General features: G+C 40.6%; 3 protein-coding genes across 14 annotated transcripts; 1 reads left to right on the forward strand and 2 right to left on the reverse strand.

Annotated features, from left to right (window-relative positions):
* The first annotated feature begins 657 nt into the window (after positions 1–657).
* Positions 658–4,387, forward strand: SFT2D3 (SFT2 domain containing 3). The gene has a single exon (XM_032636492.1). The coding sequence runs from the start codon at positions 1,761–1,763 to the stop codon at positions 2,427–2,429; it is 669 nt and encodes a 222-aa protein (XP_032492383.1). The 5' UTR covers positions 658–1,760; the 3' UTR covers positions 2,430–4,387.
* Positions 4,388–5,746: 1,359 nt separating this feature from the next.
* On the reverse strand, positions 5,747–107,783 carry WDR33 (WD repeat domain 33). Of its 9 annotated transcripts, XM_032636542.1 has the most exons (24): positions 107,609–107,760; positions 71,348–71,431; positions 67,777–68,003; positions 66,480–66,548; positions 65,802–65,906; positions 63,228–63,323; positions 62,889–63,040; positions 61,118–61,215; positions 26,856–26,982; positions 25,472–25,626; positions 25,300–25,378; positions 24,768–24,878; positions 24,310–24,404; positions 24,009–24,095; positions 23,648–23,787; positions 22,855–23,007; positions 21,150–22,235; positions 17,898–18,006; positions 16,231–16,338; positions 14,235–14,673; positions 9,748–9,911; positions 9,547–9,639; positions 8,478–8,693; positions 5,747–6,568 (listed from the first exon to the last, which is right to left on the reverse strand). In XM_032636542.1, exons 3-24 carry the CDS (start codon positions 67,978–67,980, stop codon positions 6,339–6,341), a joined length of 4,116 nt encoding a protein of 1,371 aa, XP_032492433.1. In that variant the 5' UTR covers positions 67,981–68,003; positions 71,348–71,431; positions 107,609–107,760; the 3' UTR covers positions 5,747–6,338. The 9 variants fall into 9 exon arrangements, 8 of the variants coding, with proteins under 8 accessions (XP_032492433.1, XP_032492435.1, XP_032492434.1 ...); XM_032636544.1 differs by lacking the exon at positions 71,348–71,431 and having other exon boundaries at positions 8,478–8,594; positions 107,609–107,783; XM_032636543.1 differs by lacking the exon at positions 71,348–71,431 and having other exon boundaries at positions 8,478–8,624; positions 107,609–107,783.
* Positions 107,784–126,830: 19,047 nt separating this feature from the next.
* POLR2D (RNA polymerase II subunit D) lies at positions 126,831–134,205 on the reverse strand. 4 transcript variants are annotated; one of them, XM_032638399.1, is made up of 5 exons: positions 134,084–134,205; positions 132,736–132,778; positions 131,813–131,993; positions 129,382–129,477; positions 126,831–128,016 (listed from the first exon to the last, which is right to left on the reverse strand). In XM_032638399.1, exons 2-5 carry the CDS (start codon positions 132,770–132,772, stop codon positions 127,938–127,940), a joined length of 393 nt encoding a protein of 130 aa, XP_032494290.1. In that variant the 5' UTR covers positions 132,773–132,778; positions 134,084–134,205; the 3' UTR covers positions 126,831–127,937. The 4 variants fall into 4 exon arrangements, with proteins under 4 accessions (XP_032494290.1, XP_032494291.1, XP_032494289.1 ...); XM_032638400.1 differs by having other exon boundaries at positions 132,736–132,853; positions 134,084–134,159; XM_032638398.1 differs by lacking the exon at positions 132,736–132,778 and having other exon boundaries at positions 134,084–134,199.
* Positions 134,206–136,561: the final 2,356 nt, after the last annotated feature.

A 136,561-nucleotide genomic window follows, 5' to 3' on the forward strand; every position in this document is an offset into this window, starting at 1 on the left:
ACCAGGAAAACAGAAAGTATTAAGGGGAATTTAATGCGGGGAAACAGGTTACACAGGTAACAGGAAGACTGAAAAGTCAGAGACGACAACAGGAGAAAGCCATTGATATCAACCTTTCCATAGAAGAGAGAACAAAGGGGTGTTACCAGCCTATCAGCAGGAGTTGCCCAGGGGAAGCCAGTAGAGCCAAAAGCGGCAGACACGGGGGAAATACCCTGGGTTCACCTCCTGCAGTGCCTCCAAAGCCAGGGATACCAGAAACAGCCTAGAGTGGTCAGCCCTGCCTTCCACTCCCAGTACTTCTGGGGCAAGTACGCCGAAGACTTGTACAAGAGTAGACTGCTGTATTACTTAACTGTATCACACTGTACAGTGCAAAAGGACTTCCATGCCATCATGTTCACGTTCACAACAGGCATTTATAAAGTCCAGCAAAATAGGTTTTTCAACCAATGGCTTCTACATCTACAAAAGAAGTATCTACAGGGGACTTCCCTGGTGGTGCAGCGGTTAAGACTCCGCGCTCCCAATGCAGGGGTCCCAGATTCAACCCCTGGTCGGGGAGCTAGATCCCACACACATGCTGCAATTAAAAGTTCGCATGCCACAACTAAGGGGCCAGCAAGGGAGCCTGCAAGCCACAACTAAGGAGCCCGACTGCTGCAACTGAGACTCGGCACAACCAAATAAATAAATAATTTTTAAAAAAAGGAAGTATCTACAAAGCCTTTCAGGCAGCTTTACTGTACACAAGTTGACAACTGTGTCAATCTGGTCAACATCTGTTTGTGTGCCTTTGCAGCAGCCTTCCAGGCCCCAGGAAAAGGGAGATGGAAGAGAACCTGTCCTCAAGCTGCTGGCAGTGCCTTAAACCAATAAACTTTCACAACTAGAATAGATGAGAACTCAGAAAAAGCGCACCTAAGCGGGATAGGAGTAAACAGCAGGAGGTGCAGCTTGATCCAACGTCCCGGAATGGGAATTAGGTAGAAAGCAGAGGGGGATGAAGCCCAGGCAGAGACCCGGAAAGTTGTGACCACTGGCTGAAGAACTTCAAGGAGGCTCTGAAATAGAGCAGGGCTGTGGGAGCTACCTCAGAACACCCAGAAGTGCGAGGAGCATGGCAAGGCGGTCCAAGGATACATGATAAGGGGCCTGAAAGACTCAAGAATATTTCCAGGCCTCTGCTGAAACGGGGAAGAGAAAAGAAGCAAACTGGTGGGAGTGGGGGGTTAACTCTTCTTCACCTCTGTAGCTTTCCCAAAGAAACCACCTAAGACCTGCAGTCTGAGCTTCTAAAAACATTGAATTCATTGACATAGATTAGCATGGTTTTAAGAAATATGTAGATCCCGTGTACCCTTTCCCCATTTTCCAATAGCAACATCTCGAAAAGCTATAACACAGTATCACAAGACACTGACATCCATAAGGTCAAGACACGTTAAGTTTCCTTCTTTTATAACCACACCGACTTACGCCCCCCAACTAACTTTTAATGCTGCCATGATTTATCCAGGCCCTCACAGCGCCTACACCGGACACAGGACGAGGGCCGCGGCTAGGAGGGTAAGCGCTCAGGGACCAGCAGAGTCCCAAGCCCCGGGCCCACCGGAGGCAGCTGAAGGAGCGGAGCCGCAGGCCCCGCCCCTTCCGCCAAGGCCGACCAACAGCCGACCGGAGCCGAGCCGCTGCCAACGGCGACCGAGCAAAGCCGGAAGTGGGCGGCAGCCCTCCCCTTCCCGGAGCCCCCGCCCAAGATGGCGGACCTCCACCGCCAACTGCAGGAGTATCTGGCGCAGGGGAAAGCGGGCGGGCCGGCAGCCGCCGAGCCGCTCCTCGACGCGGGAGAGGCAGAGGAGCCCACGGCCGGGGCCGGGCCGGCGGGGGCGTGGCTCGGCCGCGCGGGCCTGCGCTGGACGTGGGCGCGGAGCTCCGCGGAGCCGACGACGGCGGCGGCGGCGGCGGCGGGACCGACGTGCATGCCGAGCGTGACGCGCGCTCAGCGGCTGGCGGCGAGCGGCGTGTGCCTGCTGCTGGCCGCGCTCTGCTTCGGCCTGGCCGCACTCTACGCCCCAGTGTTGCTGTTGCGCGCCCGCAAGTTCGCGCTGCTGTGGTCGCTGGGCTCGGCGCTGGCGCTAGCAGGCGGCACGCTCCTGCGAGGCGGTGCGGCGTGCGGACGCCTGCTGCGCGGCGAGGAGGCGCCGTCGCGGCCCGCGCTGCTCTACGTGGCCGCGCTGGGCGCTACGCTGTACGCGGCGCTGGGTCTGCGCAGCACGTTGCTCACGGCGCTGGGCGCCTGCGCGCAGGTGGCTGCGCTGCTCGCCGTGCTGTTGGGTTTGCTGCCCCGCGGCGCGGGCACCGCGCTGCGCGTGGCGCTTCGGCGCCTGGGCCCGGGCGCCACCCTCGCCAAGGCGCTCCCCGTGTGAGAGGCCTGGGGCCCGCGCCGTCGGAAAGGACGCAGAGTCCGCCCCCGGGACGCGCCGTCGGGAGACCACACGGAGCCGGCCCAGGGGCCCAGCGCTCGCCATGCCAAGGACTGCGCCCGCCGTTCCCAGAGCGCGCGGGGCAAAGGCTGCTCCTTTACTGTGCCAGCGAAATCTGTAAACTGAGCAGCAGTTGTAAAACTGAGACATGAGCTGTTTCGGAAGCTCCTCAAGTTCAGCGTTTTGTGCTATCCTCAGCATCAAGTGCTATGAGAACTAAATTTTGTCCTTGAGTTGGTGACATACTGTGAAGCATTTATGATAAATTGCTTTTGCGTTAACCGTGGTCTTAGTTTACACTCAGTTGAAAAAGAACACTAGCTCTTCCGTTTTAATTAACTGCCCTTATTACTTTTCTCAGACTTCTGTTCCACGTTTTGTCACTTTAAAAAATCCAGTGGTAGACTGTAGTAGCTTAGCTACAGTAAACTTGTTCTCTTCGGCTCTTGGAAATTATTTTTCCGTATTCTTCAATGTGAGTGGATCCATAAGAGTTATTAAAATAAATACTGACTTTAGCCACCGGAATTTTTAAAAAGTACTTCAGTTAAGGCGGTTTATCTCAGTTTTTTCTCCTTTTAGTGGAGTTGTAAACATGGTACCTTATAAAATTAAAGGAAAATTGATTCTGTATTAGATGAGGAAAGCGATGGACCAAGAAGCATCCTGTAAGAAATACCCAGTAAAGTGCGTGTAAATGCTGTGAGAGGTCCGTGGGCAGAACTGGGCTAGGGGACTCCTGGGAGACAGATGATTCTACGTGCGGTTTCCCTATTTGATGGAAACCATGGATTTCTACAAGGCCTAATTTTTTTCATTCCTGATTTTATGATCTGCTTTTTACCTATAATTTACACTTTACGGTCTGATCTTCATGCAATGTAAGATGCTTTTCATATCTAATTGCCAAATTTCCTTCGTTTTAGGTTTAGCACTTAACTTTTGTTTAGGACCTTCTTACTTACCTTAATTTACTGCCAGAAAGTATGGGCTCAGTATTCTGAGGAGTCCAGAAAACTACATGTTTTGTCACTAGCTGTATGTTAACTAGGAAGTAAACTATTTAAAATGTTTAAATCCTATGCCAGTGGCTGGTTCTCCGTTCACATGACAATTACTTGACGACCCAAACCTCAGATCAACTCAGTCTGTCTCTGCGGGGGTGGGGGTGGGAGCCACGCATCAGCATTTTTTTTGAGCTCTCCAGATGATTCCTTTTCCAGCTAAGGTTGTGAACCACTTTTCTGTATGTTGGATTGCACGATTTGAAAATAATTGTCTCCTGGGGCTGGATTCCAGTGTTGCCGAAACTGGCTGTCAGGCAGCAGTCGAGCTTTGCCCCTTCGTCCAACCTCAAAATTTAGGTTTTTATCAGTGTCCTAAGCCCTGCTCCAAGAAGTGGACACTAAAGTGACCAACATCCACACTGTAGACTTACCCCAACCCCCCATATTCTCTAAGAATGCTCCCTTGTTCCCCTCTCAGTAAATAGGGTTACCTACCTCAAGAGGAACAACCAAGGGGGTGTTTGTAAAAGCAAATCCACTGTTTTGGGGGAGTGATTTTTTTGACTGGAAAACTTGTACCATTGGCTGCTCTTTCTACCCCCTTGTTAAATCTGCATTCTAGTTCTAAACTTCTCTACAGTTCGCATGGCTGAAGATTTCACAGTGTTGACTTTTATGTTCATGCTACTGTATTTTTAAAAATTGTTTTCCCAACATTTTTTCAAGAATTCACTGTTTGGAAATCTAAGCTTTAATAAAATTCAAAGCACAACATCTTGTATGTATTTTGACAGTGATACTTTAAAATGCATCACTTACTAAGTAATGCATTACTAAGTAATTAATATATAATGTTGAGTTTTCAGTTTTCTCTAAATGAATTCATTCTCAAAATGTGATCTGGTTATCTGCTTACTGAGGTACTGTGTTTTTCAAGTTAAAGCCTTGGAATGTTATGATAAAGTTCTTACCACATAAATCTCAGAAAAAAGGAGCCTAAATCTCTGTATGGATTTGCTCTCTGGATCCCTTTTTAGCTTCTTAGAATTTGATTACAACTTCTTTTTAAGCTATGCCAGCGGAGGGCAAATAAAGAATATCCCCTCAGGGCTTCCCTGGTGGCGCAGTGGTTGAGAGCCCGCCTGCCGATGCAGGGGACACGGGCTTGTGCCCCGGTCCGGGAGGATACCACATGCCGCGGAGCGGCTGGGCCCGTGAGCCATGGCCGCTGAGCCTGCGCGTCCGGAGCCTGTGCTCCGCGACGGGAGAGGCCACAGCAGTGAGAGGCCCGCGTACCACACACAAAAAAAGAATATCCTCAAACCTAAAGCAATCCTGAGTCTCCTAAACATGTGTTTAGAGCAAAGTGCTGATCAATAGGATGTCTTAAGTCGCAAAGTAAAGAGAAAATCTCTTAGTCTCTAGGTTCTAATACCCTAAAACAGTGTGTGTGGTGTCAACATTTTATCTTCAGAGATAACAGCACTTACCATTCTTTACATTAATGGAGAATCAGTTACGAGTTTTTTATATACTCTCCAACTATGTCAGTATCCCTTTCCTAAGCAAGTACTGACACTTTCCAGCACCACTAAACTTTTCTCCTATGCCAAACTGAAGCTGGCAAAGTAATGAGACGTTAGGGTGGCCACAGGACAGTCCTTTGAATAATAAAAGGTTTCTTTTTATAAAAACAAAGTAAGGGGTCAGTATAGAAAGTATGCTGGGGTTATCTCAAACTGAACTTTTGGCTTTCAATTCAAACTGGGCCAAATGTTCCATTTATTTGAAACTAAAGGAACTTGTTGTGGATGAGAACTTCCTGGCTTACTTTAAGTTGGAACAATCCTCTGTCTTAAACACTGGTGTTTCCACATAGCTAGTGTGGAAGAGGAAGAAATTATTTAAGTTTTGCACAACTGTTTTAAGAGATATTTTGATCCATTCCTTTTCAACTTAGAACCATTTGTGAAATGATTTACAGTATTCAGAGGGTATGTGTAGTTGATTTCTGGTTTATGTCAAGTTCCTCTCTTCAGAAAAAGGCAATGCAAGTCTATGGTGTGATTACTAGGAGATGCAGCCAAGGAAGACCCCCTACTTGGACATCCAGATTTTTGTTTCCTCTGGTGTATCATTTTCCATCTGCCAGAGTAGATGTAACTAATTATAAGGCTTTGAATCTACTTCAGACCTTGTTATAGTTTTGAAGTATTTTTCACGCTACTACAAAAATAAGTGTGACAGAATGGCTAGATAAGAATTTGTTTAAAAACAAAAAGTTCACAGATGACTTTAGATGACTTAGAGGTTCCCATCAAGTATGCTCACAAATATAAGCAATAACTGTGCCCCCCTCAGCAGACCAGACGCAATGGAAGCTAAGGGTTTCCTTAAGGCAAGCACTTGACGACTAGTTGTTGTTTTCTGTTAATTCTTGCGTAAATCACATTCTGTATTCATACAAAAACAACTTTTTCTCTGACAAACTGTACATATAGAAACAAATTTCCAATTGGACATGAACTTAAATTTGTGGAGGTTCCATGTCTTGTGACACTTTAAAAAAAAAAGAAAAAAAAAATTCCAGCTCTTATCTTCACAAGCCCACATGGGATTTAGGGCAATGTGGGTGGACAGGACAAAACAAGGCCAGCTACTCTGGGTAGCCAGCTACTCTGGCAGCAGTCTCTTCACCTTAAAGACATCAGGGGCTCCTGGGATTCAGCTGCCCCAGAGAGAGTTCAGGGCTACACGGTGCAGGTTTCCTTTTGTTTCTCTTGGAAAGTCCACAGAAGTTCTTAAATACTGTCCAGAGAGGCCGAGGGGTACTGAGCCCCAACTTCTACCGACCCCTTCCACCCCCCCTTGAAGCTCCTCGCCTTGGCGGGCCAGAGTTCATGTTACTCCCTCTACCCCAGTTACTGCCACTCCGGCCCCCTCTAGAAGGGGTACCACTGCCTGGAGGGCCCCCAAAAGGTTCATCTCTGTGGTATCCATCGTGGTGATCTCCATCCAAGGAGCTGGAACGTCCGGACTTTGGCACTCTCTGAGAAGGTCCGGGGCCCCCTCGGCCTGAAACAAAATAATGGTTTTACATGTGACTTTTTTTTCCATCAGAGACTCCTGGTACAAACTTTTACTCTATGATGACAGACAGTGGAACACTTCTTTTTTAAAAAAAAAAAAAACAAAACAGAGTTCTGAGGACATGAGCACAGCCCTCAGAGCACTGAAAGCTGTGCCTCTGCTTTTCTGGACCACCATCTCACTCCTGCCCTGTCTTGTGGCTGTGCACCCCTCAGCCTCACCTACACACATGTTCCCCGCGGCTGTGACGGAACTGACAGGGAGCCAAGAGATAAACACGGAGCACGTCCTGGTGGTCACCGATCATATGGACCATGCCTACAGTCCATGAGATGTGTATCTTCACCCTCCTACGCCACCAGGGGTATTCCAGGGGAAGGTTTGAAAAGCACTGACTTAACACTGGAAGCAACTAAGAAATACAAACCGTTGATGATGTTAATTATTACAATTGCTCTAACCAGGATAAGTGTTTACTATGATTATCCTACAACTATATAGCACTTCTGATTTCCTTTTAAATAATGAGATAAAACATTTCTTGAAAAACAAAAGCACTAAAAGAAAAACACTGGCTTTTAGTGCTTCTCCCAGGGATACTGTTATTTGTATCAGACTTAGACACACAAACCTCTAGGTATCTTAACGACTTTTAAGATTCTGACCTTTAAGATTTTTTGTCTTGAGATGATCGGATTTGGACACATCTCCCATAATGCATTATCAGAAGACTACTGCCAACTTCGTCTTAAATTTTTGAATGGAATTTGAATCCAGCTAAGACAAGGAGGCGAGGAAAGCTAGCCAAAACAGCCAAAGGCATTTTGGCTTCTTTTCTTACAAAGCTCAGCCTAGGTACCCTGGCTGAGTACCACCTGAAGGTACCTTGGCAGAGAACTTGTCAGCTAGGACATCATTTCCACACTAGCCACATGGCCTCAGCCCTGGACCGACAAAGGTGTCCCCAGTGCCCACCCCAACCGGCAACAAAATGAGCGCTTGGCGGGGGGGGGGGGGGATCTACTGGTGACACGAGGTAATTTCTGAGGGCTTTGCACTGAGAAGAACGAAACTACCGAGAACAAAAGGCAGAACTTTGTAATGAAGGGACTACAGCCACGAGGCAGGTGAACTGAGGAGTGGAGCACAGGTCGAGGCACACAAGTCTTTCCAGCAGCCTCCAAAGTACACCACATGTGCAACGGCCCAGCCTAACCTGAGACCACAGCTGTAGTTAGCATTTGGTGGCTACTGCTCTGGGCTGCAAGTCAGTGCTGCCTCTAAAATAAAGGTCCAAAGTTTCAAGTAGTAGAAATAATCCACTGCTCCCCTGAAAAGAAAACCCCTTCCAGACCATACTCCCCAAAGTCTTTGTGACTCTGGGCACAAGCCAAATTCCTCCTGGGTTCAGACTCAAAAAAAAAAAAAAACCACAGAACCTGAGAGAGGACAATTCTTTCTGCCACTGGTGACACCCTTCAAGGTATCAGAGCAGCCACTACCAGAGAGCACATCTGCCAATTAGAGCAAGAGTCTCACAGATCAGCAGAGAAAGTACTGGGGCAATCTGAAAGAGAGCTGGAGTGGAAAGTGTGAACAAACCAGAGATTCCTGGAAGCAAGAGGAGGAGAACTGCGTAGAGGCTGAGCTTGCAGTCACCCACCGAGAGCTCCAACTGGCTGTACCGCAGCTAGGAACATGTGCCTTCGCACAGTCTAAGCCCTGGAGGGTAGAGTGGAGAAAGGACCCCCAGTACCCCAGTCGGGGACAGACAGAACAGGCGTACACTGGGATGGGGCTGGCCCGGAGATGAGGCTCCCCGTGACCCCTGCAGCCTTCTCGGCAGGGCTGTGGCATCCGTAGCTCCTGAGCTGAAATCACCGGCCTCACTTACCTTTGCCTCCTCGATCCTCAGAAGGACCCCCTGGGGCTTCCATTTCTCTATGCTCAGAGGTTCCTGGCCCATCATGCCAGGGGCGCTTTCGGGGTGGTAGGGATGCCATGTCCATGCCTTGGAGAGAAGAGGACCGTTCTCTGCTAGCTGGGGAATGACCGTCGTGAGGGGGATGGTCAGGGCGGGGAGCATCACGGAAATGTTCATGACCTGGCCCTAATATAGAGAACACAGATCCAGAAGGCTAGGAATCTAACCATCTCATTATATCAAAGTACAGTGTGGCTAAAAGCAGACAGGAATTACACTGTTAAGAATAAGTGGCAACTCCAACTACTGAGCCTGCGCGTCTGGAGCCTGTGCTCCGCAACGAGAGAGGCCGCGATAGTGAGAGGCCCGCGCACCGGGATGAAGAGTGGCCCCCGCTCGCCGCAACTAGAGAAAGCCCTGGCGCGGAAACAAAGACCCAACACAGCCAGAAATAAATTAATTAATTAATTAAAAAAAAAAAGAATGAGTGGCAGCTCAAAAACCAATACTCACTCGTGCAGGAAACATTTCCTGAACACCTAGTCACATCATGAGTACACGAAAAGGGTCAAGATTAGAAATAAACATGCCTCCTGAAATAAGAGGAGGCAGGGAAGGGCCAGAAAAGTGGTTCTCAGACTTTTTAGTTTCAGAGCGTCTTTACACTCTTAAAAATTACTGAGGATCCCGAAGAGAATTCATTTATGAGAGTTCTAACAACATTTGCCATATCAGAAATGAAGACTGAGAAAACTTTAGTTCATTTAACTGTACTTTCCCAAAACGAAACAATTCAGTGAAAAGAGTGGTATTTAGACAAATCTCTTTAATATCTGGCTCAGTAGGGGAAAGCTGGGCTCTCCCATCTGCTCCTGCATTCAGTCTACACTGTGGGTTGAAGATGTGGGTTGAAGACAATGCGGCCTGCCACGGAGAGGTGAGTCGCTAAAGAGAGAACCCAGTGGACCCCTGGGAGAGTCCTCAGACCACACTCTGTGAACTGTGGGACCCTAAGCCACACGCAGCTCTACTGCCTTACCTGGCTCTCTATTTCCATCCCAGGAGTCTGGTTTCCGACCTCCTTCAAAGCGAGGGAACTCATCAGGAGTGGGAAGTAAACCCTTCCTTCCTCCTACACAATAGAACACAGCAACGCAGCACTCACAGACTATTTCAGGGGTGTCCACAACAACCTACCTGTCCACCCCTGTCCTTCCCACACCCGGGGTTCTCAGCTCACCTCGTGGGGCACCCCGACCTCGACCTCTGAGATCTCTTCCTCGGGCTGTTTCATCAGAAGCATCAAAATTCTCCTCTGGTCCAAAGTCTTCGGGACCAGGAAAACCATCCCTTCCTCTGGGGGGAGCACGGCCCTCATGTCTTGGGGGGGCTCCTCGTCTGAAGCTGTTAGGGAAAAACAACAGAATATCCACCTAATGGAATACCTTGTAGTCCTCAGTTCATGTTTCAAAGAAGCATAATGATGTGAGAAAATATGATACAATGTTAAATGGGAGAAAAACAAAATAAAAGTATGTATTTTTTAAAGTACCCATTTTACAATCCCAATATGGCACATAAAAACAGGCAGGAGGGAAAAGTACCAGAATGTAGGGTTATTTTAATTTTGTTTTAGGCTTTTAGGAATAATAGCAGTGAGCATTTTTTAGGTGCTTATATCATGCCAAGTGCTTTACGTGTACTATTTCATTTCATTTTATCCTCACAACCACCTTATGAAACGGACACTATTACTTCCCTGGCAGTCCAGTGGTTAAGACTCCGTGCTTCCATGGCAGGAGGCATGGGTTCGATCCCTGATCAGGGAACTAAGATCCTGCATGCCATGCAACACACCAAAAAACAGAAAGGAAAGGAAAAGAAACTGACACTACTATTCTACCCATGTGTACATTGGGGCTCAGAGAGGTTAAGTCATTTACTTAAGGACACACAATAAGTGTTGGGATTTGAACTCAGCCAGTCTTGACACCCAGCCCAGGCTCTTTACCATTGCCTCCCAAATACTTTTCATGTTACCATTTATGTTTTTATAATGAATTTACTTATATAATCAGAAAAGGGGGGGGACACAGATTCATGCCTGCTAACTGTACCCGACTTGTTTTGGGGCATCTGCTCTGCCATCTGCCCCAGCCCACCTCTACTCAGGGGCAGGCCTGGTGGCCATGAACTTCACCAATAGCCCCAGCCCACAGCTGACTGGTAGGGCCTCTGGCTTATGGGTAGCCCACCCGCTGGCAAGCTGGCAACCTGGTGCCTGGGCTGGTGGACAATTTCACCACCTCTCAGAAATTCTGGAACTGGGACTAAGTCAGCCAGGAGTGTTACTGAAGCAGCACCATTAATGGGGGATGCCAGAGCTGTAGCAGAAGCCTGTGGGGAAGCAGGAACAGGGGCCTGCCAGCAGGAAAGGTGTGTGAACACCCAAGAGAGGCCATGGAAACTGGAGAAAGGATCAGAAGGGGGAAAGGGGCTGGGCCATCTGCATGAACTGCCTGCTCGTGGCTTCCTCTCAGGCCAGGCCTTCTGCTTTTTCCTGAGTTTCCACTCAGTTATATTTTACTCCAACATTTTATTACGAAAAATTTCAAACTTACAGTAAAGATGGAAGTACAGAGCAACAAATGCCCATACATCCTTCACTGCTACTAATCGGTTCTTAAGATTCTGCCACATGAGCCTTGTCTTTTCTCTATCCATCTATTTATAAATTCATTTCCTAAACCATTTCAAAACCAGTTGGGACACGATGCTTCACCCCTAAATCCTTCAGTAAATTTCTTTAAGAACAAGGACTTTCCCCTACATAATAACACTACTATCACTCTAAATAACATGTAATATTATTTAATATACAGTCCAACTTGAATTTCTCCAATTGTCCTCAAAACGTCCTTTACAGTTGTCTTTATAGATTTCAGTCATCATCACACACTATTATTTAGTGGTCACGTCTCTTTGGTCTACCTTAATCTAGAACAGTCCCCCCACCCCACCCCTCCTGCGTCTTATCTTTCATGACCTCGACTTTACTTATTTATTTTTTAATTTTTACTGAGATAGGCCCCAACATTTTTGAAGGATCCATCCTTCAAAATGGCTCGTTTTACAGAACGTTCCACAATTTGAATTCACGTGATTGCTTCCTCATGATTAGATTCAGGTAAAACACTTCTGGCAAAACGTCTTATACTTTCACAGTGATGCCAGTCTGTCTCATTGTTTACGATGCAAAAGTGGTATGGCAACAAAACTTCATTGTTGCAAAGGTACATTTTCTCCTTTGCAATTAAGTAATCTGTAGGGTGATACTTTGGCAGCATGGGTGATTCTCCACAATCTCTTTACTCAGTGGCTTTTAGCATCCCCACTGATGATCCTTGCCTGAATCAGTTATGACACTGGGTATTAAAAGAAGTGATTTTCTAACTCTCACTCCTCCTCCATTTATAACTTGGTGTTTTACTGTAAAAAGAGCTTTCCTTTTTTCACTCCACCGTTCCAGCTACTAGCTACCTTTTTAATACCCTTCTTGTCCTGAGGTAACTTAATGAGCCATGCTCCTGCAAGCAAAGGGGGTATGACCCAGACGCTGGCTGAAATAACCACCTGAGGTGAGGGTGGAACTGACACGGGGAGGTAAGTGGAGCAGGGAGAGTACCAGCAGAGGGCGCTGCTCCCCCGAGAGGGATTCAGGGGAGACTCCCCACACGTGGCAGGACTCTTTTCTTGTCCAGGCAGCCATTATACGACTGCCCTAGCTACAAAAGGACCAGGGGAGTCTAATGTGCCCTAATTAGAAAACAGTTCCTGTTATGGACTAAATGTTTGCGTCCCCTCCACCAAATTCATATGCTGAAGCCCCATCCCCCAGGGTGACTTCGGAAATGGGCCTTTGAGAGCTATTTCGGTTAGGTGAGGTTCTCAGCACGGGGCCCCATGACGGGCTTAGATAAGAAGAGATACCAACAAGAGCCTGCTCACTCTCTTTCCATCACGCAAGGACAAAGGAAGATGGTGGCTGTCTGCAGGCCAGGAAAAGAAGTCTCACCAGAAACCCACCCTGCTAGACCTTGATCTGGGACTTCTAGCCTCCAGTACTATGAGAACATTGATTTCTGTCGTTTAAGCCCCCCAGTCCGTGGTATTTGTGATGGCAGCCCGAGCTGAGTAGCACACCTCCTAATGAACTGAACCCTGTCAAATACACCTCCCCCTTTAACAGATTCATTTATTCAACAGTTACTGAGAACCTACAGGGCGTCACCACTACTGCTCTAGTTTCTGAGGACCTGCCTTCAGGAAGCTACCATGCTTCTGGGAGATACAAGTAATACAGAAATAAGTATACCACTTAATGTCAAGCAGTGCTAAGTGCTGTGCAGAACTATAAAGCAGGGTAAAATAAAGGAACAGGAGGAGAGATCTAAGTGGAGTGAGCCACAAGCATCTGGGAGACGGTGCTCCAGGCAGAGGAAAAAGCAAGCACAACGTGAACAGGACACGTCTGGCACACCTGAAGAGGAGCACAAGCTGGACACAGCACAAGAGTCTAGGTGTGGGTCTGTCACTGACAGATGAAATATGACAAACTGAAGCACAGTAAAATCTGAAACTTTGCACAGGATGCAGAGATTCAAGAACTCAATGAAAGTTATGTTGATGCCAAAGCCATTGGAAATGAGGTTCCTGCAGACTTGTGAACACCTGGGATGTCATTAAGAGAGCTCTTAAATCTTTTTATGAAAAACTCCCCTCTGAGAGCTGCTTCCTTTAACCCCTCTAGTTCACCCTCCCTGGCCATTTTATCAGCCACTCTTTTCTAATACACACCGTGAGAACGGAGATTGCCAACCCTTACTTCAATTACCTGCAAGTGACAGTCATGAGAAGTATGATGGGAAAAGAAGACACAGGAGAGAGGACTGAGGCAGGAAAGGCGGGAGTGCTGGACAGCACAGCTTGGGCACTGCAGTCAGATGGCCCAGGCCTGAAGCTGCTCTTACACTTACCACCTATGGGACCTTCCAAAGTCAAGAAACTGCACTGACTCTCCATGTCATCCCTTATCTGTAAATGCTGATAGTAACACCTATCACACAACTCACTCTAACAGTTAAATGAAGTAACATCTGGCACAAGGTAAATCCTCAATTATTATATCACTGATTACTCCGAGTCTCACTTGAGGTCTCACTAATTCTTGTTTTTTTCTCCCTACTACTTCTATTCCTTTGTTACCCCAAGCAAGTTGAGTGTTCAAGCCTGACCTCGACCTAATTTAACAGCAAGATTATTTTTCAGTTTGATTGGATTTTGTTAAGATCTTTAGGCAATGACACAGAAACTATCTACTCAATAATTCCTTTATTCTCAATCTAGATATCTGTCTCATATTTCGTCATTCTAACCAAGAGAACCTGGAGATTTCTATTCAAATCCAAGAAACTTTACAGTACACTGACCCACCTATCTGTTTAAAAGGACCAAGTAATAAGCAAAAAGAAAAAGATTTCTAAATTGTAGAGACAAAAAAGAACCACATAAATGTTAAAGGCATATACATATGTTTAAGTCTAAACACAAAACCTAGAGGGGGGAGGGTACTCTCTCCCCAAGTGAGAGAGGAAAGAGACTTTTGTGGAGAGAACAGGTGGAAAGCTCCAGGGAAGAAGAAACGGACCCATGAAGTATCCATCCCACCTTTCTTCTCTGCGCCCTCGAAACCGTGGGTCCTCAGGATCCCGGGGGAAGCGCTCGTCTCCAGGTCTGCGGCCTTCCCACGCCCCTGGAGGGCCCCGGGCCGCGCCCCGGCCATCCCCCTCACTGAACTCCCTGTGATCAGGAGGAAACGGAGGCCCAGGGCCCCCACGCCTCCACTTCTCTTCTTGCGGTAAAGGTCCTCCTCGCCCCTCAAATTCACGTAACCGGTGGCCAAAGCGCTTGTCGGGGTGGAAGTCATCTGGTCTGCTGAAGTCATCGGGGAAGTCGGGGTGAGGGCCGCGCCTATCAGGGGGACCCCTGCAGTCCTGGCCGCCCCGGAAAGGACCCCTCTCGGGACCGTGCTCGGGACCGCTGCTCTGCTCGTGCCGTCTCTCTGACATTGGGCCCATGTGATGGTTCGGAGGGCCACGTGAGTCACCTAAAGGAAACAAAACTGATTTTTACCTTGTCTTCCAGGAATCCTGCCGACGTAGGTCTGATTTTCAGCATCTTAAAATTTCAGAATGCATGCTTTTGTTAAGAATGTTTTCCCTTTCTGGTTCCCGGCATACTCAGGAGACAAATGTCCCTGAGGCACCATGTGATGAAAAGAACAAGGGCTTTGGGGGTGCAGATTTCATCACTCATTAGCTAAGCAACTCGACCTAGGGCAAATTATTAATCTCTAATGAGATTAGCAACTCAGCTGATATGAAGATTCATTTAGAAAACACAGGAGAGCCTCACCGGCATAAGAACGGGCTTCCCTTCCTGCCCCCACTCCTCAGTGTTTTTGTTGGGCCCACTCCCCATACCCAGGGAGAAGGCAACAGGGAAAATTCATGCTGAAAGCCGGGGAGCCAAGTACAAGGAATTCACCTCTGCGTTTGTAAAAGCCCGCAAGCTCACCACAGGGCCACAGGCCTACACTGCCATGATGTCTCTCCTTTAACTCCTAGTTCATTTAACTTGATTTGTTAACTCATACTTTGATTCTTAACAAAATCCTCTGTAAGGTACATGGAAGCATGGGCCTCTCTAATAACTGCTTTGTGACCAAACAGCCTTGCTGTACTTCAGTTTCAGGATTTATATAAACACTTTTTCTGTCCCTTTCTATGAATGATATCCCTCGTCTATAATATCATCACCATTCTTCGCAGATAAGAGCTTGGAAACCCACTAAAGATTTTTTTAAAAATATTTTAATATATGTAATATATTCAGAGTACTGAATAAAAATGGAAAGAGGTCAATTACTCTGAGTTTAGTCTGAAGGGATTTGTTTTCCTGGCTACTGAATGATTATTGCAGCCATTGTAAATGTACACCTATTTTCTGTCAACATATACTTTAAATCAAATATATTTTTTAAAGTAGACGGCAAAGGGACACTCTTGCTTCTAAAACAACTAACTTTTAAAAATGAAATTCCTCCACTTGCCCAGCTCATGCCTTTTACTGCTTTTCCCTGGCAATCAAGACGAACTTCCCTTCCTTACAGCACAGTCGGCCATAATCCTTACCCTTCTAACAGCCTTCCTCTCTCATTTTTACGCATTTCTCTTGGCCATTTCAATTCCTCCTCACCATTCAACATGTTTAAAATACTTGGAAATCTTAGTATAAAAATACACCATGAGAAGGACTCTCTCTTCTTTCAAGCTTTCTCTGTCCCCTCTACCTTCCCTTCTTTCCTTCCATTAAACCAGTCCTCTCCACGCTGAGGAAAGCACCTTCGAAGTTGCCTTTTTGTTCAAATACCCCAGGCGTCTTTCCTCCTGGTAAACAGCCCCTCACTTCCCAGTGTGACCCTGCAGCTAATGGCTCCTTCTCTGCCTTCATGTTGCTTGGACTTCGTGTGACCTCAGACACAGCAGACGTTTGACCTGAGGAAGCTGAACACATTCCATTCGAACTTACCTATGAATAATAATCCTCCCATTACCTCTATCTGCTTAAAAGTACCCTGGCTCCTCCAAAGAAAGAAACCCACCACTACAAATCAGAAGGGATGTGGCCCCTGGTGACGGGCGGTGGCGCTGGTTAATCCAGTGGGGGCCGGCAGGGCCACTTTCTCGGCTCTCCCTTCTCCCTTTGGTCCCTGGGAGGAGAAAGGAGGAAGAGAGAGATGGGGGTGGGGTGGGGGTGGGGGTGGTGAAGAGAAAAGGGGAAGAGCAAGGAGGAGAGGGAAGTAGGTGGAGACAGACACAAGGTGGGGGAGAGGGAGAGAGGCAGGCTCTCGGTTTGCTGATGGCTGTACCTTGTGGGAAACAGACTTCTTTTCTTAGGGTCCCCAAATCCAGAATTGGTTCTTGATGCTTTCTTTCTCTTTTTCCCTGTTGGCCACGGCTTCCATAGGATGAGACTAAAATAAACATTCTCCTAATTCCTTTACCTCTCCCTTTCCTACCTCTAGTGACTCACGTAAATTCAGGACTAAGCTTTAAATTCCCAAAGTCCTAGGGCTGAAAATGCTGACAAGGACTTTTCTTAATCTAATCAAATGGGGGCAAGAAACCTAACATGTACCACAAGGTGCTGTGGGCTTAGCCAATTAAAAATTAAAAGGGGTCTAGTTCTTTGTAGTGACGTGTCCACAATGCTCACGATTCTCTGGCTTGTTCCCCCGTGAAAAGGCGCACTGAACGTACAACTCCATCCACCCGCACTCCCTCCCGGTCCCACCCTCTAACTCTCCACCCAGGAGCTGCCCACTCACCACAGTCCCACTCCAGCTCTTCCTGGAGGTGTGAGAGCTGAACACCTCGCAAAGCAGGGACTGCAGCTCCTGCGTGTGCCCCCTTCCAACCCTTAGGGGTGACTCAACTTCCACAACTTCCACAGAGCCTCACATCTCAACACTGACAATTCTCATCTCTGTGCTTTTCATATCATCAACAGCCTGAGGCACAACACACTGGTACATGGCTTTCTTCTTTTCAAAGGGACAGAACAATGTAACCAGCTAAAGAATTCAGTATATGACACAATTTGAGGGGAGGAGGGGGTGATATTAAAAACACCATCAGGGCTTCCCTGGTGGCGCAGTGGTTGAGAGTCCGCCTGCCGATGCGGGGTACACGGGTTCATGCCCCGGTCCGGGAGGATCCCACATGCCGCGGAGCGGCTGGGCCTGTGAGCCATGGCCGCTGAGCCTGCGCGTCCGGAGCCTGTGCTCCGCAACGGGAGAGGCCGCAGCAGTGAGAGGCCCGCGTAGCGCAAGAAAAAAAAATAAAATAAAAAAAATATCGTCAAAATCTCTGAATTCTTTATCCCATCAAAAATTTAAACTGAGCCAGTTCAGCTCTCTGGGACGCTAAAAACATACGCTTGCATTCAGTTAGCACAGGAACCACTCCCATTCCCAGGAGATGAGCAAGGCCGGCCTGTGGCCCAGGCCCTGCTCTTGGTGGTTGTCCAAGGAGTTTCACCGCCCACTTCTGGTAGTAAGCAGCTGTTTCCTCTGGGCAGAATTTGGGCTAACTAAAGCAAATCTACGAAAACAACATAAGACAAAGCTATTACCTGAATTGACTACGCTCTTATTTTTCCTAGAGGTTCAAATGACCATTCTATCAGTTACTTACCAGTAAAACTATTGTTAAGATTTACCCAAAGGAGATAGAATATAATCTCTTATTCAGCCAAGCAGATATTTACCTTTGTTAGGGCCAGGTCCTTGTCCAGGATTAAGAGGAGGGATGCGACCTTGTGCTCCCTGCTGCCCTAGGCCTGGTATCAAGGGTGGGGGGCCTGCGTTCTGTCCTTCCTGAAAAGATGTTTTTAAAGCGGGGGTGTGAAATCAAAGGCTTGTGCTTCATGAACAGCAATTGTATCATAATGTGACAAGATAAAAACACTAGGTTACCCCAAAGCTTCCAGGAGTAAATATATACCTAGTGACATCATAGCAAAATTGTCATTAAATTGGGGGAAAGGAGATACTTCTCTGACCATAATAAAAGGAAACACTTGTATTTTAAACCTGCTGATAAGTTTTATTTAAAGCTAAATCTTTACTTGTAATGCCAAGCAAGAACCTCAGTGGAAAGTCAGAAATCATAACATAAAACAACAACACTCTGCACACAGGCGGAACTTCTAGCAAAAGTAAAGGCTTGGAAACCCGCCAGGACAGGTAAACTCTGCTCTCGCATCCATGACCCCTTTCCAGCTATAGAAAATATCCATCCTCTCAAGAGGTGATGGCCAGGTTTAAAAGGCGGGGAGCAGGAGAGTAAGAAAGGGGTTCCTGATGAGCAAGGTGTTCACTCACTGCTTTCTCCTTTCACTCCCTAACCTCTACTGTCTAACTCCCCCATGCTCAGCACCCACTGCGCATTCCCAGCTATGTTACCCGGGACATGGGTTCGGGACATGGGTTCGTGGGTTCTTGCAGCTTCTGTCTGATGCAAACCTACTGCTCTGATCCTCTTAACCTCCTTGCTCTGCAACCCCAGCTTGTCCCCAGTCCTAATATTCTGTATTTTTATCTAGCCATGTCTAAATTCAGATTCGCCACACTGCCCAGTGACCTTGGATCTGGTCTCTTGACAATCAAATAATCAAATATATATCTAGTCATTCCTTCATATAAAAAATGCGTTTAGTGACTGGACCTACCATGAGAATAGCAGAGTTTCAAAACCATCAGTAGCAAAAGTGCTTTCACATTCCAAACTAGCTACAAGAAAGAGCAGCGTTGATAGGACTCATTTACAGCACTGCAGTTAAATTGCCATCATTAAGTCAATACCAGTAATTTCCATATTCCTTTGTTTCTTGTCCCTTTTATTCAAGGGCAGCTCTTATCAACATCTTTCATGCTATCACTGTAACACCTGAAGGCAATTCCATTAAATTTAACCAACTGGTTAAAACAACTGGTTTAAATAACTGACCTGGGGGACTTCGCTGGTGGCTCAGTGGTTAAGAATCCACCTGCCAATGCAGGGGACATGGGTCCGAGCCGTGGTCTGCAAGGATCCCACATGCCACAGAGCAGCTAAGCCCTCACCACAACTGCTAAGCCTGTGCTCTAGAGCCCGCGAGCCACAAGTACTGAGCCCACGTGCCACAACTACTGAAGCCCGCGCTCCTGGAGCCCGTGCTCCGCAACAAGAGAAGCCACCTCAATGAGAAGCCCGCACACCGCAACAAGGAGTAGCCCCCGCTCGCTGCAGCTAGAGAAAGCCTGCACACAGCAACAAAGACCCAAGGCAGCCAAAAATAATAAATAAATAAATAAATAAATAAATAGCTGACCTGGTCAAAGTGAAGAAAGATATCAGTGTAAGAAATATAAGCAAAAAAAAAAGAAAAAGAAATACAAGCAAAGCTTTTTATCAGACTTCTGAGATGTGAAATGCCCTATATTAATCCTCCATTCTCATGCCACCAATATTTCTATAGGTCAATTAAATTTTTAGAGCCACTTTGCTTTTCATGTGTAAAATCTTTTACTATATGATACAATAAAAACTTATTAAATTGTCCCCAACAAACCTGTCCTCCGGAATATGACATGTTTATATAATTTCAGTCACAAGGTGATAGCTAAAGTTCATTATGTTTTTATCCTCCAAAATGAAAACTGTTCATTCACTAACATAAGGTTAGGTAGGTAAATATTATAAACACACACAAATATACTCTGTATTAATAAAACATATATAACTTTTAAGTCTTAGGACAGTTCTGGAAGGTAAACCTAGATTTATTAAACATCCTAAACTCTGAAAGTGCCCAGTAAGTTCTGGAAATAAACTCAAATGCCATCAGATTCTTCATTGGTATGACATTTTTAAGTTCTGGAAGATGTGCTGAAGAGGAACATATAATCTAGTTATTTTAATTCAGTTGAATCCAATGGTCACCTTCCCATTACAGACTCTCTGAGGTGTTGTGTGTTCTACACACAGCATCCACAGCAGGCCCTCTTCCACAGGAATTGAGTGCCTTGCAACACCAGCTCACTCAGTCACTCACTTCCTTTTGGTCCACGACTGACTTCAAGGACACAAACCCAGTTGTTCATACCCAAATAACGCTTTCAGACTATGAAATTCAGAAAAATGTAAACACCACAGAGCCAGACAGTGTTCAATCCACTCACGCCCATGCAGTCTTCTGTAATTCAGCCCAAGCAAACTGAACTCTCATCATACCACCTCTCAAGCACAGCTCAGAGAATGGGTAGAAAAACTTGGTTGACAATAACAGAATCCTCTAAAAAGGGCCAAGAAAATTTCTACAGAAATACTCCCTCCTGTAAACACTTTTATATGTGAGCTAAAAAAAACAACTTGAACGGAACTTCATCCAAAGGGTCACCATTTGAAAATGCACAATTCTGGACTCAAAAGAGATCTCTAAAAGCATTCACTGAAATGAAAATAGTGAGATCACAGTCTACAGTATACTCATGAGTTAAACACCCCACACTATCTTAACAGTAGAGCCGGCAGGCAGATCAGCAGGCAGATAGGGGGTGGCTCAGCTGTCCGGCAAGCCCATGAAACACCAGCCTACAAAGGCAATAGCCCAGAAAACAGAGCAGGACAGGGTCAGAGCCACCCATGCTCCCTCCTCACCCTCCCCAGGGCCACAGCTCTTTTGGAGCCCTGGGACAATTATGAACTGTATTCAAGAGGGAGTGCATCATTTCTGGAAGAACCTCTATTCAAAAACATAGGTTGAGAAGTAAAGATTCATATTGCGATGTATTTGGTATCTACTTAATTACTCTTATTTCTTTCTTCAGCCATGATGCTACTATTCTCAAGCCACCATCACTACTTGAGAGACATCTATACCAGCTGTGACTGCCTTTCTCAGCATTTGGAAGTGCCACCTCAGTGCAGAGTGTATTTTCCCAAAGTATAATGCCTACAAGTTCGAAAGAAATAATACCTGGTTGAAGGGGGCCCGGGGCCCATCACCTAGCAGAGCTGTTTTCTGCTGCTGGAATGGTATTGGCCCTTGAGATGGATGTGGCCCTCTTGCCGGGTTCTGCTGTCCCTGAGGTCCAGGGGGCCCTTGCATGCCACCCTGGGGTGGAGGTCCCAAAGAGCCCTGGGGCGGCCCCTGCTGACCTTGTGAGCCTGGAGGCCCTCGCAATTCCTGGGGAGGGCCCATCATTGATCCTTGGGGTGGAGGCCCCTGCATGCCTCGCATCTCCTGAGGACCTCGCATCTCCTGAGGGCCATGTCCCAGCAGTCCACTTGGAGGATGAGGTCCTCTCATCTCTTGAGGCGGGTGGCCCAGCATCATCCCTTGGGGAGCAGGACCCTGGTTCTCTCGGGGGCCTGGAGGACCCTGCATTCCTCTTGGATTCAATCCCATCAGAGGTCCCTGAGACACAGGACCTTGGATCCCTTGAGACCCTGGCCCACCTTGCATCCCATGAGGATGGGGAGGTCCTTGCATTCCTCTGGGACCAGGTGGTCCCTGCATACCTTGAGTACCAGGTCCCTGAGGGCCCAAGTGACCCTGGGGACCAGGTGGGCCTTGGGGGCCTATGTGACCTTGTGGGCCAGGTGGGCCCTGAGGACCCATATGACCTTGAGGACCAGAAGTGCCCTGTGGTCCAGGTGGTCCTTGAGGTCCCAAAGGGCCATGAGGTCCAGGATGCCTTTGCATTCCTTGGGGCCCATGCATGTCCTGAGGCCTCGGCAACCCCTGGGGTGGGCCCTGGGGCCCTTGTGGTCCCATGAATCCTTGTGGCCCCCCACCTCCCTGATGCAGTGGAGGACCCTGTGGTCCCATTTGTCCCTGGGGTCCAGGGGGCCTAAACTGTCCCTGTGGACCTGGAGGCCCCATTTGAGCCATGTTCATTGGCATCTGCTGAGATGGATGAGGCTGTTGAAAACCTTGAGGAATCTGAGACATTGGACCTTGTCCTGGAAAGGGCTGGGGTCCCAGGAGAGGGGTGCCAGATGAAGGAGGAGGCTGAATTTGCTCAGCCTGTTTCTGTGCAAGTCTTTCAATTTTAAGTTGCTGGAAAGAAAGGAAGAAAAAGCATGCTGATAAAAATGCCAGAGCCCTTAAAGATGACAATATTGCTATCACTTATTTCATTAGGGGAGCCTCAAAACAAACATAAGGTATTGAGTGGCCTCTATTCAGATGTTCTGAAGGTACTCAGGCTTCCAGACTCTAGAATGCTTCTTTTTAGGTGCTGGGAAACAGCAGTCAGGACTATTTATATCCATCTTGATCAGGGAAAGCCCAACAATTTACTAGTGTTTTATCATTCTTGGTAGCTGCCAAAGGTAGGGAAGATAAGAACAAACCACCTGTTCTAGAGCTGACAGAAAAAAATTTTTTATCCGTGGATAAGTAAATGAATCCAAATTAAAACTACGTTGGTTTTATCTTGTCTATTAAAAAATGTATGTTCAACTTAGGTCTACTTGCTGCTTGACTGATCTGGTTTTAAAAGTCTAAGAAACACGATTCTTTTAGAAACTAGCTTCCTAATGCAGCAATAAGCAATGATATTGCTCATCAGGCCCATCTGAGAGTCCATTCCCTTCTCCTCAAGAGCCTATCAATAAACAGAACGCTAATCACTACTTTCTTAGATCATCTCAAATCCCCCAGAAGAGCCGCACACCTCCAGAAGCTGTGGGTTAGTATACTGTAATGTGGCCATCTCTTGTTCGATTTCTGCTTGTGTTTTTTTCTTCTCTTCCAATTTAATGTCTTCTTTTCTGTCATTCAATACCTCGTTTGGGGCAGGAATTGGGACTTTATTTTGCATCCAAGCCTTGGGAAAGAAGAGAATATTAAAGTATACTCTAAGTGTGTAAATCATAATGACAGAATGAGAAAGCCATTCTATCATGTCAGTGGCTCATTCCAACCTGGTGAATACAAGTCGGCTCAGCTGGTAAACTATCTTTATTTCTAATACTAATTCTTAGTGACACAGGAATGGAGTCAGGCAAGCACATCACTAGGTAGAAACTGTTGTTGATAAAAGCTGCAAGATCTCACACGTTATTAAGATGCAACACCTGCCTGCCTCTTCAAAAGGACACGTGCACTCTGTGTTGAGGGAACAAAGTGGAAGACAGACAAAATATGTTGAAGAGGGTCAACATACTCTCCCTGCTCCATGTCTCTTTTTTCCTGCTTCTGATAGCTTGGAATGATAACAAGGAGGTGAGAATAAAAGAAGACCTAGAGAAGATTCATGACAAACTCAGGACTAACTGCAAAGCAACACATGGGAACTATGTCTAATAACGCCTGAAATATGTGAAGAATGCTCAAAAAATGTCTGTAGTACAGAAATACCTTCAACAGATGAGATAATCCAAGAGAAACCTACTTCTGCACTTCAGTTAGACTTCCCAAGCGGAGTCTCCCACCAAGTGAGCAGGGGCGCACTTCTAGTTACTCACCTGCTGAAACTGAGCAGGAATAGGTTTTGCGTAAGGAACTTTCTTCTGAGGTACTTTTTTCTGATCCTTCTGCATCACCTCCTCCATTCCCCAATCTAAACCTGGAATTGTCATTTCAATTTCGTTTGATTCATCTTTCCCTGAAACCATAAAGAGAAGTAGTTAGCCAAGGAAATAAAAGAAAGTGGTCACTTCATCAATGAACACATTTTCGGAAGAACAGATTCTAAATATCATGCAGTTTACATCACTTTTATCAACATACATCATTTTGGCATTTTCAACATAATTTAATAGCATGATTATAAGAAATAGGTAAAATTACAGAAAAAGTAAAATTTATAGGTACAACTTCTCTTACCCATCTGTTCTTGTTCCATAGCTAATTTTAGTTGTTCTGGTATTCCCATCCCTGGAATTACTGCCAGGCTATTAGGTTCAAGGTCATCTATACATAGGAATACAGCCAGTGTCAATAGAGATTTTATAAATGTATCAGGCCAATAAAATTAACACTTTATAAAAATGAAAATTATTGCTGGCGATTTATAAATCCATAAACTATAAAACTTAAAATTCATTTTGCAAAATCTTCTCAACACCTAACACTTTTATAACAGAATATCAGATTTCAAAGACAGATAAACATGCAAGAACCTCACCGTATTCCACTCCATCTTCAGACATTCCAGGCAACAGGTTTAGATTGTATCGATCTCGCATTTTATCACCTGGCCGGTTTCGGGTCCAAAATTTGCTGTCAAAATAAAAGTATTTGGAGGGGGGAGGAGAGGAGCATGGTTTCAGTGTATTTCTGGGCACTTAACAGTACTTAGCAGTCCTCTGGCAAAAACAACAAAGTTTTACAATGCCTTATTCTAAACATTTTTAATGTAGAAAGACATTTTTTAAATTAGAAGGCAAAACAAAATTCAAATAACAAAGTCATATTCAATACCCAATCTCCCTGTAATATACGTATTTATAAACCACTACCAACATGTCCTTAAGAGTAAGTTAGAAAACAAATTAATACATTCCTATATGAATAAAGTATACATTTATCTCCTGCTGCTCCATAAATACAGTAATTCCTTGTTATTTTTGACATAAAGCTTACCTAGTATGGTCATTTGAGCCTGAGCAGAGAATATGTCCAAGAGGATGCCAAGCCAGACTCCAAATCATTCCTTCATGGGCCATCTCCATCCCACCCACTTCTTTCTCTACCCTGTAATGGCACCACAGAAAGTAGTCTTTTTCACAAAAGTTACCCAACCCCTCCCCCACCAAGAAAGACATTTTCTTTTAGTGCAACACAAAGCTACCAAAGTCTGTTACTTTAAATCTGGTCAATTCCACATGTTTCAGAGGTACTGATTTGTCATCAGGAATACAGTCTTTTATCCAGAGTACCTCAGAGGGGAAATGCTTCAGAAATGACCTCACCACAAGAAACAAGGAAGTTGGTCTTACTCTCTTCAAGACTTCCATAGCCAAAAAGAGAGATGCTAAGTTTTCTGTTCCAAACTGGGTTTACAGATACAGGACATATGAACACTCAGAAAAAATACAAAACACTATCATTTTTTTCATGTTCAGGTGCTCTCTTCATAAAATTTACAACTTTTTACATAGTAAGTGCCACATACCCAACATGCCAGAATAACAAAGAACCATCAGACCCTCCACTGGCAAAAAGTCCTTCATGAACAGGATGCCAGGCCACAGCTGTAAACAAAAACACGGAGAAGGACAAAACTATTAGGATCTCAGAACACTACAGGTAATAGTCAAAATGAGAAGCATATCACAGCCGCTGACCTGTAGCTTCTTTCTTATGACCTCGGAAGACTTGAAGCTCTTCTTTCAGGTTTCGGATGTCGAAAAGTTTACAGAGGTGGTCGCGTGATGCTGTGAGTAGCCAGTTACCATTGAGATTTAATTTCACTTCCATTACTGTGTTTTTATGGGCATGACTACAAACAAAGTACCAAGAAAATAATCCGTCAGAATTCAAAACAAGTATAAATCAATATAATGGCCATTTTTCTTGAAAAGCACATGGCAGTCAAGATGGCAAGAACTTTGGCCTAGAAGTAATAAAGCATGTAACATTATAGGACCATGGTTAAAAGTACACGTGAAAGAAATAGGTCAAAGACAGAAAGAAATAATGTCCATTATCTAAGCACAGCTTTCACTAACTAGTTAAAATAGGAGAACTTCAACTGGATAGAAAAGTTTATCTGTGAAGCAGGGGAAGCACCTGAACACATAAATTAATATTCGATAAAGCTCATTCAATTTTAAAAATTCAGTGAAGCTTTTCTCATTAAGTCAAAGCAATTTTAAAAAGGACACAAGATAGTTTGAGGGTTAATTTGAACTAAAGACTCTGCAACTGCTGAGGCCTGCACATCTCCAAGGAGCACCATTCACAAGGCGTCCTATTTGGTTGTGGCCACTGGAGCTGTGCAACAAGGCAGCCTTGCTCCAGCCAGCTCACTCTGGGTATGGCTCAATTCCCAATCAGAGGGACCAGGATACAGCTGCTTAGTCAAAAAAACGTTAACAACATACTCATAGAACTGTGAATGTTTACTGATAATTCAAAGAGAAATTTTTTTATGATGTGGCTGCATCATAACTAAATACCTCAGATAAAAAATGAGAACTGATTCAAATATGAAGGGAAAATTTCTGTATAAGTAGATGTAGCGAGATGGAGAAAGCTGGGCTGTGTCTAACAAATGGCACACATGTCGGGACTTCCCTGGTGGTACAGTGGTTATGACTCCGCGCTTCCAATGCAGGGGGCGTGGGTTCGATCCCTGGTTGGGGAATATGATCCCCGTGCAGCCAAAAGTTTAAAAAAAAAATGGCACACACATCAATTCCATACAAAATGTATTATGATGAGGAAACAGTAAAGCTAGAAGAGTAGCAATAACCACCTCCTCCCCACCCCCATGACGCCCAAATTAAATTTAGATGTATGTGGCAGAACAAAAATCAAGCCTTATTTTATTAGGAATTTAGAGAGAAATCATATTTAATAAATAAGAAGCCTCTAGGTGTAAGTCCATCTGTTGTCTACACTACTTTTTCAGGAATACATGAGAGGAAAAGAAAGCTAAAAGGTAAAGAATACAGGCAGCTTTGCTCCCCTTGGTTTAGGGACCAAGGTGGGGTTCCTATCACTTACAGTGTTGCAAGACTCTGCCCAGTCTTGGGATCCCAGAACTTGATTGGCTGTTGACTATCTTTACTTCCTGAAACAACTAACCCTTTTGTTGGATGCCAGTCTACACACTTCACATCAGCACCGTGCCCTGTCGGAAACAAGTTAAGATAAAAACCTAATCAGCATAGATATTTAAAACAGGACTCCATTCTAATTTAAACCAAAATAGAGAAACCTATTAAATGTTTTGATCCTAGTACTCAGTCATCTTAAACTTTTAAAACAAACTCTCTTTGGCCTTTGTGTCTGGAAGACTTTTGGGTACAGCAACCTCTCCTCCTATGCCACAATGCACAGGGACCATTCCTCTTCTCCTGGAACTAAGCTCACCTTCTCACGTACTTGCTGGTAGGCCGGTCAAGATTTTTGGAAGCCCCTGTAAAGCTGTGCAAACTTTTCATGATCTTCTATGTATTGTCCTAATTATTAGAAACAATGCTTGTCATTCACTTTAGCTTTCCTGCTTTGAAGTAGTCCCTATAGATCAAAAGTCCTAAATTCAGATTCAGACACCACCACTTTCTAGATGTGACAATACAAAAAGTATTCCATCTTTCTGATCCCATTTACTGAAATGCAGAATGGGAAAAATAATCCCTGCTTCATTCACACATATGTCAGATGCCAATAAAAGTTAGTCTAGCGAGTGCTCACTATATGATAGGCAGTGTATCGAGCACCTCTTTAAATCCTCTCAAAACCCTGAGAAAAGCTAGTCAACAATAACAGGAGCTGGAATCTGAACCCTGTCTGTAGGAATAGAGATAGTTCTCTTAAACACTGTGCTAGAGCATGAGGTTGCTTCAAAAACACAACAGATTAACCGTTACTAAAAATTACGAAAGTGAAAACCAGAATTTACAAAACTGAAAAAAATGAGCATGATTTTTGAAAACTTGTTGCTGTACAAAAAGAGCCTCAAGAGTATTTTATACAGCAAATGCACTAAGAAGCAGGTGAAGAGGGAGGTAAACAGCATTTGAAACGGCTCCTTCTCTAACCAGGCTCAAATCTAGCTTCTACGGAGTATAAGGTGGGAAGCAGGAAGGATACAGAAGAATAGAAAAATAGGGAAGTAGGGAAGAAGGAAGAGATGGTTCTAGAGGCGCTGGAGAGTGAATGTGCACCATGCAGAAGGGAAATTCGCATCTCAAGTAGGCAAGGACTTATCTAAAGCTCATCCCAGGGCTGGTGCTCGGGAGATACCAACTCTCTGGAGGAGCTTGGCAACGTGTATTAAAAGTTCGGAGAAAGTACGTATCCTGCAACCCGGTAAACTCCACGTCTCAGCATTGATCATCAGGATACAATGGGTGTCCAAAAAGATTGGCATATAACGATGTTGACCGATATAGTTTATTTTTAAATGCTCCTGAGTAGGAAATATATACTACAGAATAAATTTCAGCATGGCATATGTGCTCAATGGAATATGATGCACCTATTATAAATGATTCTATAGATAATTTAATGGCATGATTAAAATGTTCATGATACTAAGTTTATTAAAAAAAACAAACACCAGTGTGTATAGCATTCCTGATGCCATCACTGTAGAAGGCAAACAAATTAATAACGAGTGACTGTGTGTGCATATCTATATAGAGAAAAAAGGCAGGAAGTCTAGACACCAAGCTGTTATAATATTAAGCTGGATAGGAATTTTAAGGTGATTCTTATTTCTGTGTCTTCTGTTTTTATATTTCCTACAATAAAAATATATTATTTTGTAACTAGGATCTGAAGGTGGGAAAGGGGAAAGAGGTCTCGTTGTTGCCTTAATTTTTTATTAAGAACTGAGGATGGAAAAGTTGGACAGAAATATAATTCAGTCCCCCAGCCCCTTGCTTGCCTTAAGAACTTTTAATGTTATTAACAATTTTATCCTTAAAAGATATGGCCAGGGAATTTTAAAACTTTATGGGCCACTATCACCTGAAATTAAATATTATGTATAGATACGTATGTATTTTTACCAAATTTGAGTACAAAGTGCGTGAGAAAGTAGTTTTAAAATGTGATGCACTATGCAAAAATGTTCATATTCTTAGCTGCCACCTCTACCCTCACCTTCTCTGGGACACTTTTATTACATAAAGAAAGTTGAGCTTAGTTTAAAGAAGTATATGCAAAAACAAGAAAACTATCAACCCATAAGAAAAGAACAACAAAATGTATTTTAGCTGCTTCACTTTTGTTTTCGGAAGTTTTCTAAAATATTTCAGTAGAATTCAAACAAGTGAAAAATCCCATCCATCCCTTTCTGTTAAATGAATTTACCCATATCCATATATATCACTAATATACATCAAACTGATTGGAACTGACTCATGGATGTTATTTTATTGGTCACTGTCCCTAATAATAAAAATAATACTACTAGCAAACACATATACTCCTTATGTATGGTACTATTCTAAGCAAAGAATGTATACTGAGTCATCATTTTACATGATTACAAAGCACAGATAGGTTAAAAAAGTTGCCCACGATTATACAGATGATGTAAGGCAGACACCTGAATGCAGGGAACCGGCCCCCGAGCCACTGCTCTTAATGCCTATTCTATACTGCCTGATTACGTGTGAAAGGTTACTTTGAGAGTTACAGAAGGAAAACAAAAATATGTACCTTCCTATTTGCTTCTCTATGCATAAAGACTCACCAAAGGACGGTACATTGCAGACAGGGTACTGAAATAGAACAGGGACTATTCAAGCCTTTACATTATTTTACTTTTGAAAAATGTACATGTATTATCTACTTTAAAAAAATTAAATACAAATAAAATAATCTAAGAAAATATGTACAAAAAAGTATGTGCAGGTTGCTAACATTTGTGGCTTAAAAAGAGACACACACACACACATACACAGAGCACACACATACATTTGCTTAAAAATGCATAAAATATGGCTTCCCTGGTGGCGCAGTGGTTGAGAGTCCACCTGCCGATGCAGGGGACGTGGGTTCGTGCCCCGGTCCGGGAAGATTCCACATGCCGTGGAGCGACTGGGCCCGTGAGCCACGGCCGCTGAGCCTGCGCATCTGGAGCCTGTGCTCCGCAACGGGAGAGGCCACAACAGTGAGAGGCCCGCGTACCGCAACAAAAAAAAAAAAAAATGCATAGAATATGTCTGAAAGAATATAAAAGAATCTGATAATATTGACTGCCACCAAGAAGGGGAATTGGTACCCTTGTACCCTGGGAACAAGGGTAAGGAGAGTTCACTGTATATTATTTGGTAATTTTAAAATATTGAAACACATGATCTATGGAGAAAAATATTCAATTAAAAAATTTTATTTACTAGATAACAGATTGATTACCTGTATGAAATCTTTACAAGCAGCATATGTCATTTTCATAATTTTTCATGAAAAAGAATAAATAGATTAAGCTGGCATAGAAGCAAATTGATATGCAACTGCTTCCTTCTCCAGGGAAAAAAGTTACTGAATTCCCAATGAAGTGACAAAAACTATTTCAAATGATAAAATTCTACCCTCTCATGTCAATATGATACATTTAGATCCAGAAGAATCAGACTGATAGAAATCTATCCTAAGAAAATAATTTTCAAGGATTTTTAAAAACTCTTATTTTTAAAATATGGTATTTGAAGCCTTGTTCATAAGTTTAAAAGTATAAAAAATTTTAGAAGTGGAATGACTAAATGAACTGTGCCACAGTCCCAAAACAAAAGAAACATACAACTACTACAATGAAGATTCTGGCAACAAAGAAAAACATGCTCATGAAATAAAGGGAACTTTTACAAGCAAACGACAGAGGCACAACCTGTGCATATGCTATGAGAATGACTATAAAAATGTACACATATATTTGCAAAAATGTAGATACGAATAAGCAGGAAATGAAAAACATATTGGGATTGTGAGAAAAAAGGTAAAAATTTTCTATCCACATTTCCTCTAATGTTATACTGTGGTTTTAACCATAAATAACATGGGTTAGATTTGTGTGTGTGTGTGTGAACTTTTTGATATGTTTTTAAAATGAGAAAAAAAATGCAAGTTACTTAGCTAGGTAATGTCTTATCCATCAAATTAGCAAAAATTAATTTTGGTGACACCCAGTATAAATAAGTTACAGACACACTTATGCGTAACTGGTTGGAAAGTAAATCAGTACGACTTTGCAGGGAGGCTTTTGGCCCTATCAAAATGTTAAATGCTCACAACCTTCAATTCTGTAATCCCTCTGCTAGGAATTTACCTTATGTTTGTAGCTGTAAAAGCACACCAAGATTTATATACAAAGGTATTTATTACACCGTGTTTGAATTATAAAACTGGAAACAACCTAAATATAAATCAGTGAGGGGATATTTAGAAAAATTAAGATAAATCCATATAATTGAATACTATACGGCTGTTAAAACTGAAGCTGAAACTGAATCTGGAGTGACAGAAGTGTTTTATATCTTGATTATGGTGGTGGTTTCAAAAATGAAGCAGTGAGGGCTTCCCTGGTGGCGCAATGGTTGAGAGTCCGCCTGCCGATGCAGGGGACACGGCTTCGAGCCCCGGTCTGGGAAGATCCCACATGCCTCGGAGCGGCTGGGCCCGTGAGCCATGGCCGCTGAGCCTGCGCGTCCAGAGCCTGTGCTCCTCAATGGGAGAGGCCACAACAGTGAGAAGCCCGCGTACCGCAAAAAAAAAAAAAAAAAAAAGAAGCAGTGAGAAGGAACTGAAATGTTATGTATCTTGATTATGGTGTATATATTTGTCAAAATTCATAGAACTGTACACCTAAAAAAAAGGTAAATGTTACCGTATGTAACTTACACCTCAATAAACCTGACTTCTAAATAATATAAGCAGAAAAGCAAGGTGTAATTTAGCCACATTTGGAAAAAAGAAAACTTAAGCTGTTAATAGTTTTTTAGGGAGAAGAAATGGTATGGGAATAAGAAGAAGTCATTTACTCTTCTGTACTGCTTGAAGTTTTTAACATGCGCTTTTATTACTTTACTTAATGTCAACTGGCTTTGGTTTCCCTCTATTCAAAACTCAAGGGACTGACTGACATCAATTAGCGCCTGTGTTTGTCAATACAGAACTAACCAGTGCCTGTGGTCCCGGGAAGATGTGCTTCAGAACCTCAGTGGGAATGAAAGTTTTCGTTGAAAGCTCTTGGACTCACTATGGCTGAACTAAGTTTCAAGGATAACATGGGTTTTGTGACCTGGCATGCTATACATAAAAACTTAATCTTATATAAATTATTATCTCATAGAAAAATGACTGAGTCCCAAACACATGGCTTATCAATTTCAACCATTAACCCTAAAGAACGCCTTTACAACAATTTTTACCATTTCAAAGGTCCAGAATTTCAGCATAGAATCATTCAAAGTTCTTTGTTACCCCCAAACATGGAAATTTTAAGACTGTAGTATCTGCAGTGCTAAAGCAATTAACACAGAGACTTAATGGAAAATTCATTCATGTGACAACTGTTTTTTATTGGCCTACTGACCTAGATATTTTAGTTTGCTAATGGCTCAAGATTTTAGGACTGAAAACTTCTTGCCAATGAAAGACCAAGTATTTTTTAAAGTGGCATTTAAACGTTTCAGAATCAAGCCCATAAAAAATACAAAGATACAACTCTCAACACCACCAAACCTCCTCCAGATACTATAAAGCCTAACACAGGAAAACGTGGAGCCCTGCAGGGGACTGACAGGAGTCTAAAGGTAGATTGTAGTAAACACATACAATCCTTAGTAGGATGGCAGAGCTTTAAGAAGCCAGTGATGTGGGCACAGAGTTACCAAGTAAAAACTCTAGGATCCCCAGGAAAGGTAACAAGTAGCTCGGCCATACTGCAACTAGAAATGGAGGCTATGCTTAAAGAAAGATTTCAATATTGAGGCTTGGAGGTACAACTGCCAAATTCTAAAATATCCCAACTGCCAAAATCATCAAATAAAAAACAAGACTGTCATGATAAATCTACATGTGACATTCCCTTTGAATGCTTATAAATATTTAAGAACTTAACCTGCACTGTTCAACATAGTAGCTATTAGCCACCTGTGGCTATTTAAGTGTTTTAATTTAGATTAAAAATTAGGTCACTCAGTCACACTAGTGACATTTCAAGTGCTCAACAACCACCTGTGACCAACAGCTAGCATACTGGACAGCATAAACACAGAGTATTTCCATCATCTCAAGAAGTCCTATTAGACAACACTGATTTAGACTGTAATTAGACATTTTAAAGAAAGTTTCTCCTTGAACTTCCATAATCACATTATTTTTATTCCCTATCTCAGTTACACAATGAATAGCAACAACAAAAAAATTACCTTCAATTGATACTTGAGCTAGTGAAGACCTACAAAGTTATACAGCCTTGTAATTTTTACAAGAGAAAACTGAGGCCTAAAAGGGTTTAGGCCAGTGGCCAGAGGTGGCCAGGACTGCCTTCTTCCCATTCCAATCTTCCCTTCACCTCACTAAATATAACATCCAAATGAAGTGGCAGAAGAGGTCCTTTTGTTTTGTTTCACTTATCAAATTTTGCTTGCTCAAATGTAACTGAGGGTGTAGAAGGCAAACTTCTACACACCTTTCCATCTCTCAGAACTGCACAAGAAAAGAATTTAGGGGTAAAATCTAAAGATAAACACATAAAAAAGAATTACTTTGGGCTTCCCTGGTGGCGCAGTGGGTGAGAGTCCGCCTGTCGATGCAGGGGACATGGGTTCGTGCCCCGGTCCAGGAAGATCCCACATGCCGCGGAGCGGCTGGGCCTGTGAGCCATGGCCACTGAGCCTGCGCGTCCGGAGCCTGTGCTCCGCAATGGGAGAGGCCGCAACAGTGAGAGGCCCACATACCGCAAAAAAAAAAAAGAATTACTTTTTAACTATCTGAGAAGTAACCAGATTGACTTCGAAGACCAGGGTCCTGTTAAATGTGGCAACCATGACCCAACTCCACCCAAAGAAATTCCAAATTAATCTAACCATACTGGATTACTCTCAGAGCTTAAGCTTTGAGGGCAATGAGTTCTGCATCATTTCTTTGCTAGCTAAACATTCCCTCAGGGTGCTAGCTAAATGAATAGTGACAGAATTAGCATCTCTGAGACACTGGTGGCATTGCTTTGTGGATTAACCTGTGTCTGACATGCCAGAATTGTTTAGCTTATTATTTCATAATTATTTGCAGAAAGCAACCATTAATTGTGCATTAGAATTTATACCAAATGGGGAGGTAAACAGTAATTTTACTTATTCCACTTGATTATACTTTCACACATTCATCTTTCACTTGTTCACTAATTCAAAGTAAGTGTACTCAATAGCAACATTTACTGGGTTCCTATTATGGGTGCTCAACCTCTAAAATATGTGACCACCAAATGAAACAGAATTGAACACTGGGGAAGTATCTGTGGAATCACACAGTCCAGGTACAGTAACTTTCAAAAAAGTTAATACGTAGAATAAATGTTTTCTGAATATAGACTGAAATTAAGCCAGCAAACAATTAATGCAGGTGCTTTAGAGACCCTCTCCACAAAATAAAAACAGAAAAAAAAACTCTTAAAAACAATGTTCATGAGTATGCTTGAAATAGGAAGGTGCAGAATGCAAACAAAAAAAAAAAAAGTAAGATTTTTCCTAATGACAAAATGCTTAATGTGTTGTTTTTAAAGGAGATCCTAGAAATATAATGCAGAGACTCCTTAATAAACCCTAAAATTCTGAGAATAACAGGATAGATGGTTAGGTCCTTAGCTGTTTGGCGAACAGCTCTAGACTTACTTTTGTAGAAAGTGGAGCCTTCCTGTTGATTAATAATTTCCAACCTCAGAATCGTAAAGTGTAGTGCAGTGAACGCTAGGAGCCAACAAGGGAACAAGGTCTGTTTTTGTACTCTTCCCTTATCCGAGGAGGTTCCCTGGCCTCTGTGAAATTGTATGTAGACTTTGTGCCCCTGTGCATTTTTCAAGAACCTCATCTCTCCTCCACAGCCTCACCAGACCCTAAGGAACCTATCATCCCACACAGGTAAACAGCCCTGCCTTAAGACAATGCATATGCCCCCAAGGCTCGGTGAACAGTCTGAAAATCAAGATACAGAGTTTTATTTGAAGGTCAGAAATAGTGTCCATTTTCCCATTTTATTTTTCCTGGATCAGACCATTATATGAACAAATCTTAAGGAAAATTTCTTTTATACATAGCTTACAAAAAGCACCAAGATTTTCTAATACAGGAAGGAAAAAAGCAAACAAAATTTAAGCGCCACCTTGTACAACATTAACAGCTGAAGAACTGTTATTCAAGAAAGTGTGTCAAACATTAACAAACTCAAGCTACTTCCAGCCACAAGAACATAAAATGTAACAGATCAGTTCAAGGCAAAGGGTATGTGTAGCCATGGTCCACAGCCAAACACTTCAGTAGGTCAGCGGAATCAAGAATTTAAAAAATTAAGGAGCATAAGCAACTTGTATGTTGGTCAATGAATATGCAATTTATTAACATTTTTACCTTCCTTTTTTGCAGAATGATTTTAAATTTGATCCAACACTGAACATCAACTGGAAGTAATTACTATCTTTGTCATTTAAATCTAGAAAGTTACATTAGTAAAAAACTATAAAATTAAATGGAAAATAAAGTTTGGAAAGAGTACACCTCCAGGCAGTGTTTACACAAAGCATATTCCAAGCAACAACAGGGCACAGAATCATGGGTGAAGGGTTTCTCCGGTCAAATAGCTGGGCAATGCTGAATTTTAAAAATTGACAAGTTTCTTTTCATGTCTGAGAGCCTTCAGTGCTTTCAATATGTGTTACAAATCTGTAGGTGAAAATCTGACCGCAAGCCTTTTTTTTTCTCAGAATACTTCCAAGTCCCTCAAAAGACCAATCTGTGAAATTTTGAAATGCTAGCTTAGGATGTGGTCTGGCAATGATGAACCTAAATTCAGGTCAGCAGACACCTCTGGAGCAGGAGAAGAGCAACTAAAGGGACCTTTAACCATATCTGCAATGTGTGTGATGTGTACTTCTTTTTAAAATTCAGAAATAAGTATGGCAAAATGTAAGGATTTGACGGAGCTGAGTGGTAACACAGAAAAGTGTTATAAAAAACAGTTAAACATACGGTGTCAGAAAAGCATCCAGTATAAAAACAAACTCAAATGGCATAGGGGGTAGACACATCATAAATTTGCCCATCTTCTACTTAACTTATATATTTAATTTGCGTATGCAAGTAAAATGGTTTCTATTTATTTGTACCATGTATTTACATGGTACTGACAAAGGCTGACCTAAACGAAATTGTCAAGTAGGTTAAAAATTGAAATTAAACACACATCTCATAAGATTAATGCCATGTAACTACTTCTGGCATAAAGTGAAAAAAATTATGAATATATGACTAAGTATATAATTTGAGTCCAATTAAAAATTTAAAGTATTCAAAAAAGTACAAGGCTATTTTGGAGAATATTTATCAAAGCAGATTAAAGCAAAGGAATGCAACAACCAAATATTCTTTCAGCCTCATTGCTGTTGTACTCCCCCAATTGCTGGATGTTAACAATCAATATGTCAAAGCACTTCAGCCATCTGTCTGGGATGGGAGATACCTGGGGTCCCACGCAACGCAGAAACCAGTCACAAAGTCCTTTGTAAGAAAGGGTACACTGGTGTGTGCATGTGTATGTGTGTGTGTATGTGTGTGTGTGTGTGTGTGTGTGTGTGAGCACGTGCATAGTCAAAGTTCTCTAGTAAACATTTCTGCACACATTCATAATTCAATAGTAATATACAGATGACACAATATTCTTTTAAAGGATCAAGAAGAAAAGCATATAGCCATTGCTTGAAAAATTAGAAAGAATATGTAAAACCAAAAAATCCTTTAAAAGAATGAGCAGGGGGCTTCCCTGGTGGTGCAGTGGTTGGGAGTCCGCCTGCCGATGCAGGGGACACGGGTTCGTGCCCCGGTCCGGGAAGATCCCACATGCCGCGGAGCGGCTGGGCCCGTGAGCCATGGCCGCTGAGCCTGCGCATCCGGAGCCCGTGCTCCGCAACGGGAGAGGCCACAGCAGTGAGAGGCCCGCGTACCACAAAAAAAAAGAATGAGCAGGACTACCAGAAAGTGCAGTACCTATGCGACATTAATAATAAAGTTAGTGCCAGCAGGTACCTTGGCCAAGAATGAACAGAAGTCATGATTGAAACTCCTAATAAAGAAAAAGCAAAACCATTTATAATGATACTTTAGGGTACTTCTAGAGTAAGCCTTCCTTCTGAAAACAAGGTAAAAAATATGGTTCACCCAGTTGGCCATCTTAAGGAGACTGTTTTTTTACATTGAAGTTTAGATACATAAAAGCAACACATAATCTTGGTCAAAGTAGAATTAATTAACCCCACGGCAATCATGGCCATGCAGAGCATCAACTGTACTTTGAATCTCTGAGTTTTGCCAGACTATTCTTGGGTATATCTGCACACTTTTGGTAAATGTGGTTCCCTATATAACCCTCTCCATCTGCTACTATTCACCTCTTGGAAGAAAGGAAGGTAACAATGGCAAGATTATAGAAATTTACCTGTACCAGAACAAAAGGGTTATGTGAACCCCTAAACACTGCTGGGGGTAAGTATATATCACATGATTCCCAACACATTGTGTGATTTCTACCTGTAACTAAAACTTTTCCTACAAATGAATATTGCGATATGGCATTACACTCCAACTGGATCTTGATAATGATCTTCATTTCTGTTTCAAAGCAGAAATAAGATAATGGAGAAAACCTCAACTGGGAGCTGGTCCTATTATCTAGTTTCCATCATAGTGAAAACATATTCCAATAAAATATTCATTAGCCCATACTGATATAAATAAATAATAAATAAGAGGGGGAGAAGAGCTGAATTTCTCATACGTGAAAATTCCAAATAACTTAGGTTCACCCTCAAGGATGTGGAGCATAATTCCCAACCCCTCTGGTGTGGGCTGTGCTTCACGACTTCCTTTCAAAGAGAACTATATGGAGAGGGGGAGAAAGAGTAGCCTTACACTGGAGAACTCTGACAAACACTGCTTCAACCTGTTGACCAAAGTCAACATCAAGTCATGTTGATAGCATACACCCTCTTGCTCTGATGTGATAAAAATGGCACTTCACCTCTGTGATCTACCTCCCCAAATCCCATAAAACCAAAACCAATCATGAGAAAAATATCAGCTAAAACCCAACTGAGGGCCATTCCACAACCACCATAATACTCATCAAAACACTGGCAGCAAGAAGACAGAGGAACAAAATCTTGATAGTGCTAACGTGGAGGAGAAACTTTGAATCTAGAATTCTGAATCCATCCGAAGCCTCATTATAAATGAAATGAAGACGTATAATAAATTTTCAAAATTCTGCCCATAAATCTCAGAAAGAAAAAAAATGTTTGACCGTTCTAGAAATGTGGAAACCAAGTAATACTGATTAGGAAATGTGAAAATCCAAACCAGCTCAAATTAAACTTAACATATTATAAAGAATACCATTATTCCCTCGTGGAGGCGTTTTAAAATCTGCCATCTTCTTGTACTTTGTTGAATGAATGAATGAACGTATGATGAAAAGCCCAGAGGAAAAAAACCAGAATTGTGTTCTTAGGAAAAACAGATCAGTGTTTTAGTTTGCCCTCCTCTCTGAGCAGCGTCGTGAATCACAAAAATTCTCATCTCCACCTACAATCTACCATATACTCCCTCCCTCTGGAAGAAATAACCACGAGACAAAGTGAGCTTTGTCCAACAGGCGCACAGGTACAGTGTCAGAACAGTTTTATTTGGAATCAAGGAAAGGATATGTTAAATATAATTTAGTTCATGTAGGTACTACGTTTAGCGCTCATGTGCTCTACAATGGTTATTAGTAAAAAGATTTGAAGTGAACTTGATCTGTTCAAACCTCAAATGTCATCTACCATCTTATATAATTTACTTAACACTTGCTAAGCCTTTATATTTCCATGTGTAAAATGGACTACTCAATCATTGGATTGTTTCAGGAATTAAATGAAATGTATGAAATGTATCATCATGTCTAGCACACATTTTGAATAGTCAAATTTTAAGAACTCTTGTTTTGATCCAATCTCTGCCCTGAAAAAGCTCACCATAAGGACAGAGATTTCCATGTAGAGCTAAGAGCAAGAGCTGTCATTACCGTGAACAGAGTATGGGATAGCAGAAAATGGCTCGATTTGAAAGTACTTCCCACAAGTGAGACTTCTTAAGACTTCGCTAAATTTCAGTCTTCAAGTGACCCAAGATAAAAAGAACACAGAGTTCTAATTACCAACATCCAATCTAAGTATTAGACTTGATCTAACGCCATTTCTCTCTGAGAACTGGAAAAGCTACAATGGGGGCCATCACTGCCTTTATTATATTATTTTGACTGTTTTAAGTAACAGTCAAAGTATCTGAGTTTTAAGTAACTAAGAAAGACAGGTAATACTTCTGATGACAGATAATACTGTTAATTCCGCTAGACTAAATGGCAGTCTCCAATACTGAGGTAAAACCAATCACTTTTTAAAAATATTTATTAAGTAAATATTTGAAAATTCTCTCTACATTTTTTTCTATTTTTATTAACACATTTCTAGGAAAAAAGAAACCTACAGGAAAAATATTAGGTTTAACTCAAGTGTCTTTCAGTTATTTTAATTGATCACTTACTCTAAATTCCCCTAAATGCCATGGATTACCTTAAACTAGAAATACATGATTAAAAATTTAAATGTATAATATTTCTTAAGAAATGGAGAAATGACAGAAGTAGGAAGAATACCAGGAGAGATGTAAGGGAAACTGTCTCAAGGTCACTAATGTGAAGAAGGAATTGAGTCTTGGAATAAATCATGACTTTACTACTAAGTTAAATTATGTATGCAAGCCCCTTCCTAAATTACTTTGAAAGATTTACAGTGGATGCACTTATTTCCCATGACTCTCGCTGACCACAAACATTATGAAAATTTCAAAAAACTTCAACCTAAATGTGGGCAATTCTCCAAAAATAGATGGGCTCAGTGATGAATAAACCATAGCACAGAAATAAAACACAAAATACACAAAGGGCTGCTGGGGCCTTAAAAAGACTCTAGGCTCCAGGACAGCTCAGTGACAAAGGCTGTGATGCTGTAATGAGGGTAATTACAGAACTCTCCACAGAGCAACTTGTCCAGGCCCCTCCTCCTGCCTTCCCATTTATATAGAACAGCTGCACTCAGCTAAAGCCAGACAACGGCTTTCTAAAACAAAGCAATAGTAAGTCTGGGAAGAAATCCCCAAACAGGACTTAAGGCTGGAGGGAAAAGCAGCACAAAGCTTGTGCCAATGCCATACTATGACCCTGGAGGAAGGAAAGGAGAAGGGAGAGCAGAGAAAGAAGGAAACAAGAGGGGAGATGAGACAGGAGAGGAGGAGGAAAGGAGAGGGGGAAAGGGGAGAAAGGAGGGTAGTTCCATCCACCCAAGGGTGAAATAAACTGAGCACTGCATCTCAGAATACAACACACTTACTTTCTTACTTTGGCAATTGTGGCAGGTGCCCGTTTACTCCAAGACTGTCCTTCCCCACACAGCTCACTACACACGCACACACATACACACACGCACACGCACACAGAGTCCACAGCGAGGTCTATTATTGAGCAGAGAGTCCTTTGGGCCAGTGGACTTACTCAACTGCAAAAGAAATGAAAAACAGCTACTTATACTAACCAACACAAATCTTCATTCAAATATTTGGCCAAGGATCACTGGACATTTGAGAAAAATCAAACAGGAGGAAGGAGAAAGACCAGGAAAAAGAAACAGATTAAGTGATTCTAGGGAAAACAAACAGGAACAGACTCAACCAAGCCAAACACACATATATACTCTTACACACACACCTCGATTACTATGCTAAAAGTTTTAAAGGGTATGTGCATTTCAAAAAAACAAACAACAAAACAGGCCACCATGAAAAGTGAAAAGACCAGAGAACCACTAGGGGGTCCTGGAAATTAAACACGGCAGTGGATAAAATAAAAATTTCATCAGAAGGGCTGAATAACAGATTGGGCATGACTGAAGATCATATTCTGGAAGATAAAATAGAAGAAATCTCCCAATACGTGGAGCAAAAGATGGAAACAGAAAATATGAAAGAGGTAATACACGGTAGATAGCTCCAAGAGGTCCAACATTCGTATATCAAGTTCCATAATACAAGCAGAGACAGTACGAAATGATAATCAAAGAAAAACCCTTTGACTAGAATAAAGATTTGAGATTGTAGATCAAAGTGAGCCAATGAAGATGAAGTTTAAAATCTTATACCTATACTCACAGTAAAAATAATAAGTCCACAGAAAAAAAGAGATCATTTAAAAAACATTCAGAAGGGAAAACTAGGGTACAAACAAAATAATGAGAACTGGAATAGCATATGACTTCTCATCAGTAGAACTGACAGAAGATAGTGGAAGCCTTCAAAATCCTGAGGGAAAAGAATTTCACACCTAGAATCTGAAACCCAAACTATGAGTCAAGTATGATGGCAAATTATAGACCTCTCCAGACATCAGAATTTTGAAATTTACCTCTCAAGCACTGTTTCGGGAGGGGGGGAGAGGGGGAGTATATTTTTAACTAAATTGAAAAACAAAAACAAAACAAAGTGGACCTAACAGGGGAAGGCAAAGAAATCCCAGTATGACTGCGGTCACAGGCACAGAAGACAATCAGTCCAAATTAGAGCAGGAAGTCAGAGAACCAGGTGAAGAATATCTTCAAAAATAAAAATAAAATGCATTTACTATAATTGCAAAATTAAAACTTAAAAACTTGCTACGATAAAGGCTTTTAGTGCCATTAAGAAAGAAGGGAAAGTAATTACAAATTATAAGAAAAACTAAAGCAAATTTAATTATGGCATTACTTTCAACAGTTTATAGGACAATCGATTTAAGAAAACAGAGTCTCACTTGATCTTGATAATCTTCAAGTAGGACAACTTTTAACTGCCACAGAGTTTATTATAAACCTGCTTATACTACTTGTTTCTGAGGTCAACAGGCACATTCATATTCAAAATTCTACTTATTGGTTTCATTTTTTTTTTTTAGAACTGAAACCTTGGTTAAAAATCCTTGGAGAGATAAAAGGGAGAAAAGTAGAAAAGATATTGAGGGGCATAAATTTCCTTAGGTAACGTAATGGTGAGTCAAGGAACACTGCCTAAAGTTGGTGGCCCCCAAAAATGAAGAACTAAGAACATTTAAAGCTATATGGGAAACTATCAAAACAACTACAATTCATAACAAAGCCCAGAAGGTAGAAGGCAAGGTTGGTGGTGTAATTACTTGAAATTCTTCACCTTTCATGGTAGGTAGTAAAGAGACACTGTGTCAGGTAGATATACCAAGAAATATTTTAAATTCTGATGATAACCACAGGAAATAAACAAATCAGCTTAAAAGGATTATCCACATTCCATCCCTCTATGGTGCTGGAGAAAATATTTTACCATATGTGCATGTTATTTATAAATTTTTAAAAATAAGCTTACATTTTTAAATGGTGGAAATTTCCTCAAATGTTAAGCCTACAGTGTCTCTAGAATTTCTGGCTGGATCACAACATTCTTAAAGTTTATCGTTAATGACTCCAGGATGGTGAGGACAACTCAGAAGTATCTTCCAAAAGTTTGAATGGTCATGCTCTGATCCATCAAGTTTACTGCTAGGAATTCTATCCTAAAGGAAAATTTACTTAAGTGGGAACAAATATAAAGGTACAATGAAGCTTAGTGAACAACTCTGTCTTTGTAAAACTTCTTGCAAATCCTAAATGTCTGTCATTGAGAATGGTAAAATAAGCTATGGTAGATACATGCTATGTAATGTTATAGAGCAGTTACTTTAAAAAGACTGGAATAGTAATGACACGGAAGAATGATCATGATGTACTGTGTTGTGAGAAAAGCAAACAGCAGAAGAATATATGTAGTATAATCCCATTTCGGTAGGTTTTTTAAAAAAATTTCTTTTTGTATATGCGTAAGAGTTGTAGAAACATTCACACCAAACTATTAATGGAATAGTGATGACCTCTGAATGTGAGATTGGAAACAGGGAGGGCAAGACACTGACTTGTTACTTCTAAGTGGTTGAACTTTTTATGAATGTTTATTACCCTTGTAAAAGGCAGAAAATTCTCAAGAAAACATCTTCAACATTAATCCTACCCAATTCTTTCCTTACCTTTCCACCCCTCCATTCCCCCAACACTGATGCATCATAATAGATCTCAGCCTTCCATATGGCACATGGTAGGAATGTGTGAATCCAGACATTACAATTCTCTCCAAATCTCACTTCCACGTGATACACAGAATATACTTGTCGTCATGCATGACTGATGAAAAAAATGCATCTTAAAATGTTGCATGTGGTCTTCAGCTTGGTTGGTTAGGAAATGGTGCTGCTAATAAAGCCAAGGTTGCAAGTGATATCCACATATAGGTCAGTAATTGTTATGAAGTCAGCCTGCATTTGTACTCATCATCTGTCATCTTTCCGGTGACAGGACACGATGTGGAAAAATCAACGTAAACCCATTTGAACTAGTGAGAACGCTTCTTAAAAGATACATACTGATAGTGGGCTTCAGTCTCTTGGTTGTATTCTGAACACATTTGTGTAGACGTATGACCGCAGTTTATACATTTCTTTGCCAGTCAACCACACTAAGTTGTGTCATCAGTGTTTCCCAGAGAGAGAATGCCGGTTAACCAGGTTATCTGCAGCAACACTGCCTGTCTGTGCTCTGTGGGACCCATGTGATGTTGGGGTGTGTGGGACCACAAAGTTCTCAGTTTCTGGTCTTTAATTCTCATCTTCAGCCTTCATACCAAACACAAAATCAAAGTAATGTGGCAGAGTGAAGGTTTCTCAACCTTAACTGTGCTTGAAGAATGATTTTTCTTTTACTACTCATTTTTAGAAAAGGCAACTATATAAGGAGAAAATCAAAGACTGAAGAAAAACAGAAATAAGAACTTATAATGTGACTGCATTGCTAGAAATGGAGTATGTGATTTTGATCTAACTTAAAATGTCTATTTAAAATGCCCAAATAACTCACACTGCAGAGATCTATCATTTTTTTGGCCGTTATATCCTTTCAAGATATTATAAACCTAGTAAAAAGTAGCAACGGAAAGAAAATTCTGCTGCATCTATAGAATAACTTAGTATATCTTATATTCACCAAATATGAATCTACCTAACTAGAACTCAAAAAAACAGCTAGTGATTCTCAGGAAAGATTCAAACGTATTATCTATTCAAACACCAAACAAGCAAGCAACCAAAAAAAGGAACAGAACTTTGGGGACAGTGCATGGGGAATGGTGGGAGTGAATTATTGCCTTAAGGTAATGCTGTGATTCTGAGATGACAGTGGAAATAAAGTATGAGGACTTATAAAAATAAAGCTTTAAAAAATAAGTCATAGTTCCATTTCAATATAATGTTATTTATTTAAATGTGGCTTACAATACAATTAATTTTATCAATGACACATCTAAACCTAAGAATCACTACTGAAATAGGATAATCATATGACAACCCATCCCAATTCTTGATCTAGTAATCTCCTCTTAAATGAACCCTTCATAATATCTTTCCTAATCAATTCCAACTTCCTCTTAAACCAAATAAACTTAAATGTGTTACTTTCTTTACACCCTCCATGCTTTTTGCATCTTTCCTAGCACATATATGACTTAAGCAACATTTACTTCATGCCTACAACATGAGAAGTGCCTTCTTCTGTGTACTTCTGGGACCCTCACAACAACCCTGTGAGGTAGGTACCATTAGCTCCACTTTACAGAGGAGGAAGTGCATACTGAGAGAGATTGACCTGCCCAACAGCAGAGCTGGGATTCAAAGCCATACCTGCTGCTCTCAGATGAGTAATGTTTAAAGTACCCCAGACGAAAAAACAAAGATTGCCCAAGTAGAAACTATGACTGTAGCCAGAATTTTGAAGCAGCTGGAGAAGAGGTTCGACAACATTAATGATTTCTTCTTCCTTGTCACTTAACCACTGTAAACAGCAATTACACTATATTCTCCTATACTTTATTTTAAAAGGAAAAATTTTTTTGGCCGTGCCACGTGGCATGCAGGATCTTAGTTCCCCGACCAGGGATTGAACCCATGCCCCCTGCAGTGGAAGTGCAGAGTCCTAACCACTGGACCACCAGGGAATTCCTGTATTCTCCTATATTTTAAAGGTAGCAATACACAAACAGAAAATTTACCCCTCCCTTTTTATAGAAAAAAAATGACACATTACAAACAGACTTGCACTCATCATTGACTATAAAAAGACATAGTAAACTGGTACTATTTCACAACAACCCTTATGGTAAGTGGATAGTTACAAAGAAAACATAGATGCAAGTCTACTGGTTATAGTAAATAATAGGAAAAGTGAGTTTTGTGGGGATCATGAAAATGGGTTGCTGCCTAGATAGATTTAATTTTAAATTACAAAACCTTATCTGGACACTTTAAATCGAGAGAATGTATCACAAACCTTTGTGCCTAAATTACATGAAGATGTATTCTAGCATCTACATTTGGCCCAAATCAACCATATCCTAATGCTACTACTGCTCTACTAAAAGCATCAGGAGTTCAAAAGTTTTGCAAGCTAAATCCTTTCTTAAAGGTTTTTGAGATTCTCATAAACATTCAAAGCTATCATGAAGATTTCAATGACAAAATATGATTATATTCTTTATTTCTATAGGAAAATTCTATAGACCAATGGCAAAACTAGTAGTACCACATAAAGAGACTGGTTTGCCTATAGTGTGTCTTGCTTGTCTAATGGAGCTAGACATTTTGAATTCTCTAATCATGTGACACTATCTTAATATGCTCTATACTTTTAATAAGTACCCACAGTCAAGTCTTAATTATAAACCTAACTTTTCTAGTATTAAAACTTACTCCGTTTTTACCAAATGACAAAAAGATTCAGTATTAAGAATACTCCCAGTTTATTATTCAAGGTAAAGATTCAACAGAAGAAGCCTATCTTGCAGTTTCCTAGAAGACAAATTTTGTTCTGAAGACCTTCACATTTAAAAAAAATTATCTCCAGACTTGCATGAGCAGATGCTCCACAAATACATGATTTTTAAAAGCTACCACTTTCAAAATCACAAAAATGGTAAGAACTACCTCATTAATCATAGGGATATTTTTCTATGCACTATAATACAATAATACAATGCTTACTTTAGTATATGAAACTAAGATACCATTAAAAGTGATGCTTTGAAACCAAAAATCTCCAGCTATCACTTGTATTGCTCATGAAGACAAGAATAAGTGCTTGACTCCCTTCTCCATACCCAGGGCCTGGCACCTAGCTTGGCACACAGTGCACAGCAATTACTTAAATAAATGAATAAATATACATTTCTTTTCAGTGATCTTTGATGCACATGAATAAACTACAGAGTGGAGTTTCAAAACATGGTCCTTTTTTTTGCCTTAAGTCAACCTGAGAGTTCATAAAGAATTTTACAATTATTATAATTATTAATTGTAAGGCTTTTTAAAAGTGTTCATAGTCTTAAAAACCTTTAAAATCCCTTTGGTGTATACTGCTATGTATTATAATAACAAAGACAACAGAGAAAATAAACAGTTGACTCTTCCCAGATATAAAGAACTCCTAAAGTATGAAAAAGTAATTCCTAGACACTAAATTTAGTAAAATAAACCCTAAGATTCCCAGAGAGATTAATGAAGCAAAACTGACTCATCTTATTTCTTAAAAAGGACATGTTTTTACCCACTAAAGGTACCCCGTGCTTTTCCAAAGTTCGCTTTACACCACTTTGCTTTTATGAAAGATCTACATTAGTACAGACATACCTCCAAGATACTGTGGGTTCGGTTCCAGACCACCACAATTAAGCAAATATTGCAATAAAGCAATTCACATGAATTTCTGGTTTCCCAGTACTTAAGTTATATTTACACATACTGTATCTATTAAGTGCGCAATAACAGTATGTCTTAAAAAAAGGTACCTACCTTAATTAAAAATTAACGCTATTGGAAAATGGCGCTAATACGCTTGCCTGAAACAGGATTGCCACAAACCTTCAATTTGTGAAAAATGCACTATCTGTGAAGTGCAACAGAACGAAGTACAATAAAACAAGGTATGCTTGTACCTATTTTTGCTAACAGAAAGAAATCCAAAGAGAATTTCTGCTTTTGCAAAAAAAAGGCAAAAAGCATTTGTTTTGCAGCAAAACCGAGATAGAGGCAGTGGACACCCTGAGCAACAAGAGTGGCGCCACCAAGCTCCTTCCCTAGGAACTACACTCAGCATCTCAGCAGCAAGCCATGGTAGTCTGCGAGCACCTGCACTTTGTCTCGATTTATTTTGTGCATCCGTTGGCAAGCTGAGTCCTACTTTAGGATAGTGGGGGAAAGCATCACTTTTAATGGTATCTTAATTTCATATACTAAAGTAAGCATTGTATTATTGTATTATAGTGCATAGAAAAATATCCCTATGATTAATGAGGTAGTTCTTACCATTTTTGTGATTTTGAAAGTGGTAGCTTTTAAAAATCATGTATTTGTGGAGCATCTGCTCATACAAGTCTGGAGATACTTTTTTTTAAATGTGAAGGTCTTCAGAACAAAATTTGTCTCCTAGGAAACTGCAAGATAGGCTTCTTCTGTTGAATCTTTACCTTGAATAATAAACTGTGAGTATTCTTACTTCTAGCCAGCTGAAAACTGGCATGATTCCCAACTGCTCTGCTTTGTAAAAATATACCTGTCAGTATCACCGCAGCTTGTTCAAGTGACAGACCCAACAGGTCACCGCTATTAAATCCTGACCTCCCCCAGCTGGTCCCTACATAGTGCGAAGCCAGTTGGACTTAAATGCTATTGCGGGGCGGGGGGTGGGGTGGGGTGGTGGGGGGTGAAGCAGTTGCTGATCTCTGAGAACTAATCTGAGGCTCACAGCTAAGCCTCCATGTTATTAAAAACTGATCCGACATTTACAGCTAAACCATGTTGTTCTCCTGTTGGACAATCTCACTGAACATCTGTATCAAATTAAGTCATTCTGAGATCACGATGACGTGAAACAAAAACAAGGTCCTGCAAAACACCAAACATCTCTCTTATGCTAAAAGAGTGATAGACCTCACTTCTTTGAACCCTTACCTCAATTACCCAAATTCCAAATCCTATAATATAATCTTTATAACATCCTCTTACTGAGATACCCCGTGGTTCCCTATGGTCTGTGTTCTTTGCTTACGACGAGTAATAAATCCAATTTGTTCAACTACAGGTATGCTCCTGGTGGTCTCTGACTACAGGCACTTACACTTGTCAATACTAATGGTAGAATAAAACAGACTAAGTGTTCTGGGGTTACAAAATGACTCTAAAACATGCCTTATTAATACACATCTCATAATTCACAGGGAGGGCAGCTTTGGATGATTTTGGCATAAGATTTCTTCCCTTTTGCTTTCAATGTCAAAGCCATGCTAGTATGTGCTGAAGAGTTCAGATAAAATAAAAAGCATTATTGCCAATCATACTGAGAAGGCATAGGAGAAGCCTATCTAGCCAAGATGACCAAGAGAACGAGTTCATCAAGCGTCTATCCAACTGGAGGCATATGCTCAAGTATCTGGGTTACACGCAGATTCAGAAGTATTTTTTAAAAGGGTTCCAGGAAAATACTCAGCAATAATAAAACCAAAGGTATGTAAGGAAAAGGTGGAAGAAAATAACTCTTAAAAAAAAAAAGTGCTCACCATAACTACTGGAAAATCTAGATAATAGGTTAGTATGAGAAGAAAATGAAGATTTTCATATGTACTTTTCCACTGAAAGATTTTTTTAGATGTGCAAAAAAATCTCCCAATTTACAGCTGAATGTTACTTTTGTAAGAATTAATCACATCCAGAGGTTAAAAAAACCGAGAATGCCAACTTAAAACAAACAAGTTTCTATAACACAAACAAATCTACTAGACACTAAAATCAGCATTGTGTCAAAAAAAATTTTTTTAAAGCTAATCTATTCATAACTATATGTTTAACACAAAAGTTAAAACCTAGAAGTCTTAAAGAACCTGAGGATAATAATTTTTAAAAAGCCCCTCTCTGGCCCAAAGAAAAAACAGAAAACATCTTTTAACTTATCAACTATAAAATCCGCTTTAAAAGAAAGAAAGAGGGCTTCCCTGGTGGCGCAGTGGCTGAGAGTCCGCCTGCCGATGCAGGGGACTCGGGTTCGTGCCCCAGGTCGGGAAGATCTCACATGCCGCGGAGCAGCTGGGCCCGTGAGCCATGGCCGCTGGGCCTGCGCGTCCGGAGCCTATGCTCCGCAACAGGAGAGGCCACAACAGTGAGAGGCCCGCGTACCAAAAAAAAAAAAAAAGAAAGAAAGAAAGAAAAAAACTATGAAAAAAAAAAAATCACCCATTCCTTACCTTCCAGATATAACCGGAAGATTTTCATGTCTAAGGTTGGGGATATGGGTAAATGTATGCTGTTTCCCTAGTGCCTACTGTGTCCTTCCTGGCCACAGAAGATGTAAGTTTGGAGTCTGAGATCCCAAACATGAAAGTCATTGTCTTCAAAGGCACATCATTTCCTAGGAACCTGCACTATGTGGGCATTTTGCGTGAGAGAAAACATTTTCACCACCACTGCCCTCTAACATGTAGCACACAAAGTGCTGCATATATTACAATCTGATTTCCCTTGTTATATAGGCATTACCATTTACTTTTTATGGATCATGAAAACCTGGTTATTCAACAAGTAGAAGGAGCAATGATTTAAACTCATCTTCTGATGCCATCATGCAGTTGAAAACCATGACTTCAATATAGCAAAACATGTTTAAAAGTTTGTTCAAAGACAATATATATTATACCGTGTAATGTCTGTGTAACTTACAGTAGGAAAAGGAAGTTTGTGGTAAATGAGGTAATAAAAGATTTTAGGGAACAACGGGCTAAATATTCATAAGTTACATTTTACAGTAACCTCCTCCGTAAATCTCTTCTAAATTTATTTTTTCAAGAAATGCAAATTTATTGCCTGCTGGATTTTAGCACATTTATTTCAAATGTGATTGTAAAATAATGATGAAGGAAACACCACAATATTGACTACTCTCTCTTTACATTCTAGACCTTAATAACAGTGCCAAGCCTTGTCCTTTACAATTATCACGGTCCTTGGTGAGCCTCCTCCAGGACTGAAACTCTCCTCTACCAAACTGCATCTTTCAAGCACCTATCATCTCACGGGCTTCAATCTCTTAATATCCAATTCCCAAATCAGAGCTGTGTCAGCATCTTATTTCCTGACACAGGAAATAAGGATAGTGGAAGGATAGCAGATTTTCCTTTTTTAAAAAATAAAAAGTACAAAAAAAAAAAAATAAATAAAAAAAAAAATAAAAAGTACAAAAGCAATTATACCCCTAAAAAAAAAAAAAGGTACAAAATAAAAAGGAAAAAACTACATTTAAAACACTTAATTCAAAAAGTTAAAGTATTTTATAGTAACATTTAATGATTTTTCTGCTAGAATTTAATAAACCAAACAAAATGCCTAGTGTACTCTTGAATCTTTGTTTTAATAAAGATTTTATTTTTACCCAGAAGACCCTTGGTGATTTACATTTGCATGGCACATTAAATCTGTAAAACTAAAAATGTCCTAAAAAATTAGACTAAGCCACTTGAAAAAGATGTAAATGGAAGTTTCCATAAATCTCTGAAAACTAAATTAAATGATCTGATTTGACCATTACAAAAAATATGTAAAATATTAAAAACACCAAACTTCTGAAGTATTTCAAAACATTGAAGGCCTACAGAAAGAACATTAGGGCTTCCCTGGTGGCGCAGTGGTTGAGAGTCCACCTGCCGATGCAGGGGACATGGGTTCGTGTCCCGGTCCGGGAAGATCCCACATGCCGCGGAGTGGCTGGGCCCGTGAGCCATGGCCGCTGAGCCTGCGCATCCGGAGCCTGTGCTCCGCAATGGGAGAGGCCACAACAGTGAGAGGCCCACATACCGCAAAAAAAAAAAAGAAAGCGGGTGGTGTACTATATGACCTCAAGAAAGAAGCAGGATTTATGTTCAGAAATCATCAAACTTACAATGAATGCTCTTTAACTTCTAATACCTCCTGTAATATCATCCTGTTTGCTCTTAGAATCACTTTATCAGTCGGGCCCATGTCTGCTACATCCTATGTTAAGGATCTAGATCCCACCCTGTAACAAACTCCACCAAAGACTTCTGGGATAGAATAGGCTACACGCCCAGCCAGTCGGCTGTCAGCTGGCAAGCTGGATGGGATGGGGACAGAGGATGATCAGGAGGCTGAAACAGTTGATACTAGATTTCTATATTTAAGTCCTGTCTATTGTGACAAAAAATATGTGGAATACACTTTCCCCAAAACTTCTAACTTACTGCTTATCACATTCCTCATCAAAGATGACAAACAGAAATGACATTTTACCAGAGCTATCACTAGCTCACTCAACTTTACTATATTGCTAAATGGAGTCTGAAGTTTAAAACTGTGATCAAATTCAGTCAATAGGAAAAAAATACCTGTTCTTTCCTCAGAGAAAAATGAATGCTGTCCCAAGGAATCAGACTAGACACCAATTACCACAATCTGCTGCAGTGTGATAAGCTGTGAAGACTGCTGGATTTCAGTTATTCAGCACTATGTGCACCATAGTACTAGGCCAATTTACAAAACATCTGAAGAAATGAAAGAACTAGGGAAATGCTGAAAACGCTGCTTAAGAGACAAGATCATGCCTTGTAAATATATCAGCAAAAGAATCAAGCACAGCATCTTGACCAGTAGGTAATCATTAAATATTCAATTCATCTACCAATTAAAATAGCATCTTTAAATGTTTCCATATGAGATCTTAAGATCTAAACTTCCCTTTACTCTTTGCCCAATTCTAAGCGCTGAACTTTTTTACACCTGAAAACATTGGAAAATCATGACAACTCTGCTTAAACAAGTGTTCATATTTACGGACTACCTGTAAATAAAAACTTGTACTACTGTAAAAACTAATGACAATGGCTGAAAAATATTTAAATGAGAAAAGTAGAATACACTTCTGAAATAACCATTTTAATCCTTAAATAGGCAGAGACAGGGAAACAGGCTCTGAAATTACCTTTGGAAATGACGTAATAGCTGGCATCCACTGAACACTCTTTATGGCACTAGTTAAGTGCTTCTTATGAATTAACCCATTTATTTCTTGCAACTTAGTAGGTTGGTACTATTATTAATCCCCATTATACACATGAGGACACAACCACAGTAATGTGATTTACATGGCTGCTAACAGCTGAAACTGTGAATCACATTCAGATTGTGATTGTAGTAATACACAATACTATCTCTTTATACACTAACTTCTGTTATGTAGCAGGAAACTAGTAAAAGAAGCTAATCAGAAAAAATAGTAAAACATTATTTTCAAAAGAGTACAGAAGCAAATCAAGGAAAGGAAATTAAGAAAACTCCACACAAGGGAAAGTGAGATGACAGAAACCACAAAATGACAAAATAAAGAACAGTAGAAAAAAAGGAAAAATAATTTAATGAAAATATCTTGGGAAGTCTAAACTACCTAATAGAAGGCTTAGGTGGAAAAGAGGCAGGAAGGAACCTTTAGAGTGCTGAAAACACTCTGTATCTTCATCTAAGAGGTGGTTAGATGACTGTGTAAATATGTAAAAATACATCATACTGTACACTTAAGATTTGTGTACTTTACTGTATATGTATAATATGATCTAAAAGTATAAATATTTTAAAATATTTTTTATAAGATGAGGTGGCTTTGAGGCTCCATTTATTACTTCAAGCAATAGGATTAATTAAATGATCTAATGTCTCACCAAAAATATTTTTAGAACAGAAGGTGGCAGTATCTCCTCATGGGATAACATCCCATCCACTTAACCCTTTGTAATGAATGTATCCACATGCTTGACTTTCAGGCTTTTGGGTCTGCCTTAAAACATGAAACTACAGTTAACAGACAACCTAATCCAGGTTAATTATTATCAAATAGAACCATCCTTCTGAAAAAGGAGTGCGTTCTATAATCTCCGTAACAGTTGGCAAAGCTAAACATGGCACAACTTCAGCAAAGGAAAGCCTAACAGCTCACAGAATAATAGCCCATTCTCTTTTCAACAAAAAAATTCCATAATTAAATCCAAATATGATGTCCTATTTTCTCCCCATCCTCTTTATTCTAGAAATATATACAATAAATCCAATCCTACTTCCATACAAAAGCCTTTAAATATTTGAAAATGACAAAACTTTTCTTCAATCTCTTATCCAAGTTGAATACTAAACTTCCCTTTACTCGTCCTCATGATTTCCAGATCCTTCTCCATTCTAATCATCTCCTGTCAATAATTAAGCCCCATCATTCTGAACATCACTTTTACAAATAGGGGAAGGCATGACACCTCAAGAATTCACACTTATCACCTAAAACCCATGATCGTTTTCATATGAACTCCAATAAACCAGTCTAATAAACTCCAGAATTGAGGTTGAAAACCTAAATACAGAACTTTACATTCATCTCTATTTAAAATTTAATATACTTTTCTATTAAGTTTAACATCACACTATCTTCTTGAATCCTGATGAGATTCAAGAGGTTCCCTCTAGATGAGAATTTCTGCGCGTAACTTTGAATTACCTGTAAATTTGCAAAGCAAGCCCATCTTTAATAAAAAATGTTGAACAGGACAGAGGCCAAGTAAAGGATCTTGCCGCACTCTCTGCACACTTGCCTCACAGATAACAAACACCCAATGAAACTTTTTTGGAAATGACCAATCATGCAGCTATAAAGCCATGATCCTCTACCATGACTCACAGATGAATTCAAAAGATTGACTACGGTTTGACTACAATTTCCTTGACCCCCTCCGGTAATTCTAGAAAAATAGGGTTGTTTTAGCATGACCTATTCCAAACGACCGGTTTTCAATGGAAGCAGTAATGTCCCTTAATGAGCCTTTTGTGAACTTTTCTTCTCAGAGCCTGTGTGCTGTGCGCATGTGCACTGGTGCCTTTTTTAAAAAGTTTAATGTGTGGCAGTTATTATCAATGAAGTTCATTTCAGAAGAGTAAGAGTTAAAACTATTTATTAGAAAAAGCAATTAATAGGCTTTACAGGACCAAGACCAGCTACTCTAACCTTTGATGACTCCTAGTATCAAAAATTACTTTTGTTTAATAATATATAAAAAGTTTCCACTGCAGATAAAATATTGAGCTCCCAGGTATGAAGTTTCTTGGACTCACCTTTGTACTTTGGTTCTGCACTCATGTTGATTTCCCTCAGTATTTCCTAATTGTTTTAATGTGGTAGAATACTTATGGTTTCCACCTTTGACAAAACAAACCTGGAAACTGAGTGGGGATTCCCACAAGCTGTCAAAGGGAGATGCCAGGTGCAGAAAATGCTCAAGGTTTAACTCTTGAACAGATAATTTAAAAAGGAGAAAAATATACATACATAGCCTGAAAACAGCAACAACTTGGCCACTTTTAAAGCCATATATCCTAAACTGGATCTCTACATGATGTCTGCACTTTTGCCCACTCAGAACTATAGACAAAGGAGCATATACTAGTCGGGGGAGGGCTCTAATAAAGCAGCACACTGGGCTATGGAGAAGCTCCACCTACCCCTGCTCAAAGGCACCTTGTGGTGGCTGGGCCTTCCTTGGGGTTCCCTAGAACCAGTGCAATACTTAAAAACATCAAGTTAAAGCAGGTACAGTTCACTGGGCTAATGCAAGTATTCTAAAATCATGCTAAGAAGGTAAACTTCTCTCAAAGAGAACTATATTAAATTATATTCAGCGGAAAAAAACATCACGAGGCCTCAGCAGATTGATTTTGAGACATAATAGTGTGTTCTGGACAAATTAAGACTATTTTATGATACAATCTGTAAAAAAGGATAAATGACCAAGAAACTACCATTTCTTCCTTTAAATAGAAATTCTTCTAATCTCTTTATAACTAAAGAGATCACAGCATGGCAGGTGCTTCTTAGAAATTCCTGAGATATGATTTAAATGAAATTTTAAGATGCTTTTCAGATATATAATAAAAAAGTGAGTAAAGGGAAAAAAATGACTATGAAAAAACCAATATTTGTTTTGGTACTTAATGTCCCTCATTGGCAAATAACTTATTTGTGGTGATAACCATATTTTAATCATATACTTTTATTAAAGGATCTACCCAGTAGAAATGAAGAAGCCAAAAGGGTATTGTATATTTATCTACTTTTATCAGCTCTTTCCAAAGCTCTGAAATTTAACTTTAAAAACTATCAAAAACTTGATTAGCTGAGAAGCTCTATAAGAGGGTAACTAATTCCTCAGCAAACAGAAATTAATTTAAGCCTCACTCAAAATAAACTGAAGCAATTACAGAATATTTACTAAATGCAAAGATGAAAACTGACTGCCTGGATTACGAGTCATAGTGATTTGTTGCTGTCAAAAAACTGGAATCTTTATATACAAAAGAATGTCTGGAAATAACTCGACTCTTAATTGTAACAGTGGATAAGACAGTAACAGTGTGTAGCACTGGCATCCCAAGAAAGCTAAGATCTATTTTCAACAAGTTTTTGCCACATTTGTGCAATATCTTAAGTGTAGAGTTAGAAAGGACAAAACCCGGCATAAAAATCTAAAACAATTCCTGTAAAACTGTGAATGGATTATATAAAATGACTATTTCAGGACACTACTACACTAATTTCTTCAAATAATTTGCTTTAGAAGTAAATATTAAGTCTTCTTCCCTCTCATGATATACCCAGATAGTTATTTATCATTACATAGGAGAACCTACCATGATCCAGTCTGTTCAGCAGAGCAGAGGAAAAAGAGCCTTAAATAAACGCTTCCTCAAAATAAGGAATCACAGATAAAACAGGTGTCAATCAATATATATATATGGGCCCACATGATTGTTTGGATGATTATATAAGATGTGCCTAAAGTACTTTTAATATTAAAACATGCTATGTTAGTGGAAGGAGTTATTCTGCTATAGGCAATTTATTTTAAAGGAAGCTGGGTGTTTTGTTTTTCGTCTTGGAGAGAACAGAAAGGATTTTGTGGAATGTTCTGTACAAATACATTAGGCCCATTACTCATAAACTTCATGGTTTGCCAATTTTACTTTAAATAAGTAAAATTATTTCCAATGAAAAGCATCAGAGGGGACTTCCCTGGTAGTCCAGTGGCCCGCACTTCCACTGCAGGGGGCATGGATTCGATCCCTGGTAGGGGAACTAAGATCCCACATGCCGCAGAGCACGGCCAAAAAAAGAAAAAGAAAAAAGAAAAAAAAAATCAGCGATTTTTTTGAACACTCAGACTTTGTAAACATGTCTTTACACAGTTCAAAAACACACTTTTTGAACCAAAAGATCTTTGCAGAGGAGTTTATCTCATTAAGAACCACAGCCAAATACAATCAGGCACGGAAACGCAGAGACTTAGTAAAAATACTAATAGTTTTCTTTTCCATAAGCTGTGTGTACTCAGGTTAATTCCCTCTCCATGAGTGCTATATTTTAAAACTGAAAACAGATCTTACCTCCTGAGTAAGTCTCAGTACAACTCCTTATGTCCATGTTCTATTTATATAACCTAGCTTATAACTCACCTGCAGTTTGAACTATTCATTGTGGTTTAATTTTTTTGGTTGTTAAATATACATTGAAAACCTATAGCCTATATGGACAGCTTTAAAGAAGAATGGTAAAATAAACTTGAAATAAACCTAAATTCTCTCTACCTCTACCCACACTTCTCTCCTTTGCCCCCAAAAAACTCGACAATTCTGTCATCACAGCTCAGGAAGACGTTATTACATCCATGCTGATGATATTTTTAAAACATAAAACAGGCAGTTTAACATAATGAATAAGAGCATGAACTCTGGAGTGAAATAACATGGGTTCAAATCTGAGCCTCACCTCTTACAAGTTATAGTACCTTGGGGAGGTTTACTTAACTTTCTTGTACCTTGGTTACTGACTTGTAAAATGTGGAATAAACAGTATTTATCTCATAGGGTTACTGGTAAGATTAAATGAAGTACTTAAAATATGCCTGATACATAGTGAGTGTAATGTGTCAGCTACTGTTGTTAAAATCAAGAAGGTAAAACAAAATTAAAGCATGCTAAAGCTGGTAAACTGGATTCTTTTTAAGTTATATATAATATACATGTTATATATCATATAATATATAATTATGCTTCTCATTAAAATTTACTCCGTATTCTTACTGATTCTACATTTTCAATCTTTCACATTTTCATTTTAGTCACAAGTGATCTGCTTCTAACTTTACACTGATAAAACTACACTTTTTTTTTTTAACTACACTTCTAATACTCTCATGACTCTTCTCCCCTAATATCCAACAATATTGTTTGTGACAATATCTTACCTTTCCTACTAAACTTTAAGAAGCAAGAGGGTAGGAGGTCATCATACCTTATTTTCTTTTAAATTTCTTCTACCTATGATAGCATGCATATAATATATGCTAATTAAATAAATGGATTTTAATGCCTCTATTTCTCTTAGAGTCAAGTGCATAAACACCTAGAGGCTCATTTAGACTCATGTATTCCTGGTGCTTAAATGTTATTTTAATCGCAGTCCATAATTTGAGTGCTGCAATTCATACTAGAAAAGGATAAATGTGTATAAATTATGCTGATATGCATATGCCTTGGAAACGGGTGGACATATACATGGTACTTCTCAATGTTGCAGTATATTCAATTTCACAAGTGTTTCCTCTTCCCATCTATGGACCAAACATTACAACTTCAAAGTAGCAAATCTGGCAATAGATCGATGCTCATTTTTTGTTAAAAATACTGATTATTTTCTCTTGTGCAACTTCTTTTTCCAAGAAGCATAAGAACAATCTCAGTAATGACACTAAAAAGCAACTGTAAATTCTGCACTCACAGGGATCCTGTAAGCTTATAGCTGAAAGACTGCATTAAGAAGACATGAGAGCTTAAATACTTAAAGGGCTGCTATGTAGAAGGGTACAGACTTAATTTTTTGTGTTCCAGAAGGCAGGACAAGTTATGAGAAAGTGGGTTTCTGATATAAAGAAAGAACTTTCTGAAAATCAGAGCTACCTCAAACTGAAAAAGAGATTCATGTGCGGTAGTGAATACCGTATCACTAAAAATGTTTTGTGAGTAGAAAACTGGTTTTGGGGAATGATGTAGAAAAGTATTAGATAAAGAGTTGGACTACGTGATCACAAACATCCTCTTCAATCAAAATGTGCTTGGATTTTCTTAACTTAATCCCAAGTGATGGTCTGATGCACAAGACTAATATGCCTTCGGAATATGCCTACCTGCCTGGCGTCACACAGCCCATGTGGGCTACATGAACATCACCCCCTTTCTATAGGGCAACTGACATTTTAGAGGCCACCCTATTTGCTTAACTCTGTGACCCACCTTTCTCTCTACGAACAGACCTAAATTAAGTTCACTTCAAATTTTATTTGAAGAATTTCACATCAACCCTTGAGACAAGTGGAGTCCCATCATCCCCTGATCCCCAAGCCACCAAGTGAAGAATAGAAAAATTATAACAACATTGGTTTCACTATTTTATAATCATCTCTAAAGTTCAGAAAATTTAGAAAAATGAGGAATGATAGAAAATGGAAAATTGGAAAAACCCGTCTACTACACCAGATCCACTATCAGAACTACTACTTGGGTGGTATAATTAACTTGGCTTATATATTTATACTTCTCATATACTCATTGAGGTACAAAGAAAAAAATCATGACCATAAAGCAAGTAGAATACTGTTTGAAGGAAGTAAAAAAACATGAATAAGCTAGAATACAAATCCTAAAAGTACATGCAAGTTCATTATACTCTTGTGCATGTTTGAAATTTTCATAGTGAAAACTTAAAAAGAACACCCACATACAAAATAAAATTCAACTCTCAGTATAGACATGATATTGGTGTGTTTTTTAAGCTATGAGAAGAACAGGTAATGACCCAGCACCCACATTATCCAAATCCACCCGGACTCAAATCTGAAAATATTTAACTGCTGACTAATAACTCATGTACACTACATCTCAGAAGAAAAGTTCCTAAGCACTATTTAGAAACAGTTTCATTACCAAAACTGAATAACACTTCATTGGAATTTGGGATCGAAAATGCTATCTTATAGTAGCTTTTCTTCTTCTTCTTTATTTAATCCAAGATGCAGAGTGGTTTTGTATCAGACTTTACAGTTATTATAGTCCTAGGTCACTGTAAAATTAATGGTTTTGATCCTTTAGAATTACTTTCAATAAATAAAATTATTTGGTTTCCTCTATATTTCTTAGGATTTTCAAAGGCTAGAAAAAGTTGTTTCCCTTATCACTGTTTAGCAGCTAAAACTTCTACTAATAGTGAGGAAAGATGCAACATTAGTGTAGCATTAGGCTAGCTGTCAAGTGACAGGATGCTAGTCCTGGCTCTGAACTTCTTTTACCTTGAACATGTCACTTAAGCCTTCTGGGTCATGATGCTCATCCATACAGTAACTCAGATTAGATGATTTCAAAGGCTCCACCTAGTTCTGAAGCTGTACAATATTATGACCTCATTGTCAGGACACCCCTTCTCTATGACAGGTGAAGGTGCTATATCCTTATGCTAGCTATCACAATACGTTACTGTGGGTAAAAACCACACAAAATGTGCAAAGCCAGGAATGTTTAAAAATTGTGATTAAAAAAAATAATACTGGCTTGAAATATGGGTTAAATATCAAGAATACTTAGCTTCTTGTCTAGAAAGCATCGACACTATATGCTGTAAATAAAGCTCTGAAAAAGGTATAAAAAACTTATAAGTCAACCAAGATAACTAACTCTGCCGACTCTTGAACAAAAAGGGCAATCTCTGAATAGTAATTGCTTGACACCCAATGTCTGTGGCACCCATTCTCCCACCCTGCATTTATGTGTCAGAGGAAGATGTTACTTTCATGGCATATTGGAACGAAGAGTATGCAACAGAATGTATGCCTTGTTAAATCAGCATAGGTTCAAATTAAGCACTTGAGAAAACTACCTTCCCAATTAATAATAAACTAATGAGATTTAGTTAAAAGCGTAAATGTTTTTTGTTTCAATGTTTGTACTGAATATATAAAACACACAGTTAATTTCCTTAACTTACTTTAACAGCACTGAATTCACATAAATGGTGTTGATGTACTGTGAGTATTTCAACAGCCCCACCTTAGGAAGTCTAAAACTAAGTTAATCCAAGTGAAAATACGGATTTCTTTTCTAGGATAGAGTAATTTATAGATGTTAGTTTATAATTATGAAATCAATAAAAGTAAATAAAAATCCCTCCAAAGCTTAGTAACAAGTGGGCCATGTAGCACAAATGTGGTATACTGAAAAACCACCTCCTTTCAGAAATACCAATACTGAGAAGTGTAGCTAGTGAGACCTTGGCTAATGCATATTGTAAAAGGCCTGCCAGGAGAATGTGAGTTATATAAATAAAATTATCGTGTCAGTATGTTGGTGAAAGCTATCCTGGGTACAAGGCAGGAAAAGGAATATAGCCCTAACGGATGCATACAGATAAGTAAGTAATTAGGAGGAGAGGGGAGAAGAAGGGGAACATGTGTATTTAATTTATAGCTCAAAGAATTCAAAGATAATATTAGTAGTAAAAATCTACAAAAATGACTGTGAACCAGAGAGTTCAGTTTTCTTTAAAGAGCCTGACTGAGAGGGTGTGTATGTAAAACAACTGAATGAAGATGTAAGCTGGTATTGTGGTATTGTGATGATTTAAACCACAAATGCCTTCCCTATTTAAATATTCCAATCAGTACTGTTAGTACACGTACCTCGGAGAATTCTTTCCTCATGGCAACGAAGAAAGTCCCAGATTCTAACAGTGCCGTCATCAGAGCATGTAGCAAATTTATTATCCGTGGGTGAGAAACTGTTACATGAAGACACACAGCAGGGGAAAGAAGTCAGCATTTAACAGATTATCTGCGCTTCTCAGACAGGGAAAAATAAAAACACTGTGCTGCGTTATAAACAGGAGAGGGAAGTATCCACAGTGAAGAAGCCCTTAAAGAGAATGTTGTCAGCTAACAAATGTATCTCATCAAAAGAAGAATTCAACAGAGTAGCTGCTTCTTAGTTTTCAATCAGCAATATTCAGAGAACTTTATGAGTGTATTATTAGTACTAATGTTACCCACACTCCCCAGTATAGTATTTCCTATGGTACCAACAGAAAACATGGAGCGGATTTAAGTGGAGAAACTAAACAAATTCTATCTTTGCAATATTCCTGTAAAGTCTTTTAAATCACATAGGAATACTGCTCAAAAAATTAGCATCAGCTTCTGCTTCAAACTTCATAAAAGTTTCAGACAGGCTGTTTAAAGACTGGTTGCTACACATCCCTACATATGATGTTTCTGATTTATGTAATAGGCCTGTGGAAAACGTTCACACCTTCTTCCAGGCAAGCTATCCCACGAATGTTGCACTTTTTGAAGAAAACTAACATGGGGACCTTCTGACTGTTTAAAGCCAAAGAATATGCTTGCAAAGGAGGAATCCATTTTTTCCTCCCTGTAAAAGACCATCAAGTTTCTCATCTAAGAACTCCCCTGAACTTCTGAACCCTTTGCCTAAGAAAGGACCAACTGCGAAAACTCAATGTATGGTCAGGACAATAAGGCAAAGTCTTTGCAGAAGCGTGTTTATCCAATAACTTTCGTTAAGATTCTGAAAGTAGAAACAAGTGACTGCAGTGGATGATGTTTCTATAAAGATGTCAACCTCCTCCCACACGTGGGTGGCACAACGGTCAAGAATGCTGCTTAGCTTTCTTTTTTCTTGAGGCTGCAGCAATTCTTCAGGCTTGTTTTTGAAACTTTTTTTTTCCATTTCTACTATACATATCTCACTGATATGTAAAAATATACAACTCACTGAAAATATTTTAAACTCCCACTTATGATACATTTGCATTACTGATGTTATCAACAGTGAATCAGAAGGAAAGTCTTCTTGACATTGGTCTGCTTACAGTTTCAAAGCTTGCAAGAACCCACTCATTAATCCATTAATGTTTGCCACATCCAGAGTTACTTGTGAGAGTTTTTAGTCCTATACTTTCCTTTTGAAGTCGTGGCATAACCAAGCCAACCAGGGTCTTCACTTAAGCCTTTTTTATCTTGTATTTTGTGTGAACTCTGAAGGTGTTTTCTGTAGGCTTTAGATTTTATTCAGTTGTATAATTAAAGACTGAATTCTTTATTTGGAATGAAATATTCTTGTCTTACATAGTAGGTAATAAAAATGAATAACGTATACACATTATTAACCATAAACGAAAAGAGAAAACCAGTGCAAAATGCGGCAGACAATACATCTCTAACATATTGCAAAGGCTGATACCGGGACAACACTACTTCAGAAAAGTGCCAGCAAAATGGTGAATGTGTGAAAACAAAGAAAAATATTGTGTTTATAGGGTGCAGAAAGTTTCCCAGAATCTGACAGAGCCCATGCATCTCTGCACCCAGAATACACTTAGAGAATAATTTAACCATGACAATAGGGACTACAGAAAATGGTATATTGTGTATAAACCTGGCCTCTCTAATCGCCTCCTTATGTGCCTGGAACATCTTGACGTTGTTCATGTTCGACTGCCAATATTTCACATATCCTCCGTGGTCCGCTGTCAACATCCACATGTCATTATGTGACCAAGTCATGGCTCTCACTGGGCTATCGTGAGCCTGTGAAAACATAAAACATTTGTAAACATTATATAAAAGAATATATGATGGAAGCCTTTACAGGAGCATATATTAACTCATAACAATAAGCTGTCCAATTGTAAGTTTAAAATGCCAAGAAAGTAACTATATAACAAGTTCTTTACAGTAACAAAGGATGATGCTACCATCTGATGATTACTGTTACCTGTAATATTGTTTCAAAATTGAAAGTGAGTCCATTCCACAAGGTGAACTCTCCACTAGAGGCTCCAGTGACTAACCGTCTTCCTTCTGGAGTCCACTGGGGGAAAAAAAAGACATTATACAAGGTCACGAATCCTCAACCTTAATTTTTAAAACACTTAGAAAGTCTTTATTTATAAAATATCCAATAATTGACATTAAGTGGACAATACTGACTTTCACTTAAGACTATAGCTCAGATTTATAAGCAAGTACTTTGTCAGAAAAGAACTTGTATTAACACAGTGCAAGGAAAGCTCTAGCACTTTAGCTCATTAATTTAAAATAATAAGTGCTTTTTTTTTTTTTTTTTTTTTGCGGTACGCGGGCCTCTCACTGTTGTGGCCTCTCCCGTTGCAGAGCACAGGCTCCGGACACGCAGGCTCAGCGGCCGTGGTTCACGGGCCCAGCCGCTCTGCGGCATGTGGGATCTTCCCGGACCGGGGCACGAACCCGTGTCCCCTGCATCGGCAGGCGGACTCTCAACCACTGCGCCACCAGGGAAGCCCCAATAAGTGCATTTTAAATACCTGTTAAGTTACACACACCTAGGCACTCTAAAGAGCATTTCAAAACAAAATATGCAAAGACTTAATTTTTCTAGAATACATGGCAGACCAACATAAATAAGATGGTCAGTCATCAGAAAAATTGAAAGACTAAATGTATAAAGGATTTGGTTTATTACAGCTGCTAGTGAACCAATTCAGGCAAAAATGTTACCAGTGTCTTGTGAAAAAACAGTATTACATACCAATTTAAGGACATCAAGGCTATCAAACTTTTCCTAGAAACTAAATGTACAATATATACTATATACATGTATATATTTTTTTTTAAGTTCTTCATTCACAGTATTGGGCAGTGACAGGTCTTATGCTAATCTAATCTCCAAAAAAATGTAATACAACAGAGGCATGACTAACGGTACCCCACTATTTCAATGTCACAATTTGCACACTGAAGGGAATCTGTGATATATGCTTATCAACTCAAAATGCAACATATTTTTTCTTACTTTTATTTTCAAGTTTCTATGATAGATTACACGTTCATTTTCCTTGGATGTAAATACATGAAATATCAATACAAGAATCCTATTAGTAAAAAGTGTGACACAGAGTTGAAAACTACAAGTGTGTTTATAGGATGAGATACATGAAATGAAGTCTGTTTGGTAAATTTCACAGATATATATGACAAGCCAGCCTTTTACTGTTTACCTGCAGATCATGATTTTGATTTTTATTAATAAAATCCTCCTACTTTCCTAGTTTCTGTTATCTGCTATGGATCCCAACCCAGTAGATACTACAAGCAATCAAACTGCTGACACAGGACCCACAGTCTTTATGTCTTTAATACCTTGTAATTTGGACTTGCCTCTACTGTGTGCAAATTTCTTAAGACCTTATAGCTTGATTCCCAAATGAGAAATTTACCCATCTAATAAGATACAGGACACAGAACGCTTAGATTTTATTCATTCCAAAAAGGTTTTGTGTTATGCTAACAAGATATTAAAATTAGCTGCCATCATACTCCTTTTCCCAAATTCCCTGGCAAGCAAAATTACACTACATACTGGTTGGCTCTCCTAATACAAAAACCATTCAAATAATGTTTCTTTACTAATGGTTTCTACTCTAATAGGCCTCTGAAGCAAACAGGAGGCCTAAGATTGACTACCACATTTGTATGGAACTCAAGCCAGAGTCTCTTCCAGCCCCTCTCAGTTCTCCCGGCTGTCTCTCACAACAACTCCCTAATAAGACCTGCTTATTTGGCTCATTTGCCACAATGTTTGCCATGACTGTTTTTTCTCTGTCCCATTATTTTTTTCAATTCTTATTTGCTCCACTTTGACTATTAACTTTCCTACATTTCTGGACTTGATATACTGCTAACCAGCAAGTGCATTCTTACTAGCAAACCACAAAAAAATGATTATACCATTATCTATGGGAATATTAACAGGATGCCTGGGAGACAGAGATGGGAAGACTTTTTTTATTGCAAACCCCTTCAAATTTTAATAATTTGAACCATGTTAATATATTATTTATTTTTAAATTATATTTTTAAAATTTTAGTGAAAATGTATAGAGTACCTACAATGTACCTTCATGGAGCTGACAATTATGGTCTACCATTGGTCTTCAGCTCTTCTTAGGTGTTTTCCTTCCTAGTAACCCTAAGAGTTTTCATTCGCCTTGAGATGCTGCTCTCTAAACAGTAACAAAACAATCCTATTCAAGAGCAAGTCAGACACCTGCTGCAATATATATATATCCATGGCCAGCTCAGAGAGAATTCTATGGAAACTGCAACATGAAGAAAAGCAATCCAAAAGTACTACCTTACTAAATGTGGATATAGTGGATAAATGATTGGATATTTCAAAATAAAAATACAAGCAATACACTGATTTTTATCCCAGATATACATTTAAAATAATGTTTAATTTTCTTTGCAAATATATTTGCAGGCTAATTCAGAGTTAATTTATCCAAAAAATATCAAACAGAATACTTACCCTAACAACAAATACTGGACACTTTACTTTATTTGTTGATGTTCGAACAAACTTTGTTGTTACTGCATTCATAGGATTATTCAACATCCCAATAGGTGGAACCAGCTACAAAAAAAAAAAAAATGGTGTTTAAAGATCACAAACAGGGCATAAACCAGGGACATGACAAGGTAATTACTTCAACATTTAAAGACAAATTCAGGACCATATAGGACTTTCAAAACACTATTATAATAGATTACAATTAGTCTATAGTAATTAAATGAAGAAAATGGAGATACAGGAAAGTTAAATGCCCATAATTACTAAATAAACAATAAAATCAAGTGCCAGATAATTACTTCTCAAAGTCAACACAATTAAACACATTCATAACAAGCCAAGTTTAAAATTAACTTTCTTGTTACAGAGACTCTGAGGCAGTGCAATCTTTTGCTGGACACTGCTTTAAACCCCAAATCAAAAGTTCATCTGTTATCAGATTAAAAGGAAAATTTTAATTGAGATTTAAAAAAAAATAACCCATGGTTTACACAGATATGTTATATTATCTCTTTAGGAATGTTTTAATTATAAAAATGTAAAAAGAAAAGTCCATGTTTGAATTAGAGATCCCATCATTCAAATGTCCAAGCAAAGAGGTTTCTATTAAGCTAGCATGACATATCTTATACTTACATCATTATAATAACCTGCATCAGGCTGAATTGCCCGCATATCTCTCTGGTCTCTTTGCCATATTCTATTCTGTTAAAAATAAATAAATTAATCAATCAATATATTGTCTAATTATACTCAATCTGAAACGTAAGTAAATATTTACAAAATGCAAGCTGTCGTTAAATGGGGAAAAAAGAAGACTAAAACTTTTTCATTATGTTCTAAGACAGATAATAGTGGGTATCTTAAGAGATTTCCCCTCTTATCACACTGACATTGCTTAGAATTTCCCTCCTTTCTTTACTCATATTATGCCCAACCAATCATCCAAGATGCTGCTGACCCCAACACATTCTCACTGACCATACCTTAGTAAAAGGAAAAAGGTCAAGGGGTAGACAGATGTTCCCAATTCCTTCAAAATCCTCAGCACAAAACAATTCCTCTTATCTTGGTGTTGGTTTTCTTAATTCCTCCCAAACTTTCCTAGGCTAGTTTTCCAACTGAAACACCTGAAAAAGCCTAAATCTGTCTTTACCTCTGAATGAATATTTTTGCTATGTGCCTGCAACATACTAATTATGCCCAATATGCATATAGGTCTTTTAACAACTTGTCTCAGGTAATGAAAAGCAGACAAATTTTCTTCACAGGAGGCAGAGCAGACCAAAACCTGATGAATGTGGAGTTAGCAATGAAAAAAGCAAATCACAGAGGCTTAAGAAAGGTTAAGACAAGTAAATAAAGAAGTCAAAGGGGAGATATGCCAAGCTGACACAGGTTTAGGCAGACCCCTACTCTGCCTTTATTTGCCATGTCAGAGTTGGTTTCACCCTGTAAGACTGTAGTAGGTGCTCAACCCTCCAAGTAAACAGAGACCTTTTCCCTGAGGGGTTTGGAGAGTCGTGTTCTCATGCCAGTGTCTTGGACATGCAAGTCACTGTTCTGAACACATGTTCTAATACAAATATTCTTATGCTGGTAGTCTCTTAACATTTCATATACACTGTGGGTTTAACAAGTGTTTTAAAGTTGGCCTAGTTGGACAAAAGTACCCTCTTCTGAAATACAGTGTGAACCTTTAGAACAAAACCTATTTTTAAGTTGGAGTCTATAATTTGAGATTATTCATGCATGCAGAGAGTAAAAAAAAAAAAGTACTCTTTTTTTATTGAGGTGATTGGTCTCATTTGAAATTCTACTTCATCCTACTAATTCAAAAAACACAGGTATACTTATTACCCTGCATTATAAAAACTTTCTTCTTTTTAAGAAACCAAAGTTTGGTCATCTGAAGTACATTAACTGTACTTACCTCCAAATACTTAATTACAGATGGATTATAGTCTATGGTTTTTCGGTTTACTGCTTTTCTCATTCGTTTTCCATCAAAGGTAAGCTGTTGCATTGCTTGCTGCTGTGCAAAATCAGGTCGCTTATAAAATAGCTGTCGAGGTGCCTGGTGTTGGAACCTTGGCATATGGAAAAAACGAGGAGGAGAACCAATTTCTGTAGCCATGGTGATGTTTTCCTTCTAGGACACTAGGGTAAGGAAAAAGTACTGTCACTACAAACATATCAGCACTGTAACACTGCCTGAAAATATTTTTAAATGAACATTTTTTACACTTCTCTTCCTTTTCCTAATATGCACCATTTTTAGCTTTTAGTCAACCTATTTCCAAAATGAACTATCAAATTTAATAGCAGAGACCAGTTACACATTTGAAAAAGGTCAATTCACAGAATAAATGCGAATAAGTATTTGCTGTAAAAGTTAGCCTGAAAAAAAAAAAAAAAAAAAAAAAGTTAGCCTGATCGAAGGAAAAATCACTGTTTATAACAGCTTGGGGCAATTGTGTTGTGCACGTGTGGGGTGGGTAAATTGTGGGGGGTAAGGAAGGTAAAATCACTGAGAACTGTTCACATTTAAAATGAAGTTTTCATTAGATGTTTGATAGTAAAACACATCATTTTAAGTTTATCGTAAGACCCCCATTTTATACAAGAGTCACTAAAAATTTTTAAAACCTGACGTTTTGTCCTTTTAAATTTCCTAGGACTAGTGTAAAAAGTGGAATAAACTATCTTACTTCATATGAATGCTAAAAGTACGTATATCTAATTTCAGGCTCAAAGTAACTACCACAGAAACTTATTTCTCAGTATGTGGATTTACATATTTATAAGGCAATATTAAGCTAACATCTGAAGAAAAAAATGTTAAGAGCTTACAGTTTTTCAACTTTAGTGTTCTCCAATTAAACTTACATTCCAATAATACAAATATGCATGATTTAAAACCACATTTTCAAGCATATTTTAAAAATCAGACCATGAAAAAACACATAAAGTGTGTTATAACCATTTTGGTAATTTTGTTTGAAAATGAGGAATGATTAGACTCTCCATTATTTTTCTATATTCTTACATTTGCCTTTCTTCATTCAAGACACTAAATAGGGCTTCCCTGGTGGCACAGTGGTTGAGAGTCCGCCTGCCGATGCAGGGAACACGGGTTCGTGCCCCGGTCTGGGAAGATCCCACGTGCTGCGGAGCGGCTAGGCCCGTGAGCCATGGCTGCTGAGCCTGCGCGTCCGGAGCCTGTGCTCCGCAACGGGAGAGGCCCCAACAGTGAGAGGTCCGCGTACCGCCAAAAAAAAAAAAAAAAAGACACTAAATAAAGGACCTGAAAATAAATCTGTGATTTCCTCTGGATGAAAATATTCTTAGTACTAGCTAATTCACCCTTGTCCCTTTAGTATCTCCTGAAACCATTTAATAATGATAACAGAAAGGAAATGGGGCAGGAGGAGGGGTAGGGGGAGGGGTAGGGGTGGGGGTGGGGGTGGGGGTGGGGGTGGGGAGATAAGTCCTGACTCCCAAGACACCAAAAGTAAACAGTGCAATTAAACGTGCATCTAATACATATTACTCCCACTACTCTGGAGCAATCCCAGAAGACCCCTGACAAATCTTCATCTGTAATGAGATGAGACACATTCTCAGGCTGTGTGTATATTAAATTAGAATGCATTTGCCTCAATAAGGTTGGTGAAGGAATCTGTTTATTCAGCTATCCCATAAATCCAACCAAGTTTCAGCATGCAGATTTCAATTAACGGCTTTAATTCAGATGTCTACTCCAGTAATTCTAAAAGGATGCAGCTTTGAAAAGTATATTTTAAAATTACTATTTTTTTCACTTTATAATCATCAAATTTCTAATTTTATTAGAATAAAATTATCCTAATATTCTAGTTTCTAATATTATTGATATCAAATGAGAATAAAGATTTTTACACGTATCAAAAGAGGCTTAAAAATTATTCAGCCAAAAAAACAAGGGAATGAAGTGCTGACACATGCTACAACATGGATGAATCTCCAAAACACTACCCAAGTGAAAGAAGCCAGACGTAAAAGGTCACATATTGTATGATTTCATTTATACCCAAATCCAGAACAGGCTAATACATAGTGACAGAAAGCATATTAGTGGTTGCCAGGGGCAGGGGAAGGGCAGAATGGGCAATGACTGCTTAATGGGAATGGGGTTTCCTTTGGGGACGATGAAAATGTGTGGAACCAGGCAGAGGTGGTGGCTGCACGACACTGTGAATATACTAAGTGGTGCTGAATTACACACTTTAAAATGGTTAAGACAGTGAATTTCATGTTATATGACTTTTACCTCAGTTAAAGAATGGGGGGTTTAAACTGCTGGAAAAACTTTTATATGGAGAGTAGATGAAACATTATCAGAAAGCTGATGGTATTAAAGCTGGGTGACGGGTACCTGGATGTAAAGCACTAACCAAGAGCCAAACCAAGGATCTACTGTACAAATATGAGGAAAATGACTGAAGTCAAATACAAAACAACAAATGTGTTATTACTAACACTCTTGAATAATTCACATGTTAAAGCTAGAAAAAACATTACTCCTTCATTTAAGACCTTTCCATTTACAGATCTGTTGAGCAAAACCTGTTCTGTAAAAAAGGCCTTTAACTTTTCCTTGAATGGTCAAGTACCACTTGTATTCTAGAAATAAAGGTCTGGCATGGGGACTTACTTCCCTGGTGGTGCAGTCCACATGCTGTGGAGCAACTAAGCCCATGCACCACAACTACTGAGCTTGTGCCCTAGAGCCCGCAAGCCACAACTACTAAGCCTGAGTGCTGCAACTACTGAAGCCAGCGCGCCTAGAGCCCGTGCTCCGCAACGAGAAGCCTGCGCGCCACAACGAAGAGTAGCGCCCGCTCGCCGCAACTAGAGAAAGCCCGCGCACAGCAACAAAGACCCAACGCAGCCAAAAAAAAAAAAATTAGAAAGGTCCGGCATGAAGAAAATGAAAAAAATATTATATTCTAAATCAAAATCCAGCCCTAAAATAAAACAAGAAAAGCTCCTAACAATACAGTAACCAGTCTTCATAAATGCCTTACACACTTCAGCTTCACTTCTGCAAACCACTGTAACTTGCCCAAAGTCAAAACAGAGCCTCTTAGTGGCTGTTATGAGCTGAACTGTGTCCCCCCAAAAATTCATACATTGAAGTCCTAACTTCCAGTACCTCAGAATGTGACTGCACTTGGAGATAAAGCCCTAACCCTTGTGACTGGCATCCCAGTAAGAGAAGGATATTAGGACACAGGCATGCACAGAAGGAAGGCCATGTGAAAACATGGAAGACGAAAGCCATCTACAAGCCAAGAAGAGAGGTCTCAGAAGAAACCAACCCCCTGCTCACACCTTAATCTCAGATTTCTAACTTCCAAAACTGAGAAAATTAATTTCTGTTGTTTAAGCCACACAGTCTGTGGCACTTTGTCATGGCAACCCTAGCAGACTAACACAGAGGCAGAGGCAGAGCAAAATACCTGGACCTCCTGACTCTCCTTCAAATCTTCTTCCTTTGGGTTGCCAAAAGATTTCAGCAATAATGATATAGCAGCTTTCAATGACTGAAACAGCAGAAAACTTGATATATGAGGTTGAAAAATGAATGACCCAGATAGAAAAACCATCAATCAAATCATTAAAACTATCCTTTTCAGGCTTCACTCAGGACTATACTTCATGGAACTATATATATAACCAAATACAGAAAAAGAAATAAGAGCTTTATCTTTCATAAAAATAATTACTGTAATTTCTACTCACTGAAGCACTCACACTTGAGCTACACTAACAGAAGAGAACAATTTAAACCAGAAGGCAGGGTTGTCCCCAAAGCATATTCATCTCATATCTGGGGTAGAGCGGGAGGGAGGGAGATAAGAGGGGATGGGGTGGGGAGAATGGGGCTGTAGGCAACACAGAAACTGAGGCAGAATGAGCATAAGTAATTTGCGTATGATTATTAAACACATACTAACAATGGAACCAAATTGCTAAGAAAAAAAATCACCTGAAACATTGAATTCATCATGTCTTTCTCATACACACAAACCTTCAATGTTTAAAGAAATCAGCACAATTTTATCAAGTGCCTACTTTTTATTACACCTAGCACAGGGTACAACATATTGTCGTAATTCACTGAATATCACTTCTAAGTTCATAGATTTCATACTTTGTGTTTTTTGGTCCCCATCTCTATTTTTCACAAATACAAAGACTCCTCTGAAGTCACAAAAGTCTGCAGCATATTCTTAGCCTTCAAGCTTAAAACTACTCTCCAAAATTAGGCAGGTCATGCCACTTCTCTGCATCTGTTTTCTCAACCTGGACAACAAGTCTAATGTAGATAACTTCAAAGATCCTTTTTGCTCAAAGATATTATTTTGCATGAAATATATTATTCTTTTAGCCAATGTACTGACTAGTCTGTTGAACAAACTGGAATACCCAGACGCGTTTGTGTATGCAAATCCATACAAGCATTATAATTCTGCTTCTTGTCCCAACTATTACAAAATAACCTTTTATAATCTTAGTCATGTGATACTACCAAGGTTATAAATGAAGATAGGGAAAAAACCACTAATGCTTTTTTTTTTAAACAGCTTTATTGGGATGTAATTTACATACCATAATTTCAACGCTTTAATGTATACAATTCAGTGGTTCTTAGTGTAACCACTAAAAGACTTGTGTAACCATCACAACATCCAATTTTAGATTTCTGTCCCCCCACAAAAAAACCCATTACACATTTACAATGCTTTTTCATTCTCCTCAACCCTCTCAGTCCTAGGCAATCACCAATCTACTTTCTGCCTCTACAGATTTGCTCTTCTGGGCATTTCATATAAATGGGACCATACAATACATGATCTTTTGTGAGTGGCTGCTTTTACTTTACATAATGCTTTCATGGTTCATCCATGTTGTAACATGGATCAATATTTCATTCCTTTTTATAGCTGAATGCTATTCTATTGTACGGATATTCCACATTTTGTTTATTCATTTAACAGATTGACATTTGAGTTTTTTCCAACTTTTGTTTGTATAAACATGCTTCTGTGAACTTTCACGTACAAGCTTTTGTGCAAACGTAAGTTTTTATTTCTGTTAGGTATATATTTAGTAGTGGAACTGCTGGGTCATACGCTAACTCTATGTTTAACATTTGGAGGAACTGTCAAGCTGTTCTGCAAAGTGGCCACCCATTTTACATTCCCACCAGCAATGTATGTGGGTTTCAATCTCTTGTCTTTTAGCCTAGCATGTCATCTATACTGGAAAACGTTTCAATGTAGTTGAGAAGGATGCGTATTTTACTGTTCGGTTGAGTGTTCTGTAGACATTTATTAGGTCTTGATAATTCAGAGTGTTGTCCAAGTCTTCTATATCCTTGTTGATCTATCCATTATTGACCGTGGAGTACTGAAGCCTCTACCTAATGTTGTGGAATTATCTATGTCTTCCTTCAATTCTTCGTGTATTTTGCTATTTTCTTCTTCATGTATTTTGGTTTTATCTTATTCAGGACACATATGTTAATAATTTTTGTATCTTCCCTTTTTTATCATAAAATGTCCCTTTTCATATCTAGTAATTTTTTGTTTGTTTTAAAGTCTATTTTTTCTGGTATTAGTATAGCCACTTTAGCATGCTTATGGTTGCTATATGCATGATGTATATTTTTTCATCCTTTTACTTTGTATACATTAGACCTTTGAATCCAAGGAGTGTCTCCTATAGAAAACATTTTTTTAAACCCAGTTTGACAATATATGACTTTTGATTGTATTGTTTAATTCATTACATGTAGTTTTTATTGTTGATATGGTAGGATTTATTTATGTTTAACACTTTACCTTTGGTTTTCTACATGTCTCATGTTTTTGTTTTTTGTTACTGTCCCTCCATTTTCCTTTTTTTTACATATTAATTTTATGATTAATAACATGATTGTCATGTTCTACCAAATAAACAGACAACTTTTATACATGAATTGCCATTACAGCAAATCTCTAGATCACTTTGGGAAGAATTGATATATTTAAAATATTGATAGTCATTATTTACAAAGATATCTTTTTTAACATCTTTATTGGAGTATAATTGCTTTACAATGGTTAGTTTCTGCTTTATAACAAAGTGAATCAGTTATACATATACATATGTTCCCATATCTCTTCCTTCTTGCATCTCCCTGCCTCCCACCCTCCCTATCCCACCCCTCTAGGTGGTCACAAAGCACCGAGCTGATCTCCCTGTGCTATGTGGCTGCTTCCCACTAGCTATCTATTTTACGTTTGGTAGTGTATATATGTCCATGCCTCTCTCTCACTTTGTCCCAGCTTACCCTTCCCCCTCCCCATATCCTCAAGTCCATTCCCTAGTAGGTCTGTGTCTTTATTCCCATCTTGCCCCTAGGTTCTTCATGACCTTTTTTTTTATCCTTAGATTCCATATATACGTGTTAGCATATGATATTTGTTTTTCTCTTTCTGACTTACTTCACTCTGTATGACAGACTCTAGGCCCATCCACCTCACTACAAATAACTCTTTTTATGGCTGAGTAATATTCCATTGTATATATGTGCCACATCTTCTTTATCCAGTCATCTGTTGACGGACACTTAGGTTGCTTCCATGTCCTGGCTATTGTAAATAGAGCTGCAATCAACATTTTGGTACATGACTCTTTTTGAATTATGGTTTTCTCAGGGTATATGCCCAGTAGTGGGACTGCTGGGTCATATGGTAGTTCTATTTTTAGTTTTTTAAGGAACCTCCATACTCTTCTCCATAGTGGCTGTATCAATTTACATTCCTACCAACAGTGCAAGAGGGTTCCCTTTTCTCCACACCCTCTCCAGCATTTATTGTTTGTAGATTTTTTGATGATGGCCATTCTGACCGGTGAACCATAAATGCTTTTCTTAAAGAAAAGTCATTACAAGTTTCACATTGTAGAATTGTGCTAAACAATAACTCATTTTATTGAACCTAACTTCTAATTAAAGTAATAAAAGCTCTATACTAGTAGTAACACAAGCTCAAAAATTAGAGCAACAATAGCAGAATGAACAGAAAGAGATTTATGAGATGTAAGACGTAAATTGAAAATTATATAGCAAAAGTTATTAATAATGAGCAGGCACCACCAAATTCACTGAGGCAGTTACTAGTTACTAGCTATGAATACATACTTAGGAACTGTTGAATTTGTTGAAAAAACCCTGTGACATGGGGAAGCATAACAAGAAATGTAATTCATTTCAAGAAGTAATCAATGAGCACTAACTACTTGACAGGCTAAAGACAGAGACACACATAAAGTCTGTCCTCAAGACTGACAGTTCATCAGAACAGAAGAGCTCATCAAGAAAGCAATGTGAGAATCTACTATACTGAGAATCTACTATGCTTGTTTACCAGGAACTATTCATAGGCAATAGGGATACAACACAGGATGCTTACTGCACAATTCAGCCTCAAGAAGTTTAAATTCAGGGTGGGGTGGGGGAAGCTTGGAGGAAAAGACAGAAGAAACAAAAATAAGTAACATTCATTCATTCAGCACACCACATCCTGAATAATCTTTTCCCCAACCAAACGTAATCCAAAATAATCTTCCCCAAGCAAACACTTCTGACTCCATGAGAAAAATTTTACCATCACAGCCAATCTCCAACTAAAACACAGGCGGAAAGGTGTACAGTTGACTCTTGAACAATGCGGGGTTAACCTGAGTATAACTTATAGTCAGCCCTCCATATCCACGGTTCTTCGCAACTTCAGATTCAACCAACAAATGGACCATGCGGTACTGTAGTATTTACTATTGAAAACTATCTGTGTCTAAGTGGATCTGCACAGATCAAACCCACATTGGTCAAGGGTCAAATGTATTTTTTATTGGAAAATAACATTACTAAACCTTAACTAATTCGACAAATTCAATCCAAAATGAATTTACTAAATGCTTCACACAATTGAATAAAAATATCTTTACGATTCAGGAGGGTAGATCTGAAAAGAAACCTCCATGGCCTGAAAGTTCATCAATTGCTCTGAAGTAATGTTTTTCCTTTAAACCAGAAGTCATATCCTATTGGTGGTTCCTAAAATCAATGTGGCTGACAACTAGTATTACTTTAATAATTTAAAAAATAGAACAGACAAGATTGAACCACACATTTTAAAGGAAAGAACTGCTTCTATAAAACTTGTTTTGGTTGTACATGTGTGTACACTAGGTCACAATGTAAAAAAGTATTTCCTTCCTGTCAATTTGTCAAAAGTGAAAGCAGGGCTTCCCTGGTGGCGTAGTGGTTGAGAGTCCACCTGCCGACGCAGGGGACACGGGTTTGTGCCCCGGTCCGGGAAGATCCCACGTGCCACGGAGCGGCTGGGCCCGTGAGCCGTGGCCGCTGAGCCTGCGCGTCCAGAGCCTGTGCTCCGCAATGGTGGGGGGGATGGCCACAATAGTGAGAGGCCCGCATTCCGCAAAAAAAAAAAAGTGAAAGCAAATGGTTTAATGTTAACAAACCGTCCAGTGAAGACCACAGTTTCTTATTTATGCTATCTTCTGCTTATGATGACTTAATTTCTGCTGCCACTGAGAATCCATAGCCAAATAAGTTCAAATACAGCATCTGTCTAGTGTGGGTACAGTGCCTGGCTACAGTAGCTATGGCACCAGAATCTGGTTGAACTATGAAATATAACAATTCTTACCGTGTCAACCACTAATCAGAGTTTTCTGATCAGCACATGAAAGCTTGTTTCCCCAAACTGAGAGGAAAGAATTCTAACCGAAAGCAAACTACTGATGCATTAAATAGTTAGGATAGCAAGTACAATTAACTGAAGGGCTTTTAAAAATAACAAAAGATTTTAAGATCACCACCCTCATTAACACAAACCTGGTCCCCTAGGTCAGAACCTCAGCCTGGGAACCTCTACTGAAGATTATCACCAGACCATCAGGTCCTGAGATGGAGAATCTACCCTAAAAGAGATCTGATACCTAATCTGCCATAGAACTTTGAGGGGATCTACACGAGTGGTAAAGAAAAAGGCCAATAACACAGTGATCAATATGCTCTCTCTTCAATGTCCAATCATTGATAAATATGAATCCTGAACAAATCAGGAGACATTATGTTGAGACCATTCTATCTTTTTTTTTTTTTTTTTGCAGTATGCGGGCCTCTCACTGTTGTGGCCTCTCCCGTTGCGGAGCACACGCTCTGGACGCGCAGGCTCAGCAGCCATGGCTCAGCGGCCATGGCTTACCGGCCCAGCCGCTCCGCGGCATGTGAGATCTTCCCGGACCAGGACACGAACCCGTGTCCCCTACATCGGCAGGCGGACTCTCTACCACTGCGCCACCAGGGTAGCCCTCCATCTTTTAAAGAATAAACAAGAAGGCAACTGTTTAAATAAGTAGTTTTTAAAAGTTCACGATTCTGTATCTTGCTGATGACTAAATCTGACATTAAAGATCAACTTTAGGGCTTCCCTGGTGGCGCGGTGGTTGGGAGTCCGCCTGCCGATGCAGGGGACGTGGGTTCGTGCCCCGGTCCGGGAGGATCCCGCATGCCGCGGAGCGGGTGGGCCCGTGAGCCATGGCCGCTGGGCCTGCGCGTCCGGAGCCTGTGCTCTGCGACGGGAGAGGCCACAGCAGTGAAGATCAACTTTACTTAACTCTCAGTGTAGGAGTTTTCCAACTTTTATTGCTTTCAGCCTCAGATTTACCTGCATAATTCTTTGTAACTTGGGGTAAGCAGCTTTGGTTGTATACTTAGGTACAAGGGTACTGAAACATTTTAGTGGATACTGCACTCGACCAGTTTAATATACATGTTACCTGATACTGTATTTGGGCTTTTACATTCAGTTTTCTGTGCCATTTCAAAAGCTAACTTTAATATTTAATGAACATATGACCACAAATCTGACTGTCTACTCAACTGGAAAGTAACAACTCAGTATTTCAAAAGTGTGATTCTGGGATAAGGGACCTGTACCATCAACGGTTTTCAATGGAGATAAAGTCAGTGGTTATTGGATATGTTTATTTCCCCTTGTCATTAGCATAGAAAGAGGACTTTCCATTCTTAAACTTTTCAAACTGCATTGTAATTTATCAACTGTCTAAACCAATAAAAACTGGACAAACCAATTCTCACTGGAATAGCGAACTACCTTTGTAAAAGTAAACAGAAACCATGCCCCATTTTCTAGATAAGGTAAGTAATCATAAAGTGACCTCCTAAATTAAAGATAAGGAATTCAAAGATTCAAGTGTGAGTTGAAGTCAGCAGTTCCTAAGGCCAGACTTTAAGGGTCTCATCTTCATTCTGATTTAATAGTATGGGATATGAACTGGGCAGCAGAGTTTTAAAAGCTCCCAGGTGATACTTTCGTGTGGCAAAATTTGGGAACCACTGGACAAAGTAACTTGGATAGCTTACTTCTGAAACAGTTTCTTTTTTTTTTTTAGCTGCACCCTGCAGCTTGTGAGATCTTAGTTCCCCAACCAGGGATCGAACCCCGGCCACAGCAGTGAAAGCGCCAAGTCCTAACCACTGGACCACCAGGGAATTCAATGAAACAGTTTCTTTATAGCAGCAAATTCTTAAAACTTTTTATTTCAGGACCGCTTTACTCTTTTTTGTTGTTGTTGTTGTTTTGTGGTACGCAGACCTCTCACTGTTGTGGCCTCTCCCGTTACGGAGCACAGGCTCCGGACGCGCAGGCCCAGAGGCCACGGCTCACGGGCCGAGCCGCTCCACGGCATGTGGGATCTTCCCGGACCAGGGCACGAACCCGTGTCCCCTGCATCGGCAGGCAGACTCTCAACCACTGCGCCACCAGGGAAGCCCTACTCTTAAAATTGAGGATTTCCCCCCAATTTTTGTTAATTGTTGTATTTATATCCATAGATACTTGCCATATTAGAAATTAAAACAGAAAAATCCAAAGTATTTATTAATTTAATTTAGAATAATGATAAATCTATTATAATAACTATTTTGCCTTCACCAGAAACAAGTAATGAGAGACTGGCATTGTTTTTCACATTTTTGCATATCTCCTTAATGTCTAGCATAACTGAAAACAGCTGGATTCTCATGTCTGCTTCTGCATTCAATCTGCTGCAATATGTTATTATTTAGGTTAGAGTACATGAAAAATATCTGGACCCACAGAGATATACATTTGGAAAAAGGAAGATTTTTATTTTAATAGCCTTCTCAGAAAACTATGGGTATTCTCTGATATTCCAACAAAACTTGACAAGTGATAGTTTATTAAATATTAACCGTAATGCAGCCTCTGAAATCACATCAGTAAGCTTTCTGTACTCTATTATATTAAAATACACTGGTTTATTTTGCACTTTGGAACTTTAAACTGTGCATGGTTTTTTAACACCATGCACTCATCACTTGGAAAACACTGGTTCCACAAAATCAGGCATTTCATCTGTCACACTTCTTACAAAACATGTAATAATCATTTTTATTAAAATCAGCATTGATCTCATCATAAAAACTATTAATTACTGGGAAACTCAACCTCACAGACACAAGTTTTCCAAAACTCTAACTCTTGCTTGAAAACTCAATTTTTATCACTGGCAACAAATACTAAGTTTCTTTCCTTGAAGCAACAGTCTACTTACATTCATCTTCAAGAAAAATATTTAACATATTCTCAAGAAGTCTGAATGCCATAGCTTGTCATTCTTTTCATTTAAATTTATTTAATATTTTTATATACTTTAAAAAATTACAGTTGATTTACAATATTGTGTTAACTTCTGCTGTACAGCAGTGATTCAGTTACACATATGTATACATTTTTTTGTATATTCTTTTCCATTATGGTTTATCACAAGATATTGAATCTAGTTCTCTGTGCTATACTGTAGGACCTTGTTGTTTATCAATTTTACATGTAATGGTTTGCATCTACTAACCCCAAACTGCCACTCCATCTCTCCCCCTCCCCTCCTCCCCCTCTGGCAACCACAAGTCTGTTCTCTATGTCTGTGAATCTGTTTCTGTTTCACAGATACGTTCATTTGTGTCATATTTTAGATTCCACATACGATAACATACAGTATTTGTCTTTCTCCTTCTGACTTACTTCACGTAATATGATAATCGCTAGGTCCATCCATATTGCTGCAAATGGCATTATTTCATTCTTTTTTATGGCTGAGTAGCATTCCATTGTATATATGTACCACATCATCTTTATCCATTCATCTGTCGATGGACATTTAGGTTGCTTCCATGTCTTGGCTATTGTAAATAGTGCTGCTATGAACATAAGGGTGCGTGTACCTTTTGAATTATAATTTTAACTGGATATATGCCAAGGAGTGGGATTGCTGGATCATATGGCAACTCTATTTTTAGCTTTTTGAGGAACCTCCATACCGTTTTCCATAGTGGCTGCACCAATTTACATTCCCACCAATGGTGTAGAAGGGTTCCCTTTTCTCCACACTCTCCATCATTTGTTATTTGTAGACTTTTTAATGATGGCCATTCTGACCAGTGTGAGGTGATACCTCATGGTAGTTTTGATTTGCATTTCTCTAATAATTAGCAATGTTGAGCATCTTTTCATGTGCCTGTTGGCCGTCTGTATGTCTTCTTTGGAGAAATGTCTATTTAAGTTCTCTGCCCATTTTTCGATTGGGTTTTTGTTGTTGAGTTGTATGAACTGTTTGTATATTTTGGAAATTAATCCCTTGTCGGTCACATAGTTTACAAATATTTTCTCCCATTCCACAGGTTGTCTTTTTGTTTTTATTGCTTCCTTTGCTGTGCAAAAGCTTGTAAGTTTGATTAGGTCACATTTGTTTATTTTGCTTTTATTTCTATAGCCTTGGGTGACTGACCTAAGAGAACACTGATACAATTTATGTCGAAGAATGTTTTGCCTATGTTCTCTTTTAGGAGTTTACAGTGCCATGTCTTACTTAAGGCTTTAAGCCATTTTGAATTTATTTTTGTGTATGGTGTGAGGGTGTGTTCTAACTTTATTGATTTACATGCAGCTGTCTGACTTTCCCAACACCACTTGCTGTAGAGACTATCTTTCTCCCATTGTATGTACTTGCCTCCTCTGATGAAAATTAGTTGATCTTAGTTGTGTGGGTTTGTTTCTGAGTGGTCTTTTCTGTTTCATTGATCCAGATATCTGTTTTTGTGCCAATACCATGCTGTTTTGATTGCTTTAGCTTTGTAGTAGTCTCTGAAGTCTGGGAGGGTTATCCCTCCTGCTTTGTTCTTTTTCCTCAGGATTGCTTTGGCAATTCTGGGTCTTTTATAGTTCCATATAAACTTTAGGATTATTTGTTCTAGTTCTGTGAAAATGTAATGGGTAATTTGATTGGGATCACATTGAATCTGTAGATTGCTTTGGGCAGTATGGCCATTTTAACAATATTAATTCTTCCAATCCAAGAGCATGGGATACCTTTCCATTTCTTTGAATCATCTTCAATTTCCTTTATTAGTTTTATAGTCCTCAGTATATAAGTCGTTCACCTCCTTGGGCAGGTTTATTCCTATACACTTTTATCTTTTAAAGCAGTTCTAGGTCCACAGCAAAAGTGAGCAGAAGGCACAGAGTTCCTGCGCACAGTACCCCTCCCTCACAACATTCAGCATCAGACTGAAAGTCAGTGTACCAATATTAACACATCACTATCACCCAAAGCCTAAAGTTTATATAAGGGTTCACTCTCGGTGTTGTACATCCTATGGGCTTTGAAAAATGTATTCAGATTGACTTCTTTCACACAGCAGTATGTATTTAAGGTCCCTCCAGGTCTTTTCCACAATAGCTTAGCTCATTTCTTTTTAGCGCTGACTAACATTCCATTGTCTAGATGTAACACTCTTTGTTTATCCACTCACCTATAAAGTATATCTTGGTTACCTAAGTTTTGGCAATTAGTAATGAAGTTACTATAAACATTCACATGCAAGTTTTTTCTATGAATTTACTTTCAACTAATTTGGTTAAACACCAAGAAGTGCGATTACTGGATCCTCTGGTAAGAGTATACCTCATTTTGGGACTTCCCTGGTGGTCCAGTGGTTAAGACTCCACACTTCCAGTAGGGGACCTGGGTTCGATCCCTGGTCAGGGAACTAGATCCCACATGCCGCAACTAAGACCCCAGCACAGCCAAATAAATAATTTTTTTTAAAGTATACTTCATTTTGTAAAAAACTAACAAACCGTCCAAAGTGGCTGCACCATTTTGCATTTCCACCAGCAATGAATGAGACTTTGTGTTGCTCCACAGCCTCACCAGCATTTGGTGATGTCAGTGTTTTGGATTTTAGACATTCTAACAGGTGTGCAGTGGTATCTCGTTGTTTTAATTTGCAATTCCCTAATGATGTATGATGCTAGGCATCTTTCCATATTCTTATTTGTCACCTGTATATCTTCTTTGGAGAGGTGTCTGTTCAGATCTTTTGCCCGTTTTTTAAACTGAGTTCTACATTTTCTTATTGTTAAGTTTTAAGAGTTCTCTGCATATCTTGGGTAACAGTCTTTTATCAGATATGTCTTCTGCAAATATCTTCTCTCAGTCTGTGGCTTATCTTCTCATACTCTTGATTAATTTATTTTTAAAGTTACATGCAAGGGACTTCCCTGGTGGTTCAGTGGTTAAGAATCTGCCTGCCAATGCAGGGGACACAGGTTTGAGCCCTGCTCCGGGAAGACCCCACATGCCACGGAGCAACTAAGCCCGTGTGCCACAACTACTGAAGCCCATGCTCTAGAGCCAGCATGCCAAACTACTGAAGGCTGAGCGCCTAGAGCCCATGCTCCACAACAAGAGAAACCACCGAAGTGAGAAGCCCACACACAACAAAGAGTAGCCCCCACTCGCCACAACTAGAGAAAGCCCACGCACAGCAACGAAGACCCAATGCAGCCAAAAATAAATTTATTTTAAAAATAAAATAAATAAAATATACCTGTAAAAAAAAAAAGGTACATGCAGCAAAATTCACTTTTTGGTATACCTTTCTAAGTTTTAACAAATGCACAGAACCATGGAACAATCAAGATGTAGAACAGTTCCACTACCCCCATATACTACTTCACACTGGCCCACTGTTACAGATCTCCTACCACTACTCCTAGCCCCCGGCAACCATTGATCTGTTTCCTATCCCTGTAATTGTGTGTGGGGGGGTTTTTTTGGCTGCTAGGTGCGGCATGCAGGATCTAACCTGCGACCCCTGCAGTGGAAGCATGGAGTCGTAACCACTGGACCACAGCGAAGTCCCCTCATCATTGTAGTTTCTGTCTTTTACAGAATGTCATATAAATAGAATCATACATTGTATATAGACTTTTAAGTCTGGCATTTTCTATTCAGCATAATACTTTTGAGATTCGCCAACACTATTGCAAATTCCTTTTTTTACTGTTGAATTCTATGGACATACCACAACTGCTTATCCATTTACCAATTCAGGAACATTTGGATTTTTTGCAGTGCTTGGCAATTTGAACAGAATTGCTATAAACATTCACATGTACTTTTTGTGTGACCTAAGTTTTCATTTTTCATGGGTAAATATCTAGGATTGAAACTGCTGGGTCATGTTAAGTTTATGTTTAACTTTATGGAAAGCAGCCAAACTGTTTCCCAAAGTGGCTGTACCATTTTGCATTCCCAACAGCAATGCATAAAAGTTCCAGTTGCTCTACATCCTCACTTATACTTGGTATAGTCTACTAGGGGGAGGACATGGTTGTTTGTTTTGCTTTTTAGTCATTCTAATAGTAGAGAAGTAGTATCTTGTTGAGGTTTAGTTTGCATTTCCCTAGTGACTAATGATGTAGAAGCCTTTTCAGATATTTGTCACACATGTATCTTTACCAGCAAAGCTTCTTTTCAAATCTTTTGCCTATTTTTAAATTGGATTTTCGTTTTTTGGGCCACGCCACACCGCTTGCGGGATCTTAGTTCCCTGACCAGGGATTGAACTGAAGCCCTTGGCATTGAGAGGGTGAAGCCCTAATCACTGGACTGCCAGGGAATTCCCTCTGGTTATTTTCTTACTGTTGAGTTCTGAGAGTTCTTTCCATAATCTACACACAAAATCTTTATCAGATATGGGATTTGAGAATATTTTCTCTCAGTCTGTCACTTCTTTTCATTCTCTTCACCATTTCTTTCAGAGTAGAAGTTTTTCATCTTAATGCAATCAAACTTATCAACTGATTTCATATTTTCGATTACATATAAGAAGTCTCTATCTAAGCCAAGGCTACAAAGATTTTCTTCTATCTTCAACTTTGTCAATTTTATTGTTTTACATTTTCCAATTGTACTGTAAACAATTATAAAAAAGACTCATCTTTTTTCTACTGAATTGTTTTTCACATTTTGTGGGGGGTCTACCTCAGTATCTTGATTACCGTAACTGTAAAGAATATCTTGAAATCAGCCAGATCTCATATCAGATTCTCCAACTATGTTGTTCTTTAGCAAGTGTTTTAGCAATCTGTGCTCCTTTGCCATTCTATGATTTTTTTAAAGCAGCTTATCATTGATTACCTACAAAAAAATGCTTCTGGGATTCTGATCTGGTGAATCAATTTGAGGAGAAATTACACCCTAATGTTTAGTCTTCAAAACCACAAAAAGGTAAATTCTCTACAATTTCTTGGGCCTTCCTTAATTTCTTTAATCAGTTTTGTAGTTTTCGGCTCACAGATCCTATACACATTTTGCTAGACTTATATCTATTTTTTGGTGCTTTTTAAATGGTACCATTTTTTACATATTTTCATTTCTGCAATTCCAATTAACTGTATTTCCATACTGAAATACAATAATTGTATACACTGTCTATATAACCTGAAATCTTGCTAAACTCACTTATTAGTTCTAGAAGCTTTCCTGTAGATTTCTTGGGGTTTTCTGCACAATCATGTCATCTGCAAATAGGGGCAATTTTATTTCTTCCTTTCTGTTCTAAAAGCCCTTTGTATTTCTCTTTCTTGCCTTATTGCACTGTTCTTAATTTTAGGGGGAAAAGCATTGTCTTTCACTATTAAGTATTCACTATTAAATATGACATTAGCTATAGACTTTTATAGATGCCCTTCATGAGTGAAAGAAAATCCCCTCCATTCCTAGTTTGTAAGAATTTTTAGCATGAAAGTATGAAGAATAGTATCAAACGCTTATTCTCTATCTACAAAGACTAGTATATTAATATGGTAAATTACCCCAACTGATTTTCAAATGTTGAACAGCCTTTCATTTCCAAAATAAACCGCATTTATTGTGACATATTATATCCATTTTATAATTAGCTGTATTTGATACAGTCACTAATATTTTGTAACTCTTCCATCCATGTTCGTGAGGAGTATTGGTATAGTTTTATTTTCTTGTATATCTTTATCTGGTTTTGTATCAAGCCTCATATAGTGAGTTGAGAAGTGTTTCTTCTAATATCTCCTGGAAGAGACTCTACAGAACCTGCATTATTTCCTCTTTTTTTTTTTTTGGCTGTGCAGCATGTGGGATCTTAGTTCCCTGACCAGGGATCAAACCCATGCCCCCTGCAGTGGAAGCACGGAGTCTTAACCACCAGACCGCCAGGCAACTCCCATGTATTATTTCCTCCTTACGTGTTTGGTAAACGTCACCTGTGAAACCATCTGAACATCAAGTTTCTTTTTTTGAAAGGATTTTGACTATGAAATCAGTTTCTTTAAAAGATATAGGACTGGGACTTCCCTGGCGGTCCAGTGGTTAAGACTCTGTGCTTCCAATGCAGGGGGCACAGGTTCAATCCCTGGTTGGGGAACCAGGATCCCCACATGCCACGGAGCCAAATAAAAAAAAGAGAGAGAGGGACTTCCCTAGTGGTCCAGTGGTAAAGAATCCAAGCCAGGAAGAGAGCTCTCACCAGAACTTGACTATGCTGGTACCATGATTTCAGATTTTCAGCTTCTAGAACTGTGAGAAAACAAATTTCTGTTGTTTAATCACTGTTTCAGTCTGTGGTAATTTGTTATGGCAGCCTGAGGAGACAAATACGTACTGTGTGATGAAATGGGAACTGTAGATAAAGTGCTTTTTCTCACTTACAAAAGTATGTCATTTCTCTTGAGGGACAATTATGTAATGATAATACTCACTTTTTTTAATGGAACCCATTTTTTACTTAAAAGAATGACAGACTGTTCAGAGAGAGGTGGGGAGAGTATAGAGAAGGAGGTGCCCAAATGAACCATCAGGAATGAAAGAAGGGCTATCACTGCAGAGCTTACAGACATTAAAATGATAATAAGGGAATAACATGAAAATTCTATGCCCTAAAATTTAATAACTTGAGTGAAAATGAACAATTCCTGCAACAACACAAACTACTAAAAGTCACTCAGGAAGAAATAGATAACCTGAATAGTCCTGTCTCTCTTGCTCTTTTTTTTTTTTTTGGCTGTGTCGGGTCTTAGTTGTGGCATGCGGGATCTTTGTTGAGGCACATGGGATCTTTCATTGCGGTGAGGGCTCTTCATTGTGGTGCGCAGGCTTAATTGCCCCCAAGGCATGTGGGATCTTAGTTCCCCAACCAGGGGTTGAACCCATGTCCCCTGCATTGGATAGGGCAGAGAGAAAGAAACAGCAAGTTCTCTGGTGTCTCTTCTTATAAAGACACTAATCCCATCATGAAGGCCCTACCTTCATGATTTCATCTAAACCTAATTATCTCCCAAAGGCCCCAACTCCAAATCCTATCACTGGGAGTTAGTGTTCCAACATATGATTCTCACAGGGACACAATTCTGTCCACAGTACACTACACTGTATTTTAAAACACATATTCAAGGTTTAACATTTAAATAAATTAATTATTTTTACTGCTTGTCAATGACATTCTTAAGTAAAATGCTTTTTTCATTTTAACTACCAGTGTGAGGTGACAGTAAACACACAGTGACTACTAACACAGTTGGTACCACTGCCTTGAATCATGTTAAGGAGCCAGCATTTTTATCCATTATTGCTTTTATACCATAAGTGCAAATGTCAACACAGTAAAAAAGCCTAATAATATCTTAGCATTATTATAAAAATAGTTCTGGCCTCACCTTGAGAATTCACCACTGCCTTACAAAGTTAAGTTCAAATAACTACCACAGAAAAAATTTTTACAAACTGCAATATTTATCAGGAATTTAAGATATTCACATAGTATTCACAATAGATACAACTAATATTAAAAACTTGATCCATTCCTAAATTTTCCAAATTCACTGATGAAAATGATCAAGCTATGCTTTCATTTGATGAATGTAAACCTTAGAAAGAAATATAAAGTTCTACAGGATCTAAAAATGAAGAAACTACCTTGGTTGGCTATCTTGGTTGTGATAAAACAAACAAAAAAATAAATAAAGCAGGCCATTTGTAAGCTATAAGCACACTCAAGTTTTTATAGGATTATATCACTTACAGACAGATACACCAGAAATATTACCAGTGATGACCTCAGGAAGGGAATCAGATGACTTAGGACAAGAAATTTAGTTTATGTTCTCTTCCAGTTTTATAGGGTCATGTCTTATATTTAGATCTTTAAGCCATTTTGAGTTTATTTGTGTATATGATGTGATGGAATGTTCTAATTTTATTGTTTCACACATAGTTGTCCAGCTTTCTCAACACCACTTGAAGAGACTGTCTTTTCTCCATTGTATAGTCTAGCCTCCTTTGTCATAGATTAATTGACCACAGGTGCATGTGTTTATTTCTCAGCTCTATTCTGTTCCATTGATCTATGTATGTGTTTTTGTGCCAATACCATGCTGTTTTGATTACTGTAGCTTTGTAACATAGTCTTAAGTCTGGACAAGTTACACCTCTAGCTTTGTTCTTTATTCTCAGGATGACTTTAGCAATTCTGGGTCTTCTGTGGTCCCATATAATAATCCCATCTAGGATTATTTGTTCTAGTCCTGTGGAAAATGTCACTGATATTCTGATAGGGATTACACTAAATCTGTAGATTGCTTTGGGTAGTATGGCCATTTATTTATTTTTTTTTGCGGTACGCGGGCCTCTCACTGTTGTGGCCTCTCCCATTGCGGAGCACAGGCTCTGGACGCGCAGGCTCAGCGGCCATGGCTCACAGGGCCAGCCGCTCCGCGGCATGTGGGATCTTCCTGGACCAGGGCACGAACCCGTGTCCTCTGCATTGGCAGGTGGACTCTCAACCACTGTGCCACCAGGGAAGCCCTACTATGGCCATTTTAACAATATTAATTCTTCCAATCCAAGAGCAAAGAACATCTTTCCATTTCTTTGAATCATCTTCAATTTCCTTCAACAGTGTTTTATAGTTTTTGGCATATACGTCTTTCACCTCCTTTGTTAAATCTATTCCTAGGTGTTTAAGTTTTTTGACACAATTTTAAACAGGATTGGTTTTTTTCTTTTTATCTTTCTGACATTTCATTATTAGTGTACAGAAACGCCACAGACTTATGCATATTAGTCTTACATCCCATTACCTTGTTGAAATCATTTATTAGTTCTAATAGTTTTTGTGTGGAGACCTTAGAATTCTCTATATAGAGTATCATGTCATCTGCAAATATTGACAGTTTTACTTCTTCCCTTCCAATTTGGATAGCTTTTATTTCTTTTCTTGTCTGATTGCTGTGGCTAGGACTTCCAACACTATGTTAAATAGAAGTGATAAGAGTGGGCATCCTTGTCTTGCTCCTGAATTTAGCAGGAAGACTAAACTCCTAGAAAAAAACATAGGCAAAACATTCTTTGACACAAATCATAGCAATATTTTCTTCGATCAGTCTCCCACAGCAAAAGAAATAAAAGCAAAAATAAACAAATGGGACCTAATCAAACTTTTGCTCAGCAAAGGAAACCATCAACAAAGCAAAAAGACAACCTAGGAATGGGAGAAAATATTTACAACCCATGCAACCAACAAGGGATTAATTTCCAAAATATACAAACAGGTCATACAACTCAATATCGAAAACAAACAACCTCGTCAAAAAAAAATGGGCAGAAGATCTAAATAGACATTTCTCCAAAGAAGACATAGATGGCCAACAGTCACATGAATAGATGCTCAACATTGCTAATTATTAAGAAATGCAAATCAAAACCACAATGAGGGGCTTCCCTGGTGGCACAGTGGTTAAGAATCTGCCTACCAATGCAGGGAACACAAGTTTGAGCCCTGTTCCAGGAAGACCCCACATGCTGCGGAACTAAGCCTGTGTGCTCTAGAGCCCAAAAGCCACAACTACTGAGCCCACGAGCCACAACCACTGAAGCCCACATGCCTAGAGCCTGTGCTACGCAACAAGAGAAGCCACTGCAATGAGAAGCCCACACATCGTAACAAAGCATAGCCCCCGCTCGCCACAACTAGAGAAAGCCTGTGCGCAGCAATGAAGTCCCAATGCAGCCAAAAATAAATTAAATAAATAAATTTATTTTTTTAAAAAAACCCACAATGAGGTATCACCTCACACCAATCAGAATGGCCACCATCAAAAAGTCTACAAGTAAAAAAATCCTAGAGAGGATATAGAGAAAAGGGATCCCTCCTACACTGTTGGTGGGAATATAAATTGGTGCAGTCACTATAGAAAACAGTATGGAGGTTCCTTTAAAAACAGAGCTACCGTATGATCCAGCAATTCCACTCTTGGGTATACATCTGGAAAAAATGAAAATTCTAATTGTTGAAAAGATACAGGCCCCCCAATGTTCACAGCAGCACTATTTACAATAGCCAAAATGTGGGTGCAACCCAAGTGCCCATCAACAGACAACTGGTTTAAGATGTGATAGAGTGCTCAATCATAAAAAAAAGAATGAAATATTACCACTTGTAGTAAGATGGATGAACCTAGAGAATATTATGCTTAGTAAAATAAGTCAGAGAAAGACAAATTCTGTATGATACACTTACATGTGGAATCTAAAAAGTAATACAAATGAATCTATATACTAAACAGAAATAGATTCAGATACAGAAAACAAATTTATGATTACCAAATTTATGGTTACCAAAGGGAGAGGGGAAGGGACAAATTAGGAGTATGGGATTAACAGATACAAACTACTGTAAATAAAATAGGTAAGCAATAAGGATTACTGTATAGCATAGGGAATTACACTCAATATCTTATAATAACCTACAGTGGAATATTATCTGTGAAAAAAATTGAATCATTATGCTGTACACCTGAAACTAACACAATACTGTAAATCAGTGTAAAAAAAAAAAGAAATTTAGTTAACACATTTTGAATTTTAGACTATCTATATGTATTACCCCAAAAGTAAATGAAATTTGTTTCACAGTTAATATATAATGATTTCGTACATTAGAAACTCAATTTAAAACACTGTAAAATTTCACCCCCTCACTCAACTTGGGAAACAGAAGCCAGAATTCAGTTTTGTTTTTAAGAAAATATTTTTCTATTCCATAAATGGTATGTGTATAATTTTTCTACAGCAATAGGGGTCTGACTGGATCTCCTTTAATGACTGGATAGTATCAATTTATAAGTGACAAAAACATAAATTCAGTTGCTTATTCTACGTTGGATTAAGTTTTCAATCAAAAACCTGAGATAGTTCTCAGCTGGAAGGTCTGTTAAGACTGAAAGGCAGGGCTTCCCTGGTGGTGCAGTGGTTGAGAGTCCGCCTGCCAATGCAGGGGACACAGGTTCGTGCTCCCGTCCGGGAAGATCCCACGTGCCGCGGAGCCGCTAGGCCCGTGAGCAATGGCCGCCAAGCCTGCGCGTCCGGAGCCTGTGCTCCGCAACGGGAGAAGCCATAGCAGTGAGAGGCCCGCGTACCGCAAAAAAAAAAAAAAAAAAAAAAAAGACTGAAAGGCAACATACATGTCATATATGTGGATCAGTCCCTCCAAGGAGAATTCAGTCCCGTATATTTCTGGAGAACTGACAATCAGCTTCATCATAACATTATTTTAAACAAATGAATAAGACACAAATCTAATATCTAGAGTCTATCTTAAACACTTTTAACTAAAATTAACTTTAAAACAGGAAATACAACTTTCAAAACAACAGCTGCCCTTTCACATGTGCTTAAGCAATACTTCCTATTCCCAAACTGCAAGCTACTAATAATTTAAAAGCCTCTGGAGATTGATGGCTATCAGTACAAGGGGAGTAAGTTATAAAACAGTGTGGAGGTTTCCACCAAAATTAAAAACAGAACTACCATACGATCCAGCAATTCAATTTCTAGGTATTTATCCAAAGAAAACAAAAATACTAACTCAAAAAGATATATGCACCCCATGTTCACTGCAACATTATTTATAACAGCCAAGATACGGAAACAATGTGTCTATATATATGTATGTGCGTATACATTACAGACACATATATATGTATCACAAAATTATTCTCAGCCATCAAAAAGAATGAAATCTTGCCATGTGTGACAACATGGATGAACCTTGAGGGCATCATGCTAAGTGAAATAAGTCAAAGACAAATATTTATGATCTCACTTACATGTGGAATCTAAAATACAAACAAAAAACAGAACTCATGCAGAAAACAGACTGGTGGTTGCCAGAGGAGGGGAGTGTACAGTAAGTGAAATAAGTGAAACGGATCAAAAGGTACAAACTTCCAGTTATAAATGTCATGGGAATGTAATGACTAACATGGTGACTATAGTTAATACTACTATATTGCATACTTGAAAGTTGCTGAGAGAGTAGATCTTAAAAGTTCTCATCATAAGAACAATAATGTGTAACTATGTAAGGTGACAGACATTAACTAGACTTATCTGGTGATAATTCTGCAATGTATACATAAATCAAATCATTATGTTGTACACCTGAAACTAATAAAATGCTATTCGTCAGTGATACCTCAACTTTTTCAGAGTTCAGAAAAAAAATAAATAAACTGAATGAATAAGTGAAAACCATGCTGTACACAGTTTAATCTCTCCCTAATGACTATCAGAAGGCACTTGAAGATCCTGTTCCACCTCAGTGTCACATTAATACAGACACTAATGATATTATATATACTGTGAGCCAAATCTGTATTACCTATCCATAATTTGCATGTTTTAAGCCTTGGTCCACTGTGAAAACAATACATGGTAATGACAGATATCTGGGAAAAGAGGAGAAAGTAAAGAGGAGTGGGAGCAAGTAAATATAATCAGCCCTCCATATCCACAGGTTCTATATCTGCAGATTCAACCAACTGTGGATGGGAATAAACCTTTTTTAATTCCAGAAAGTTTCAAAAAACCTGAATTTGCCACAAACCAATAACTATTTGCATAGCATTTTTCTTGCATTTACAACTATTCACATAGCATTTACATTGTATTAGTTATAAGTAGTCTAGAGATGATTTAAAATATAGGAGAGGATATGTGTAGGTTATATGCAAATACTATGCCTTTTTATATTAGGGACCCCCACCTCCTCCAGGGATCCTGGAACCAATCCCCCATAGATAGTGAGGGACGACTATATGGCACCATTGTTACTTGTTAACTGTATGTGAAATCATGGATTATACCTAAATTTTTACTCTTTTTTTACCCCCTTAATAATTACAGCTTAAGAGTCTTGCATGTTACAAAACTATTTGCAAGTGTTTTTAACAACTTCCTAAATGTTCCATTAAATATAACATGATTTACTTAAGATAGTAAAAATGTAGAAAGACCAAGCTGGTTTCTTGGGTACCAGTTTCTTAAGCAGTCCAAATCTAAGCTTAGAAGAAAAGTTTAGCATTAAGCACCTTTACCTTAATGCTAAGTTCCAGCATTGCTCTTGCCAAGAGTACAGTGCTTGAGTTACAGAAGGCATAATTAGTTTGAAGAATTCAGCCTTACATATCAAAATAGATTTTGATATATAAATGAGTTTTGTGAGGTGACGGCTGCCTCTATTCCTATAACCATTTCACCTGGACTGTCTAATCAGTCCTATGAATACATACCTAAACGTTTTTTTTTTTTGCTTTTTTTTTTTTTTTTTTTTTTTTTTTGCGGTTCACGGGCCTCTCACTGTCGTGGCCTCTCCCGTTGTGGAGCACAGGCTCCGGACGCGCAGGCTCAGCGGTCATGGCTCACGGACCCAGCCACTCTGCGGCATGTGGGATCCTCCCGGACCGGAGCACGAACCCGTGTCCCCTGCATCGGCAGGCGGACTCTCAACCACTGCGCCACCAGGAGAGCCCTAAACGTGGTTTTTCTGAAAACCAAAAAGCTGCCTCATGACAATTACGTACATGTTATTTATGGAGGAAAAGATATTAAACTTTGAATTGAGCATGTAGGCTCCCTAGTCAATGACCTTAACTTAAATTGTATGTGTTTGTAAAGCGTTCATTGTCCTACATCAGACTTATATTAAATAATTCCATCCACTTATGGAGAAGAGGATGTAGAAGAGGTAGAAGCTGGGCACTAGTTCATGTGCCTATGAGTCAGTAAAGATGGAAATAATGTCCAAGGTGGAGTTGGTTATTTTGAAATATGATAAAGATTATCATTGAGGTAAAAATTATATTAACTGGAAGATCACAGGATATATCCATCATATTTTTCAGGACAGGTAGTTTTTCATGTGGGGCAAATAGGTAAAAATTATACTGTATGGTAACTGCAATAAGGTTCTAAAGAAAGAAAAAACTGCAGAGAAATCTATGCAATATATAATTTGTCCAGATTGGTTTTCATCTGGGCAAAGGAGTTCTGAAAAATCTGCAAAGCAGTTTACTGATCAACTGAAAGTCTTCCAAAAACAGAACTATTGGGAAACCATGGTATGTGGGGATGGAAAAGAAAAGCTCCCTTAGTTTTTTGGAGAGAATAACTTTAAAAATACTTAAACAGCTAAGTTTACTCAGTTCAGTTAATATTAAAACTTGTTGATTTTAACACTGCTGTTACATCTGAAACAAACTTATGTAATATTCTGGGTAGAAAAAAATATTATATATATATAATATAAGCATGATTTACTTAAATGTCCCACTGTTGGACATTTGAATTGTTTTTAAGATATATCCTACTAAAATGCGATTCAAATGAACATATCTACGAAACAGAAACAGACTCAAAGACACAGACAACAGACTTGTGGTTGCCAGGGGGGAGGGGGGTGGGGGAGGGAAAGATTGGGAGTTTGGGATCAGCAGAGGCAAACTAGTATGTGTAGGATGGATAAACAACAACACCCTACTGTATAACACTGGGAACTATATTCAATATCCTGTAATAAACCATAACGGAAGAGAATATATATACACATATCCATGTATAACTGAGTCACTTTGCTGTACAGAAGAAATTAACACAACACTGTAAATCAACTATACTTCAATAAAATTAAAAAATAAAATAAAATACATCCTACTAAAATTCAAATCACACTGATCATCTTTGTACATAAAGCTTTTTCTGTAGAACCATTTCCATCATAAGCAAGAGGAACTACTGAAGTCACTTTTTTTGATACTTTAGGTTTAAAAAAGAAAAATCACTTTTTCTTGGTTCTTTTTTTAGTTTTCCTGATTAATAAGTTGAATACTTTTCCAGTTTTCAATTTTATTAACCAGTTTTACTCCCACCAGTGTAAAACTCCCAGTTTTTTTTTTTTGTTTTTTTTTTTAAAACTCCCAGTTTTAAAACCAGTGTAAAACTCCCACTTTTTAAAAGCAGTGAAATAAAACTCCCAGTTTTACACTGTCATGTCTTTCAAATACCGTTTTTGGGAATAAATCTACATTTAGGTCTTTGTCATTTGTCTCCTACATGATTAGGTTCAGGGAAAAAACTTTCAGTACGCATTTTAGTTGTTTGGATTCTGAACTTAAAAGGCATACTTTTTATAATTCTGGAATTTTTATTGTTTCCCTGTGCTCAAACTAGAGTGGATCCTCATTATTCAAAGATTCGGTATTTGCAAATTTGCCTAATAGTTAACTTTTTCTGTAGCCCCAAAATCAACATTTGTACTCTTTGGCAGTCATTTGTACATCATATGCAGAGTTGAATCACCCAGAACTCAAGTTCCCAGCTGAGGTATACCCGCCCCTTCCCCAAGTGTTGTGCTCAAGTGCTGTCTAGTGTTCCTGAGTGCAAGAAAGCTGTGATGTGCCTTATGGATTAAATACAGTTAGATACTAAAGCTGTAAACAACTAATGCTGTTCACCATGAGAACAATGTTAATGGATCAGCAATATACATTAACTAAGGCATCTTTAAACAGAAACACAGGGCTTCCCTGGTGGCTCAGCGGTTAAGAATCCGCCTGCCTATGCAGGGGCATGGGTTCGAGCCCTGCTCCGGGAAGATCCCACATGCTGCGGAGCAACTAGGCCCATGCACCACAACTACTGAACCTGCGCTCTAGAGCCAGTGAGCCACAACTACTGAGCCCACGTGCCACAACTACTTAAGCCCATGAGCCACAACTACTGAAGCCCACGCACCTAGAGCCCATGCTCTGCAACAAGAGAAGCCACCGCAATGAGAAGCCTGTGCACCACAAGGAAGAGTAGCTCCCACTCGCCACAACTCGAGAAAGCCTACATGCAGCAACGAAGACCCAACACAGCCAAAAATAATCTTAAAAAAAAAAGTAACTATCCTTAAAAAAAGAAACACATAAAATAAGGTTATGTTTTGGCTGACTGACTCAAATACTGTCACAGAGGCTCACAGGAATCTAAATTTCCTAGGAGCAACAGTTCAGTATTTGCTAGTTCAGTGTTTGTGGCAACTTTATAGAACATAACTACCATGAATAACAAGAATCAACTGGAGTTGGCAGCACTTACTATGTGCCACGCAGGATCTTAGTTTCCCAACCAGGAACTGAACCCGGGCCCTCGGCAGTGAAAGCACAGACTCCTAACCACTGTACAGCCAGGGAATTCTCTCTCATTCTCTCCTTTTAAATCTCCTTCAACTGAAGAACTCCTTCAAGCTACATCTTAAAAGTAAGTTCAAGATAGACTGCAAAGTTGCACCACTCTAATACTATTCACAACTCCTCCACAGAACCCCTAAGCCTTGGGGGAAGGGGATACTGAATCATTAGAGTGCAAAGAACAACAAACTATGGAAGCTAGGACTCTATTTAAGGCTCTCCTATCCTGGAGAAATTTTTGCCACCTCTGGGTCTTTGTTTCCTAGATCTCCAAAATGAAGGAACAGGATTAAGAACCATTAATACCACTCAATACTTAAAATGTGTAAAGCACAGAGTGATTATGACTTATAATCTTATATTTGATATTCAAGGAAACTTCTGCAATTTTTAAACCATGTTACAACTAGCTGTGATTTCCAGAAATACCTTTATATGTTTATAAATTTCAGAGAACCATTCTACGATTTAATAGAGAACTACGTGGGCAACTAAAAAATCCTGTCTTGCAACAAAGTCTTTCAGTTCAGTTCACAAGCATAACAGGCAACCAGAGAGGAATGACTGAATTACTTCTGTGTATCTATATCATGAAATTTTATATAATTAAAAATGTTTGAAATATTTTCAACGAATTGCACATGATCTAATACTATGTGGGAAAATCAGATTATGAAACAATTACAATTATTTTAAAAGAACTATACACTTTTGCTCAAAAGCCAGAAAATGGGAAGAAACACATAACGAAGGTAATAAGAGCATGGACTTATGGTAATATTTTGTTGACTTTATTTTTTTAATTTATATATTTTTGGCTGCGTTGGGTCTTAGTTGCTGCGCGTGGGCTTTCTCTAGTTGCAGTGAGCAAGGGCTATGCTCTGTTGCGGTGCGTGGGCTTCTCATTGCAGTGGCTTCTCTTGTTGCGGAGCACTGGCTCTAGGCACGTGGGCTTCAGTAGTTGTGGCACAAGGGCTCAGTACTTGTGGCTCACAGGCTCTAGAGCACAAGGCTCAGTAGTTGTGGCGCACGGGCTCAGTTGCTCTGCGGCATGTGGGATATTCCCGGACCAGGGATCGAACCCGTGTCCCCTGCACTAGCAGGCGAATTCTTAACCACTGTACCACCAGGGAAGGCCCTTGTTGTCTTCTTTACACCATGGGTTTTTCCAAGTTGTCCACAACAGACAAGAAGGTCTGTATAAGGAGCTAGGAGTAGTGTTTTTCTGTTTTTTGTTTTAAATGCTATTCTGAAATCTCTAAGTTTGCCAAACATTCTCACAACCTTTGTTGGCATATTCCTAATACCAGTGTTCTTTTTTTTTTTTTTTCAGTACGCGGGCCTCTCACTGTTGCGGCCTCTCCCATTGCGGAGTACAGGCTCCGAACACGCAGGCTCAGTGGCCATGGTTCACGGGCCCAGCCACTCCGCGGCACGTGGGATCTTCCTGGACCGGGGCACGAACCCATGTCCCCTGCATCGGCAGGCGGACTCTCAACCACTGCGCCACCAGGGAAGCCCAATACCAGTGTTCTTAATTACTTTCATAAATTTATGCTTATTTATTACACTCAATTTATTCAGCAGTCTGCACTTCCAAAGTGTATTATGCATAATCATGGAAAAGCATGTATCATACTGGTAAAAACCACGTATCTGCCTTTCTGTCTAAACTATAAATTCCTTGTAGGCAAAGACTGAATGTTTCTAATCTCTATATTCTCAGTGCCTTGCATACAGCCTAGCACACATGAAAATGGTAATAAATGTATGTTAAAATATATGCTAACAGAAAATTATCATTGGAACACCCATTAATAGTTGCTATTACAGAGTCTACCAATGGATGCTAAAAATTTGAGAACAAACAGTATATTTACACAGTTTCCAAGATACTTACAAAAGAAAAAATATTAACTATACAGTGGAGAAGTACAGCAAACACAGTATTTGCTCACAGAACAATTTTTGTGTTTCTGTATTACAGGTAATGAGCTAAGAGAATTTTCACCAAATTAAAAGGGTCTGTTTGCAATGATCTAATTTAAAATACAGAATGTGTAGCATACACAAAATAAACATTTAGAGGTAAGAGGGCAACCCTTAAGACGTACAGAGATAAAGTCCATTCTTCAGAACAACTATAACAGAGAAAATATAACAGCCCTCTTAACTGTCCATCAAGAGACATGCCTTCTGTATTAAGACTCTTGGACAGAGAAAGCAAATGGTGGTTTCAACTAGTCTTAATCAGGGTGGCAGAGCACAGAGGCTTGTTCTGCAACTGCGACACTGTAAGTCTTAAAAAAAAAAAAAAAGTATATATATAAAAAATAAAAGAGCAAAAAGACTGCTCCAGTTAAATATGTCCAAGGAGACAACCAAATGATTGTCTGGTTTGGGGAAAAAACCCAGCTATTAAAGACTGTTTGGAAAAAAAAAAAGACTGTTTGAATGTGGACCATATATTACATAATATTAGGAAATTATGGCGAATTTTCTTAGATGTGTTACTGCATGTTGATACTGCATGCTAAAGCGTCATTTGTCATGTACGCAATTACTCTCAAATGGTTAAAAAGTATGTATGTATGTCTGTATGTATATAGAGACAGACTGTTACTGGTTGAATTACATCCCCTCAAAATTCACATGGTAAAGTCTTCAACACCACCACCACCCCGTACCTTACTGGGAAACAGGGTCGTTGCAGATATCATTAGTTAAGATGAAGTCATACTGGAGTAGGGTGGGCCAGTAATTCAATATGATTGGTGTCTTTATAAAAAGGGGAAATTTGGACAAATGTAAAGATTGGAGTTATGCTGGCACAGGCCAAGGAACTACCAAAAACTAGGTAGGAAAGGTCTGGAACAGATCTGTCCCTAGCACCTTCAGAGGGACCATGGCCCTGCTGACACCTTGATCTCAGACATCTAACCTCTATCTAGAACTGTAAGACAATAAATGTCTATTGTTTAGCCACTCAGTCTGTGGTATTTTGATATATCAGCCCTAGCAAGAAAATACAGCAAAACTATAACAAATGTTGAATTTAGGAGACAAATAAATGGTATTAACTTCTTTCTTCAACTTTGTGTATATCTAAAATGTTTAATACTGTAGGGTAATACTTTAGAATTGTGTGAATATTCTGTTCTCTAGTAACCATTCATTTAACAGGCATTGATGAAACTTATCTAAAAGGAGCTTTGTTTGTTTATCAACATCCACAAAATAACTTGCTGGGATTTTGATTGGGAGCATGTTAAATCTATAGATCAAGCTGGGAAGAAATGACATCTTGACAATACTGAATCTTCCTATCCACGTACTTTACATATTTTGCTATGAGAGAGAATGCCATGGGAAGAAACAAGAACTGAGTGGGGGAGCACTGATGTGAAACAAAAGTTTCAGATTGACTAACTTATAAGCGTAATAAAAGAAAGTATACACCAAGTGGAGAAGGGGAAGAGGAGCAATTCCAGGCAGAGGAAACAGTAAGTAGAAGTAAAAGAGAACTACTTTTTGAGTTTTTGTTTTGAGATATAATTGACATATTGGGTTGGCCAAAAAGGTTCGTTCAGGTTTTTCCATAACATCTTATGGGAAAACCTGAACGAACTTTTTTGGCCAACCCCACAACATTCCATTAGTTTTATTAGGTGTACTCAAGTTTCTTAAAAATGGTTCAAAGACAGGGTAGTGGGGAGAGGGAGCAGCAGAGGAAGAAGCTGAAAACCTGAGTTCATACAGTGGGGCTAGATTCTGAAATGTTATGCCAATCTAGACACAAGAGTTCATATGTATCGAATAAAGCAGGAGGCCTTAACTGGGGTCTATGGATACATAAATGGGCAAAAGGATTTAAATTACCTCTCCACCTCACAGTTCCATGCAGAATTCTAACATGGATACTCACATTTTTTATAATGGGAAGAAGTATAAAACTTTCATAAGATTCCTATGGGGTCCAAAAAGGACATAAACCACTATTATAGGTAATGGTGAATCATCCCAGGAATATATATCACATGAAAATTATCAAAAAGGGACAAATTAGTGATTTTAAACTCTCGTTGCTATGCATGCTACAGAATGACTCATCGTTTACTGAGAAGCAACAAAACTCAAGAAGGCAAAAACTATGATAAGGCTTCCCTGGTGGTACAGTGGTCAGGAATCCTCCTGCCAATGCAGGGGACGCAGGTTCGAGCCCTGGTGCGGGAGAATCCCACATGCCCCGGAGCACCTAGGCCCATGTGCTGCAGCTGCTGAGCCTGCGCTCTAGAGCCGGCGAGCCACGGCTGCTGAGCCCGCATGCCACAACTACTGAGCCTGCGTGCCACAGCTGCTGAAGTTCGCGTGCCTGGAGCTCATGCTCCGCAACAGGAGAGGCCACCGCAATGAGAGGCCCACGTGCAGTGGCAAGGAGTGGCCCCTGCTCACCGCAGCTGGAGAGGGCCCACGATCAGCAGTGAAGACCCAATGCAGCCAAAAATAAATAAATTTATAAAAAATTAAAAAAAAAACTATGATAATACAAGTGGTGGTTTGGTGCGAAAGAAACCACCATATTCACACACTGATACTGCACCTACTTTGACCAAGCAATCCCACTTCCATGAATTTATCCCTACACATGTGCTCACACATGCACAAACACATATGCACAAGGTTATTCAATGGAGCACTGTTCTTAATAACAAAAGACTGGAAACCACCTATGTCAATTGAGTAGAAGACTAGTTAATCATGGAATACCCATACTGTATATATAAATTTTTTTTTTTTTTTTTTTTTTTTTTTTTGCGGTACGCAGGCCTCTCACTGTTGTGGCCTCTCCCGTTGCGGAGCACAGGCTCCGGACACGCAGGCTCAGCGGCCATGGCTCACGGGCCCAGCCGCTCCGCGGCATGTGGGATCTTCCCGGACCAGGGATTGAACCCGTGTTCCCCACATTGGCAGGCGGATTCTTAACCACTGCACCACCAGGGAAGTCCCTGGAATGATTTCTTGAATATATTGTTAGGAAAAAACAAGGGTCCCACACACATAAATGGGACTATATCAATCTCAAAAACTTTTGTGCAGTAAAGGACACAATCAACAGAGTGAAAAGGCAACCTACAGAATGGGAGAAAATATTTGCAAATCTGATAAGGATTTATCAGATTTATCAGATTTTATCAGAATATATAAAGAACTCCTACAACTCAGCAACAAAAAAAATCAAGTAACTCACTTAAAATTTGGGCAAAGGGCTTGAAGAGACATTTCTCCAAAGATGATATACAAATGGCCAACAAGCATATGAAAAAGATGCTCAACATCATTAATCATCAGAGAAATGCAAATTGAAACCACAATGAAGTACTGTAACTTTTGAACACAGTTCTCTGTTCATTTTTAGTAGAGTACATTCTAAGGAAAAAAAGGACTGAAAAGAAATTAACTGCACTCAGCAGGATGTAAACTGAATCTACTTTCTTTGTAGCAAATCCCAATAATAACATTATAATATAAACTGATGATTTTTGAAAACATGTTTCCTAGCTCTGTCCACTGAAAGGAGCCTAGAAGCAAAGACACTCTAGTAACAGCGCATATACTACCTAGTACTCAAATTTTAATTTATAAATATCATTTTCCATCAAAAGAAAGCGGGGCTTTCTGGAGAAATAGAAAAATATAAAAAACAAGAAGAAAGGAAAATACAAGAAAGACCTGGGTTATTCTGTTTTGCAAAAACCAAGAAAGCCCTCAGAGATTAATCAGGCTCAGTCAAAAAGGACATAAGAGGAAATTCCCTGGCGGTCCAATGTTTAGGACTCTGCACTTCTACTGCTGGGGCCATGGGTTTGTTCCATGGTAGGGGAACTAAGATCCCTGGAAGCCGCATGGCACAGCCAAAAAAAAAAAGTGACACAAAAACCAGCTCGAAGAGGGACTCACACTGGCCAAATCTGGAACAACTTAAGCATCAAAAACAATAACAGGGGCTTCCCCAGTGGCGAAGTGGTTAAGAATCCGCCTGCCAATGCAGGGGACTCGGGTTCCAGCCCTGGTCCGGGAAGATTCCAGATGCCGCGGAGCAACTGAGCCCATGTTCCACAAATACAGAGCCTGCACTCTAGAGCCCAAGAGCCACAACTACTGAGCCCACGCGCCACAACTACTGAAGCCTGCGCACCTAGAACCCGTGCTCCACAACAAGAGAAGCCTCCTCAATGAGAAGCCCGTGCACTGCAACGAAGAGTAGCCCCGGCTCGCTGCAACTAGAGAAAGCCCACGTGCAGCAACAAGAGGACCCAACACAGTCAAAATTAAATAAATAAAATAAATTTTTTAAAAAAACAGTTACAACTAACATACCAAAAAACAGTATTAGTAATTCTCCAAAAACGAAAACAAAACTAATAAATTATACTCTAAAAAAAAGTCATTAGGGCTTCCCTGGTGGCGCAGTGGTTGAGAGTCCGCCTGCCGATGCAGGAGACAGGGGTACGTGCCCCAGTCCGGGAAGATCCCACATGCTGCGGAGCGGCTAGGCCCGTGAGCCATGGCCGCTGAGCCTCTGCGTCCGGAGCCTGTGCTCCGCAATGGGAGAGGCCACAACAGTGAGAGGCCCACGTACCACACACACACACACACACAAAAACAATCATTAAAGAAAAAAAGACCACAGAACTGGTCTTGATTAAAAACTAAAGAAATATGACAATCAAATACAATGTTCAATTTTAGGTTGGATCCTAAATGACAGGGGGGAAAAAACTCTATAAGGGACGTTATTGAGACAACTAGAGAAACTGGAATATGAAATTTGAATATCAAATACTGTATCAATGTTAAATGTGTAGAATTTGTTAATACTGTGGGTATTTAAGAGAATGGTGTTCTTAGGGGAAAGATGCATGGTGTCTGTGAAGGACTCCAGATGGTTCAGAAAAAATACATGGGCTGGCGGGAATTCCTAGGGAGCCCAGTGGTTAGGACTAGATGCTTTCACTGCCATGGCCTGGGTTCAATCCCTGGTTGGGGAACTAAGATCCCGCAAGCTGCTCAGCATGGCCAAAAAACAACCAAAAACATGGGATGGGTAAAAAGAAGGGATGGAGGGAAGGAGGGATAAAGCAAATGTGACAAAAAGTTAACTGGTGAACAGGGATGAAAAAGTATGAGAGTTCTTTGTACTAGTATTCCAAGTCTTCTGTAAGTTCGTATTTATTTCAAAATTTAAAAGTTTAAGCAGAGCGACTTCCCTGGTGGCACAGTGGATAAGACTGCGCGCTCCCAATGCAGGGGGCCCAGGTTCAATCCCTGGTCAGGGAACTAGATCCCACATGCATGCCACAACTAAGAGTTCGCGTGCGGCTACTAAGGAGCCTACGTGCTGCAATTAAGGAGTTGGTGAGTGGCAACTAAGAAGCCCTCCTGCCGCAACCAAGACCCAGTGCAACCAAATAAATAATAATAATTTTTTTGTAAGTTTAAAACATGAAAGAGGGGGAAGCTCTTTTTTTTTTTTAACAGAAAACAGCTAATAAATGTAAAGAAATAACAGAGCCATGAGGAGAATTTTTGTAGAAAGTTCACTCATTTAATTTTCATAACCCCCAATTAAATAAATGACTAGGCCAACAATCAACCACCAAATGACGGGGAAAATGTACCTTTTCAACGAAGAAACCTGATGGACACCACACTAACCAAGTAAACTTAGCATAGTAAACAATGGGGCAAACTAACATCTGGTAATCCTCACCACCTTATTGATCACTAGAAACAGGAGAACCAGACATTCTGTCCTTCCTGATGTAACACAATGTAAATTACATATCATCATCTATGAAGTATTTTTGCCAAAAATATCTGACCCAAATTTAATCAAACCTCTCTAGATCTAATGTCCAATTTATAGGAAATTTTAAAAATAGAGAAATAAGTTAAATGCCATTTTAATCATTTAATCAGAAAATCCCAAATGTGGAACATTCTTTAAAAAGTCCATGCCAGAGACTTAATGCTAACTGTCTTAAGCATAATAATGGTTACTGTTTTTACACAGTCTTAGCGGGAGGCTAGTTTGCAATAAAAATACATAAAGTGTAGAAAAATGGCATTACTTTAAAGAGATCCATCCTGAGGTACTCAGGGGACAAACAGCATGATATCTATGTTTAATTTCAACTGGTTGCTGCGGGGAGAGGTATACTGAGAACTAAAGCAAAATGGTTAAATGTTAGTAACAGATAAATCTAAATGAAAGGCAACAGGTGCTCACTGTGTTACTCTTTCAACTTTTCTGGATGTTTGCAGTTTCTCCTAACATAAAAAGATAGGAAAAAAGTTACCAGATTATCCCACATACAAATAAAGGGAAATTGCTCCTTATAAGTATCTTACTAAGTGGGACAGTAAATAGAGCAAATGCCTATAACAAAGTCAGCCTTCAAGCACAGTTGGGCATTTGTCAACCCACCCAACAATCTGTTCAAAACCGTTAAGGCATAGTGCCCGGTAGTATGAAGGCAGTCACACAGACCTTAGATTAACCGGAGAGACAGCTGTAAATAAATAAATACTCACTGAAGACCTCATTAATGGGAAGAGATTTAGTTGGATGTTGAGGAATGGACAAGATATGCATAGTGTGAAAGAGGTCACCAGTAAGGGCCAAGGAGCAGAAAAATAAACGAGGTCTGTGTGAAATACGGATCCCAACAGAGTCATGAAGAGAATTTTTGTAGAAAAATCAATCGTTCATCCATTTTTATAATGCTTACGCTTTACGAATACAAAAAAAATATAAGGCTCTGAAACATCTGCCTTCAAAGAGCTGACAAAGTAATGGAAAAGATACTGCTTCAATCAAAATACATTAAGAGAGATATACACAAAATTCTTTAACAACACAGGGAAAGGAGTAATCAGTTTACCAGAGGAATGAGATTATCAGTAAGTTTTCAACAAAGATATTTGAGTTAGTTTTTAAACAGTGAAAATGGGGAAGGTAGGAATGGGCAAGATGGATGAAGGGGGGCCAAAAGGTGCAAACTTCCAATTCTAAAATAAATAAGTTATAAGGATGTAACACATGACATCGTGACTACAGTTAATAACACTATACTTCATATTTAAAAGTTTCTGAGTAGATCTTAAAAGTTCTCATGGCAAGAAAACAAAATTGTAACTATGTATGGTGATGGACTTATTGCGATGATCATTTTGCAATATACACTAATAGCGAATCATTATGTTGTACACCTGAAAGTAATACCTCAATTAAAAAAAAAGTGACCTCATCAATTAAAGTCACAGAAAGAAAAATGCCAAAAATTACTGAATGCTTACTATGTACTAGACACTTTCTTTTACCTTTGAAATAAGTACTATAATTAACATTTTTATATATAAGAAAACTCAAGTTCAGAGAGTGTAAATGACCAAATGTAGAAAAGCTAGTTAGTGGTGAGCCTGGCATTCAAACCTAGGTCTGTCTAGTGCTAAAACCCATGGCCTTTACAATACTACCCAGCTCTGGGAATTTACAACCACTCAAGTTATGAACATAAGGTGCAATACAAACGTTATAAAGCCAGTCACTACCAGAAAATACTAAAATGTTCTAGGGCCAGAAAGGATGAGAGTAATGTAAAGATTTTCCAATACTATACATACTTAAGAGTCTCAGAAATACTTCCACTATTCCAAAAGAAAAAGTTTCAGCACAAGCAAAAGTTTCAACACAAATAAAATCCTGGAATTACAAGCAACAGTTTCAACACAAAATCCTGGAATAATGTTTGGCAGAAAACTACGACAATCTGGAGTCTTAAACAACAAATCTGGAATGCTTAAACAACTGGTAAGTTTATGACATTTAATTAAACATACTTTGATAATGAAGATTTCTAATCTGCAGGCTCTAGCTAATGAATACTACTTTATCTAAAAGTCCTTTTTTCTTTTTTTTTTGGCTGAGCAACCTCAAAAGGATTACATAAATAGATTCTTAAGTGAAAAGCTTTCACTGATAGCTTTGTCAATATATGTTACAATTACAAAGCTTTATTTTACCTTACCTTCTTCTTTCTTATTCTGAAATATGAAACAGTTCGAACTTCAGCAATAATCAAATAGCACGTTTTTCCCAAAGTAGTGTGAAAAATATACGGACTTATTACTTAGCAAAGAGAGCTTTGAATAAGCACCTTAAGTGGTTACTAAAAGTATAATTAAAGCCTTAGGTTGGGGTAAAACTGTGATGGCACAATCTGTCGTCTTAGTATTTTTCACCAACCTAAGAATGCAGGTTAAGCCATCAACTTCAGGGATAAGGAGTTATTTTTTCCTAAAGCACTGATGTAAGGCCAACTTTCTATGAAAATTCTTCCCCCATATACACAAAGATAAAAATTTTCCCTAAACTTCAAGAAAAAAAGGCCAAATACGGAACTAGACGTCTCAACACAAACTGAAACCGATACAGTATTTTGCCGCCTTCTAGGCAAGGAGACCAATTAAAAAGTGCAAAGGTATCTTACGGTTATAAAAGATAGGAGTAAAAAAAAAAAAAGATAGGTGTCAAAAGCAATTAAGATTAGGAACAGAAAAATGCCATCAGGGGAAGAATGAACATGTTTCCTTTTAACTAACAGTCTCTAAAAGTTTTGTTTAAATTAAACAGATCTACCACTGCATCACGTTCACAGGCAAAAAATGCTGCGTGCACTGAATCTCCAGAGTGTACTTGAAAGTCAACTCAGTGCTCCCAAGAGGTATTCCTTTTAACATAGGCTTTTTGTTCATACTCGTCTTCGAAATTTCCCGAACAGTCAACTGCATGTCATCTGTGTGGAAATTACTTCAAAACATTCTTGACAGGCTTTCTACAAATAATCCGTGCTTTTCTGACTTGATTTAAACAGGTCCAATTATGGAATTCCCTATCGACCCGCCTCCTTCTCCTTTCTCCGGAAGGACCACCAACCACTAGGGTTTACAACCAAGTAACCAGTTTTTTCCTTTCCGTAGAAAAAAGAGAATGCCTTCTAAGAACCTAAATATCTAGTTGCCAGAAGTCTTAAAATAGGAAGCGTGCAGGGAGTTCTTAAGGGACACTTGCAGGGACCACGATCTAAACCAAACAAAATACTAATATAGCTATTCCAAAGGAGAAGGGGATTTCTGCCTGTCAAGCTGTGGACTTAACCCTGTTAAAATACCAACTTCCAGCCACGATAATAACGAGTCTAAACCTTCCGCCGTTTCACAGGTTTCCCATTAACTAATTTCCCGTGACCCCTTCACCCAACCACTCAAAACCACACTCCATTCCACTCTCGGCCCAACCCCTTCCACTCCCGCCCCAAATTCCAGTTTTAACGCGCTTCCCTCCTCCAAACTTCCCAGTTTTCTCCGTGGCCTACCCTACCTACGTCTTCTCGTCGCCACCGGTCCCCAGTCAGGGCCTCGGTCCTACCATGCCTGCCTTTCCCGGTCTGCCTCAAGCCTCCAGCCCCGTCCCCTAAGGCCCGAACCCGCCTCAAAGAGCCCTCGGGAGATCAATCCTCCCAGCTCTTCCAACCCATCCCCAGGCACCCCCCAGGCCCCCAAAGCACGCAACGGCCGAGCATGAAAATGGCGGAGAGTGCCGCCGCCTGCTGCAGGCGAGCGGTCCCGCGCCGCCGCCGCACTCACCCTGTGGCGCTGAGCAGAGCTCCTAATGACTAGCGAGCGAAACGTTCGACTTCACAGTCAGGAGTGTCTCTCCTGTCTGGCCTCCTCCCTCCCCTCTCAATCCCACTCCTCCAAAAGAGCAGCCGCCATCTTCCCCTATGAGCCACCGAGCGCACGCCCTGCGTCATCACGCACCGGCGTACGCTACTACGTCACGCGCGCCGGGGCCGCCGGGCCCCCTAGGGCTCAATCTGCGCCTGTGCATAGGTGAGAGGCGGGGCCTGACCGGAACCCCACGCGGCTTAGCTGAGCGACTCCTTTGTTCCAGCTGAGACGAGGACGGAGCCGCAGCCGGAGGAGGGACCGGGAGAGGGTGGTGCTGCCGTACTTTTTTCACATTGTGAGCTAACCTTGATGCTCTCAGAAGTACCCTGTTTTCGAAAAGTGAATGAGAAATTTGTTCGGGGCGGTGCTGCAGTTGCTAAGTCTGTTTATTCATCCGTGGAATTGGGGGTATATCTTAAGAATTTGAAGGAAAGCGCCGAGCTGAGTCAAGCACACAGAGTTCGCGCGTCCCCGGTGCCTCTGAGTTATCGCCTTTCCTCACTGAGTGGAGACCAAGTTATAAAAACTGAGCCCAAGTTATAAAAACTGAGCCCAAGTTTACACTTTGGTAAACTGTTTCCAGTACTGAAACTAAGCCCTCCCTTGAGACTCAGCAGTTCCCCTCCAAGAGGACTGAGTGCATGCGTCCACCAGAGGCTTGCACGGGAATGTTCATAGCAGCTTTTTTTGTAATAACCAAACACTGGGAACCCCAATGTCCATCAGCAGTTGTACTGGTAAATAAATTGTGGTGTGGTCATGCAGTGGGCTACTATGTAGCGACAGGAAATTCAGGCATACCTCGGAGGTACTGCGTGTTCAGTTCCATACCACCGTAATAAAGCCAATATTGCAGTAAAGTGAGTCACACGATTTTTTTTTCATTTCTCAGTGCATATAAGTTTATGTTTGCACTGTACTTAGTCTATTAAGTGTGAAATAGCACTAAGTCTAAAAGAAATACATACCTTAATTTCAAAATGCTTTATTGCTAAAATATGCTAACCATCATCTGACAATGCAGGCTTGCCACGAACCTTCAATTTGTAGGGAAAAAAATGCAATATCTGTGAAGCGCAATAAAACAAGGTAAGCCTGTAGTTACTGATAAATGCAACAAACTGGATGAATATCACAGATACTGTTAAATCAGGCACAAAAGAGGACACGGATGATTCCACTTATATGAAGTTCAGAATACAACTTCAAAACAAAAAAGTTGTCTTCTAACTTTAGGAAAGTAATTTGGCAGCATGAATCAAGAATCTTAAAAATATTTATTACTTTTGCCTCTAATTCCTCTTCTAAGAATCTATTCTAAGGATGGTCACAGAAGTGTGAAAAAAATATATATACAAAACTTCGTTTAAGTATTATTGATGATAGAAAAAAAAAGGGAGCAACTTAAATGTCCAATAGCAGGAAATGGCTAAATAATGGCAGAGTATCTGTACATTACAGAGTATCTATACAACGTTTTTATGATGATATCAGAAATGCTTATTATCTGATTTTAGTGGAAGATGAACATGAAGAACTATAAATATGTGTATGTAATGAGAAATAACCTAAGGAAATAATATGGTGGGATTAAGGATGACTATTGTGTTCTGTTTTTGTAATCACTGAGGGGGAAAGGGTGTGTTTTTTTAAAGCAGTAACAGGTTACTGACATGGTATATTAAATTATTATTAAATGAATCTCTATTTGTTAACAATTACAGTTGACAAATTCCTGTTGATTGATTAACATCATACGTCATTTAGGAATTCTTTCTCTTTCCATTTTTTTGGACTAGGCTTGGAAGTTCACTGGGCATTATTAACAAATATCAGAACCCCACACCTCCCCAGGTGCCAAAAGTTTAATCTTCATTCCTTCAATTCCAGGAAGGCAGGGATTATCAGAAACTTGGAAGCAACAAGCAAAGATTTAGGAAAGAAGGATTTTACTCCAGGGTAGTGTTAAAAAACAAAATTCGACTGAGTAAATTTTAAAGATCTTATTGGTTTTATTCAATGATTCATGAATCAGGCAGCATCCAATCTAACAGATGGAAAGGAGCTCCAAGGAGAGTATAGGCAGAAGGGTCCAGGAACAAGGAAGTTCTACTAGCAAAAAGTAGATTGGTCACTTTGCTTTAAGGGCTGGGGTTAGCAGTCAGGTTACTTAACTAGAGCTGATTATGCGATTCCTGATTGACTGGTTTAAGATTGCATTTCTGGGAGAGCTGAAACTAATTAAGTCTCAGTTTGATGAGGTGGGGCTTAGCATAAGTGACTCCATTTTGGGCGTGTTGTCTTGTTTTTATCAATTCCCCCCAAACACTTACTTTTTTTCTTTTTTTTGGCCATGTCATGTGGCTTATAAATATATGTATGTAATGAGAAATAACCTCTTAATTCCCTGACCAGAGATCAAACCCATGCCCCCTGCATTGGGAGCACAGAGTCTTAACGCCTGGACCTCCTGGACCTCTCTGTGGTGTTTACAGGTCGCTACGTTGGGTTCACGTTCTTTAAGTCAGTCATTCTCTTCGTTCCTTTTCTGATGTTCTAGTTTTAGGGAGATCTTTTGCTCTCTGGTTAGTGATTGCAAACATGCATTTGAAGGTTTTGAGAGAATACCAAGCCTCAGGAAGACTACTATGATTATCAAAAGCAGGATAATTCCCAATATCTGGCATGTACTTTGGAGCCATGATCCCCAAGACCCAAATCAATCAGAATCAAATAAGTCAGAGAAAGACCCCATTGAAGGAGTCACTCTCTTAAGACAACTGGCTTGTTCACTGATCTTATGTAGCTGAGTCTCAACTTCTTCAGAAGTGTCAATCCAAGTGCAACAAGTGGTGTTAGCCATAGCACAAACACCTCCTTGCTCAGTTAAAAGGAAACCAAGGGTTATCCTATTATCAAAAACAACTTCAGCCAGAGATTCTAGGGATTTTTGCTGGGCAGCTATTGCTTTAGCAGCAGATTCTACAGTACAAGAGTTAAGGAGAGGTTCCTGATCACAGCCTCATTTGCGCTTACTCCTAACCGAGGGAGTAGGGACCTGCCAAAGGAAGTGAATTTTGAATCATAAATGCCTTCTGGTAATTCCCATTTGGGTCTGTGGCTCAGGACTGAAAAGGTGATAGCCATGGGGCTCAGTAAAATTTAAGGGTCTGTAAACTACACAGGCAGTTCTCTTAATCCATTCTGATGATCTCTGTCTTGTAATTAATGTTTTTTTCCTTTTTTTTTTTTTTTTCAGTACGCAGGCCTCTCCCGCTGCAGAGCACAGGCTCCGGACATGCAGGCCCAGCGGCCATGGTCCACGGGCCCAGCCGCTCCGCGGCATGTGGGATCCTCCCGGACCGGGGCACGAACCCGAGTCCCCTGCATCGGCAGGTGGACTCCCAACCACTAGCGCCACCAGGGAAGCCTCTGTAATTAATGTTTTAAGGCCATCCATATTTAAAGTGATTATTGAGATAGTTGGATTAATATATACCATATTTGTAACTATTTTCTATCCTTTGCCCCTGTTCTCTCTGTTTCGTCTTCCACTCTTTTAAACTATTTTTTGCCTCTGATTTTAATCAAAATGTGATTCCATTTTTTCTCTTAACATATCAGCAGTACTTCTTTTAAAATTTTTTAAATGGTTTCCCTACAATTAACAATCTAAATTTACAACTAACCTAAATTCTCTTTCAAATAACACTGTATTTCTTTCTTTCTTTCTTTTTTAATATTTATTTACTTATTTGGCTGTGCTGGGTCTTAGCTGCAGCAGGCGGGATCTTCGTTGCCATGTGCGGGATCTTTGGATCTTTAGTTTCAGCATGCAGGAACCCCAGTTGTGTCATACAGGATCCAGTTCCCTGACCAGGGGTCGAACCCAAGCCCCCTGCATTGGGAGCATGGAGCCTTAGCCAGTGGACCACCAGGGAAGTCCCAACACTATTTCTTCATGGTTATGTAGGTATCTTATAACAGAGTTTTCCCAGTTCCTCCCTTCCATCCCTTATAAAATTTCTCTCATACATTTCACTTATCCGTAAACTATTATCACCAAATGTATTTTTGCAATTATTAATTTGAAGACAGTGAATCTTTTAGATAAATTAAGAATAAGAAAAGTAAAAACTAAAAAATATTTTATTTTGGGACTTCCCTGGCGGTCCAGTGGTTAGGACTCCACACTTCGACTGCAGGGGGCACGGATTCAATCCCTGGTCGGGGAACTAAGATCCCACATAGACGCAAGGCGCTGCCAAAAAAAAAAAAAAATTTATTTTACCTTCATTTATACCTTCTCTAACACTCTTCCTTTCTTTATGTAGCCCCAAGTTCCTGACCTACATCATTTTCTTTCTCTGAAGAACTTTCTTTAACATTTCTTGCAAGGCAGGTCTACTGGAGACAAATTCAGTTTCTATTTATGTTAGATTCTGTATTTCATCATCACTTTTGAAAGAGAAATTTGATAGATACAGAATTCTAGGTTGGTGGGACTTCCCTGGTGGCGCAGTGGTTAAGAATCCACCTGCCAATGCAGGGGACATGGGTTCGAGCCCTAGTCTGGGAAGATCCCACGTGCCACGGAGCAACTAAGCCCATGTGCCACAACTACCGAGCCTGCGCTCTAGAGCCACAAGCCACAACTACTGAAGCCCGCACGCCTAGAACCCATGCTCCGCAACAAAGACAAGCCACCGCCGTGAGAAGCCCGCGCACCACTTGAAAAGTAGCTCCCGCTTGCCGCAACTAGAGAAAGCCCACGGGCAGCAACAAAAACCCAACGCAGCCAAAAATAAATAAATAAATAAATTTATTTAAAAAAGAATTCTAGGTTGGTGGGGTGTGTTTTTTCCTTTCAACACTAAATATTTCACTCCACTCTCTGCTTGCTTGCATGGTTTCTGAAGAGAAAATCAATATATTTCTTATACTAGTTTCTCTACACGTAAGATTTTTTCCTTCTGCCTTCTTTCAGGGTTTTCTTTTTGTCTTTGATTTTCTTAAGTTTGAATACGATATACAAAGGTATTGATCACTTGGTGTTTATGCTGCTTGGTGTTCTCTGTGATTCCTGTGGTTTGATGTATGTTAAATAAAAGTTTCCAGCCATTATCAAGTATTTATTTTCTTTCTTTCTTTCCTTCTTTATTGTTTTATTTCTTTCTTCTTGTATCCCCTTTACACAGATGTTACCCCTTTTATAATTGTCCCACAGTTCCTGGATATTCTTTTCTACTTCATTCAGTCTTTTCTCTCTCGCTCACTTTTTTTTAGTTTGAAAACTTTCTATTGATATATCTTCAAGCTCACTGATTCTTTCCTCAGTCATATCTAGCCTATTCATGAGTTCATCAAAACATTCTCCATTTCTGTTAGTGTTTTTTATTTCTACCGTGTCGTCTTAGAATTTCCATCTCCTTGCTTACACTGCCCATCATGTTCTTGCATGTTGTTCAATCTTCCGTTGGAGCTCTTAGCATATGAATTACATTCATTTTATTGTTTATTTTTAATTTATTTACTTATTTTTGGCTGTGTTGGGTCTTCGTTGCTGTGTGCAGGCTTTCTCTAGTTGCGGCGAGCAGGGGCTACTCTTTGTTGTGGTGCACAGGCTTCTCATTGTGGTGGCTTCTCTTGTTGTGGAGCACAGGCTCTAGGCACGCAGGCTTCAGTAGTTGTGGCTCGCGGGCTCTAGAGCACAGATCTCAGTAGTTGTGGTGCCCGGGCTTAGTTGCCCCGCGGCATGTGGGATCTTCCCAGACCAGGGCTGGAACCCGTGTCCCCTGCATTGGCAGGCAGATTCTTAACCACTGCGTCACCAGGGAAGCCCAAATTACACTTACTTTAAATTTCCAGTCTAATATTCCAGAATCTCTATCATATTCCAGTCTGGTTCTGATGCTTGCTCTGTCCCTTCAAATTGTGTGGGGAGAGGGTGGTTGCCTTTTAGTATGCCTTGTAATTTTTGGTTGAAAGCTGGACATGATTAGTGTATTGGGTAAAAAATACACCAAACTGAGGTAAATAGGGCTTTAATATAAGTTTTTTATGTTCTAGGAGTTAAACCATGTTTACTCTTTGCTGCTAGTCGTAGGTGTCAGAAGCAATCATTTTCTCTGGGGTGCTTTGTTTTTTGCAGGTTTTTGTTGTTGTTGTTGTTTATTTTGTGATGATAGTTTGCCCCATGACCTCATCTCTATGATGGATTTAGGAAGAATTGTTGATTTTCAGTTTGTTCAGCTTCTCTTCTTGTGGTGACAGGCGTAATGATCTCTAATCTCCATACATATTGGACCACAAACTGGAAGTCTTTTAATCTTTTATAATTAAAATGAACTAATTTTAGTTTGTTTCCCCTTCATCCCTATTTTTGGAAAAGCAAAGAAATGTAATTCAGGGAGTCGTTTTACTTTTTTTTTTTTTTTTTTTTTTTTTTTTTTTGTGGTACGCGGGCCTCTCACTGTTGTGGCCTCTCCCGTTGCGGAGCACAGGCTCCGGACGCGCAGGCTCCGGACGCGCAGGCTCCGGACGCGCAGGCTCCGGACGCGCAGGCTCAGCGGCCATGGCTCACGGGCCCAGCCGCTCCGCGGCATGTGGGATCTTCCCGGACCGGGGCACAAACCCGTGTCCCCTGCATCGGCAGGCGGACTCTCAACCACTGCACCACCAGGGAAGCCCCGTTTTACTCTTTTAAAGCAGGATGTCACAAACTGCTCAGGGATATGTCACATCCTAGAATTAAAGCTTTCCTTGCTTGTGCTGGCTGAGAAGGTTTAATGCCAGGCCCATTCCCTTTAGGTGAGATTTGTGTGTAGGTAATTTGCCTAGGACTTTAAAAGCAAAAAAGTAAGGAAAGAAATTGCTACGTTAGAAAAGACTAAACGTGTAGGGTGTGGACTCCTGGTGTACACTCAGGGTGATCCAGCCCCTCCAGGTCAGAAAGAGGGGTGACAATTCCAACAGACAACAATGAGCCTCTGTCTTTATCCCGCCCCCCACTCCCCACCCCCGGCCTGTCTTATCCTGGACTTGCACTGAGCTTTAAGCTCAAAGTACACTTTTTTTCTCTTCTTTTTTGGCCGCACCGCACGACTTACGGGACCTTAGCTCCCCGACCAGGGATCAAACCCGGCTCCCCGGCAGTGGCAGCCCAGAGCCCTAACCACTGGACCACCAGGGAATTCCCAAAATGTACTTTTAATATTCAGAAGTTGGCCAGTCTTTCTAGTCATCAAGTTGTGCTACTCTCCACACCTGCTGAGCTGGGCCACAGGAAACTTTAAACAGGTCTGACTTCCTGATCACGACTCATACAAGTCAGTGCTTTCCACACGATCTACAGAGTACAGACATGTGAGAATTATGCAAAGCAACAAGACTAAGGCTTAATTATAAGTTACAGAGAAGACCCAAGGGTTCTGGGAGAAAAAACGGTGAGAGGGGAGGAATCTACTGTAGGCAGTAGGAGGGATCCTGCCTGCTCCATGGCTGGAGGGGACAGGACAGGACAAGGACCTCTTACAGACAACAGCACTACCCACCTTAGGGGAAAACTGCAGAGTACGGGATGGGAATGCTGTTTCTCTGGGTGCCCAGTTTGTTCCAGGATCACAGAGGTCAGGGCTACATGTGTGTATCACATTGAAATGGGGCCCATACGAGGTCCAGCCTGGGAGGAAGGTAGACACTGACTACTTCTCCAGGAAGCTATTCAGTCAGGCCAGCATTCGCCTCTTAGACCCCAAGGGAGTGACTGGATCCCGACGTGAGGGAAAATGACTTGGTTGGCCCAGTGGTTTTGTGTCCCACCCTGGACAGGTGGTAAGGGAGCCATAACAGCAAGGTTGCTCATCCTTGTGCCTACTGCAGAGACAGGGCTCCTAGGGGTTGAGACCGGGATGGACATGCCCCTAAAGGCAGCTTTGCTGGCAGTGGTACTGGGCCCTTGGCTGGAAGGATGGCGGCTCTACTGGGGCATGCCCCTGGGAATGTGACTTAAGATAGGGGCAGTAGCGCCTCCAAACACAGGGCTATTCTTAGTGCTGGGTCCTGGGGTCACCTTGGGGTGCTCTGACCAGGGGGACCCAGGTATTCAGTCCCAGACTTCCCCCATAGCAGTGTGTTGTAGTCAGCAACCCTCCATCCCTCGCCTTGTGTCTGCTATAATGCTGAGTGCTCCAAAGGGGCAGCTTAGATCTGGGGTAAAGCCCATAGTTGCTACTGAAACCCTCAACCTGAAGGGAGCCGGGCTTGTGCTGCCAAAGTCCCAGCAGGTGCTGGCCCCCAGTGCCTGGGTGGGGCTGAGGGGCAGAGTCTGCCCAGGTAATTGCCCATAGAGCACTTGGGAAAGTCAGCCCTTGGATAGAGAGCTAGGCTTCAAGCACTCTTCTTCCACCGTCAACCTCCAAAGCTCACACTGTCTGGCCTGCTTGTGGGACACAGCTTGGGAATATGTGAGCCAAGAATGGGCGTGGGTTCACGGAACCGGCCGGCACAAAAGTCCTGGAGGGATGGCTTGTGTGCAGAGGACGCGCAAGGACCTGAGGCAGCACAGGTGCAGATTCACCTCGGACCCTCTGGCGCTTCCCAGTCCTGGGGTCTGGGGGTTGGAGGTTTTTGCCTTGAGGGTGATGAGGTTATTGGCAGGGCAGTGGCCCCTTCTCCCCTAGCCGGGCCCCAGAGCTGTCGGGGAACTAACTGTACAGGACATACTCCCCGGTCCCCACCCAGCAGAGGGGGAACTCTGGAAAGCAGGGTTCCTGGTTCAGCAGCTCCTACACAAGGTGGCAGCTTTGGGATCAGCAGCTGTGTGTCCTCCTGCCCTTTCCCTTGGTGCCCATACCACCCATATCCTGTTCCAGGGGGCAGCTGAAGTGGCATCCAGGGCAGTTTGGGAGGGACATATATAACATATATATTTCCCAGTGTCTGTGGGAGGGTAGGAGCCTGACTTTGATGGTTACCAAATAGCACACACAGATGTCCTAATCACAGAGAAAAACCATTGCAAACTCAGGAATAACTCAATGTGCTGGACACACCCCATAGATCAACCTCACCTCACACTTAAAACTCTCCACCTCCTGCCTTTGTGTTCAGAGAAGCTGAGCTCAGACTGAGTTCTGGTCTCTCTTATTGCAGTAGTCTTGAATAACATCTTCCTTGCCTGTTTAACATTCTTGGGTGAATTTTTGTTTTGACAGAAGTAAAATGTAAGCCTTACAGCAACATAGATTCTTTTACTCTTTGTTTTTTTTTTTGCGGTACGCGGGCCTCTCACCGTTGTGGCCTCTCCCGTCGCGGAGCACAGACTCCGGATGCGCAGGCTCAGCGGCCACGGCTCACGGGCCCAGCCGCTCCGCGGCATACGGGATCCTCCCGGACCGGGGCACGAACCCGTGTCCCCTGCATCGGCAGGCGGACTCTCAACCACTGCGCCACCAGGGAAGCTCTTACTCTTTGTTTTCTATGTTATAGTTGTTGTATTACATCAACACGAATTGAACCCCACCCTCTGACATTCTCGTATAATTTTTTTTTTTTTTCGTATAATTTTTTAATTCAGAAGTCACATGTATCTTAAAAGAATTTAAGAAGAGAAAAAAAAATAGACTATCTCATTTATCCAGATACTACCGCTTCTGTTGCTCTTCCTTTATCCCTGAAGTTCCAACTTCACAAACTCTTGTGTCATTTCACTTCAGCCTGAAGAAATTCCTTTCACATCATTTTATATCTAGTTAATCATCAGATATGATTAACGCTTCTAGTTTTCTTTCATGTTCATCAGCCTTTGTTTTGCCTTCAGTGGTAAGGATATCTTTGCCGCATATAATGTCCTGGGTTGGTAGTTTTTTCTTTCACTACTTTAAAGATATTATTCCAATCTTTCCTGGCCTCTGTTTTCTGATAAGAAATTACAGGCTTTTGAATTGATATTCTTTTATGTATAATGTGTCATTTTTCTCTGACTGCTTTCAAGATTTTTTTCTTCACCTTTGGTTTTTAGCAGATTGACTATGTGTTTGAGTGAAGGTTTTCTGAGCTTCCTAGATCTCTGTTTTACATAATTGTGAAGTTTTTGTTTGCCATTTTCCCCTCATATATTTTCTTCTGCACTAACTTCCTTCCTCCAGTGGAATGGAAATTGTAACTTATTTTCTAAATGAATTAGAGTCGATTTATAGTGTTGCATCAGTTTCAGGTGTACAGTATAGTGATTCAAGTTTGGGTTAGTTTTTTTTTTGCAGATTATATTCAATTATAGCTTATTACAAGATATTGGGTATTAATTCCCTGTGCTATACAGTAAATCCTTGTTGTTCATTTATTTTACATATAGTAGTTTGTATCTGTTAATCCCATTACTCCTAATTAGTTCTTCCCCCTGGCTTTCATAACCATAAGTTTGTTTTCTATGTCTGTTAGTCTGGTTCTGTTTTGTATATAGATTCATTTGTATTATTTTTTTAGATTCCATGTATAAGTGATATCATACAGAATCTGTCTTTGTCTGACTTATTTCATTAAGCATAATATTCTCTAGGTCCATCCATGTTGCTGCAAATGGTAATATTCATTCTTTTTTGTAGCTTTATATATATTTATGTATGCCATATAAATTTATTTATTTTATTTTTATTTTTGGCTGCATTGGGTCTTTGTTGCTGCATGTGGGCTTTCTCTCGTTGTGGAGAGCAGGGTCCACTCTTCATTGCAGTGCGTGGGCCTCTCACTGCGGTGGCTTCTCCCGTTGCAGAGCACGGGCTCCAGGCGCGCAGGCTTCAGTAGTTGTGGGATGCGGGCTCAGTAGTTGTGGCTCACAGGCTCTAGAGCACAGGCTCAGTAGTTGTGGCACAGGGGCTTGGTTGCTCCGCGGCATGTGGGATCTTCCCGGACCAGGGATCGAATCCGTGTCTCCTGCGTTGGCAGGTGGATTCTTAACCACTGTGCCACCAGGGAAGTCCCTGCAGTGTTTTTATAGATTCCTGTCTCCATGAGCACCTCCAGGGTTGGCACCAGACACAAACCAGGTTATTTAAAGCCCTTCCCTGGGATTTCTGAATCTGGGTCCAAACAGAGCCTGATCCCAGCCCCTCTCGGGTGGCAGAAGGTCAAGATAATGAAACCCATGAGCACTTAGAAGCCTGTTCTTTGCTATATGGAAGAAGGTAGGCAGGAACAAGAGAGCAGAGTTGATATAAAGAAACAAGCAGAGGGGAACTTCCCTGGCGGTGCAGGGGTTAAGAATCCACCTGCCAACAATGCAGGGGACATGGGTTCGAGCCCTGGTCCGGGAAGATCCCACATGCTGCGGAGCAACTAAGCCCACGCACCACAACTACTGAACCTGCGCTCTAGAGCCCACGAGCCACAACTACTGAGCCCGTGTGTCCCAACTACTGAAGCCTGCACGCCTAGAGCCCGTGCTCTGCAACAAGAGAGGCCACCGCAATGAGCAGCCTGTGCATCACAACAGAGTAGCCCCCACTCGCCGCAACTAGAGAAAGCCTGTGCACAGCAACGAAGACCCAACACAGCCAAAAATAAATAAATAAATTTATATTAAAAAAAAAAAAAAAAAGCAGAGGGACTTCCCTGGTGGTCCAGTGGCTAAGACTTCACGCTCCCAATGCAGGGGGCCCAAGTTTGATCCCTGGTCAGAGAACTAGATCCCACATGCTGAAACTGAGTGTTTGCATGCCGCAGCTAAGACCCGGCACAGCCGAATAAATAAATATTTAAAAAGAAAAGAAAAGAAAGAAACAAGCAGAGACCAAGAGGAGACTCATGGCATGTGTTCCTGCTCTTCCTGAGGCTTGGAAGGTCGATTTCATTTCAATGAAGCCATTACCCTATTAAGAAGTCCCCCTTTTTGTACTTTTGTTGGGCTTCTAGCACTTGTAGTAGCTTTGTATGGACAGCCTTAGGGCTTTCAAGACGACTGACTACATTCATCCCCCTGGTCCTTCAAACTGCCACTCTCCAAAATGACTATTTCATACCTTGTCTTCTCTCAAACCTCCCTCTCTGGTAAATCACCTGTTCATTGCAATAGCACTGTCAAGTTTATGAAATGTTCCGTATAAAGCTTGGAGACATGCTGACACGAACACACACTGTGGATAAAGCAGAGTGAGGCCCGCTAGTCACAGTGATATCTGTATTAAAAGGAACCCAGAGACACTTGTCTTGGCAGAACCAAGTCTAGGAGCCTACAGGGCTGCCCTCTGTGTCCCCGTGCTCTACCTGCCTTCTTTTTTTTTTTTTTTTTTAATAAATTTATTTGTTTATTTTTTTGAAGAGTAGAGCGTACAATGAAGAGTAGCCCCCGCTCGCTGCAACTAGAGAAAGCCCACGTGCACAGCAACAAAGACCCAACGCAACCAAAAATAAATTAATTAATTAATTAAAACAAAAATTGGGAACTGAAAGCCAGAGTGAAGTTCCAAGTGACACGATAGCAATCTTGGCTGGGGTCAGAGAGGTGGCATGAGGTCTGGTTAGCTAGAGGCTTCAGGTTAGCCTCCAGGTGGGCTGGGCCCCCTCCATAAAGCCAGGAACTTGAAAGACTGTCACGTCAGTAAAAGATAGGCTCTGCCCAGAGGCCCAGGAAGACAAGGATGCTTGTCATTATTCATGGCTCCAGGTTAAAAAAAAAAGTCTCATCTGAGGAATCAAAACCTGAAACTTGTGCCACATATGGGTTTGAATTCAGATTTACACTGCATGTTCCATGTTGTAGGAATCCCTAAGCTGAGAAATTATTGGAAGAAGTAATCCCAGGCTATTGATACTACAGGCCTGGGAGAAGTGCGGACCCCTCTGTTAGCACTCCTACAAACAAACGCAGGCACATTTCCGTAGTAAAAGCAGTCCCCATTAAAGATCAAAATAATTACAAAACAAATGGAGAACAAGAACTTGAGATAACCAGTCTGAAAGAGAATATAAATTAAATATGTCTTAAGTTATGAAAGGAGAAATAGAAACCACGATGAAAGAACAAGACACTATGGAAAAAAGAACACTCTGATTTGGACCCGAGTTGAAATACATGAAATAGAAAACTATAGTCAAATAAGAATCAGTGGACAGGGCTGGGGAGGGTGGGAATAGGGGAGGGGAAGTGACTGATAATGGTACAAGCTTCTCTTTGAAATAATGGAATGTTCTACACTTAGACTGTTGTGATGGCTTCACAGTTCTGTGAATATACTAAAGACCATTAATTTGTAAACTCTAAATGAGTGAACTTTAATGGTATGTAAATTACACTACAAAAAAGCTGTTAAAAAAAACCTCTGTGGGTAATTCCCTGGCGGTCCAGTGCCCCAGGCAACTGTTTGAGGAACCAAGATCCCAGAAGCTGGTTGAGGAAAGGCACAGCACAGCCAAAAAAAAAAAAAAATCAAGAGGGAGAGAGGAGGGAGCATGGAGAGAAGGTGCAGTTAAAGTGGCAACAACTAAGAACTGCCCCAAATCACAGAGGACATGAATCCACAGGCAGAAGCAACACAATTCCCAAAGAGAGTAAATAAAACTGAATCCATTCCTAGACACCTTGTAGTGAAATTATAAAACACAAAAAACAAGAAAGAAAGCAACTAGAAAAACAGATTATTTACAAAGGAACATTAAGACTGTCAGAAATCTTACCAGAAACAAATAGCATCCTCAAAGTACTCTGGAAAGTTAGTGTCTATGTAGAATATGTAATTCTACAACTACTACTCAAAATCAGGGTGAAGGACATATTTGGCCAAAGAAAGGCTGAGAATGTTTACTCCCGTACTCTTATTCAAAAACTACCAAAGGAGCAGCTTTGTGAAAAATAAAACTGAACCCAGGAGGAAGGGGAGATGCATAGATGCAACAATGAGCAAGTAAGTTGGTAAAAATGTGGATAATGGGAAAAGAATGTGGAAAAAGAATAGATACATATGTATGTATAACTGAATCACTTTACTATATACCTGAAACTAACACAACATTGTTAATCAGCTATACTACAGTATAAAATTAAAAGTTATTTCCTGAAAAAAAAAAGCTTTCATTTTCCAGTGCGATTGCCCTAGCAACGTCATCTAAAATCATTTAATCATATATGTATGGGTCTCTTGTGGATTCTATTCTGTTCCACTGATCTATTTCTCTACCCTTTACCCATATCACTTTGTCTTGAGACTATAACCTTATAATAAATTTTAAAATCAGAAAAAAAAGTGGATAAATCTCTGCATTGACTGTAAAACATTGTGTGTGTGTGTGTGTGTGTGTGTGTGTGTGTGTGTGTGTGTGTGTGTTGGGGGTAATTAAAAACAGAGTCAAACTGAAGTCCTGGACAAAAAAAAAAAAAAGCATAAAGAGAGGTGGGAGTGGGTGCTGAGGGGTGATTTTGTTGGTCCTTTGTTTTTTAATTTTTATTTATTTTAATTTTTGGCTGCATTGGGTGTTTGTTGCTGTGCGTGGGTTTTCTCTAGTTGCAGCGAGTGGGGGCCGCTCTTCGTTGCGGTGCGTGGCTTCTTATGTTGCGGAGCATGAGCTCTAGGCGCTCAGCCTTCAGTAGTTGCAGCACCCGGGCTCAGTAGTTGTGGCTCGTGGGCTCTAAAGCACAGGCTCAGTAGTTCTGGCACATGGGCTTAGTTGCTCTGCGGCATGTGGGATATTCCCGGACCAGGGAGTGAACTCATGTTCCCTGCATTGGCAGGCGGATTCTTAATCACTGCGCCACCAGGGAAGTCCTGATTTTGTGGTCCTTGTATTACTCAGGAGTGTAAAGACTTTAAACACGAAGTATGTTTTTATTTGTCCCACTGAGGCAGCACTCTGAAAGCTGGAATTCTTTGTCTCTGTATCCTCATGTGTACAGAATAGCAACTGACACAAAGAAGTTGCTCACTACATGTAAATAGAGGGCATTCTTTTGTACATTTTTTTCTTATAAATTTATTTTATTTATTTTTGGCTGCATTGGGTCTTTGTTGCTGCACACAGGCTTTCTCTAGTTGCGGTGAGTGGTGGCTTCTCTTGTTGCGGAGCATGGGATTCAGTAGTTGTGGCTCGCAGGCTCAGTAGTTGTGGCACACGGGCGTAGCTGCTCCGCGGCATGTGGGATCTTCCCAGACCAGGGCTTGAACCCGTGTCCCCTGCATTGGCAGGCGGGTTCTTAACCACTGCGCCAACAGGGAAGCCCCTTTTGTACATTTTTAATGAGAAAAACATCACCTCATTTTAGATACCTTCGAAAACTAATTAGGGTGAACGTTTCCCCATTAATTTGGTAATTGGATGTAACTTGTGTCGATATGCTTTATCCTTTTTGAAATTGGGGTCCTAAGATTTTAAAATTTATTTTTAAAAGCTCTTTATAAACATCTTCACCCTTTGCTCGTCTTCTCTGCTATAAATGTTCTCTCAATTGCCTTTCTAGTGATTTTACACAATTTAAAATTATGTAATCAAGTCTTTTTCATTTCTTCTATCATTAAGTATAGAAAGTATTGCTTGTCAAATATCTTCTAATTTCAATTGCCTTTGAATATGGAGAACTGTTAAGTTCCCTATTAACAAGGGGAATGTATTTAGGACACATGCAGCCACGGGCTGGTGTTGATATGGCTCAGGAGGTAGAGGTTAGTCTGAATTTAAAAGGAGGACATCAGTCTGTGAATCCGGGAGTATCCTGTGCCTGGACCATATTTATTAGTAGAATTACAAAATATAAATATCAGAAGCCTTAAAAGGTAATAAACCTTGGAGATTTGCTTTTTTAAATTCAACGTACAAGTTATCAGCCTACTGAAAAGGCAGAATTAATTAGGAAAGAGGTTCTCACCACAAGATGAGGCATTCATCTTTTCACTATTCCCAAATGTTTCCTTAAAACAGCCTTCATAATTTTGTCCTTGAGCATGAGTACTAAAGAGGCAGATTTTTAAAAAGAGAATTTGTATTATACACAAAAATTGGATTCAGTGAAACACAGAAAGTGATATACATCTTTAGACTTCCAAACTCTGGGGACCCCATTTGGATGAATGCTCTCCCATTATTACTTCTCCTCCTGTGAGCACGGTCAGTCTTGCTGTAACGCTCAGTGGTTTGCAGGACATTTGTGTTGGGAGCTAAGAGCTGTGTTGTCCACTACAGTAGCCACTAGCTACATATGACTATCTAAATTTACGGTTCATGGGACTTCCCTGGTGGTCCGGTGGTTAAGACTCCCAGTGCAGGGGGCTTGGGTTCGATCCCTGGTCAGGGAACTAGATCCCGCAAGCTGCAGCGAAGAGTCCACATGCTGCAACTAAGACCCGGCGAAGCATGCATGCATGCATAAATAAAAGGTGCTTGCAAAGAAGGCTCAAGCACAGCCAGTTCTGTAAATGCCTCTATCCCAATTGAGACAGCTGGAAAGTTGACTGAATGGAAACTAGCCTATGTGACCAATTCTTTCTGTGTTGCTGTCTACTTAAGTTCAGTTCCTCAATCCAGTGACACTAGCCTCAAGTGCTCCAGGGCTACCTGTGGCAGGCAGCCACCACACTGGACAGTGCAGATAAGGAATATTCCTACCTTGCAGAAAGTTCTGTTGGGCAGCTCTGCCTTGTCTTCCAAAATTCCCAGGTGTCTTCTGGGCTGCTTCCCCACCTCCCCCCCACCCCATCACAAAGTCCTCTCCTTCAACTGTATTATTTCAGGTACATTCTCGTTCTCCCTGCACTCCAAGTCGACCTTCGGCAAACGGGGGCAGTGTATTTACTCAACACTCACTACTTAGCACCCCCTGGGAGCCACGCAAAGGGAGCGAGGCGCACAGAACCCAAGTCTGAACGTGATTCCAGTAGACAGACCTACCTTCACCCTGCTGTCGCCACTCACACTTTCTGCCTGTTTAGTCCCAAACTGCCCTCCTGCTGCTGCTGAAGGAACAGGCACGGAGAGCCACAGGCAGACACATTACGCATCACTGTTTAGGGCCTGAACTCTGTCTAGGCCCACTTTTCACCTAGGGGTTGCAAACGGGTATTTTCGTCCAGCAACTTGAGGGCAGTAGCCACATGTATTTCTTCAATATTTCTCATAAGTGTCAGTTTAGATCCTTAATGACGATTGATTTTATATACTAAATTATACCAACACTGGGACTGACTACTGGCCCAGAACCCTCCTCAGGAGAAGTTTGAACTGAATATTAAGTTATCAGGAAATTCTTGTCAATATTCCTAAGTGCAACAGTTGTACTTAACAGAGGAAAGTGTATTTTTAAAAATGCATGCTTAAATTTTCAATGAAGCGTCATGCTGTCTGCTTTCGCATGCTTCCTAGAAAGATTTAATAAAGCAAATATGACAAACATCTGTTAAATGCAGGTGAAAAACATAGGTATGATCAATGCTCTAAACTTTCGGCTTTTCTGTGCTTAAAATTTTTCACAATAAAAAATTGAAAAAATGTCACCCCACTGGCATATCCTGTGGGCCTCAATGCTTCGGGTTTTTTTTTAGTTCATTCCTTTTTATTGCTAAAAAGTATTCCACTGTATGGCTGTATCAGACTTTGCTGATCAAATCACTAACTGGTGGACATGGGAATTGTTTCCACTTTTCGGCTATTATGAATAATGCTGCAATGATTATTCACACAGAAGTCTTTGTGCAGGCTTCAATGGTTTTAGAAATAAGCTTAAAACAATAATTTTTAATAAGAATGGCTTGTGCTCAAGCCCCATCCAGTAATGCTTTTTCAAGACTCAAGTTTAATACATTTTTATAAAACCAAGATGACGAGAGCTTTCAGAAAAGCTTTTCTGGTTAATGTAGCTTTCTGGTGAAGTGAGGCTTTGACAACATGACATCTTTTTTTTTTAATTAATTAATTTATTTATTTTTGGCTGTGTTGGGTCTTCGTTTCTGTGCAAGGGCTTTCTCCAGTTGTGGCGAGCGGGGGCTACTCTTCCTCGCGGTGCGCGGGCCTCTCACTGTCGCGGCCTCTCCCGTTGTGGAGCACAGGCTCCAAACGCGCAGGCTCAGTAGTTGTGGCTCACGGGCCCAGCCGCTCCGTGGCATGTGGGATCCTCCCAGACCAGGGCTCGAACCCGTGTCCCTTCATTGGCAGGCGGATTCTCAACCACTGCGTCACCAGGGAAGCCCCTACGACATCTTTGTTTTGAATTCTGCTTTTGCAAACAGTGCAGTGAGTCTATGTTTCACAGATGATTAAAGATTTTGCAGGGCCTCCTGTTCACTGGACAGTGAGCTGCTGTCCAGGACTAGACAGAACCCTGACCAGAAGGCACAGACCAGGCTTTGAGTCTGTAACATGGCATGAGGCTGCTTTTACATGTAATCCCCCAGTATGAGTTGTTGTTGTTTTAAACTGCTTCTAGTTGCCTTACTACCTGCCATTTATTAGTGCCTAACTATATGCCAGGCACTTTGCACAGTTTAATACTCCCAGGTGGCTCACAGGCAGGCACCCGGTGGAGGTGGTAGCACCGCCCTGCTCCTGCCACCGAGCACACGTGGCCTGGATTACAGCTCGGGTCTGCCATCCAGGCCTGTTCTTTTTGTTTCATTGCCTGATGCCAACCATGGAACTGACTCTCTTAAAAGATAATTCTGCAGACTTTGAGTAGGCAGTTGGGTTTGTTTTCATAGTCTGATACCAGTACCAGTGGGTATGCTACCAATTCCTTGCACTAATTTATTTATTTATTTATTTTTGGGGGCTGTGCCACATGGCTTGTGGGATCTTAGTTCCTTGACCAGGAATCGAACCAGGGGCCTCGGCAGTGAAGGCGCAGAGTCCTAACTACTGGACCGCCAGGGAAGTCCCCCTCGCACTAATTTCTACAAAGCAAGCTGACTATAACAGCTAACATTTACTGGGGTATAGTGTATGTCAGACACCGATAGCTCTTTTTAATAATTTTCTCATTCAATCTTTATAAACATCTGTGGAATAGAAACTATTATCCACATTTTACAATTGAGAACACTGAGTCTCAAAGAAGTAAAGTTGCCCAAGGATGAAAAGATTATTTCCTCAAATGCTTCTTTAATTGAGGTATGAATGACATTTCCTTCAAATAATGATCAAGAATATTGGTGACTCAGAAACCATGTCATTTCAGAAACTGAGACTTTATTAAAGAAATTTTATCTTTGCCTTAGTCAGCAGCTGACATAAAACAACCTTGACTTTTAAAGCCAGCTTTGTTCTTTCCCCAGCCTTTTCTCTGGACCATGAATTCACTTGGAGCCAACAAGTGCCTCAAAGAAAAATCACCAAATTGTGAAGAAAACAGGCATATTTCCCTTCAGAAAATTCAGAGCCGCAGTGTTTAAAGTGTTTTCTCCGCAACCAGCCTCAGATGGAGTGAGGCCACTGTAGTGGCTCGGGAAGTGGCAGGCGCCCTCCTTCTACGTCTCCTCCATCCCAGAACACCTGCTGCTAAGCAGGAGGCCAGAGGTTTGGACACGATGCCCCATATGAGGACACTATGAAGTGCTCACTCCTTCAACATCTGGCCCAGCAAGGAAAAATGTGAATGTGGCAGTGACAAAGTTAGTGCTTAAAGACCACTTACTCCAAATCTATGCTGTGCAGCAATCCAAGAAGAAAGGCACAGTACTTGTCCATCTCAAGGCTGTGTGCCCCACAGCGCTCAGCAGTGACCCTCAGGTGTAACTACTCTTCACGGCAGCCTCTTCCCTGTCTCCTGGTTAAGCACGATGACGCCAAGGCGCTATCATCCTCTCTTTAAGAATTTCAAAGAACGATACGGGTCTCGTTTAATTGCTCTTTTTGCATTTAGGTGAGACTGTTTCCCATACCAGTTTTACATGTTCTAGTATAGCTTCAAAAACTATGAACACGCTGAAATTAAAACATGAAATAGTAGGAATCAAAAATAACACAAGGGCCAAAGACCATGATGTGAGGCGTCAGCAGTGTGGCTTAGATGCACATCACCCCACCTCACCCTTCCCAGAGGCAAGCTCAGGCAGCCACTGCAAGGCCTCTCCAAGGTTATGCTGGCCATCAGCGTCCAACGGTCGAGCCTGAAACAGCAACCTAAACCAAGACCAAGCACTGGGTTGTTCTATCCAAAGGAAGCCCAAGTGTCTTCTGCAATAGATTTTCTGTGCAAGTCAGCCCTGGATCCTGGGCCAGCGGCGCTGTGCTGGGGATGTGATGTGGCTCCCCCAGCAGCAGTGGTATCTGGAGATCAATACTGAAAGCTGCGCTTGGTCTGGATGTCATCAAGAATCTGCTGTAGCTCCTCGTCTTCAAACCGCCCCTCCAGGCTACAAGAAGGAAAACAAAAAAAGTGAGTGTCGCAAGCGACAGTGTTCCCCGCCCTCTCCTTTCGTACGTGCTAATCTTCGAGCACCACTGGCCCACCTCTCCGCTTACCCCTAAACACTGACACCTTTACATTTCAACTCTTACTTCTTTCCTTTAAAAAACATTATGAAGTACTTCAAACATATAAAAGGTATAGAAAATAAGCTCATTTTAAAAGTTATCCCCACCTGATTCCCTTTTTTTTTTGCCACACTGTGTGGCCTGCAGGATCTTAGTTCCCCGACCAGGGATTGAACCCAGACCCCCTGCAGTGGAAGCACGGAGTCCTATAACCACTGGACCGCCAGGGAGTTCCCTCTCCCCTTGATTCTTAATAAATATGACAGACACAAATCGATGGCTCTGTGTGTGCTCCCCTATTCCAATTCCTTTTCTTCCTTCCCCAGAAGTAACCATTATCCTAAATGTGGTATTCATCATCCCTACATGTACTTTTATATTAATATTTACTATAGTATATGTAAATGTATCTACAAGCAATATGCAGTACTGGTTTTAAACTATAAGAAATGGCATCGTAGGGCTTCCCTGGTGGCGCAGTGGTTGAGAGTCCGCCTGCCGATGCAGGGGACACGGGTTTGTGCCCCGGTCTGGGAAGATCCCACATGCCGCGCAGTGGCTGGGCCCGTGAGCCATGGCCGCTGAGCCATGGCCGCTGAGCCTGCGCGTCCGGAGCCTGTGCTCCGCAACGGGAGAGGCCTCAACAGCGAGAGGCCCGCGTACTGGAAAAAAAAAAAAAAAAAAAGAAATGGCATTGTACTGTATGTATCCTTCTGCAATTTTTTCACTCAAAATTCAATTTGGCATTTGCTGACATTGTTCCACGTTGTCCTAGTTCACTAGTTTTTTCACTGCTACATAATAAACATTATATGATCATACAATGATTTATTTCTCCAGTCTTGACTTGTCCAGTTTTTGCTATCACTAACAATGCAGCAATAAACATTGGAATACATGTCTTCTTTTAAACTACGTATGCGTTGCTTTTAGGACACGTACCCAGGAATGAATTTGGGGTCATGGGGTATATTCATCTTTAGCTTTACTGGATGTAGCCAAACTGCTCTCCAAAGTGACTGTACTAATTTGCACTCCTATCATCAGTGTACCAAGAGTTTCAGCTGTTTCATATTTTTGCCAACAATCGGTGTGCTATAAAACCATCAATCTCATTACAAAGGCACTCATCCAACGTTGGTGATATCTATCTAGATTTTAAATGCACACAGCTTTTAGACACAGTAATTCTACTTGTAAGAATTTATCCAATACACACAGAGCTTTTCACAACCAGTCCTAACCTTGGGATCAGAGCCTTGGACTCCTCAGCAGTCTCTGGACAAAGGTTGGCTAAACAGGCCAACTCAAACTTATGAAGCTTCTTCTGGAGCAGCAAGCTGATCACAGGGAAGAAAATCAAGACAAACAAAATCAAACAATGATGAATAGGAAAAAGGGCATCAAACGTAGCTAGCAAGGAAGAGGAAAAATAAAGCACTTGCAATCTTCCCATTATGGTTAGGTTTGCTGCAAAATCCCACTTTCAAATCACTTCCTGTTCCTCTTCCTGGAGAACAGGAAGCTACAACGAAATCAGGCAGAGACAGTGAAAGCGAGGCGAGCACACCAAGGCAGAGGATGCTTGCGATGATAACTTCTGAGAAACTGCTATGTACCTCGAGGACTATACAAGCTTTCCCCCAAGAATTTATTCTGTTGCTCTTTGCTCTTCCTACGCACTGTTCTTTGCTTCCTTTGTTATTAATTTTATGTCAAACACATGATGTCAGATGTCCCCCATCTACCAGGCTTGAAGAAAATTTATTTTTGACTTGAAGAAAATTCTCTTTTAAATGTATCTAAGGGCTTCCCTGGTGGTGCAGTGGTTGAGAGTCCGCCTGCCGATGCAGGGGACACGGGTTCGTGCCCCGGTCCGGGAAGATCCCACATGCCGCTGGGCGGCTGGGCCCGTGAGCCATGGCCGCTGAGCCTGCGCGTCCGGAGCCTGTGCTACGCAACGTGAGAGGCCACAACTGTGAGAGGCCCGCGTACCGAAAAGAACAAACAAACAAACAAAAAATATATAGTAGTCTATCAAATGGATTTACCACAATTTATTTAATTACTGTTGAATATTTAGTTTTTTTTAAAACTGTGAATATTATTAATAGCTCTCTGAAGAATATTTGCATATATACATCTTTTTGTCCACTTGCTTTTCCTTAGGACAGTACTTCTCAAACATTTCACCAGAGTAGCAAACAAGTACCCACAACCAACTCGGGAGCATAGGCACAAATGACTTTCTGCAACTGCAAGGATTTAAGTCTCATGATTTATTTCAATAATTCAGGGACTTCCCTGGTGGTCCAATGGTTAAGACTCCGAGCTCCCAGTGCAGAGGGCACGGGTTCGATCGATCCCTGGTCGGGAAACTAATATCTCGCATGCCGTGTGGCGCAGCCAAAATAAATAATAAAAATAAATAAATACAACTAAAGTATTAGAAAAAAGAGATCATATATATCATTTGTTTTACTTCACAATATACTGGTATCTGTTTGCTTTAATGCAGAAATGTTTTAAACCATACCACCGGGCTTCCCTGGTGGCGCAGTGGTTGAGAGTCCGCCTGCCGATGCAGGGGACACGGGTTCGTGCCCTGGTCCGGGAAGATCCCACATGCCGCGGAGCGGCTGGGCCCGTGAGCCGTGGCCGCTGAGCCTGCACGTCCGGAGCCTGTGCTCCGCAACGGGAGAGGCCACAACAGTGAGAAGCCCACGTACCGAAAAAAACAAAACAAAACAAAACAAAAAAAAAACCATACCACCAAGTAACACTGATGACACCCAGTTTATAAAAATGGACTTCTCTAGTGGCTCAAATTATATCAGAACATCAAATGATTATCTAGTTCACATGAGATAATGTTCATCTTCGAAGAAATCAAAGAAATGCTAAAACAGCTCTTGTTTTCCCTGGGGCCTCTTATATACCCCAGCACCTCACTGTTTCCCAGAGCACATCCAACCGATTTGAGAAGCAATGCCTTAGGAAAAAATGCTAAAAGCCTGTCACCTTTTGAATGGTCAAGCAAAGATCCAGAAAGAATGCTCCTGATTTTTTTTTTTTTTATGCGTTACGCGGGCCTCTCACTGTTGTGGCCTCTCCCGTTGCGGAGGACAGGCTCCGGACGCGCAGGCTCAGCGGCCATGGCTCACGGGCCCAGCCGCTCCGCGGCACGCGGGATCCTCCCAGACCGGGGCACGAACCCGTGTCCCCTGCATCGGCAGGCGGACTCTCAACCGCTGCGCCACCAGGGAAGCCCTCCTGATTTATATTTATTAACATAGCAAGATCTCTAGGACACATCAGGGAAATAATAAATAAATAAGCCCACTTTATTAAAAGAAGAAAAAAGCAAAATAAAACAATGCTGTGTGTTTATGGTGTGTATGCCAATGTATGGAACACGCTCTGCAGGGCTAACAACAAACTTCTGACAGCAGTCACTCTGCAGGGAGGTAACTGGGATTTGGGGTACAGCAAAAGGTGGCCAAGGAGGGTTTTGACCATATAAGCTATTTCAAAAATTTGACGAAGACATTATTTTACTTACATTAATCGTACGGATGATGCCCAAGGGGTGGCGGGGAGGAGCAGGGGAGGCGGCGACAGCATTCTACGTGCAGATGTCTAATAGTCTGGATTAATAAAACTTTTAGCACTCACCTACGTACACTGGCAATGGTCTCTCTGTTTTTGAAACGACTGAAACGGGCTGTGTAGTTTAAAGTTTTCATGAAGACCTCAGAAAGTTCCTGTTCATCCTCTGCACTCTCATTTTGTTGCTTTCGATGCTCCAGAAGCATATGAACTTCTGAATTTAGAAGTGTCTCAGCTGTTTCAAACTCTATTTGTGAGAAGCATAAATGTCAGCTGAAAATATTCCTCCAAAAGTCAGCTTCTAAACGTTTCTTTTGCCTTTGAGACTATCAGCAAGTCTCTGTCCCTGCAGAAATCCAGAGGCTTCAATATCCCACAACTGTACAGTATTTTTCAGGTTTTTTTTTTTTTTTTTTTTTGCCATGCCGCGTGGCTTGTGGGATCTTAGTTCCCCGACCAGGGATTGAACTCGGGGTCCCCGGCAGTGAGAGCGCCGAGTCCTAGCCACTGGACTACCAGGGAATTTCTAACTGTACAGCATTTAAAAAACAAATAAACAAACAAAAACCTGAATAAAAAGTACCTAGACAAAACCTAAATATGAAAAACTGGTTTAATTTATCATGAAATTAAGAAAACCATCTCCCTCTTAGTTATTACACCATAAAAAAGAAAACAAACATATATTTCCATTATGCCCAAAACTTCCATGAAGCTATCCTATGGAAGGGAGTATTACACCTTGAGTCTATAAAATACAATACTAGAAGCAACCTATATGTCTATCAACAGATAAATAGTATTATGGTACAACCATTAAGTACTACCTAGCCCTTTGAAAGAGTAGAACAGTTCCACACAATATATCATCAAATTTTTAAAAAGCTGTATGATCTCTATAGCATAATTCTATTTTTGCAAAGAATAAAGTGTGTAAGTATATATTTACAAATGAGCACAGTTTGGAAGCATAAGACTAAACTACTTACGGTCATTTCCTCTGGGTGAAAAGGTGTGGAATTTCATGTTTTACTGTGGATATAGTAATTTTTTTTAAAAGGAGGGTACTGTTAAGGCTTCCCCCACTTATTTTGTGCTTTCCAGTACCTGTAAGATATGATACTTTAAAATCTCAAGCTTTCTACTTATTCTGGGTTTTTAAATTACAAATTAAGCACATCACATTGCAAAGAGGAAGTTCTCTGATAGCAAAACGCGCTTTACTCCCAGCCATCTGACAAAGATTCTCTCCCTGACCAAACTCCAGGCTCTTTCCTGTCGTCCTCTTCTCCCCAAGGACTCAACTTTGGTCCACAGAAACTTGACGAGGGCTTCCCTGGTGGCTCAGTGGTTAAGAATCCGACTGCCAATGCAGGGGACACCGGTTCGATCCCTGGTCTGGGAAGATCCCACATGCCGCGGAGTAACTAAGCCCGTGTGCCACAGCTCTTGAGCCCACGTGCCACAACTACTGAAACCCGCGCGCCTAGAGCCCGTGCTCCGCAACAAGAGAAGCCAACGCAATGAGAAACCCGCGCACCGCAACGAAGAGCAGTCCCCGCTCGCCACAGCTAGAGAAAGCCCACATGCAGCAACGAAGACCCAATGCAGCCAAAAATAAATAAAAATAAAATAAATGCATTTAAACCACTAACAAGATTTCTAATAGCTCCAGGCCGCAACCCTGGGATGACTCTAGCTCTTTACAGTGGCTATTTATGAAAACTGAAGGCTGCCAAAATAACTTACTGTTTGTTCCAGCCAACACTTGAAGACAGGGCCCCTGTCTCCCAGCCCAGAGCGAGGGGTGTGGGAGGGTAGGAGTTAAACGCCAGTTAACAAATCCAAAGGGGTTTCAAAATGGACCAACCCCCCGCTTCCCGCTTTTCGTAATTTTTCACTTCCCCGACCCTACTGAGGCCCCGCTCACTCCGCTCCTTATTCCTTCATTCTCCCTTTAATATGCCCAGTCACCTTTACAGATCGAAGTTTAGATGAGTCCACGCTTGACTCTGTCCCACTGCAATAGTATATTACTGATTAAAATCTGTCCTTTCCCCTTTAGTGCCAGCTTTATCTTTGACACATCCCTCCAGCACTTCACAGCTTATCGGATAAAACAAACTACTTAAACAGGAGCAAGAGGCCGCCCAGGGTCAGTGTGGAGTTGGGCGCCGACGGCTCCAGGGCTGCAGGCGTGGACTCCGGCTGGCCCGCTCCCGCGGCACCTTGCCCTGCCGGCCCACATCCCCCTCCTCCCTGCCCTTCGCCGCGCCTGCCCAGGCCTGCGGCAACCACGCAGGACCACGGGGACACTCCGGCAGCCCCAGGCCGCACCTTTGGGAAAGATGAGCTGTGAGGCGTCCTCCTCTACGTCGCCAGCCCGCGGATCACCGCCACCGGCCGCCATCGTCTCGCCGCGCACCGCAGCCCACACCGCCGGAAGCGGAAGCTCCGAGCCGCGGCCAGGAAGGGGCGTGGTCTTGGAGACGGGGCGGGGCTCCATTGGGGATGGGCGGGTCCAGCGGTGGGCGGGGCCTCGGTGGGTGGGCGGGACCCCGACGGGGCGGGCGGGGCCGAGGGGACTTGCAGCGTCCTTGAGCTTCCCTTAAGGAAGCGGAGACAGGCCAGAGCCGCGAGGTCGCGGGGGTTCCCGGAGGGCCGAGGGGCATCTTGCTATGGTCGCTGCCGGAGAAACCGTCCTTCTCTTCTCCAGTACGCCTTTCGCCGCGCGTCGTGGAGACTGGTCACTTGGCCTCTCTGAGCCTCAGCTAACTCACCGGTGAAGTGTGGATGAGGATACCTGCTTCCCAGGGCGTAGGGAAGGATTAGATGAGATGCAGTAACGCGCTGACCGACCCAAGGAACTGTCGTTGATGGGAAGCTGGGTAGGTGACTCCGAAAACATACACTGTAATTTCTTACAATGCCTTAAGCATTTAAAATGTTTGATTTGTAGTGGGACTTTTCCAATACCTCTCAACATGTGGATGGTGATATTGAGAGGCCTGTTGGAACATTTGGATGATACTTAGAAGAGTAAGCAGGGGCTCTCCTGGTGGCGCAGTGGTTGAGAGTCCGCCTGCCGATGCAGGGGACACGGGTTCGTGCCCCGGTCTGGGAGGATCCCACATGCCGCGGAGCGGCTGGGCCCGTGGGCCATGGCCGCTGAGCCTGTGCGTCCAGAGCCTGTGCTCCGCAACAGGAGAGGCCACAACAGTGAGAGGCCCGCGAACCGCAAAAAAAAAAAGATAAGTAAGCAAATGAAAAAGTTTCCAACTTGAGAGAAAACAGATGGCTGTACAATGAAGGAAATAATCACAGTGCACTACTTGGCTCCGGAGTGAACCACGTTTAGGTATCATGTGAACTCTGTTCACAGAAAATGAATGAGGATATTACCAGACGAGAATATGTTCCTGTATTCCTTTGATTTAAAATATAATTTTCACAAAGTTAACTTGCCTTGTATCTGTATTTCCAGAAGAAATGTATCCGGTGAATTAATGGCAGGTTATATAGTATGGTTAGAGCTTATTACCGCCTTGAAGGGCTTTCCTACACAGCCCATTACAGCTGTGGACCGATGTCCCGAGGAGTCTGGGGACGTGCAGCAGCTGGGTGTGGGAAATGGTCCTGAACTCAGCGTAAGGCCCCTTTCTCTCATCTATCCATCCAACAGGGCTTCACAGAGCAACTACTACTTACTGGACTTACCATGGGCTGCCCCCAGGGCTAGCCGGATACCCAACACACACAGCAGGAGAGAAGTCAACAGGTGAAGAGAGAGGAAAGGAGAATAACAAATAACACATAGTGATGTTTCATAGGTTGGTTTGTCTACATTTTCATTCAGGAAAACCATCATAAATACTTAAGTGCAAAGCCCTGAGGTTAAAAAGATGAATCAGTCCTAGAGCTGTCCCCAAAAGGAGTTAAGAGCAGTTGTTGCAAGATCTGGACTTATCTTCCATCATAAAAGACAGAAAGTGGCAAGGGGTATGAGAGATATGGAAGGATACAGAGAAAGAGGTCATTATGCTCCTCAAGAGCTACTATGGTTCTTTATACTGTATTGGCTCAGGGTCAAGTTCTTCAACCAGCCCAGCGAGTGCCTTTCAAAGGCAGATATTCAAGCCAAGGTCACAGACCCTAGATTGATCTGGAAGCAGCTTTACAGCACTTCCTCCACCCTCAGTCTCACAAGAACCACCGATCTCTGACCACATGGCTTAGTTCACATTTCAGACAACAGAATGAGTTTAAAATGGCAAATTTTGTGTTATATATATTTTACCACCACCAAAAACAAACAAAAAAAATGGAATTCCATGCTGTTTAACTGCAAATATGGAATACTAATCTCTAGAACTATAATTTCTCTTGAAGGAACAGAATTCCTCTCACACACCCCAGAGTTATTACCAAAGTCTGTGTTTAACCAGTTGTTGTGATCTATTTCCAAAATTATCATCTAACCCTGACAGCGTATACCTGTGGCCAAGTTGTAAGGGCTTCAGAACTGGGTATGTTAAAAAAAAAAATTTACGGGCTCCCCTGGTGGCGCAGTGGTTGAGAGTCCGCCTGCCGATGCAGGGGACGCGGGTTCGTGCCCCGGTCCGGGAAGATCCCACGTGCCGCGGAGCGGCTGGGCCCGTGAGCCATGGCCGCTGAGCCTGCGCGTCCGGAGCCTGTGCTCCGCAACGGGAGAGGCCACAACGGTGAGAGGCCCGCGTACCGAAAAAAAAAAATTTACATCCTTGCAAATAAAAATCTATACCAAGACTGACAATATCAGCATATGGATGTTTGTAA

The sequence above is a fragment of the Phocoena sinus genome, chromosome 7 (assembly GCF_008692025.1).
Source record: "Phocoena sinus isolate mPhoSin1 chromosome 7, mPhoSin1.pri, whole genome shotgun sequence".
Classification (NCBI taxonomy): Eukaryota; Metazoa; Chordata; class Mammalia; order Artiodactyla; family Phocoenidae; genus Phocoena; species Phocoena sinus.

What these genes read in the sequence shown, in the direction of transcription:
- POLR2D (XM_032638398.1), bottom strand. Translation starts at nt 134,156, where the DNA reads ATGGCGGCCGGTGGCGGTGATCCGCGGGCTGGCGACGTAGAGGAGGAC. An exon ending in ACAGCTCATCTTTCCCAAAG is followed by an intron (nt 131,994 to 134,083) that starts GTGCGGCCTGGG and finishes TCTCACAAATAG; the next exon opens with AGTTTGAAACAGCTGAGACA. An exon ending in ACCATTGCCAGTGTACGTAG is followed by an intron (nt 129,478 to 131,812) that starts GTGAGTGCTAAA and finishes CCCTGTGATCAG; the next exon opens with CTTGCTGCTCCAGAAGAAGC.
- SFT2D3 (XM_032636492.1), top strand. Translation starts at nt 1,761, where the DNA reads ATGGCGGACCTCCACCGCCAACTGCAGGAGTATCTGGCGCAGGGGAAA.
- WDR33 (XM_032636541.1), bottom strand. Translation starts at nt 67,980, where the DNA reads ATGGCTACAGAAATTGGTTCTCCTCCTCGTTTTTTCCATATGCCAAGG. An exon ending in TATGGAACAAGAACAGATGG is followed by an intron (nt 23,788 to 24,008) that starts GTAAGAGAAGTT and finishes TTATGGTTTCAG; the next exon opens with GGAAAGATGAATCAAACGAA. An exon ending in AGGACCTGGCCCTAACAAAG is followed by an intron (nt 16,339 to 17,897) that starts GTAAATATCTGC and finishes TTCTCCTCCCAG; the next exon opens with GGACCAAAGGGAGAAGGGAG.